This window comes from Podarcis muralis, chromosome 8 (genome assembly GCF_964188315.1).
Source record: "Podarcis muralis chromosome 8, rPodMur119.hap1.1, whole genome shotgun sequence".
Taxonomy (NCBI): Eukaryota; Metazoa; Chordata; class Lepidosauria; order Squamata; family Lacertidae; genus Podarcis; species Podarcis muralis.
Window position 1 is genome coordinate 12,860,153 of NC_135662.1, and position 121,532 is coordinate 12,981,684.

General features: G+C 45.9%; 2 protein-coding genes across 4 annotated transcripts; one reads left to right on the forward strand and one right to left on the reverse strand.

Moving 5' to 3' along the window:
• Positions 1 to 64,985: 64,985 nt before the first annotated feature.
• LOC114600252 (uncharacterized) lies at positions 64,986 to 95,060 on the reverse strand. Its single transcript, XM_077933622.1, has 5 exons — positions 94,997 to 95,060; positions 89,607 to 89,942; positions 77,219 to 77,284; positions 66,464 to 66,490; positions 64,986 to 65,878 (listed from the first exon to the last, which is right to left on the reverse strand). Exons 1-5 carry the CDS (start codon positions 95,058 to 95,060, stop codon positions 65,829 to 65,831), a joined length of 543 nt encoding a protein of 180 aa, XP_077789748.1. The 3' UTR covers positions 64,986 to 65,828.
• LRATD2 (LRAT domain containing 2) lies at positions 89,190 to 101,149 on the forward strand. Of its 3 annotated transcripts, none has more exons than XM_028736158.2 (2): positions 89,190 to 89,643; positions 95,487 to 101,149. In XM_028736158.2, the coding sequence occupies exon 2, from the start codon at positions 95,489 to 95,491 to the stop codon at positions 96,365 to 96,367; it is 879 nt and encodes a 292-aa protein (XP_028591991.2). In that variant the 5' UTR covers positions 89,190 to 89,643; positions 95,487 to 95,488; the 3' UTR covers positions 96,368 to 101,149. The 3 variants fall into 3 exon arrangements, with proteins under 3 accessions (XP_028591991.2, XP_028591989.2, XP_028591990.2); XM_028736156.2 differs by having other exon boundaries at positions 89,191 to 89,643; positions 95,484 to 101,149; XM_028736157.2 differs by lacking the exon at positions 89,190 to 89,643 and adding an exon at positions 89,675 to 89,804 and having other exon boundaries at positions 95,484 to 101,149.
• Positions 101,150 to 121,532: the final 20,383 nt, after the last annotated feature.

Below are 121,532 nucleotides of genomic sequence, written 5' to 3' on the forward strand. Positions count from 1 at the left end.
ACCTTCCTGGATTCCTTGGCTCACATTTCTCTGACCATACAGCTCCTTTGCTTTTCTGTTGTCTTTTCTAGACAGGCTACCCTCTCTCAGCCAAACTGCCTTTTTAGTTCTCTCACAGTTGCAGTGTGTACACAGATGCTTCTCCCTCATTGGCTAGGAAGTTCGTGAGCATTCTGTGATAACAGAGCAACTCAGCCAATGGCAGGGGAAAGGGAACAAAGATTAATATATTAATTGGTGAAAATAACATACAAAGAATGAGCACTCACACTTTACATTGTGGGTGCCCTTTGCGGGATCGCGCGTGGTGCTACAGTTCCCAGGGAGCTTACTGGCAAACAGGGGCTGGCTTGCCTCTCAGTGTGAATTTTTGGAGGTTCACACCTATAATAATAATAATAATAATAATAATAATAATAATAATAATAATAATAATATAATAATAATAATAATAATAATAATAATAATAATAATAATAATTAATTTATTTATACACCACCCATCTGGCTGGGCTTCACCAGTCACTCTGGGCGGCTTCCAACCGAATATCAAAAACAATACAGCATCAGACATTAAAAACTTCCCTAAACAGGGCTGCCTTCAGTTGTCTTTTAAAAGTAAAATAGTTTTTTATTGCCTTGACATCTGCTGGGAAGGAGTTCCACAGGGCAGGCGCCACTGCCGAGAAGGCCCTCTGCCTGGTTCCCTGTAACCTCACTTCTCGCAGCGCCATGGTATCTCCTGCCCCAATATCATCACTACTTAGCAAACTCCCACTGGTTTCAATGGAAGCAACAACAGGAGTCTTAACCCTTTCGGTCCTCTCTCGCTATCATCTGCGCAGTCTTGTAACATTAATCAGAATTCATCTCATTGACTTGTTTGTCTTGAACTCTGTTGTTCTTCATCGTAATAATTTATGTAATGCACATAAGTGTTCTCCGCTGTCAGAACAAGTCAAAATATTTGTCTTTGGCAGTTTCATTTAAATGTAAAACACTATTTCCGCCTTTTTACTGAGCTTTCCTCCTTTATTTTTAAAAGTGTTGTAGTACATGCAAAATTGGTGTTTTCTTTTATTCCTTTGTATTGCAAAACTTCAAAGGGAAAAAAGCCCATTCCTTTTCTAAAAAAAGAAAAGTCAACACGTTTTTGCCTAAATTTGCTAAGAGATTTCCTACCTTCCTTTTTGATGGCTTAGGCAGTCAGCAACAGAAATCTGACAGCCTCAAATGTTAGACATATTTTGAGAGGAAGTGTGGTGTAGTGGTTAGATCTAGGAGACGAGGATTCAGATCCCCACTCAGGGCAGATGACCTTGGGCCAGCCTCTCACTCTTAGCCTAGCCAACCTCACAGGGTTGTTGTGAGGACACTGCAGGTGTCGAGTGCAGAACTATGAGCTCCTTGGAGGAAAGATGGGATATAAATGTAATAAAAAAAATGATTTAGCACAGGGTTATAGAGAGCTTCTTTGTTTATCTACCAGGGCACTTGTTGTGGAAGAAAATGTTTCAAATGTGATGTGTCCTGGAATGCTGTGTCCAATTCTGGGCACAATTCAAGAAGGATATTGACAAGTTGGAACATGTGCAAAAGAGGGTGACCAATATGATCAAGAGTATGCAAGCCAAGCTTGATGAGGAACAGTTGAAGGAGCTAGGTACATTTAGCCTGGAAAAGAGGTGACAGAGAGGAGATATGATTTGTTGTTGTTGTTGTTTAGTCGTTTAGTCGTGTCCAACTCTTCATGACCCCATGGACCAGAGCACGCCAGGCACTCCTGTCTTCCACTGCCTCCCGCAGTTTGGTCAATCTCATGCTGGTAGCTTCGAGAACACTGTCCAACCATCTCGTCCTCTGTCGTCCCCTTCTCTTTGTGCCCTCAATCTTTCCCAACATCAGGATCTTTTCCAGGGAGTCTTCTCTTCTCATGAGGTGGCCAAAGTATTGGAGCCTCAGCTTCAGGATCTGTCCTTCCAGTGAGCACTCAGGGCTGATTTCCTTCAGAATGGAGAGGTTTGATCTTCTTGCAGTCCATCGGACTCAAGAGTCTCCTCCAGCACCATAATTCAAAAGCATCCATTCTTCGGCGATCAGCCTTCTTCATGGTCCAGCTCTCACTTCCATACATCACTACTGGGAAAACCATAGCTTTAACTATACGGACCTTTGTCGGCAAGGTGATGTCTCTGCTTTTTAAGATGCTGTCTAGGTTTGTCATTGCTTTTCTCCCAAGAAGCAGGCATATTTCAATTTCGTGACTGCTGTCACCATCTGCAGTGATCATGAAGCCCAAGAAAGTAAAATCTCTCACTGCCTCCATTTCTACCCCTTCTATTTGCCAGGAGGTGATCAAATATCTCAAGGGTTGTCACATGGAAGAGGGAACAAGCTTGTTTTCTCCTGCTCTGGATGGTAGGACTTGAACCAATGGCTTCAAGTTACAAGAAAGGAGATTCTGACTAAACACCAGAAAAAAATTGTACATAATCTGTTTCTAACGCTAGTGATCTTGGTTCACACATGCATACCAGGATCCGACATCAGATCCCAGGCATCTAAATCCTAGCAGTGCTAGCAACTTCTCCCACTGGGTTTTATTTCGTGAAAGAAATATGCTTGTCCCCCAAGGAAGCCATGTCACCTCAGCCCACCCTGAGCGATGCTAACAACCCACCGTTTCATAGCATCCCCCCTACAGCTGCCCCATTCTTGGCTTGCAGTAATAACAACAGCTGCAGAGAATTCAGTTCCCTAGCTGCGAGTCTTTACATCATATTCCTTGTGAGATACCCAGAGATTTAATAGTCTGGGAGGGACTGATGCCCCACGCCCTGGCAGCTGTTGCCTACTGTGGCGTTCTTGGTTATCCATGATTTCAACAGGAACAGACAAGTGATCTTTTAACATACACACGGGAAAATGTGGGGCGTGGAAAGGCATTCCAAAGCCCTCTCCCCACTCTTAAAGGACACAGACAATTTAAAGGCATTATTTAAAGAGCCAGTGTGGTGTAGTGGTTAAGAGCGGTAGTCTCGTAATCTGGGGAACCGGGTTCGCGTCTCCGTTCCTCCACATGCAGCTGCAGGGTGACCTTGGGCCAGTCACACTTTTCGAAGTCTCTCAGCCCCACGCACCTCACAGAGTGTTTGTTGTGGGGGAGGAAGGGAAAGGAGAATGTTAGCCGCTTTGAGACTCCTTAAAGGGAGTGAAAGGCGGGATATCAAATCCAAACTCTTCTTCTTCTTCTATTGCCATTTGAGTTCATTAAATGTTTCCTACTGCGATCTACAAGGGACAATGGTGGCGCTGTGGGTTAAACCACAGAGCCTGGGGCTTGCCGATCAGAAGGTCGGCGGTTCGAATCCCTGCGACGGGGTGAGCTCCCGTTGCTCAGTCCCTGCTCCTGCCAACCTAGCAGTTCGAAAGTACCTCAGAGTGCAAGTAGATAAATAGGTCCTGTTCCAGCGGGAAGGAAAACAGCGTTTCCGTGCACGGCTCTGGTTCTCCAGAAGTGGTTTAGTCATGCTGGCCACATGACCCAGAAGCTGTATGCCGGCTCCCTTGGCCAATAAAGTGAGATGAGCACCGCAACCCCAGAGTCGGCCACGACTGGACCTAATGGTCAGGGGTCCCTTTACCTTTACTGCGATCTACACCAGCAGGTTTCAAATCTTCTCCCTTCACAACTCGTAGAATAAGAGAATGTTAGAGCTCGGATACCAAGGGTCATCTACTCCAACCCCCTTAAATGCAGAAATTGCGACTAAAGCATCCATGACAGATGGCCATCCAACCTTTGCTGAAAAACCTCTATGGAAGGAAAGTTGCAGGGAATCCATTCCATTGTCAAACAACTCTCCCTGCATACTGAAAGCCTGTCTTAATTCAGCCACGCATTTCACTTCTGGAATTTTAGTAGACATTGCCCATGCACTTCCAAACATATCTTTACAACCCCGTGGACTAGAAACCTGGGTGGTAGTGGGAGAAGAAAGAAATCTGGGGATCAGGAAGGAGATTTCTGGACCAAATACCACCTCTTCCGTATTTCTTTTCTGTGCACAAACAACCCTGGGTTTCACAATTGCATAAGGCTAAACTTGGACGATGCTCAACCTCACAATCAGACTGGTGTGAGAATGCAGATGGAATGGTGGCATGCAGGTTTTTGTGTGTGTGTTTTTTTTGCCCAGAAGGCTTGTTTTCCCACGAGACTGAGCATATGAAAAAACAAAAAAGCTGAAGGGAAACAGAGGTTCCGATTACAGAGACAATTTCTCGTGATTGCACACATGGTTTTGGAGTGGAGGAATGCTCTGCAGCAGATCAGAGGCCTGGATTACTTGAAATGACGTGGAAAGAGGATGGAAACAAATACAAGGCTGGAGTCCAATTTCTCATTTCCTTATGGAACTTTTTTTTGGGGGGGTGGAGGGAAATATCCACTTGGGAAATCAGACTTTATGCTCAGGACTTTGGTGTGCTCTTTAAAGCAGGGGTCAGCAAACTTTATCAGCAGGGGGCTGGTCCACTGTCCCTCAGACCATGGGGGGGGGCAGACTATATTTTGGAAAATAATAATAATGAATTCTTATGCCCCACAAATAACCCAGAGATGCATTTTAAATAAAAGCACACATTCTACTCATGTAAAAACACGCTGATTCCCAGACCGTCTATGGGCCAGATTTAGAAGGTGATTGGGCCAGATCCGGCCCCTGGGCCTTAGTTTGCCTACGCATGCTTTAAAGCTTTTTCTTATTTTTTGCAGTGAAGTTTGGGATGTGACATTTGACCACTCATTTCTGGTGCAACCTTTTCAAAATCCTTTGCATCGAAATGATGATGATAAATGATGATAAATGCATTTAGTCATAGTCATTCACGCAGTTCCAAAAGCGGTGGCTAAATAAATAGATGACCTTAATCATTCCAAAATTTAGATCTCTTTGAGTCTGGCATGCTTAAATGAATCTGAGGTTGACTTATTCAAATGACTATCACCTGCAGTTTAGGATACAGGAGAGGAGGAGGAGGAGGAGGAGGAGGAGGAGGAGGAGGAGGAGGAGGAGGAGGAGGAGGAGAAGAAGAAGAAGAAGAAGAAGAAGAAGAAGAAGAAGAAGAAGAAGAAGAAGAAGATTTCACCAGAATGTCCCAGGGTGGGTTACAGCAATAGTAAGGTTGGTTTTCATAAAGATCTTCATTTTTCTTGTGCTGTTTTTTACAGTACCTGACATTTTAATATCTCTCAGCATCTGAAGAGCAGACATGGCTCTCACATTTAGGATGTTCCTTACAAAAAGTGAAGCATGGCAGGTATCGTTTTTTGAAAAGAGCAAGGATTTGCAGGTGAATAATGAGCAAATAAAATGTCTTGCAATTAACTGCAGTTAAATAACTTCGTCTTGTTGCGATGTACCATACGAAGTAATCTGGTGCCCTCTGATGGTAAGGATGTTATTAGCTGCTGAACTGGTAATGGATGCAGTTGGGGGAAACGGACCACTCAGAATGATGGCCATGGATGGTCCATTGATTCATACAGCGCTGTCATTGTGCCTTACAGTTTACTGAGAACCATTAGAAATCAGGGGCTCCTTGCTCTCATCAGCATACAACCTGTGTTTTGAGAGTGAGGGAGACAACAAAAGACGTGCAGGTTCACACAAACCCCTCTGTGCATTAAAAGAGCGCAAGGAAAGGATTGTGGGGGCTCATGGCAAAACAGACCCACAGGCTATAGGGGGAGGGAAAAAAGAGGGCCCCAGAGAAGGGAAGGAAGGGAAAATGGAAGCCACCTGGGGCAACCCAGTCAGATCGGCGGCGTATAAGAAATAAATTTTAATTTAAATCATATCAGCCATGAATCTGTTTAATCCTCTTTTAAAGCTAGGAGGAGGAACCAAGGGTTGCCTAAAACCCAAAGAGGAGAAAAGAAGCAATCTTTGCTCCTCCCTGATCAGCTCCCCAACTCCTCAATTTATTTATCTTTCCAAATGTTTTCCTTCTGGATCATATTTGGATCCTTCCAGGTCACATTTTGGATCTGCTTTCTTCTTGGATACTGATGCCAGTGTGATAGAAAACTAGAGAGCTGAAAGAGGAAGTAGCACGAACGGACACTCTTCCCACTTCCTGTCTCCCAACTCGTTTGTACTTTACCGGGTAGAGAGCAAACCCTTCCAACTTCCAAAAGGGAGGTGGGTGTAATCTCCAAGAAAGGGGGACTGTTCCTCCTTCATGTGTTGATTTAATTCTGAAGTAGAAAGCCTGAATTCTAAGCATTAATGAGGTCTCTCAACCATTAGACCAGACTTCCCCATCCTGGTGTCCTCCAGACTTTGTGGACTAAAACTCCCATGATCTCTGATTGCTAGCCATGCTGGCTGGAGCTGATGGGAGTTGGAGTCCAAAAACATTTGGAAGGCAGCATGCTGGGTGCATCATGTTAGACCCACAATCCACCTCCTTTTCCCAGTACACATATTCCAGCTCTGATACAGAAACCACTGGAGCTCCTTCAGGCAACTGCACTGAATGTAGCCAGCTACAGGAAGCTAAGGCCTGGTCTAACTATGATACTTAAATATCATACACCCCATTAAGGTTTATGCCATCATAGAATCGTCAGGTGAAGAGGTACCAAGGGAAGATAAAAGACTGCTTATGTATGCAACAACTGTGGCAGATGAAGATGGTAGACTTTGCAGAACTGGTGAAGCTGACAGGAAAAATCCAAAACTAGTGTGATCAAGTATTCCAGCTGTTTAGCAGCTCCATCTGGTACGCAGGCTGAGACCCTACCTGCCCGTGGACTGTCTCGCCAGAGTAGTGCATGCTCTAGTTATCTCTCGCTTGGATTACTGCAATGCGCTCTGTGGGGGCTACCTTTGAAGGTGACCCAGAAATGACAACTAATCCAGAATGTGGCAGCTAGACTGGTGACTGGGAGTGGCCGCCGAGACCACATAACACCGGTCTTGAAAGATCTACATTGGCTCCTGGGACATTTCCAAGCACAATTCAAAGTGTTGGTGTTGACCTTTAAAGCCCTAAACGGCCTCGGCCCAGTATACCTGAAGGAGTATCTCCACCCTCATCGTTCTACCCGGACACTGAGGTCCAGCGCCGAGGGCCTTCTGGCGGTTCCCTCACTGTGAGAAGCCACGTTACAGGGAACCAAGCAGAGGGCCTTCTCGGTAGTGGCACCCGCCCTGTGGAACGCCCTCCCACCAGATGTCAAAGAGAAGAACAACTACCAGACTTTTAGAAGACATCTGAAGGCAGCCCTGTTTAGGGAAGCTTTTAATGTTTAAGAGACCACTGTTATTTTAATATTTTGTTGGAAGCCACCCAGAGTGGCTGGGGAGACCCAGCCAGATGGGCAGGGTATAAATAAATTATTATTATTATTATTATTATTATTATTATTATTATTATTATTATTATTACAAAGGGATTGGAGTAAATTTATACGATATCTGAAAGATTATTGTAAGCAATTAACAGCGCTAGCAGGGTTGTCCGATTACTTGGAATGTGAAATTTTCTATCTTTCTGTATTTCTTTAAATTTCGAGCCATTCTGTAATGAGTCTAATTAGAATTGGAAACGTATAAATTGCAATGGTATAAAGGTTAATTTTGAAAGCTGTGAGGAGGGAAGGAAGGAAGTCAATAGGCTCTAAAGAGCCAGTGCGGTATAGTGGATAATGACGATGTGAATGTATAACATTAAATGGAATATATATATAGAGAGAGAGAGATGGAAGGGATCACAAGGCACATCTTGTCCAGCCCCCTGCAATGAAGGAATCTTTTTGCCCAATGCGGGGCTTGAACCCATGGCGCTGAGATCAAGAGTCTCATGCTTTACTGACTGAGCTACTGAGCTTCATGAGTGACAACGTGCCAGGGGAGATCGCTTTGTGCTTGCGTTTCAGCAGGTGAAAAACCATGCTTGTTTGCCTTACAGATGTACCGTGACATTCACTTCATTAACAGCTGTTGTGCTTCTCTCCGGAGACAACACTTGCACCTGTTCGCTCTTTCGATTCCCTCTGCGCCTGAGCTTGTGACAAGTAACCACATGGTGGCGTTCTCTGACCACCCTGAGATGTTTCTGTGAAGTCAAATCCCACCTAAGCCAGCCTTGATCGTGCTGCTTAGACAAGCTCTTGCAGAACGGCCGTTTATCTTGCTTGAAAGCTCTTCTCCCACATTCAAAACTTTGCAGCTTAGGAGCAGCTGAGAAACAAGTGATATCACTGATCATCCTTCAAACACCCTTTCTCACATGCAGTGTGCTTTACAGTCCTTACCTCAGTCACTTAGCTAAGAAAAACACTCTCTGAATTTTAGGGCTTTTTTGGCTATCCACTCCCACCCCACCCCAAGAGCCTCTGGGACGGGGAAGGGGAGGTTGTGTTCAGTGACCACCTATGATTTAAATGACACTTGGTTCCCCTCAACATTGTTAACCTGATCCCTTATATCCCCGCCCAATCACCGAGATCTTCAGGGGAGATAGTTTTAGTGGTTCCGCCATGGCTCAGAAGCATGACTTGAATCCACCAGTAGCCATGCATTCAGTAAAGGGACATGGATGGTGCTGTGGGTTAAACCACAGAGCCTAGGACTTGCCGATCAGAAGGTCAGTGGTTCAAATCCCTGCAACGGGGTGAGCTCCTGTTGCTCGGTCCCTGCTCCTGCCAACCTAGCAGTTCGAAAGCACGTCAAAGTGCAAGTAGATAAATAGGTACCACTCTGGCGGGAAGGTAAATGGCATTTCCATGCACTACTCTAGTTCACCAGAAGCGGCTTAGTCATGCTGGCCACATGACCCGGAAGCTGTATGCCGGCTCCCTTGGCTAATAAAGCGAGATGAGTGCTGCAACCCCAGAATCGTCCGTGACTGGACCTAATCGTCATGGGTCCCTTTACCTTTAAAGGGACCCCAACCATTAGGTCCAGTTGCAGCGCTCATCTCGCTTTACTGGCCAAGGGAGCCGGCGTTTGTCCACATACAGTTTTTCCAGGTTGTGTGGCCAGCATGACTAAGCTGCTTATGGCGAAACCAGAGCAGTGCACGGAAACGCCGTTTACCTTCCAGCCGGAGCAGTACCTATTTATCTACTTGCACTTTGACGTGCTTTCGAACTGCTAGTTTGGCAGGAGCAGGGACTGAGCAATGGGAGTTCACCCCATCATGGGGATTTGAACCACCAACCTTCTGATCGGCAAGCCCTAGGCTCTGTGGTTTAGACCACAGCACCACCCATGTCCCATGCATTCAGTACTTGGGCCCAATTTTATGGAACTCCCTTGCAGTTGCGGTCAGGCAGACCCCTTTCCCTGTTGAACTTCTGGCACCTACGGAAGACCTGTGCTATTCCCCCCCCCCCCCCCCGGAAAAAGTGGTGCCAGAACTCACCATGAACAATTCCCTTGCTTTCTTTGGATGGTAACAGTGCCCGCCTGGAAGGTGCTGGAACTGAGTTCCTGTGAGTTCCCCCTGAAAGCCCTGCTGAATACTATTTATTATTATTATTCTTCCAGAAGAAATGAGCTAAGAGGAAGGCAATTTTGGCAAATCCTCACCATGATCAACTCCCACTGGGAAGCTTATGTCCCTACTGTGGAAGGACATGTGGATCCAGAATTGGCCTCCACAGTCACTTATGGACACACCGTTAAGACTGTGTTCATGGAAGACAATCTTATTCAGCCACAAGTGATCACCAAAGAAGATAAGAAGACGAGGAAAAACAAAGTACAGTGTGGCTTGCTGGGTATAAATGGGCATCTGGATGTGCCAAGAGATATGCTTTCTCTTTGCCACCGGGCAAGTAGTGCTTCCAAGCAGTGGTCCATCAGACCTTCCAATGTCAGGAATGAAGCTCATTCCAGGAACATCTATTTCAGTAAAACAATAATGCTTCTGTGTTTAGAGCGCAAAAATTCCAGCTGGATTTTCAACAGCAATGTGATAACTCTTGCATTTTACAGGAACTGGTAAAGCATAAACATGTCAGTGGAGCTGCACAGGAGGCAGAAATATTCCGCGCCGAGGCGCCTAGCGGGAGGTAGGTGAGGATCTTCAAAACGGAGCATGCACAATTAACAGGGAAAATATTGCAATAAAAAAGCAGCGGGAACGTGACCCGAGAGATGATTTAGATGTGCCGGATTACAGCGAAGTGTGACAGGGAGGGGGGAAAGGGGGGAGAATTAGTATGACGCATCACAAAGCTGTTGAATGCAGGGGGAATAATTACAGTAGGTCATTTCTGCAGAAATGTGCTGAGGGTGGGGCACACAGTGATGACATCATCAAGAAGCAACCAGCCTCCATGGTGCTTTCATCTCAGTCCATGTGTTGAAGATGCCCTATCTATGATTGTCAGAGGTTTCTCTGGGAAATCTTACACTGTCATCGCTCTCAAGATCTGCTCTGTGGTGACTTGAAAGCAAGAGAAACTTGCTTCATCTGTGCAGATGTTTGCTATGCTTACCTGCACAAAAAAGGGAGTATTGGCAACAGGTCGATAGTTGTTCCAAACCAAAGGGTCCGGGGCTAGTTTCTTTAGCAGCCATTGTGCAACTGCCTCTTTCAATGCAGCAGGGACCACACCCTCATGCAGCAAAGCTTTAACCACACTCCGTACCCAATCAGTCAGTCTTCCCCCTGCTAGTTTTAATAAGTCAGGAGGGACAGAGGGTGAGGGGGCACATGGTCGGACGCATTGACACCAGCATCTTGCCCATGTCAATTGATCTGAGAAGGTGAAACTGATCCCACAAAACACCATTGAGTAGCAATGCGTTTTCAACTGGAGCTGCAACAAGTTAAGTAAATTGTGTTTTAAGCAGAATCACTAAACACACACACACACACTTGAGACCAAGGAGCAAAAAGGGAATTAGAAAAATTAATAAATGTGTGGATAAGCTCAACATCAAGCTTTTCAGAAAATCCCACCCTTAGCCAAGTCTGACTCACTGTGAGCTCTCCAAGGTACTAATTCAGTTACCTGAGCTTGCGTATTCTGACTATCTCTTATGCAACTCATATACCTACCCGGATTCAGATGTGGTGATACCTACTGTGATCATACCTGGCATGTCTGTCCTAGCATGAGCCTCCCTGCTGCAACTACCCCTAATGCGATCTTAACTGCTGAGCTTCCCAGACCTTTGCAAAACAGGATAAAATAAAGGGATTCTAGAAAGGCTTTGTTCATTTTCGTTAGGGAGTTTTCCTAAGTGTGGTCAGCCAAACTCAGAGCTTGCATAGTTCATGTGTCCACAGATGTTGTGAGTCTTCTGAACAATGTGCCCTGTGGGCTAGCTAAGAGAATGCACAATTCATTGGGGTCCTAACAAAAACATTAGCTTATGGGTGACTATTACATTGTTTCTTCTGAGCCATGAGCAGTGTTCAAGAGTTGCATGGTAGATCAGGGTTTTCCAAACTTGGGACTCCAGCTGTTTTTGGACTACAATTCTGGTCATCCCTGACCACTTGTTCTGCTAACTAGGGATGATAGGAGTTGTAGTCCAAAAACAGCTGGAGATCCAAGTCTGGGAAACCCTGTGATAGATGGGTGAACAGTTCCGTTAAATATTTACCAAAAACTGGAGTTGCTTTTCGGCAGAAATGGAAGTGAAAATGAAATACGAGAGACTGTTAACAGCTCAAGTCTACTGTGAACCCAGCTATGCAACGGGTGGACCAGCAGCCTTTGATTTGTGGAAATGTTGTGAACTAAACTGGAAACGGGGAAAACGAGAAGCTGAGAGAAGCTGAACTTGACAGATTTGCCCATCACTCGGTGTGCATCTGGTATCAGGGGAGCTTGGTTGGTGGACTCCCAGGTGATGTTCAAACTCCATCACATTCCTAGCAATGTCATCAGAGTCAACATTTCAGAATGGGGCTTTCAGGATAGAAGCACACTTGTCTTAACAGCTAGCATGTGATGCCATTCATAAAGTTGTCTAATCTAAGCTATTGGTGTTGTCTGTCTTCCCATCCAGTCGAATTGACTGGGAGTTTCTCTTTAGTGATATGAGTAGGGGATTGCAAAAGAGAGAGGTCATCGTGACTTTTTGCATGTCACCATCTGAGCCAGACTAACAAGAACTTCTATCTTCCTTTAGAGCAATGATCTTCGCAACAATAAAAAAAATCTTTTGAAGATCCGCAGAATGGTGACTCTGACATTTTGAGTTCCTCTCCTTTTTTCTTGGAATGTGAACTTTTTAAAAATGAAGGATGTTGCAGGGATGACTGCAGAGTCAAAGGGTCATGATCCAGAGAACCATGTGACTAGCACCAGAGGCTGAGGGACTCTCTGGGCTTCTGTGATTAAACAGCAGATAATTGGTTTAGTCTGAGTGGGAAACTTACCTAGGGAGGTTTGGTTCTCTGTATGATTACTTCTTCTCTGTAAGCTTCTGGTCAAAACCCCCACCAGAAACACATTGCAGGTACAAGAATTTCACATCACTGAAATCAATGGAGGGACATCCCATTTTACTGCGAATTACACAACAAGTCCTTGCAGATGCTTCTCAGTGGGTTTATCCATTTGGCTTGCATACTGCACTAGTTCTGAAGACAGAATAAAACCAGGCTGCAAAAAAGAATCCTCTTATTTGAGGCCAAATGGCATAGATTCCATCATGAGAAGGGGCGAAGTGATAAGCATGGAAAGGAATCACAAAGGCCAGATGGCATTCATTTGATATTTCTGAAGAAACCACAGCTTTGTCTAAACCACAATGCACCTAATATGGAACTGATCATTAACAGGAGCAGGACATGTTCCAGAGTCCAAGAGTGTCCTGTATAGTGAAAGATGCCACCTTTTGAGCTTTTTGGCACATTAGGAAATGGCAAAAAGATTACAGCTTCCTCTTAAAGGTGTTAAAGACATGATACATGTTTAGAGATGAACTAGGACTACTTTTGCATGTGCTTAAGAGTAAAGACGCCTGCTTCCTGGGAGAAAACCAATGACAAACCTAGACAGCATCTTAAAAAGCAGAGACATCACCTTGCCGACGAAGGTCCGTATAGTTAAAGCTATGGTTTTCCCAGTAGTGATGTATGGAAGTGAGAGCTGGACCATAAAAAAGGCTGATCGCCAAAGAATTGATGCTTTTGAATTATGGTGCTGGAGGACACTCTTGAGAGTCCCATGGACTGCAAGAAGATCAAACCTATCCATTCTGAAGGAAATCAGCTCTGAGTGCTTACTGGAAGGACAGATCCTGAAGCTGAGACTCCAATACTTTGGCCACCTCATGAGAAGAGAAGACTCCCTGGAAAAGACCCTGATGTTGGGAAAGATGGAGGGCACAAGGAGAAGGGGACAACAGAGGACGAGATGGTTGGACAGTGTTCTCAAAGCTACCAGCATGAGTCTGACCAAACTGCGGGAGGCAGTGGAAGACAGGAGTCCCTGGCGTGCTCTGGTCCATTGGGTCACGAAGAGTCGGACACGACTAAATGACTAAACAACAACAACAAGAGTAAATTGCAGCTCTCTCAGCTACAGGGACACAATTCGAAAGAGCTAATAGAAAAAGGGTTGCCAAAGGATGGCTAAAATATACCCACCGTGGGACATGTTTCCCACGAAGTAATGGCACAAGAGACTCGGAAGAAGCCAGCATTCCAGCTCTGGCTGAAGGCAATTACTATGGGGGAGACCAGCCAGACCTTCACAAAAAAGCCTTGGCAGATAGACTAGAGCAGGGTTTCCCAAACTTGAGACTTCAGCTCCTTTGGTACTACCCTGACCACTGGTCCCGCCAGGAATTGGAATGGGTGGGTGAGGTGTGGGGGTGTCTGGAGCAGTGATGTGGAGGTCAGGAGTGGGGGTGAGGGATGATGGGAGTTGTAGTCCAAAAAGAGTTGGAGACCCAAGTTTAGGAAACCCTGGGGTTGAGCATTTCAGGTGGGAGGGACATTAAAAGTTTTCATATACTAGATCAGACTATTTGTCCATGTATAATCTGCTCTCGCTGGCAATGGTCCAGACTCCACTTGGATAAACACCTAGACAATCTGGTACAGTGATACCTTGGTTTACAATCTTAATCTGTTCCGTGAGTCCGTTCTTAAACTGAAACCGTTCTTAAACCAAGACATGCTTTCCCTAATGAGGCCTCCTGCTGCCGGTGCCCTTCCATCATTCGGATTCCGTTCTTAGATCGAGGTAAAGTTTGCAAACCAGGACACTACATCCGGTTTTGTGGAGTTTGTAAACTGAATTGTTTGTAAACAGGACTGTTCTTAAACCGAGGTACCACTGTATTTGTTTCCATAGCCTGTTTATAACTGACAATTCTTAATCTCATTCTCACTAACTGCCTCTCTCTCTCTCTCTCTCTCTCTCTCTCTCTCTCTCTCTCCCTCTCAAAATAATAATAATAATTTTATTATTAAGAAAATAAATACATAAATAAATATTATTTATACCCCACCCATTTGGAGGGTTTCCCCAGCCACTCTGGGCGGCTCCCAACAGAATATGAAAAACACAATAAAACATTAAACATTAAAAACTTCCCTAAACAGGGCTGCCTTCAGATGTCTTCTAAAAGTCAGATAGTTGTTTATTTCCCTGAAGGGAGGGTGTTCCACAGGGCAGGCACCACCACCGAGAAGGCCCTCTGCCCAGTTCCCTGTAACCTCACTTCTCGCAGTGAGGGAACCGCCAGAAGGTCCTCAGTGTCTGGGCTGAACAATGGGAGTGGAGACACTGCTTCAGGTATATTGGGCCTTAGTTTAGACCAGTGCTGTTGAAACCCAAGGCCCAAATTCCCTCACGTCTGCACACACTCCCCAAACAGGAAGGAGCTGTCCAATCTGATCTGCTTCCTGAGCACTCACTGATCATCTCTAATACCTGGGAAACATCAGAGCAGATCAGAGTGCTCAGGAAGCCGGATGAAGCACTTCAATCTGCTCTGGTGTTTCCTGAGTTTCCTGTTTCCGGAGCACTTTGGTGAAAGAGAGCTCCCAGTGCAACATCATGGTTTACTTTGACCATTGTGTCCAGTAAACTAGGTTGAAAGCTGATGCGCTACTGATCAGTGGCGTAGTGTGGGTTGTCAGCACCCGGGGCAAGGCAAGTAATTTGCGCCCCCTAACCCGTGGATTTGTGCCCCCTAACCCGTGGATTTGCGCCCCCTAACCTGTGGATTTGCCCTAACCCCAGATGTTGCGCCCGGTGCAGCCAGCCCCCCCTGCACCCCCCACGCTACGCCACTGCTACTGATAGAGAGTCGATGGGCTGGATCAGGTCTGTGGCTTGGCATTTTTCCAGCCCTGGTTTAGGGGGAGAGATAGCCCACTGTCCAAACCCAATGTGTTGCTTCATTGCACCACACTGACTTCCTGTGGAGGTTTATTATTATTATTTCACATCCTATGGGGGTCAAATTTGAGCAACTGTACATTTATCATGAAAACAAGGACAATATCTCATAAATCACAAATCTCACCTTTTGAACCAGGCAAATTGTCCAAGATAATAGGCTGGATATTGATTTTTATTTTTTTATTTTTTAAGGATTTTTATCCTCAATCTCTTTTTACAGCTTGGAAAATGGAAGCAATTTTAAACCACCCTTCTGTAGGAAAGAATGTTTTACCAGGAATGATTTACCAACATCTGCTGTAGCACAGCTTTTTCCATGGGAAGAGTGAGATCTCTTATGTTTCCCTTACTTCCAAATGCAGTTCCACTGCTAACATATAGCTACCCCAGTGGCCAAACACAAGTCAGTGTAATACTGCACCAGCTTATATATTTTTTTCCCTTTTGCCAACCCATTCCTGACCTTTTGCTGAAGGACAGGAAAATCCATCATGGATGGAAGTGATGCAAAGGTCTTTGCTCCGAGTACAATACCAAAACGAACCCTCTAAGTCCAGGGGGACAAATCTGATTTATGAACCCATATCATAAGCAGATGAAGGGCACATTTACAGAACAGACCAACTTGTACAACATCAAATTCCCTATATAAACACGCCCATGAGCCCTGGGAACTGCAGTTCTGTAGAAGGGCAAAGAATCTCTAACAAAGACATGTCAGCCGCCTCACCAAACTACACCCCAGAATTATTTTGGTGAAAAAACATGCCTGTAATACTAGCATAATGTTATGTTTGTAACATGGAGGACTGATGAACCACAGTTCATTGGCCCTTACAGACTATTCTGTAGCTGATTTTTTTAAACCACATATCTGTACCTGGTGAGGTAAAATTATTACACATGCCTGGATGATTGACGTATTGAAGCTATCCCAAGATGACAGAGCTTTCCAATACACATTGATCATCTGTGGTTGCTTCCAGTCTAGGAACTTCAGTGCTGCTGGAGAATTGTTTTCCCCCACAATCAGCTGGAAGTCAGATTAAAGCAGTGTTTCCAAATGGCACTTATATTAACTCCCTCTAATGGTGAACTACGCTAGTGATTGCCAATTGAATTGTAGCCCAAATGAAGTTACTGAAATACGAAAGGGAGGCATTAGCATGCTAAGATGAAGCTTGACGTCTGAAGGTTTTTATATATATATAAAAAAAACTAAGGTGTCAAAACAACAAAGCCTCAGTCTTGTGAGCACTGAGCACTGTGGAGTATCCTTGAAGAAAGCATGGCTTTCTGGTTGGAACGCTGAGCAGAAGCGATCTGCACAACAAAAGTTTGTTAAAGGTTCCACTTGTAATGATATGGTGTCCAGCAATGCCCTTGTGATAATGCATGGTTAATGTCAGGGTCATGGGTTCTTGCCCCATGTGGAGCAACAAAGATTCCTGAATTGCAGGGGGTTGGACTAGATGGCCCTTGTATTCCCTTCCAACACGACAATTCTATGATTACTTAGCAAAGGTCCCCTGCAATGTTTAACTTTGCAAATAAAGGATTGGATTCAGGCTTAATTGTGCTCAGAACAGACCCATTGAATTAAATGAAACTTAAATCCAGTGGGACTTTGTTGTTGTTGTTTAGTCATTTAGTCGTGTCCGACTCTTCGTGACCCCATGGACCAGAGCACGCCAGGCACTCCTGACTTCCACTGCCTCCCGCAGTTTGGTCAAACTCATGCTGGTAGCTTCGAGAACACTGTCCAACCATCTCGTCCTCTGTCGCCCCCTTCTCCTTGTGCCCTCCATCTTTCCCAACATCAGGGGCTTTTCCAGGGAGTCTTCTCTTCTCATGAGGTGGCCAAAGTATTGGAGCCTCAGCTTCACGATCTGTCCTTCCAGTGAGCACTCAGGGCTGATTTCCTTAAGAGTGGACAGGTTTGATCTTCTTGCAGTCCATGGGACTCTCAAGAGTCTCCTCCAGCACCATAATTGAAAAGCATCAATTCTTCGGCGATCAGCCTTCTTTATGGTCCAGCTCTCACTTCCATACATCACTACTGGGAAAACCATAGCTTTAACCATACGGACCTTTGTTGGCAAGGTGATGTCTCTACTTCTCAAGATGCTGTCTAAGCCTGTCATTGCCCTTCTCCCAAGAAGCAGGCGTCTTTTAATTTTGCGGCTGCTGTCACCATCTGCAGTGATCATGGAGCCCAAGAAAGTAAAATCTCTCACTGCCTCCATTTCTTCCCCTTCTATTTGCCAGGAGGTGATGGGACCAGTGGCCATGATCTTCGGGGGTTTTTATGTTGAGCTTCAGACCATATTTTGCGCTCTCCTCTTTCACGCTCATTAAAAGGTTCTTTAATTCCTCCTCACTTTCTGCCATCAATGTTGTGTCATCTGCATATCTGAGGTTGTTGATATTTCTTCCGGCAATCTTCATTCCAGCTAGGGATTCATCCAGCCCAGCCTTTCGCATGATGAATTCTGCACATAAGTTAAATAAGCAGGGGGACAATATACAGCCTTGTCATACTCCTTTCCCAATTCTGAATCAACCAGTTGTTCCATATCCAGTTCTAACTGTTGCTTCTTGTCCCACATAGAGATTTCTCAGGAGACAGATGAGGTGATCAGGCACTCCCATTTAATGCCAGCACACTTGACTTCAGGTGGTCTAAGTCAGGATTCAACCCCCAAAGTTTGTTTTTAAATCAGTAAAGGATGGCAATTCCAGAGGGCGAAAGGGGTTAATGGAAGTAGGTTGCGAAGGCTCAGACAACGTGCTTGCCAAATATATGTTTGCACGTCACATTAAGTTTCCACTGGGCAAATGGTTGTTTGTAGCCACCAGGTAACAGAGGAAAGAAAGAAAGAATTAAGTGATAGGCTGATTCTGAAACTTGGAGCAAGACGACTTGCTCTGACGCATTGCTGCCCTCCATTCCATTAATGCCTAGGGTTTTCTGAGTTCGTTAACCTGAAATCTGCCAACACCTTGTCCCCGGTTCCAAACTCCCCTTTGCTGGATCTAATATATCACCGTCTCACCTCTGCTTGATTCATTTTCTTTGTTAGAAACACTCCACAGCTCTGGCCTGTTCATTAATTATCTCCTTGGATAAGGGCCTTGCTTAGGTACAGCCTAGCTGCCTTTCATCTCAAAATATCAGGTAATATGATATGATTTTTTAAAAAAGCAGTGGAAATGCCCCATAAAATACCAGCAGCTGACACTGTGTCACGGTATACTCTTCACATACTGTTATGCTGTGTGATTCTTTTCTTTGAGGGGATATTCCCACCCCCATCTTTCTGAAGAAATAAGTTCAGGATAGCTTCTGCAGGAAATTGCAGGTACAAATCTGAATGGTTGCAATGGAGGGCAACATGGACAGAGCCCCTCCAGAACGCTGGTTTTTAGTAGGTGAATTCTGCAAGTTGTCACTAGCGCAATAATAGTACATTAGTGGTGGATTTATAGAGGAAAGTCCAGACATCATCCCACTTGGTGAGCTGTTCTGTGATGTTTCCTCAAGGTCACCAATTATTGAGGGTAGGGTTAGTGACCCAGCACAACAAAGGCATGGGAAGCACATGGAGACAAAGAGAACATCTGTGGTATGAAAAGCAGGCAGGATTTTTGTAAAGAGAAAGAAGGTTCCTTTTATCATAAGTGGTGGTCTTGTAGTAAGGTTAAAGCTTACTGGGAAATGATATATAATGAATTGAAAAGGTTGTTCAAAATAACCTTTGTTTAAAAAAACAACCCAGAAGCTTTTCTTTTGGGAATTATAGGGACAGAACTACCTAAACTGTATAGAAATTTATACATGTATGCTACTACAGAAGCAAGAATGCTACGTGCCCAAAAATGGAAAGAAGGAGAAGTCCTAGCAAAGGAAGAATGGATACAAAAAAACTTATGGAATACGCAGAAATGACGGAAGAATAAGAAATTAAGATAACAAACTTTTTATAAAAGAATGGAAATGGTTTATTGAATATTTGCAGATAAATTGCAAACAGATAAAAATATTGGAAGATTATTGTAACAACCTGCAGTTTCGTTAGAGTATATATTTAAAGTAGATAATTAAATGAATTTAGATATGCAGAAGATATTAAAAAATAAATTTAAGGAACTGCAGATAGAGGGGAAAGGAAGTCAAGTTTTAAAATGTTAAAATGATTGTAAAATTAATGAAATGTATAAACTTGAAAAGTATAAATAATTTTTTAGAAGAAGAAGAGGAAGAAGAAGAAGAAGAGGAGGAGGAGGAGGAGCAGGCAGGATTTCAACAGGAAGTCACAGGACATGCACTGGTGGGAAATAAAGCAGTATTTCCACCCTGAAACATCTGCAGGTATAGACAGTATTGAACTGCCCTGATACCACGATGACAAGAAATCATCATCATGTTGTTGTTGTTGGCACCTGTCTGTCTTTAGAGGCTGGGGAGTGTACATCTGGGGGTGATGTCAAACTGTTGTGTTAGCAACACCAACGTCACCTCCTCAGGGTACAAGCCTGGGCAGGGTATATGGGGGAAGAGGCCAATGGTCTCCTGGACAAACGGTCTTTCGAAAATGGCTCCTTAAATCAAAGGCACTCTATTTAAGGAAACAGAAAGCATTTCAGATGAGCTAAAGCATTTTGGCTGCAAGCGGTCAAACTGCAGCACTGAAATCTGGACAAGATGAGTTGTTATAGCTGTTGTAGCACGTCATTTGGCCTAACCGTCTTAACCTAAAAAGAATAATGGAAGGTTGGGGGGTGGAATCAAGACTGATTGTTCAGAAACTTAAATTCCATTTTGGGCTGCAGTTAATTAAAGCGGCTGCAGTGGAGTTGAGCTGCATTTATTTCGGATTCACAAAGTGAATGTGAATATTCATTTACTTGGGTGAATACACAGATTAAAATTCTTACTTTATGAATCTGTGGGATGCATCCAGTCTGATAGATGCTGTTTATGCTCCCTTTGAATCTACAAAATAGGCCATACATCAGGGGAAGCCAGAGTGGTTCACTCCAGATGTCACTGGACTACAAGATCCACCATATGGGATGGTTACATATTCCTGCATATTCCTAGATGATCCTCCTGCCAACTCTACAATTCTGTGACCAAGACTTGTGTGGAAGCCCTAAACTTGCAAAGATTAATGAAAGACCTGAACAGGAAAGGAAGCGTAATTTAAGGTTACCAGACATCCCATTTCCTGGGGACAGTCCCCGGATTTACAAATGAGTCCTCATACAAAATCCATTGAAGTTGAAAAGTGTCTCCGGATTCATTGAAAAAAATATGCTTATTTACTGCCACCAGGGGAGGGATCGGATTCCCCGAAGCCTGCCGCTTTGGGAGACAGGTACAGGGAAAGGCAAGGTACACACCTCTGCCTCCCTAGAATTAATACCATGTTGTGCCAGCACTTTGCGGTACAAAAAAATAAAATAAATGGCCTTGCCCTACTGTAACTGTAGCAGCATTGGATTAGACTGTCATTATGACACAGGTGGTGCTGTGGGTTAAACCACAGAGCCTAGGGCTTGCCGATCAGGAGGTCGGTGGTTCGAATCCCTGCGACGGGGTGAGCTCCCGTTGCTCGGTCCCTGCTCCTGCCAACCTAGCAGTTCGAAAGCACAAAGTGCAAGTAGATAAATAGGTACCGCTCTGGCGGGAAGGTAAACAGCATTTCCGTGCGCTGCTCTGGTTCACCAGAAGCGGCTTAGTCCTGCTGGCCACATGACCCGGAAGCTGTACGCCGGCTCCCTTGGCCAATAAAGTGAGATGAGCACCGCAACCCCAAAGTCGTCCGCGACTGGACCTAATGGTCAGGGGTCCCTTTACCTTTATGTTTTTATCATTGATGTTTCATAATGTGTTTCTAGGGTTGTACATTGTCCTGAGATCTTTTGATAAAGGGTGGAATATAAATTGAATTATTATTAGTAGTAGCAATACATTGTGTGTTTTTATCTTGCATTTCTATGTTGTGAACCACCCTGAGAGCTACAGATGAAGGGCAGTACATAATTGTAATAAATAAAATCATCATTATCATCATGAGAACCTGCGGTATACAAATTCAATAAATCATCATCATCATTAAAGGTAAAGGGACCCCTGACCGTTAGGTCCAGTCGTGGCCGACTGGGGTTGCAGCGCTCATCTCGCTTTATTGGCCGAGGGAGCCGGCGTACAGCTTCCGGGTCATGTGGCCAGCAGGACTAAGCCACTTCTGGCGAACCAGAGCAGTGCACGGAAACGCCATTTACCTTCCCGCCGGAGTGGTACCTATTTATCTACTTGCACTTTGGCGTGCTTTCAAGCTGCTAGGTGGGCAGGAGCAGGGACCGAGCAACGGGAGCTCACCCCGTCGCGGGGATTCGAACCGCCAACCTTCTGATCAGCAAGTCCTAGGCTCTGTAGTTTAACCCACAGCACCACCTGCGTCCCATCATCATCATTATGCTGGCTTAATTTATGCCAGTGTGCTTTATGCCACTTTCTTGGCAATAGGATTGCTTCCTCGGTGTGTCACCTGTCCATGATTTGTTCCAACTTCCTCCAAAGTGAGACCAGAAGGGTCTTTACGGTGGTGGCTCAACCTTCTTCTTTGCCGTCAATCGCCTTGACCTCATTTGCCCTGTTTAGCTGTATTGGCTGCGGTGACCCATATCACAGCTAGCATAGTGATGCCACTGGTGAAGTAACATGGGTCACTGTAGACAGTGTGGGCAAATGAGGTGAAGAACAGGGAGGGCAGGACCGAAGGAAAACAGCATGGAGAAGAACGTCACAGAAGCAACGCAAGCATGGTTTCAAAGGACATGGAAATTCACCGGGAAAGGAGGTGCTTTTCACCGCTTGCAAAAGCAACGGTGAAATAATCTCAGCCACGTTAGGCTTTGCTCTAATTAAAACACGTTTGCCCATAATTCTCTCAAAGTACGCTGAACTTTGGAACTTTGGCATATCCCTGTGAAAGCAATTGTGAAGTCTGCTTTCACTTAAAGCCTGTCCCTGTGGCTTGCTTTGCAGCAACCTAAACGCCACTGGACAGAATCTTGATTAGTCCCTCTACTAATTACAGTGACCTCGATATATTTGGCCCTCAGGTCGTCATCCGTCCTGCTTCTCATCCCTTGATAAATGAGAAGAGAATGTCTTGGGAATGGCAGAAAGCCTGGCAGGCACAAAGATTGTACAAAGATTCATTGTTCCTCAGCCAATGTTTAGCTGCACTGCTTCTGTCTTTCGGGTAGTCTGTGTAGATGAGATCAATTAATCTGTCATGAAGCGTGTATACAGCTGAGATACAAAATGACTACAAAATGACTCCATCTAACCAGGGCCATTTTCAGGCTGGTGATCGACTGTGTGAACTATTCTACTCCCTCAAACACTTCCCTTGCATTGCATAAGCTGTTTTAACTTCCTCTCGGTGTTTTCCCCGAGTAGAAACCTCAAAATTTGCACAGATTTTGCTTTGGGTGGAATTTGATAACACGGAAAGATCTGCATACGTACCTTTTGCTTACTCTTCTAGCTTCCACCAGGGCAGAGGATGGGATTCAATAGATGTTTGTGTGCCAAGATTACTGCTAGTGCAACAGGACTTTCTCACATCTCCTCTCCCTTCATGTGCCCCCAGATTTGCTCTGGAGGGCTGAGTGAACCCCCCAGAACAGATTTAGAGGGTGGGGGGAGGAAGAGAGGGGTAGAAGCTTCCTTCACACAAGGGGAAACTCCTGCACTGTCATAACATTCACCTTAGTCCTATATTGAACACAAACCAAAGAATATAAGGGAAGTGAACAGGCAGGTTCATACAGGTCTTCCATATACCAGACGCAGGTGGTGCTGTGGTCTAAACCACTGAGCCTCTTGGGCTTGCTAATCAGAAGGTCGGCGGTTCGAATCCCCATGACGGGGGGAGCTCCTGTTGCTCTGTCCCAGCTCCTGCCAACCTAGCAGTTCGAAAGCACACCAGTACAAGTAGATAAATAGGTACCACTGTGGCAGGAAGGTGTATGGCATTTCCATGCACTCTGGTTTCCGTTACGGTGTTCCGTTGTGCCAGATGCGGTTTAGTCATGCTGGCCACACGACCCGGAAAACTGTCTGTGGACAAACGCTGGTTCCCTCGGCCTGAAAGCAAGATGAGCGCTGCAACCCCATAGTCGCCTTAGACTGGGCTTCACCATCCTTTACTATTTGTTTTTAACCATATACCATGGTCTCAGAATGGTTAGGGACTCCAAAATAGCATTTTGCATTGTGCCTGGAAGCACGATACTTCAGTTCTATGTAATAATATTTTACTTTTGCATCCTGACAGAGAAATAGTGTTATGTACAGGTGTCTTGCTGTTAATTGACTACCAGAAATGTTTGCCAATCTGATGTGAATTGGCTTCATTTAATTATGCAATTTGTGTGTCCCTGTGTTTGATTTTTTCCAGTTGCCTATGACTGATAGTAATAAAACAAAGCTGTAAGATTTACCCACTTACCTCCTGAATCCACTTACCTCCTGAACTCAATGGGGCAATATAAAATTGGGCTGTCCTTTGATCCCCAGTGTAATATTTTTTTTGGGTGGGGAGGTTAATCTTCAGGAGCCAAAAATGCAAACTGAATCAGAACCACCCTCCTTTATTACACTGCCATGTACATTTGTCACCACCAGCTTTTGCCTCCATGACTTCCAAAATAAAATGGCACAACAAAAATGAAAACAAAACAACAACTCCCAAGCCTTGAGATCTGTTGGTTTCAGCTGGACTGGCTTCAAGAGATCAGTTGCAAAAGCAGATGATAGGTGATGATAGATAGATAGATAGATAGATAGATAGATAGATAGATAGATGATAGATAGATAGATATAGATAGATAGACAGAGATAGATAGATGATAGATAGATAGATAGATAGATAGATAGATAGATAGATAGATAGATGATAGATAGATTGATAGATGATAGATAGATAGATAGATAGATAGATAGATAGATAGATAGATGATAGATGACTATCATCTATCTATCTATCTGTCATCTGCCATCTATAGATATAGATAGATAGATAGATAGATAGATAGATAGATAGATAGATGATAGATAGATAGATGATAGATAGATGATAGATAGATGATAGATGATAGATGATGATAGATAGATAGATAGATAGATAGATAGATAGATAGATAGATAGATGATCGATAGATGATAGATGTTAGATAGATCCACATGCACACTTGGCCTTCTGAACAAACAACCCAGCAAACATTTATGATTTACTCCTTGCTGGTTTGAAGATCCCCAGCAATATTTAGATTCTGCTAGCCATGAGTCAGGGCAGATTCCATGCATTAGAAATAAGAAACGATTCCGTCATTGTGACTGGGGATAGCTTTGGAGGTGGGAGGGCTGAGGAGTCAGAAGTCCCTGAATATTTTTAGCTTGCCTGCATGGAAACAATTTAGGGGAACCAAATCAGTCTTTAAATTGCTACAGAGCGCAACTATGAATTACCCTGGAGCCTTTATGCCAGCATATTGATTACTCTACAGTCAAGTGCAAATAGATGCATAGTCTACAAGAGCCATAAAAAAGAGACGGTTTTATTTATTTAGAGTTTTAATCAACACTGCTCTTAAAGGCTCAGTGAATAACAACATTTTAAAAAAAATAAAAAAAATGAATTTAAAATAGAAATACATTCCCAGATGCTAAATGCTTGCATGGATAAAAATATCTTGTATTTCGTTTCTGAAAGGTACCCAAGCTCAGTCTTTAACACACAATTATAGTAAAGGGACCATAGTACAGTGGGAAATGATTGGAGGATTTGCAGACCACTCGCATTCTGAGAGCAGACCACTGAGGATTAACTTTTTATGGACCTTCACAACTTCATAGCTTTCTCTTTTATTACAGTGTTCATGTTTGTGTGGGTTTTTGAGGGTGTTAACTGCTTAGAAGATATATTTACAAATCAAGTGGTATACAAATTATATATATATATATATATATATATATATATATATATATATATAGTAAGAAGAGCCTGTTGGATCATGCCAACGGCCCATATAGCCGGTGCTTTTTTCTGGGGGGGATGCAGGGGGGGCGCATACCCCTAAACATTTTGTGAATATTGTACTTTTGTCCATTTACTGTATTTATTTTTCCCAATTTGAACTATAAAATGGTGTTTTTCTTGAGTCCAAATGGGAGTACCCCTAAACATTTTCTAAGAAAAAAAATGCACTGCGTATATTCCAGCATCCTGCTCTCATACTGTTGAAAAAAGTGAACAATGAATGGTCAACCTTCAAAGAATATCTTAAAAACTATACTGACAACACAAATCTCCTGGAAGATATAGATTAAATCTTGAAAACAAAGGAAAGATATGACAAAACCGGGTTAGATAAAAACAAAAGAAAAGTAGAATAAGAACATGAAATGCATCTAGAGTTAAGTTTGGCAACAAAGTACAAAGAGAAGAGTTGGAATTCTAATATTTGTGGTGTACATGTAGGATGTGTAGCTATGTAAGGTATGTAATGTATTTGTCAAGTTTTTAAAGTGAAGTATAATAAAGGCAAAGGTAAAGGGACCCCTGACCAGTCGTGGCCGACTCTGGGGTTGCGGCGCTCATCTCGCTTTATTGGCCGAGGGAGCCGGCGTACAGCATGTGGCCAGCATGACTAAGCTGCTTCTGGCAAACCAGAGCAGTGCACGGAAATGCCGTTTACCTTCCCACTGGAGCGGTACCTATTTATCTACTTGCACTTTGACGTGCTTTCGAACTGCTAGGTTGGAAGGAGCAGGGACTGAGCAATGGGAGTGCACCCTGTTGCAGGGATTCAAACCACCAACCGTATGATCGGCAAGTCCTAGGCTGTGTGATTTAACTCACAGCAAGATCATAAAAATAATAAAAAAAAAGAATGCCAGTAAGTTCTCAGTCTTGATAACCTTTCATGACCTGGACTAGCCATGGGTGGGATTCAAGAGAATCAAATCCATGTTGGCCCCCTCTGTGTGTGAACCATATCCTGAATGAGACTCGCTCGCTCACTCGCTCTCACTTTCTCCATCCATTTTGTTCTGCATGGAGGCTGAAGATCACACCCAGTTCACAAGACAACCATGAAAATAAATCAAGCGGCACTTTCTCCTGGGTGTCTCGAGATGTTCACAGAGTCGAGATCGCACTTTCATATCTAAACCAGTTCAATTAGCAGTTCCAATCAAAGGAGCCAGAGGCTGCTGAACATCTATCGAGGGTACAGACTTCAGAGCAACCATCTATAACTTTTGCAACAGTGTCCTGGACAGTGCAGCTCCAGCACCGCAAGTGAAGACTGTCTGAAAGATTTTGCATTTTCAATTAACGTGGCTATTTTTACAAAGTCTTCAGAAGAGTCAGGGGGGAGGAAGAGGTGATGATAGATGGAGCTGCACCCTTCCTGCTTCTCTCACATTGTGTCACCTACTTCCTCCTCAAAGGGATGGAAGAGAACTTCAATTGCGTGGACAGGGGGAGTCCCCCAGATCCTGGGCACCCCCCCCCCCGTGTCATGTGGAATAACGACGCAAGACAACGTGCTATGGGATTAAATTGGCCACAACTTTATTATATTTCAGATGTGGGTAGATCTTGGCTCAGGCATTGGGTGTTATCCCTCCCCAGTCCCCAGCCGGGGACCTAGGGAACATCAGGGTTATCCAGTGTGGGGGGGGGGATGGGCCAGCTCTGGAGAACATATGTTCAAGCAGAGATAGCCGCCCCCGTTACGCTGCCATCGCAGGGGAGAGCAATGACGACCTCTCGGCATACGGTCAAAGCCTCCCTTCAGAAACCCCTTTAATGGGGAACCCTGGTATCGCCGTTACAAAGAGGATGATAGACTAAAGGATTCCGCCCAAGGCCTGATACCGCCAAAGTTGTGACGTTTTGCTACGGGAAAGGCAAAACCTGCCAATGGAGGGGAATTCCTTTCCGGCCCTTTAACAGCGACCTTGACGTAGCAGCGCCCGCATACCTGTGAAGAAAAGTTAACCTGCAAAATAAGACTTAACTGAGGGTGGTTAGGGTGGGAGAAGCTCTGGAGCCAAGTGAGGATCCCCAGGTAAGATCCTCCCTCTATTGTGTGGGCAGGTAGTATCTCCCCTACCTGGCCTGGTCTCCTTGGCAACGCTTCCCCCAGGCAGGATTGGACAACTGACTGAGGTAGGCGGAGACCTCCAGGTATCCCACCTGAGGGAAGGCGAAGCCAAGCCTGTGTTGATGGAGCCACTCCAGATCCAGGGGCTGAGCGCGTCCACGCAAAGGGCACCCCCTGTTTTATGGGGGGAGCGATCATTCAGGCCTCATTTCAAGGTGAACCCACCTAATTTGCACCTCCTGAAACAATGCACAAACCAATGCATAGCCATTGTTCAAAATCTGCACTTCTCTAAATTCGCAATGCAGTTCTCCGGCCAATCGGTGTGTGCAAAAAATGAGCAAGCTAGCATAAAAGGTTCATAAACATGCACACATTGGTGAAAATGACATGCAATAAATGCATTGCATTAGGGAAAGCGGCTTTGCGACAATGTACCTAAAATCGCTTACAAGAATGCGTATATTGGGAGAAACTCACGCTCAAGTGCTGGCAAATTGTTTTAAGGAGTTTTAAAGAAAATCACATACTGATGTGGAACTGTGGAAGACTGAAATTAAGACTGGGAAAATGAGAAACCGAGAGTAACTGAATTTACAGATTCCCCCATCCCAACTCCTCAGACCAGTACACTGGACAAAATTCATATTGAAAAGCAAGGTGGGTTGTATGCACGGTTTCTTTACAGACGGAACTTGCCAGAATTCACTTCCGGCCCCTCTCAGGTGGGTGTCATTGCCATTCTGAGAGAAGGAGAGAGGCATTACTGGTGAGTTGTGGCACCTATTTTTCTAGAAAAATAGAACTGGTTATATATGTCCAGTAAGTTCCCTCCAATGACAAGCATCATTCAACACACCCCACCAGAAGACCCCTTGCACAAAGTGAACACGAGTCCGTCTTTACGCAAGACACTCCTCACTTTGGTAATTTATATGTGTAGATGCAAATATAGTCATACCTTGGTTTTCGAACAGCTTAGTTCTCGAACGTTTTGGCTCCTGAATGCCGTAAACCAGGAAGTGACTGTTCCAGTTTGCAAACTATTTTTGGAAGCCGAATGTCCGGTGCAGCTTCTGCAACTTCTGATTGGCTGCAGGAGCTTACTACAGCCAATCAGAAGCCACGCTTTGGTTCCCGAACATTTTGGAAGTCAAATGGACTTCAGGAACGGATTCCGTTCAACTTCCAAGGTACACTATGATCTGAATAGAAATGCAATACATCTATGGGAAGGACCCTGGATTACCTGGGTGACAAGGATCCTGCTCTGCTTATTTCGGGTTCCTCCTCTTTAAACCAGACTTGAATGGGACAGCCATCAGTTAGAGAAGACCGTCCTTGGACAACCCTCCCCCCCAAAGGACTGCCCTCTGTAAATTAGGGCTAAATAAGTCTTCCTCTCCATGCAACCCCACCCCAGATCACCTGCAACATGTTTTTGTGTCTGCCATGAAAGATACGGGAGAGCTGGTAGCAACCAGAATCCTCTCTGGAATTGGTTCATTAGCCTGTTTGTTCTTTCATTGTTGCCTTTTTGGACCTGGATACTAAAGAACAAGCCTCGCGGCCCCTTTGATACTGAGATAACCAGTTTCCCAACTTTCTGACACACCTAAGGTTGCCTAGTGTTCAACCATCTCCTTCCTTTAACAATGATCTGATTTGCACTAATCAGCCAGCGCTTGTGCTTATCTCCAAACTGTGAAAAGCGACACCTCCAGATTGCTGAAAATTGAACTGCTGTTGAAAGTACAGGAGCAGGTCAGGCTGTTGTTTTTTTCTGAACAGTTGACAATACTAGTTCCATGGAGCTTCTTGCTCAGCTCCTGGCCATTTCACTCATTTTCCTCTCATGTTTCCAAGGGCAATTTGCTGACAGTGTCCGCTTTATGGTTACCAGACATCCCCGCTTCCCGGAGACAGTCCACGGATTTACAAATCTGTCCCCAGACAAAATCCATCTCTGGTATGTCCCCGGATATCATTTAATGTCCCCGGATTTATATTTTAAGTGTTGTAGATTTATTTGTAGGGAATGAATGTTGCGTGATTGGTTCAATGGCATAAGACACATCATATGGGGACTTCCGGCGAGGCAAAATGGCAGGCGCCACGGCAGCGAACAGCACCTGAAGCCAGCCAGAGCAAACTGCACTACCAGGCTGGCTCTGGGCTGCTGAGACTGCCACTGCTGCCGCCACTGCCGAGGGGGAACCAGGGACGCATGGAACGTCAACTTAGAGAACTGTCGACACACACCCGCACGACCCAAATTGAGCTGGGAGCGAGAGCGCCTGGCCACCCTGCTGACTGCCCAGCCGTGCTCTGGGGACAGGAAAACCCCAGAGCCGATGCAGGGAGAAGGAGGATAGGAGAAGGAGAAGGAAGAGAGAGAAAGAGGAATGAGAAAAAAGAGGGGAGCCTCGACCTTGCCGTGCCACTACTGCCGCTGCCACTATAGAGGAGAGGTAGGAGAGCACCGGGAGGGTAAGGACACGTGGCCGAGCCCAGGCCCAACCCGAGCCTACTCCACAGTGGCTAGTGCTCCAAGAGAGCAGGCTGGGGCCCAGAGGAAGGCTGTGCAACAGACGAGACCACAGAAGAGAAAATATTACTTCTTTTTTTAAAAAATAACTTTTTTTAAAAAAAAAATTATCTTTTCAAAAAAAAAAAGTGTCCCCGGATTCTTTGAAAAAAATCTGGTAACCTTAGTCTACTTGACCTCCATTAAAAAATATATTTAAAAAATCTTTCTGCAAAAACAACTGGAGATAACAAAGCTGTGACAGATGATTAGAAGTCTGAACGGGCTTGTAGGAAAGTCAACGATGCCCAAATTGTGTGCCCTCTGCCATCTTCCATCCCTGTCACCTGCTGATAAAGCGCAGTAATTAATGCTCTCAAGGTCTTCAGTCTCCTTTCAGTGTTTAGCATTCTGACAGATGATGGCTTCAAGGTAGCTCCATGCCAGCTTCCATTGCAGATCTAGGGAGGACTGTATGCCCAAAACAAAACAGGAAGCTCAGTAGTGAAGGACTAAGGACACTATCAGAGAAGACACTGGCTGAGTATGGGGTGCAGAATGATTTGATGGAAATGGTCCTCAGTGGTGAAAGATTATCCTTGCCGTTCAGGACATGTCTACAAAAAGAATTGATATGATTGATTCAGGAAGCATTGCCTGAACAGGCAAGCTTATTTACTGCATTGGAGCACCCTGGCTATTGGCCATGCTGACTGGGTCTGATGGGCCACAGGTTCTCCAGACTTTGCCCAGATGTCAAGGACTGGCTTGATGAAGTGGTGGAAGGCAACAGCTGGGGAACCGCCAAGGGAAGAAGGCTCAGAGTGGTGGGTTGACGATGAGTGATCAGAGGGCAAAGACTGGGGGGGGGGGGAGGCGTCGGAAGCTGGAGGGGCAACAGGGTGCCCAGAATACCATGTCACTCCTTTCACCCAACTGATCATTACACACTACAAGAAAGGGCCTCCCGCAGGTACCATCTTATCGGAATTCCCATTCCATACAATGTAGGAACTGGGCCTTTAGCGTTGTGGTGCTATCCTTTGAAATTTCCTCCTTTTATGCACCAGACGGGTGCTGTCTGTGTTGTCTTTTTGGCACCTATTCACCCCCCTCTTTCCCCCCAACCTTATATTATATACAACATTCATGTCTCACATCGAATGTAATTGATCTGTAGAAAAGACTCTATGACCTGGAAATAGAGAGAATGCACGTACTTTTGTAACCCAAGAATAAAATAAAATAAAATGAATTTTTAAAAAGAATTGTAGACATGGAAGACATCCTGAAGATCATCTAGTCCAATCTCAATATGCAGTCTCCCATCCAATCTGAAACCATACGGGACCCTGCTTAGCTTTGCAAATGTGCTAGTCATTTTATTGCTGCACCACTAGAAAACCTTACAAGCCTCTTAAGTGGGTTTTTTAAAAAACATCTCAGTCTGCATTGTACTTTTTTTTTTAATTATGATTTTTAAAATTTTTTTCATATATGAGCTTTCTAATATGTGATATTGATTTACATATTATTTTATTGTTAATGTTTTAATTGCTATAGTTTTCCACGAATGAGTCACAGGAAGCAATTTACAAAGGAAACAGATAGACATGCTCCCTTCTTCGTAATGTCTAGTACAAAGTCAGGTCAGCACTGGAGGGGAGCATAGTTAGAAGGTGCAACCCTCTCCCCGCCCCATTCTCTGAATAAAAGGAGGGGAGATGCTTGAACATTTGTGGGTCACTGAAGCCTAAGAATGCATGTGTGAACTGGCCCCAAGTGTTAAATAAACCTTGGTTAGAAATCCTGCGAAATAAATGCATGTGTGAATCAGCACTCAGCCTAATGTTAAAAGCGTATTATATGAAATAGTAGCCTCTGGTGAGAATCAGCAGTTGATTATTAAAAAAGCGAGGAAGGACGCAGTTGAGAACTTCCACCTTGTGTAATTTGTCTAGAAAAAGAAGTGCCTGAACTCACAACAAACACCTCCCTTGTTCTCTTATACAGTGGTACCTTGGGTTAAGAATTTAATTCGTTCCGGAGGTCCATTCTTAACCTGAAACCGTTCTTAACCTGAAGCACCACTTTAGCTAATGGGGCCTCCTGCTGCCGCCGCACGATTTCTGTTTTCATCCTGAAGCAAAGTTCTTAACCTGAGCTACTATTTCTGGGTTAGTGGAGTCTGTAACCTGAAGCGCCTGTAACCTGAGGTACTACTGTAATGGTGATGGTGCCCACCTGAGAGGTGCAGGAACTGAGTTCCGGCAAGTTCCGGCTGAAAAAAAAGAAGCCCTTTTCCCACCCATCTATCCTTTTAGACTTACCACTCTGGGGAAAGTCTTGCAAGACCACCAAAGGTTTTTTCGGGTGCTTGCTCGGAAATTAATCCCCTACAAGCTGGAAGTGTCTTGGCAGAAGCGACAATCCCTCCCTCCAGATGATGTGGTGACTATTGAAGCCTTTGCAGCCTGATGGAATTCTCCCAATAATATGACTCTCTCATAAGATAGCCCATAATTGCTATTTCTGGCTAGGCTGTAAATCCAGCAGAACAGCTTTATTTTTAATGGCATTCGAGGCAGCAGTTCCTGGTCCAGGCAGAATGCTGTGTAATAATATAACTAATATTTCACCCACAAGCTCATACACACATAATGCAGAATATATCTTTCTCTGTGTGTGTTTGTACGCACATGTTGGTGTGTGAGAGACACACTCACGCATATAAATTATAATTTATTATATAAAGAACAATAAGTATCAATTATATATAAGAAAACAGGAGAAACCAGCTGCAAACAGAGGGGAAACCCTTTTCTTCTCCCAGAAGAAGATGTTCCAGCCATGTAATGTAATATTTACCGCATACACAACCGGTATAGTAAAGAGAGAGACATTAGTTCAGTCTATGTTTATGAGTATCTCCAGGCTTGGTTATGCACCTTGTACCTTAGTTTGTTTATTGTTTAGAAGGTTTATGAGTTTATATACCTATTCTAGTAAAATTGTCCTTTATATTCATAAGCCAGTTTTGGTGTTGTTGGTTTGTTGTTTGTTGTATAATTATCCTCACAGTTGTCCAAAGATAATATGTGGTGATAAGCCAATTTGCTGTTCTATTGTTTTGCAAGGAAATAACTTTCATCAAAGATTGGCAAGGCCACTCAGCGTCCTTTTCCTTCCTCTTCGGCCAGCACAAATGGAGAATCCATTTGTGAAAAAGCAAGCAACAAACAAAGGAAGAAACGAAAACCTAAAGAGCCACGGCATAAAATAATTAGAGCGAAAAAATGTTTTCAGCTTTGCCGATGAAACACATCTGGTCAGAATCAGATCCATGCAAATATATTCTGCCAGTACTCACTTCCAAATTACCTTAGTACTTTCATATATGCCCTGTTATATGTTATATAAGGGTAAATAAGGCAATATAAAGGGACACGGGTGGCGCTGTGGGTTAAACCACAGAGCCTCTTGGGCTTGCCGATCAGAAGGTTGGCGGTTCGAATCCCCGCAACAGGGTGAGCTCCCGTTGCTCGGTGCCTGCTCCTGCCAACCTAGCAGTTCAAAAGCACGTCAAAGTGCAAGTAGATAAATAGGTACCGCTCCGGCGGGAAGATAAATAGCGTTTCCATACGCTGCTCTGGTTCACCAGAAGTGGCTTATTCATGCTGGCCACATGACCCAGAAGTTGTATGCCAGCTCCCTCGGCCAATAAAGAGAGATGAGAACCGCAACCCCAGAGTCGGTCACGGCTGGACCTAATGGTCAGGGGTCCCTTTACCTTTAAGGCAATACAAGCAAGACCCCTAAACAGACTCACATTGTTTCCATCCGGTGGAACATAAATATATGAAATATTTGCACAGCATTTTCAAGTATTTCCAACACTTCATATGCATTGTCCGGTTGCAGGGTAACTCAGTTTTCTTATCTAGGGCTGGGCATTCAGTCCAGACTAATCCCGCATCCCAAACCAAATTGAGCCAAACTGGGATTTGTTCAGAGTGGGTCAAGGCAGCCTTGGGTTGCTCTGGGGAGCAATCCAGAGCTGGCCAAAGGGAGCAGTTATGAAACATGCAGTCCAGCAGTGAGGAAATGAACAAAACAATGCAGTTGATTGGAAGCCGCCCAGAGTGGCTGGGGAAACTCAGCCAGATGGGTGGGGTATAAATAATAATTTATTATTATTATTATTTTAGGGGAGATGTGGGGAGAGATCAATGCTCAATCATCAAGCTGATGGTTGAACGCAGAAGGATCCTAGTTCAAGACCTGCCACCTCCAGCTAAAAGGGCAATGGGTGATGTGACAAAGCCACTGAGAGCCACTGCTAGTCAAAGTAGATAATAGTGCTCTAGATGGACAACTTCTAGGAACCACCAGGTAAGAGCTGATTGCAGGGTGGCAACCAAAGGTGGACAAACTACCCCAGAAGGAGCATGATGTGTCTTCCATCAGAGATACTATCCTTCCCCTAACACCCCAGTTGTCAGGGACTGGGTAGAGGAGGAGGAATGGTGGAAACCAACTCCCCATCCTGACCCTTCCAGGGAGGAGGAAGAGGAAGACAGTATAGATTTACAATAGGGGTTTGAGGGAGGTCACAGCTCAGAGGCAGATGAAGGGGAAAGTTAGGCAATAACGGGAGAGCCAGAGCAGCAGCTGGCTGACACATCGTCATTAGAAAGCATTTCAGACCCACCACCTCCCAGAACCCGGCGAGCCTTAAAAGTAGGAGAGCAAAGAGCTCAAAGACAGAGGGCACTTAGCAGCACCGGTAGAGGAGGTGATGATGATGATGATGACGAATGAGATTGGGGATGGAGATTCACTTGCGATGGCACCATTATCCAAGAGGCTGGGTTCTATATCCTTTCTCTGTAAAGTTTGGAATAAAAAAGGACTGTAAGAAACTTTTCCTTCTCTTTATACTTTCCTGGGCAACCAGCTGGGAGTCATTGGCCGCGTCCTGACACCAGTCAACCTAATTGCCCCACACAACAATGCTGCAACGTTTATAATCTATACACAAACCCTCTGAGCTAGTCATCTGGGAGCACGTGAAACGTGCTTGTCCAGCCTACTCACTTTGCCTTTAACAACCTAGACTGGTTCTTGTTTGTTCAGAACTTAAGCTCTTCCAACTTCACCGGGACCTACTCCCGAGTAAGACTGAATAGAGTTGTAACCTTAATCACTTTTACATTAGCACCGGGTGATTCACTCCATGGCCTTTTGAGATACATCCTGGCTTTTAAATTTTATGATTCTATAATGGGAAGGCAGCGAGTGTGCACCTTTGAATTATTTGAAGGAAGAAGCAGTGTGAAGCTGCCCTCCTTCTTCCTCCAAATATGTTTAAACACTGTGAGGTTCTGAGCTGGAAATAAAGGCAGGAGCCGAGAGCCTGAAGTGTTGTAATAAAAAAAGAGAAGGTCTAATGGGCTTCTGAGGGATATGAATTAATCTGTTTCATGGGGGACTGCTGTTTGATAACTCCGTGAATATTCTAGCAAGGGGATACATTTCACACCTACCCAGAATTTACTATTATGCATATCCTGAATGCTGTTCAAATCCCCTGCCAAATCTCTACCCTCTAATGTCTATATAATAAAAGCTAATGTGTATTCTTAGCACGCAGGTAATAAATAGGGACGCATTCAAAAAAAGGGGGGGCTCCTCTCTTCAAGAGGAAATTCGAGATCTTATGGGATACGCATTAGTCCCTGCAATAAAAGAACACAAATCAAAAGACAGGCCTGGGTGGGAGAGATGAGTGACTGATTATTCTGGGCTTCTAATGAAACCCACTCCATGAACGGCGTTTGAAAGATTGATTGGAGTTTAGTTAGCTGCCCAAAATGTCCATCGCCATAATGAATCTGCCCAGAAATATTTCACTCGCTTTCTGCAGTGGGGTGTTTTGCTGCGAGTTAAGCACCGCAGGCTCATTTACAGTCTCGGGGAATCGGATTGGTTCTCAGCAATTTTTGATGATTATTATGATTTCCAGGGCTTCGGTGAATATGTTTCTGAGCAGGCTCGAATTAACTGCCGTGCTAAGTAAACTGTAGGATAAGGAGGCACATTTCTCAGAGCGTTAAGGCAGCGCAGTCTGAGAAGGAACGGTGGATGCTAGCAGAGGAGTGAGCCTAGGAACATACACAGGGAACTGCTATGTACAAAGTTGGAAGCTTGGTCTACCTGGTTCAGTGTCGTCTACACTGACTGCCAGCAGCCCTCAAGGGTCTTAGGTGGGAGTCTTTTTCAGACCTACCTGGTGGGGTGGCCCCTCTATCCAAGGATCCTCCCAGGCTGCCCTCCTCGCTGTGTCTGCTCCTTGAGGGCCCTCACCTGAGTGGAATGTATTTCTCAACTGTGATAATACCTCTTGCACACCTGGATTGGTAGGTATGGGTTTGCATGCGCATAGAAAAATCTCTGGCTTTTGTGTGGCTGGGACTATCTTACTGTACAAAACTAAGAGCCATATCCACTGCTCAGCTCACTTTTGCCTCTGGCTTGTAAGGGAATAATAATAATAATAATAATAATAATAATAATAATAATAATGAAGTTAAAAAGTGTGGGGGCTAAAATGCAGCCTTGTTTCACACCACTAGCTGACTTGAAAGATTGAGACAAGCAGCCATTTAGGCTGACTCTTGTGTCAGTATCGCTGTACAGCTTTCAGATCACAGGAGGAGTCTACAGTGGTACCTCAGGTTACATACGCTTCAGGTTACAGACTCCGCTAACCCAGAAATACTGCTTCAGGTTAAGAACTTTGCTTCAGGATGAGAACAGAAATCGTGCGGTGGCGGAGCAGTGGCAGCAGGAGGCCCCATTAGCTAAAGTGGTGCTTCAGGTTAAGAACAGTTTCAGGTTAAGAACAGACCTCCGGAACCAATTAAGTACTTAACCCGAGGTACCACTGTATGTTCTATATTGGTGTTTAGGAGTTTCTCCCACAATCTGCTACAATTAATGGAGTCAAAGGCAGCGGACCAATCTATGAAGGCAGAAAACAGCTGGCACTTTTTAATTCTAGTATACTTTCTGATGATATGATTTAGAACAAAGCATTGGTCAATGGTGCTGAATCCTTCTCTAAACCCCAAATGTTATTTGTATGTAGCCAGTCAGTTAACTTTATTTGTAAATGCAGAACATATAACTTCGAAGGGATATCTAACAGGCTGGTGGGGGCAGTGAATTTGTGGCAAAGATCTGTCTCCTTTCTTGAAAATTGGAACAACGATGTTTGTCTTCCAGCTGGGAGGAATTTGGGCTGTGTTATTTATATGTGTAAATAGCCTGGCCAAAATAACCTAACCACCATTCCTAGTTTGAAGAGCTCTGGAGGCGTAATGTCTTCTCCTGGGCCTTTGTTTGCTTTTAAGCCTTCAGTGAGATGTTTTATTTCATTTGGAGAAACCTCTCGCCATTTGGGTAAATTTGACAGGTGGGTGTCCATACGCCGCCCATCTGACTGGGTTTTGCCCCAGCCACTCTGGGGCAGCTTCCAACAGATATAAAAACAAATATAACAAAACAGTAAACATTAAAAAGCTTCCCTATACAAGACATCTTCTTGTCCTTCAGACATCTTCTGCCAATTCCTCTTGCTTTGACTGGATTAAGGATATTGTTAGGAGAACCTGCTAACTCGGACTGTATTAGGAATGTGTCAAGAATGTTTGTGGGGGGAAACTCGTAGATAGAGAAGAGGCACCTTGTTCTTTTCACTGAACCAAGCATCCAGCTCTGATAATGCAGGAAAGCTTCTCCTCAGAGAACGTGACTTAATTTCTATGCGGGAATGCCTTTGTATAAGCCTGTGTAAAAGAAGTACAGTGGTACCTCGAGTTAAGTACTTAATTCGTTCCGGAGGTCCGTTCTTAACCTGAAACTGTTCTTAACCTGAAGCACCACTTTAGCTAATGGGGCCTCTTGCTGCACCGCTGGAGCACGATTTCTGTTCTCATCCTGAAGCAAAGTTTTAGCCGGAGGTACTATTACTGGCTTAGCGGAGTCTGTAACCTGAAGCGTCTGTAACCTGAAGCCTATGTAACCCGAGGTACCACTGTATTTTAAAAGACATCTGAAGGCAGCCCTGTATTGGGAAGTTTTTAATTTTTGATGTTTTATTATGTTTTTATATGTGTTGGAGCAATAAGTAGGGGTATAGGCCTGTGGACTCCACTTTCTGGCTCCCTTGATGGCTGCTGTTTCATTTGACCAAGTAAAGTCACCCCAAATACAGTGGACGCTCAGGTTGCAAATGTGGTCCATGTGAGAGGCATGTTCGCAATCTGCAGCGTTTGCAACCCACAGCACCACGCCTGCGCATGTGTGGGTCGCATTTTGGAGCTTCTCCGCATGCGCAAAGCATGATTTAGTGCTTCTGCACATGTGCGAGAACCGAAACCCGGAAGTAACCTGTTCTGGTACTTCCGGGTTCGGCACGGTGCGCAACCAGAAAACGAGTAACCTGAAGCGTCTGTAACCTGAGGTATGACTGTGTCACAATGGTGTTTTCATTGAAGAAATCCAGCACAGCCCCTGCCCACTTTATGCCTCTTTCACTAATCACCATATCTATGTGGCTCCCAGATACTTATCTGTAAGAAATCGAAGCTCCTGGGCCGTAAAAGTCCCCTCACACACACTTTGAAAGAATGAAGAATATCATCAGTTTTATAGACTATTAAATAGCCAACCTGTGTCTTCATCTTCCTCTTGCACAAACAGGACCATCCTGCCACATGCAGATGCCGAACGGGTTAACTTGTTTTGTTGCTTTAGGTTTCTTTACCTAATGAGTGATCGGAGAACCATTATCGCGCACAACATTTCACCAGCTGGAGCCTTAATTGAAATTTGTGCTGAGTTCATAATAGCATTAGGTCATGTTCCGCTTTTAGCATTAAGTAGTGATTACATCTAATGCTTTTGTATTTTAATTAGCTCCTTTGGTTCTCCATGAGAGAGAGAACCTTCCTGGACCATAATTCACTTCAGTTTACAATGGCAACAGCAGAACAGGCAGTCATCTTGGGTGTCAAGTGTGTGGATGTATAATTTACATTAGTGACTTGAAGGCTATTGGACCTGGCGATATTTTGATTTTCTGTCGCTTATCGGTTCTGCTAATTGTCCTTTAATGGTGGCAAGGTGCTAGCATTAGTACGTTCAGGGAAATTATATAACACATATATAACATTTCCTTCCCTGTGAAAAGAAGGAACTGCTGGCTGCAGCAGGAAGCCTTTCGGAAGAAGAAATATGGGGCACATCACTGGGGGTAAGATTCAAGAAGGCTGGGCAGCCGCCATTGCAATAGATGATTGAAGGGCCCATTGAACTCCAACCACAACACAATCCCTACAGTTACAGGTAGGAAGTCATGGTGTGTGTGTGTGTGTGTGTGTGTGTGTGTGTGTGTGTGTGTGTAAAACAGACCACCTCTTTAATATTATATTCATGCATATTATATTCTTAGCTCTGTTCCATATTTACTCTGCAGAGATGTTCATATCTATATAGTATGAACTGTAAATTTTCTCTAGCCTTCAAGATATGATGGATATGGTAGTTAGTCTGAAGAGACCTTCGCTTTGTAGATTAAGAACAGAAGAATTGCCTTGCTGGGCCAAACCAAAGATTCATCTCGTTTGACACTCGTCTCCCGCGGTAGCCAGCCCAGATGTCTCCTGGAAATTCACAAGGGCCTAAGGAGGATATTCATCTCCTATTGTTTGCCCTAGCATCTGGTAATTAATAACAACCCTTAACATCTTGTAGAGCACCTTTTAAGGGTTTAAAGCTGGAGCATCCTTGACAAGTGCCTTTCTAAAGGTGGACCACGGAGCCCTAAGCAAGCACTTCAGGCAAGAGCATGGAACCTGGTGCCCTTTGTATGTTTGTTGTTTAGTTGTTTAGTCGTGTCTGACTCTTCGTGACTCCATGGACCAGAGCACACCAGGCACTTCTGTCTTCCACTGCCTCCCGCAGCTTGGTCAAACTCATGCTGGTAGCTTCGAGAACACTGTCCAACCATCTCGTCCTCTGTCGTCCCCTTCTCCTTGTGCCCTCCATCTTTCCCAACATCAGGGTCTTTTCCAGGGAGTCTTCTCTTCTCATGAGGTGACCAAAGTCTTGGAGGCTCAGCTTCAGGATCTGTCCTTCCAGTGAGCACTCAGGGCTGATTTCCTTCAGAATGGATCGGTTTGATCTTCTTGCAGTCCATGGGACTCTCAAGAGTCTCCTCCAGTACCATAATTCAAAAGCATATGTTACTGGGCTACAATTTCCATCATTCTTGTCTACAGGCTATGCTCTCTGTGGCTGATACAAGCTCGGTCCAGCAACAACTGGAGGGGCACAGCTTCGCCATCCCTTTTTAAAAGGACTTCACATGCATGACCTTGTAAAGTAGGTCTGAATTATTATTGCTGTTGTTGTTGTTGTTGTTTTATTCAAGTTCGGGATATTTACATACATTATATTATCTCTTTCCAATTTTTAAATTTCCCGTACAATTTTTTCCTTTCCCTCCCTTTCCACCCACCCCCCATATCCATTGGAAGGGTTCAGACAATTATCCTCAGCCATGGGCATAGCGTCTTTAGTTTCCACCGAATGTCTTTTGTTCCAGTAGTTTTTATCCATTGAAGATAGGGGTTCCATCTGTTCCTTATCATGATGGACTTTACCTTCCATGTTGTTTCCTGTGACATTACTGCGACAATGTCCAACTGAATAAGTTCAAACAAATAACTATTCCATGCCTCTACTGTCCATTTTTCTCCATCTTTCCAACCTAAAGCTATCGTTGCCTTTCCCGCTAATATCATAGCTTTGAAGATAAACTGGTCACCTTTCTCTATAGCCGTGTTTCCAAGTATACCCATTGTCATGAAATCAAAGTCTATTGAAAGCTTCACTGAATTATTATTATTGACATATTGTAGGCAGGGAAAGGGCTGAAGGTGAGAGCTGCTTGCCTATGATCGCCTAGCAAGCTCATGAAAAAAACGCACAATTTGAACTAGGGATCACCTGTTTCTGGATCATTCCACTATGTCTTTTTTTAAAAAAAATATTTTTTTATTAATTTTTAACATACAAAATTATAAAACGTACCACACAAAATTATCACAAATACAATCTTACTGGACTTCCATCAGCACCTCTGATAATCCTCCGTCTTACATCACTTCTTATGCATTTCCTAATTTAGTACTGCCTTTATATCTCTTATTCTATCTTCTCTCCTTTTCCATTTTAACAATATTTCCATTAATACTCCTCACAGAACTTCTTGCAAACCTACAAATGCCGTCTGGTCATCACAAATACTCTTCAAATAGTCTGTAAATTTACTCCAGTCTACGGTAAACTTCTGGTCCCGCCGGTTTCGGATCCTTCCTTTTAGTTTGTCAAGTTCTGCATAGTCCATTAATTTCATCCTCCATTCTTCCACCGTTGGTAATTCTTCTTGCTTCCATTTTTGGGCCAATAATATTCTTGCTGCTGTTATTGCATATGAAAAAAGCTTACTTTCCTTTCTATTTATATCATTTCCAACCATACCCAAGAGAAATGCTTCTGGTTTCTTTATAAATGTATATTTCAACATTTTTTCCATCTCATTATATATCATCTCCCAGAAGCATTTCACCTTTTTACATTCCCACCACATGTGATAAAATGTTCCTTCTTTTTCCCTTACATTTCCAACATTTATTACTGGTTTTATACATTTTTGCTAACTTAACCGGTGTAATATACCACCTATACATCATTTTCATCACATTTTCTTTTAATGCATTACATGCAATAAATTTTAAACCTTCTTTCCATAATTTTACCCAGTCATTCAGCTGTATATTATACCCAAATTCTTTGGCCCAATGAATCATAACCGATTTAACCTCCTTGTCGGATCACTCCACTATGTCAGCTCTTATAGGAACATAGAAAGCTGCCTTCTACTAGCGATGTTCAGTGGCCATCAGTTTCACCTTCTATCTGTAGCACTTGTAAGTAGCCTGATCAGTTTTGGATCCACCCTGAATGGATTCCAATTCAATCCACTGTTTGGGTACAAAGCTGTTCACTCTGAAGCTCTGTTTCACCTTCATTGACTCTAACAGGGAATCTAAAAATGTCTGTAGGTTTCCCCCCAACTATCTTCACAGAAGTGGATAAAATTTGCAGGGAAAGATGTTCCTATGAAATGGGTTAAGCATGCCAAATTAAGAGCCAGACTAGCTTGTTCTGAGTCAGATTTGCATGAAAACGGCAAGCATAGTTGCAGTAGTTCTGCGACGAAAGAATTTACTGTTTGGGGGTGAGAAAATTGAAATCATGAGTAACTTACAAGTGTTACAAGTAACGCCTCAATGCCTTCCACATGCACTGTGTCAGGAAGATTTTGGGTATCACATAGCAGGACCGTCTCAAACAAAGATAGAATCATAGAATCATAGAGTTGGAATACACCACAAGGGCCATCGAGTCCAACCCCCTGCCAAGCAGGAAACACCATCAGAGCACTCCTGACATATGGTTTTCAAGCCTCTGCTTAAAGACCTCCAAAGACAGAGACTCCACCACATTCCTTGGCAGCAAATTCCACTGTCGAACAGCTCTTACTGTCAGGAAGTTCTTCCTAATGTTTAGGTGGAATCTTCTTTCTTGTAGTTTGGATCCATTGCTCCGTGTCCGCTTCTCTGGAGCAGCAGAAAACAACCTTTCTCCCTCCTCTATATGACATCCTTTTATATATTTGAACATGGCTATCATATCACCCCTTAACCTCCTCTTCTCCAGGCTAAACATGCCCAGCTCCCTTAGCCGTTCCTCATAAGACATCGTTTCCAGGCCTTTGACCATTTTGGTTGCCCTCCTCTGGACACGTTCCAGTTTGTCAGTGTCCTTCTTGAACTGTGGTGCCCAGAACTGGACACAGTACTCCAGGTGAGGTCTGACCAGAGCAGAATACAGTGGCACTATTACTTCCCTTGATCTAGATGCTATACTCCTATTGATGCAGCCCAGAATTGCATTGGCTTTTTTAGCTGCTGCATCACACTGTTGGCTCATGTCAAGTTTGTGGTCAACCAAGACTCCTAGATCCTTTTCACATGTACTGCTCTCAAGCCAGGTGTCACCCATCTTGTATTTGTGCCTCTCCCAAGCCCACATTCCGAACATGTTTGCACTCGTGTCTCAGAGATGTCTTTGCCGGCTTGTTCATGTCCACACAATGAAAGATAGCAGAATCCCCAATGACGTGCTTTATGGAGAGGTGGATTCAGGCATCAGGCCTGCTGGCAGACCAGTTATGCATTACAAAGATGTCTGCAAATGTGATAGGAAGGCTGACAATATCAGCCCTGCCATCTGAGAGTCCCTTGCAGGTGGCTGAAATGCCTGGAGACCGTTAGATCATGCATCCACACCAGTGACCAGAAGAGGAATGACCGCTGTGAGGAGTGCAGAGAGAAGAAAATGCCATGGTCAGGCCCTCCAAGTGTCCCTGTTTTCAAGGAACAGCCACCAATTTACAGAAGCCGTCCCGGTTTCTGATTTGATCCTGGAATGTCCTGCTTTTCCTTGTTGTTGTTTAGTCGTTTAGTTGTGTCCAACTCTTCGTGACCCCATGGACCAGAGCACTCCAGGCACTCCTGTCTTCCACTGCCTCCCGCAGTTTGGTCAAACTCATGCTGGTAGCCTTGAGAACACTGTCCAGCCATCTCGTCCTCTGTCGTCCCCTTCTCCTTCTCCCCTCCATCTTTCCCAACATCAGGGTCTTTTCTAGGGAGTCTACTCTTCTCATGAGGTGGCCAAAGCATTGGAGTCTCAGCTTCAGGATCTGTTCTTCCAGTGAGCACTCGGGGCTGATTTCCTTCAGAATGGATAGGTTTGATCTTCTTGCAGTCCATGGGACTCTCAAGAGTCTCCTCCAGCACCATAATTCAAAAGCATCAATTCTTCACCGATCAGCCTTCTTTATGGTCCAGCTCTCACTTCCATACATCACTACTGGGAAAACCATAGCTTTAACTATATGGACCTTTGTCAGCATGGTGATGTCTCTGCTTTTTAAGATGTTGTCTTTTCACCAGAGAAATGTTGAAGGGCATGGAGCTATGTGACCCCCAAGCAAAGTAGATAAATAACTATACAACCTTAAGAAAATACACCTGGAGGCAGCTCTGTATAGGGAAGTGTGTGTGTGTGTGTGTGTGTGTGTGTGTGTGTGTGTGTGTAATGTTTTATTAAGGTTTTATTATTTTGTAAGCCGCATGTAGTGGCTGGGGCTCCCCAGTCACATGACTGGCTTATAAATAATAAAATTATTGTTGCTAATAGGACAGTCCTATTTTTATCGGAGAAATGTTGGAGGGTGCATCTGTAGCAGCACAACTGGGCACCTTCATCTGTCCCAGTTGCAATAAAACATCTCTCTCCCACATTGGTCTCTACAGCCACAGCAGGCACTGTGACTCTTCAACAGTTTGACTTCACCCCCAAAGCCGTGCTCCTCCATTGTCTCCCTCCCATTGATTTTTCTTTTCAATCAGTTTGAAAACTGAGGGCATGAGGGAGAGTTAGTGTGGGGTCTTGGTTAAGAACAGTTGTCTCGTAACCTGGTGAACCGGGTTCGCTTCCCTGCTCCTCCACATGCAGCTGCTGGGTGACCTTGGGCCAGTCACACTTCTCTGAAGTCTCTCAGCCCCACTCACCTCACAGAGTGTTTGTTGTGGGGGAGGAAGAGAAAGGAGATGGTTGGCCGCTTTGAGACTTCTTCGGGTAGTGATAAAGCGGGATATCAAATCCAAACTCTTCTTCTTCTTCTACTGCCAAAGTTCAGACAAATAGGTCCAGGGGCTATTGAGTCAGGTGATCTTACCTTCATTCTATTAGAAAAAGAATGGGGAAAGTCATCATTTTTTTCTTGCTGTTAACTCTTCCTGGAAATACCGTGCAGGAAGAAAGTAGGACGGGGAGAGAATTCTGATTTTAAATTGTTTAAGAAAAAGAATGATTGGAGAAGAAGTAGCCCCCCCCCAATTGCCTAACTTTGCTACTTACTCCCAGCTGTCACAGCCAAAATAGAAAGGGAATGATGTCCTGCTTGAAGAACAACTCTCTTTATTTACTTCAACATCCCTCCTCCAAATCATTGTGATTGAGTGCCCATGGGAAATAATTCACCGTGATTAAAAGCTGGACCTGTCCGTCAAAAGAAAAGATTGCTTCATTTCTCCACTCGCTCCCATCTCCTCTATAACCCGCTGAGCACTGGGCTTTCCCCCCCAGTTAGTTTGGATGTGTTTCTCAGAAAAGAAAAGGAAGGGGGAATGTTTTGTGCTTAATCTTTAGTTGTGGGGGGGCGGGGACCCCAAGGCAACATAGCTACTATGAAGGCTGGGGACTTCCTCATCGACCTCAGCAAGCTTTGTTGATGATATGATTCTATATTAATAATAATAATAATAACAATAACAATAACAATAATAATAATAATTTATACCCCGCCCATCTGGCTGGGTTTCCCCAGCTACTCTGGGTGGCTTCCAACAATATATCAAAATACAATAGTCCGTCAAACATTAAAAGCTTCCCTAAACAGGGCTGCCTTCAGATGTCTTCTAAAAGTCTGGTAGTTGTTTTTCTCTTTGAAATCTGGTGGGAGGGCGTTCCACAGGGCGGGCGCCACTACCAAGAAGGCCCTCTGCCTGTAACCTGGCTTCTCGCAGGGAGGGAACTGCCAGAAGGCCCTCGGCGCTGGACCTCAGTATCCGGGCAGAACGATGGGGGTGGAGACGCTCCTTCAGGTATACTGAACCAAGACTACCAGAGCTGGCCCACTAAGGCTGGTTGCTAGGATTCCCACCCTTCATCCAAGCCATTTGTTTGGGAGATTAATTCAAACTGAGAAAGATTGTCTTCCCAGGATATCTTGCCAACATGAAGAGTGGACCACACCAAATGCAGTTTCCTGTCTGTCAACCAACCCAAAGCTCTCCCCCTCCATAGTCCTGTGTGTTCTGCTTGCTAGCAACTCAGCTGCTACTTTTGTGAATGGGCAAGAAAGCTGAGAAAATGACTCATCTGTTTATCCTCTTGGCCAGGCAAGCTAAACTTTCTGTTGTGGATTCGGACTGTACTGGGAAATGAAGAAAGCTGAATTGATCTCTGCAAGAACCCTGTGATACCAGTGCACCCCAGTGCCCACAAAACCTAATGGTGAAGCAGTATCTGTTGGAATATTAGAGCTATAAGCCTCCACCTTCTCCTCAACTCATAAACTTGTAAATATATACAAAGAATATTACAAAATGTCGCAGGTCTGAATTTGAAATGAATGATGATCTCCTGAAGCATCTCACTGCTTGAAAGGGGATGTGATGGCCTGGGATTCGGACTCGGATGCTGAACCTGAGGGATCCCTGCCTGCACAGGATTCCCTGCCTCCAGAACCAGCTGAGCCGGGGCTGGGGAATGAGCCTGAAGGGTCCTCACCTGTGCTGGATCCTCAGGTGCAGGCACCAGCTGAGTCTGCTCTCGCTCCTGAGGTGATGGAGGACCCATTGCCTGCAGGTGCTCCACTCTCAGCCCCGTCAGAGGAAGCTGAGGTTGCCTCTGGGTCCGGTAACCTTCCAGCCTCTCCTGAGCTGCAGAGGCTCAGGGCAGAGAGGCGGAGGGAACGAAGTTCCCACAGGAGGAGTGCTTGCCTCCAGGCCAGGAGAGGCGAGTCACCAAAGGCCGCCCTATGCCTCAGGCCAGATAAAAGCTGGCCAGCCCCACTCCCAAGTTGTGGGAGCAACATTGCTGGTTGCTAGTTCCTGCCTGAACCCTGTCCTGCTTTTCTGCCAGCGTTCCTGACCCGTCCTGGCTTCCTGCTTCCAAGCCTGTTCCTGACTTCACCCAACTCCTTGCCCTGCACCCAGCTTCAGCTACTACGGACTGCCTCCCCGTTGCACCTTTGACCACGGACTGGACTTGGACCTTGCCTCTCGGCAACCCACGGGACCAGCGCAGGGGAGCCAACATGCACAGGAGTGTGGTGTAGTGGTTAGAGTTTCAGACTAGGACCTGGGAGACCAGGGGTCAAATCCCCACCCAGCCAAGAAGCTCACTGTGTGACCTTGGGCCAGTCTCTCTCTCTCTCTCTCTCTCTCTCTCTCTCTCTCTCTCTCTCTCTCTCCCTCTCCCCTTGGAGATAAAGGTAGAATGCAAATGTCACAGCCACAACAAGCAACACCTGTGTGTGCTGCTTTGGCCAGCGAGGTTGCATGAAACCCCAGTCTTGGAGACATTTGAAGGAAACGAGGATGTCTTTTTTGAAAGAGGCAGGTGGAAGTAACAAATCCATCTGTGCAACTCCTTAAAAAGAAAAGAACATTTGGACAAAAAGGGAATCCACCCATGTTTGTTCGTCTCAGCTGAGTGATGTGCAGCAAGAAGCCTGCTGGGCTCAAGGAAGAAAGCACCAGAAAGATGTTTGTGTGTGCAACAGGAGGACAAATTGTCAGAGGCCACATACATTCCTTTTTGCGGCTCCTTCTGCTTCACTGACACAGGAGAAAGAGAAGCAGCCCGACGGATGGAGACAGATTTTCTCACACACATGCACACCGAAAGCTGGAGATAGCGTGAAAGAGCTATTTTTGCTTGTGTAGCGCATGGACAGACTCATTAAAAAATATAAATCCTGCTAATGTCTTCAAGCAGGTTGTGCAGGTTTGTTGTTCTTCTGAAGAAAGCAGTTATGTGCACCACAGGCTGTTATTAAAGAATAGAGAAAAGGCTTTTTTTATCCCTTCCTCATAACATTAAAACCAAATTTCAATTTGGTTAGCAAGCTTAGCCCTACTATCTTTGGACGCAGGTTTCACAATGCACCACAGGGAACTAGTAGGCTTCTTCCTGACCGCAGCACGAATAGCGATTGCTCAACAATGGAAGGACCAGTCTGAAATAGCCCTGAATATATGGGGAAATAATATATGGGATACAGCAATACCCAGGCATCTCACCAGGCACAAGAGGGTAATTAAAGACATAATGAATAGAGACACCTTCCAAGAAACATGGACCCCTTTATTTAACTATGTTAATGGCCAAAGTCAAGAGCTGCTTATATCAACCGCTCAACATTCTCAATGTTGTAACCTCTCCACTGAGGTTACATTAAGTAATCTGTTTGAACATTGAATGTGTAAATATATGTCTAGAGACAATGGATAAAACAAATACCATCAGATGTACTGCTGGATAAGTGTTTAATGGTTATTGTATTTGTTTAAAAACAAAAAATGTATAATAATAATAATAATAATAATAATAATAATAATAATAATAATAATAATTTTATTATTTGTACCCTGGCCATCTGTCTGGTTTCCCCAACCACTCTAATTTTTTTAAAACTAGAACCTGTGGACACACCAAGAAACTGAATGCTGGAAGATTCAGGACAGATGCAAGAAAGGTCTTCTCATACAGTGCCCAGCTAAACTATGAAACTCCCATCATCCCCTAATCCCTAGTCCTGCTAGCTAGGGATGATGGGAGTTGTAGTCCAACAACAGCTGGAGACCCAAGTTTGGGAAACCCTGTTGTAGACAAACAGTGTAGACCCCAAACACAAAGTAAAATGGGATGATTTGGGGCAGGCTCCCACACGATACACAGCTCTACCTCTCTTTTAAATCAGAACCAGTGGAGGTGGTGAAGGTCCTGTGTGAGTGCCTGGAGGCAGTTAGAGGATGGATGGTGGCTAATGGATTGAGGTTGAATCCTGACAAGACAGAAGTACTGTTTTGGGGGGACAGGGGGAGGGTGGGTGTGGGGGACTCCCTGGTCCTGTATGGGGTAACTGTGCCCCTGAAGAACCAGGTGCGCAGCCTGGGAGTCATTTTGGACTCACAGCTGTCCATGGAGGCGCAGGTCAATTCTGTGTCCAGGGAGGCTTTCTACCAGCTCCATCTGGTACACAGGCTGAGACCCTACCTGCCCATGGACTGTCTCACCAGAGTGGTGCATGCTCTGGTTATCTCCAGCTTGGACTACTGCAAGCTTGGACTACTACATGGGGCTACCTTTGAAGGTGACCCAGAAACTGCAACTAATCCAGAATGTGGCAGCTAGCCTGGTGACTGGGAGTGGCCGCTGAGACCATATAATCTGGTCCTGAGAGACCTACACTGGCTCCCAGTACATATCTGAGCACAATTCAAAGTGTTGGTGCTGACCTTTAAAGTCCTAAACGGCCTTGGTCCAGTATACCTGAAGGAGTGTCTCCACCCCCATCGTTCAGCACGGACACTGAGGTCCAGCTCCTAGGGCCTTCTGGTGGTTCCCTCACTGTGAGAAGTGAGGTTACAGGGAACCAGACAGAGGGCCTTCTCAGTAGTGGTGCCCTCCCTGTGGAACACCCTCCCATCAGATATCAAGGAAATAAACAACTGTCCAACTTTTAGAAGACATCTGAAGGCAGCCCTGTTTAGGGAAGTTTTTAATGTTCTGTTGGAAGCCGCCAAAAGTGGGTGGGGAAACCCAGCCAGATAGGCATGGGCAGGGTAGAAATAAATTATTATTATTATTATTATTATTATTATTATTATTATTATTATTACTATTACTACTACTATTACTACTACTATTACTACTACTATTACTACTACTATTATTATTATTATTTCTCACATAGGAGAAAATGCAGAGCTATCTAGAATAATAGAATCATAGGGACCCCAAACTAGTCCAACCCCCTGAAATTTGGGGGTGCCTTGGACCCACAGTTTGGATCAGGACCCACTTCAGGAGTCGTGGGAGGAAGGCAGAAGAGGCCTTTGCAGAGTTTGCTGAGGAGCTGAGGCATAATGCAGACCTACCCAATCTCTCACTTCCCGAAACAATTATGCACACTGAAACACAGCTATCCTTCTAAAGTCACACTTCTCTGAAGCTTGTGATGCAGTACCCCAAGCAAATACTTTGCATTAATGTGCACATATTATATTTGACAAAAATGCATGCAAACACACACACATAGAAAGTGACAAATGGATGCAGATGACAGAGGAGGAAAAATGAGAAACTGAAATTTCCTGGTTCATCAGCACATGCCCAGGCCAGATCTAAACAAACTACAAACTCAAAGGTTTGGGAAGAATCCTTGAGAGACCATCCAGAGCCCCCCCCCCCCCGCAATGTAATAACAACATGATACAGAAGCTGCCTTCAACCAGGTACTGCTATTTGCCCACCTAGGCCTGTATTGTCCATTCTGTGGCTAGCAGAAGCTCTCTAGAGTCTCGAGGTAAGAGTCTTTCCCATCACTCACTGGCAACGGATCCTATTAAATTGCAGTGGCCAGGAATTGAACCAGGGACCGAGACCACATAACACCGGTCTTGAAAGACCTACATTGGCTCCCAGTACGTTTCTGAGCACAATTCAAAGTGCTGGTGCTGACACTGAGGTCCAGCGCCGAGGGCCTTCTGCCGGTTCCCTCCCTGCGAGAAGTGAGGTTACAGGGAACCAGGCAGAGGGCCTTCTCGGTAGTGGCACCCGCCCTGTGGAACGCCCTCCCACCAGATGTCAAAGAGAGGAACAACTACCAGACTTTTAGAAGACATCTGAAGGCAGCCCTCTTTAGGGAAGCTTTTAATGTTTAACAGACTACTGTATTTTAATACTTTGTTGGAAGCCACCCAGAGAGACTGGGGAAACCCAGCCAGATGGGCGGGGTATAAATAAATTATAATTTAAAATATTATAGTAATAATATTTATTATTCCATATGTGGTTCTGCTTCCCATTGCTCCTGTGTATGTGGGAAGCTCTCATATGTTGTTGTTTAGTCGTGTCCGACTCTTCGTGACCCCATGGACCAGAGCACACCAGGCACTCCTGTCTTCCACTGCCTCCCGCAGTTTAGTCAAACTCATGCTAGTAGCTTCGAAAACACTGTCCAACCATCTCGTCCTCTGCCATGGCGAAGGGGCTTGAATAACTCAGAGAAGCTATGAGCTATGCCGTGCAGGGCCACCCAAGATGGACAGGTCATAGTGGAGAGTTTTGACCAAACGTGATCCACCTGGAGCAGGAACTGGCAAGCCACTCCAGTATCCCTGCCAAGAAAACTCCATGGACAAAGACAACAGGCTGCCATATACCCTTGGTCTGTCTAGCTCAGTATTGTCCACACTGACTGTCAGCATCTCTCCTAAGAATGACCTGCTTAATCAGGGCAATGGCCATCTTGTCCACCCCTCTGTTCTGACAGTGGCCATCCTGATACCCATGGGAAGTCCATAAACAAGAACCCAAGGCTCTCCAGGGTTTCTCTCCCAACCTTACCTGGAGATGCCATGAATTGAACCTGAGACCTTCTATTTGCAAGGGAGATGCACTCCCTTGAGCCACAACCACCACCACTCCATGTCCAGGTAATATGAGATGCCTAAGGTCATATGGGAGGAACCCAATCTATGGCATTGCTGGAAATCCTGGGTTAACAATGGGATGGGGAGGAGTCACAGTATGTGTTATGTATTCAGTGCTCTGTGTTAGCCTAAGCTTGACTCTGGACTAAGGATTCTGTGTTCTGATTCGATACATGATATCCAATCACAGAACATTTCAGGATGTGGGCCACTGCCATTGGCCCGTAAACCCTGAGTTATGATTCGCAGCTTGGAAGCTTAGACAGCCAATCACGTTGGGAGTGGCAGTGGCCCAGGCCTACAGAAATGTAAATAAGCAGTTGCTTTGCCCCTGTTGTCCAGTTCGGTTAGTTTAATAAACATTCTTGCTGTTATCACGGTGTCTTGCCTTGTGGGAACCCACCTACACTTCAGTCTGGATAAAAGGTAAAAGGTAAAGGACCCCTGGACAGTTAAGTCCAGTCAAAGGCAACTATGGGGTTGCAGCACTCATCTCGCTTTCAGGCCAAGGGAGCCAGTGTTTGTCCACAGTTTTCTGGGCCATGTGGCCAGCAGGACTAAACCGCTACTGGCGCACGGAGGACTGTGACGAGTGCCAGAGTGCACAGAAACGCCATTTACCTTCCCGCCTCAGTGGTACCTATTTATCTACTTGCGCTGGCATGCTTTCGAACTGCTAGGTTGGCAGGAACTGGAACAGAGCAACGGGATCACACCTTATTGCAGGGATTCAAACCACCGACCTTCCAATCCACAAGCCCAAGAGGCTCAGTGGTTTGGACCACAGCGCCACCTGCTTCCCTACTTCAGTATGGACCTCTGACATGACCTAGAGCATTGGAAAACAGAATCCAACTCACTCTCTCCTTTTTCATGGTTTTGTATTCCTCTTGCCGCTATCAGTCTTGTGGAAAAACCAACATATCAAAGCTACAGGCTTTGTCGTTCTTCCTCTCGACTACTCTTTTTCTCACTCAGCTCCTAACATTAATATTAATGGCAGCTGTACCTGTCTTCGTTGTTCCTGCTGCTGTTGCTGCTCCTTTTTCTTTTGGTCTCTGGGGAGTTCTCAATCTCTGTCTCTTTTTGTAGGAGCAAATGCTTGCTTGACGGAGCACCAGGACATGTTGAGAGGAATGCATGTGATAGATGTTATACGGTAAAAATTGGGAATAGGCCGCATTGTAGAGAAGTGAACCCCAATACGTTCAAACTTGTACTAGACTGAGCATGTGCCTGCCATCCCATAGCTGGAATCTGTCTGTCTCAGGAGACAATGGAGGAGTGGGCCTTTGGGGGCAAAGACAAATTGTTGGAAGGCTACGGCGCCTGCTATGGCTGTAAATGGGACAAATTGATATGGGACAGACATGTTTTGTTGCAGCTGGGGCAGATGAATGTGTCCAGTTGTGCTGCTGCAGATGTACCATAGCGTTTCTTCTCTCTACGGTCATTTCTCCTCAGGTCACTGCTACATATACACAACTTGACTGCCTGTCTCCAGGCAAAGTGGTCACCTGCAAGGAATTCCCACCTGGCGGGGTTGATGTTACCAGCCTTCATATCTGATTTGCAGCCATCCTTGTAGTGCAATTTGGTCTGGTGCTCGAAGCCAGCTCCCTGTAGAGCACATATTTGGCAGAGATATTCAGACAGTCGGGTTTCAGGTTCTGTGAGTGTGCTGGATGTCAGTCTAAGAGACCAGTGAGAAGAACCATCTGGGGCAGGCACAGGGCAAGTTACAGAGGTGACATATTCCAAGCCCATGAAAGAAAAGCCCTGCAAGATGAGGCCAAAGACCCATCTAGTCCAGCATTCTGCTCTCACCGTGGCCAACCAGAGGCCTGGGATAGCCCGAAAATGGAACCTGAGGATTGCAATGCTCTCCCTGCTTATGATTCCCATCAAGTGGCCTTCAGAGATACACTGCCTCCAAAGATCATGGAGATAGTTGGGTTTCAAAAACATGGAGATGATGGTAGCAGGACAATCAATCGGGAAACTCAAACTAGAGAAACTAGAACTGGAGACAGCAGTTATCACCCCATATTGCAGAAATAGCCAACCTCCAGTCTCAGCCAGCATGGCCAATGGTCATGGAGGATGGGACTTGTAGTCCACCACATCTGGAGGGAAGTTCATTTGTCTTACTGCCTCTCCAGATCATTCAGTCCAACTGGTCTGATAAGATTTCCAGCCATGTTTAAGGTTGGTGATAGAGAGCAGTCTGGATCAGGCCAGCCATTCCCTCCATTTGTGAGCTGTCCTGGTGGTGCAGAGACAAATATACCTTGGCCCTGATACCAGATTTCTCAGTTTGAGTCACTGGTGATGTAACGCTGATCACACTTAGCATGTCAAAATGAACCTCATCATCGCTGCTGGTAGAATCACAGGTTGCATTCTAGAGATGGCATCTAAGCAGTCAGGTATATGCAGTTAGATGCTGAGATACCTTCTATAAACTGGGGCATGGGGTGAATAAACAAGAATCATAATTGTGGGGCATGTGAATTCTGCAAACTAACGAAGTTGGGAAAGTAAGAAGAGGACTTTAAAAAATGAAGATCTAGGGTTGTGCTACTAGTCCTAATCTAAGTAGACCCAGTGCTATTTTTCTAGAAAATGAGGTGCTGGAGCTCACCACAAACACCTCCCTTGTTCTTTTAGAATGGTAATGGCACTCACCAGAGAGGTGCCGGAACTAAGTTCCAGTGAGTTCTGGCTGAAACAAAGTTCTGAATAGACCTATTGAAATTATTGAATGTAGCTAGTAATTTCCAATAGCTACAGTATGTCTACTCCAAACAGGACTAGCATTAGTTGTGACAAAAAAATGCGTACAAAAATGTGAAAATCTGCAAGAAGTGCCTGCGGAAAGGGATACGCTAGTGTAAGCAATGTACAAAAGTGCATTCCGTTAGGGGAAAGTTGCTTGCCAAAAAGACACGTAAGACTGCAAAAAGTCGACAGATTCACCCAACCCTGCACAACAGAGTCTGAAACACTGGTGGAACTTCTCTTTCTTAATAATAGTAATTCATTAATGATAGCAATTTGCTATTTACAGGGAAAAGGAAAAGGCAATTTACAGTTAATTGGACATCCCATGCTGTACTAGGTGCTGTACTAATTTTGAAAAAGGAAAGCCTTGCCAAAAGCTTCCTTTCTTCACGCAGGGAGAGAGATTTCTAGTGTCGTAAAAAGGGCATCTCAATGATTGTTCCTTTCAATTGCTGGAGTGAAGTTGCATTTTCCAAGCACTTACAGCATGGATAGGCAAAATAAGGCCCAGGGGCCAGATCCAGCCCAATCACATTCTAAATCCAGCCTGCGATGGTCCCGGGAATCAGCATGTTTTTATGTGAGTAGAATGTATCCTTTTATTTAAAATGCATCTCTGGGTTATTTGTGGTGCCTGCCTGGTGTTTTTACATGAGTAGAATGTGTGCTTTTATTTAAATACACCTCTGGGTTATTTGTGGGGCATAGGAATTCGTTCATATATTTTTTTCAAAATATAGTCCAGCCCCCCACAAAGTCTGAAGGACAGTGGACCGGCTCCCTGCTGAAAAAGTTTGCTGACCCCTGACTTACAGGGACAATGCTACAGCAGACTCCCATGAGAGGTGATGGACTCTCCTTCCTTGGAAGTTTTTAAGCAGAGGTTGGATGGCCATCTGTCATGAATGCTTCAGCTGAGATTTCTGCAGGGGGTTGGACTAGATGACCCTTGGCTCCCTTCCAACTCTAAGTTTCTATGACGTTTGTTCCGATTCACTGGTAAACCCCACCCATGTCCCCATCTGAATTACCCTCCAAAGATTCTGCATTTCCCCCTTCCAGGCACCCCAACGAATTCTGTTGGTGTGTCTTTAAAAATAAAAATAAAATAAAAATCCTCAAAGCCTGGAAATGCAGCTGAAAATAATGTCCAAAATCTGTTTCTCTCGACTTTTTTCTATCGTTTCTTTCTTTTTTTGCAAAAGGCCTAATTTGAAATCCGAACAGCAAAGGTCTTTTGGGCTTCATGCTAAGAAATCTAACACTGAAGAACTGTCTGTATTTGCAAAACACAGAGTCTAAGCAGGGTTGTTTCTGAGATCTCGGCAGGGAACGTAATAGGAAAATTCAAATCAGGTTTCTGCGCTTCTGGCAATTTCAACACCCCCACCCCAATAAAAAAGGATCTCTCTGCTCCCCAAGCTTTTAAACTTAATTAACTGTCTCTTACCCAGCCTAGAGTATAGAACAGCCCTCCCCAAACTAGTGTCTTCCAGATGTTTTGGACTACAATTCCCATCAGCCCATCAGCAACGCTGCCTGGAGTAAAAGGAGCTGTAGTCTAAACATCTCAAATCCTCCATGCTGGGGGTCGCTGAGATAGAACTTCAGTGGGGGTGGGTTGCTACTTCCTGGACCACCCGCTTCCCAATTCTTCGTGCCCCATTGTTCATTTGTTCCTCCTGTCTGTGCTTCAAAGAACAAGCAAGCTGTCTGTAGGTTCAGCATTAAGCCTATAGTGTCCTCTGTGGCTAGCAGTTCCTTTTATGAACATAGTCTGGTTCTCCAGGTCTGGCCATTCCTGGACAGGGATAGCTTGACCACTGTCGTCTATGTGTTGGTGACCTTGAAGCTGCAGTGCTATGTGGGACTGCCCTTGGGTCTAGTTTAGAAGCTCCAGTTGATGCAGAATGCAATGGTCAGACTGCTGATGGGGACATCTGGGCATGAACATTTATATTGTTAGAAGAGAATTACCGTATTTTTCACTCTATAAGACGCACCAGACCACAAGACACACCTAGTTTATGAAGGAGAAAAACAAGAGAAAAAAAATCTGAATCTCAGAAGCCAGAACAGCAAGAGGGATCGCTGCACAGTGAAAGCAGCGATCCCTCTTGCTGTTCTGGCTTCTGTGATAGCTGCACAGCGTGCATTCGCTCCATAAGACGCACACACATTTCCCCTTACTTTTTAGGAGGGAAAAAGTGAGTCTTATAGAGCAAAAAATACGGTATATGAAAATGAAGTATGGATCACACCCTGAGGCAAGTCACAAAATGGCGCCCTGCCCCCTATGAGGGAAGAAGGGATGAGTGAAGATTTGTTTTTGGTTTGTTTAGTATACTACCCTATACTCGCAGATCAGGAACAAGGGAGGGAGGAGACCAGCAACGCCTCCAATTTGGGCACCGGGAGCAGGGCTACAGAGGAGATGGCAGATCAAAGGAGCACAACACAGCTGCCACTGCTACCATGGCAGCAGCAGCAGTGGGCAATACATTCCTCGGAGACTAGACCTGCTGCCCCTGTGGATCATGCTGCCTGAGGTGGCTGCCTCACCTTGCCTCTTGAGTGGGCCGGCCCTGCACGCACAAGCTTTGCATGGATAAGATCTTGGTTCAATCCTTGGCACCCCCAGTTAGGTTTGCCAAAGGACCCTGGTGACTTTCCAATGGAGAGCTGGTGGCATTTGGACCAGGCGTTAGATGCGCCAATGATCTGACTCAACAGAAGGCTGTGTACTATGTTCATATGCTCACCTACTGTGGGTTGGCAGCTACCGGATTCCTTAATAATTGTACATTATCTATAAGTATATTATGTTAAGGCATTTTCCCTGGCTGCAACAGAGGGAGACATGGCTGGGAGGGAGCGCAGCTAAAATGCCTCTTCCTGAACTGTCTTCATTCCAACTGGTTGATCATAAGCCCGGTTTTGTAACTTGAATGACTGGTGCCTTGAGTTCCCATTTCCTCTTCCTTACCTATCCCTTTTCTCCTTTTGTGCCATGCCTGTGGGCAGGGATTATATTCTGGAAAAATTCTAGCTGGTTTATAAACCAGCAGCACAACAACACATAGCTGAGACACAAAGACTCTCCTCCCTGAAAGAGAGGGGAGTGGTTGTGGGCGGGAGCCCGAACACCGCTCCTAGCAGGGGGCGTTGCCCCCTGCCTCCAGCTCACCTGGCTGGCGCTCACGCCCCCCCCCCGGTGGCCGCCCAACCAGGTGCCATGGGGGGGCATGTCCAGCAGCCTTTATGCTGCAGTGCCAGCCTCTCCCCGGCCTCATTTCTCTTTGTCGTCCTGCAGGGATCGAACCTGCAACCTTGGCATTATTGTCACCATGATCTAAGCAACTGAGGGTTCCGCAATATATGTCAATTATTTATTACACATTTCTACTAGAACCATCAGTGTTGTCTCTACTCCCCCACCGCTGATACTGGCTACATCAGGGATGCAGAAATAGTTAAAACACCATCATCCGGCTGTATTTCTCAACCAAATGCAATTTAGGGCACAAGAGTGCCAAGAAAATAAATTACATTTCAAGTTCGGTTACACTGTGTAAGACTGATAGAACTGAACACTCAGCAAGCCCCAGCCTGCGTTCAGCTTCCAGCTGTGATGCTGCAAAGCTCCATTTCTGATTGCCACATATCCCTACCTTTCACAGAGTCCACAAAATATCACTAATATGTTTTTTTTTTCCCTTCCCTTTCCATTTCGCCTTTTCACCCCTTTCTCGCTGAGGCCCAAGCTGTCGCTTTAAACCTTTTGAAAGAAGCCAGCCGGCTCAGTTGCAAATTTTGCTTGGGTGGGCAAACATGGAGATTTGACTGAGAGGGTGGAAATCTGCAGCTCTGGCTTCTGAATGCTCCCCTCCGCCCAGGTTTAGACACTGGTTTATGTCTTTAGGAGTTAACAGTGGTGCATAGAGCATTATGATGGGATGACCGCTCTGGAAACAATGGGCTAGATTTCTCTTTCGTAGTCCAACTTTTTCTTACTGCTCTCAATGGATGCTGCCAAGGAGAAGACAGAAAATACAGTGGTACCTCAGAAGTCAAATGGAATCCATTCCGGAAGTCCGTTCAACTTCCAAAAAGTTCAGAAAACAAGGTGCGGGTTCCGAATGGCTGCAGGAAGCTCCTGCAGCCAATCAGAAGCCACAGAAGCACGATCAGACATTTGGCTATCAAAGAACATTTGCAAACCAGAACACTCACTTCTGGGTTTGCGGCGTTCGGGAGCCAAAATGGATGAGTACGAAGGCATTCAACAACCAAGGTACGACTGTAAGAGAGTTTGATCTTCAATAAACCAGCAGCCTTGGTCAGGAATTCTAAGGGAGCAATTCTATGTAAAAGAAGCTAGCATAAAGTTGCAGCAGATCCAAACTCCGTTTAGTAGCAGTTTAGAGAGCGGAAAAAACAAGCTAGTTTAAGATTGGAAAGGCTCTTTCTTCCAAAGGTGAGGAATGGCCCAGAGTAAGGAGGGATCTGCCACCTGAGGCAGTTGCCTCACTTCGTCAAATAGTAGGGCCGGCTCTGTTTCTGTTTCATCTCGATCCTGCCTTTTAAAATTTTTAAATCAATTTTTTTATTAAAAGTTTTCAATGTAAAATACAATAAAAGTCAAACTAACCTAAAGAGAATGAAAGAATAGAGAAAGAGCAATAGAAAGTACTATAGGAAGGAATAAGAGAAGGAAGGAAGGACAGAAAGCAAGGAAATAGGACTTCCAACTATCCGTCTGTCAGTTATATATGCAATAGTTCTTCAAAACAGTCAAATGTTCAGTCCAAATTAGCATTCAGGTGCTCCCCCTCTGCTAGGTGGTTTTCCAGTCTTTAATCCAGGACTCTCCAGCTCATTAGTTCTTTCAATGCAATAAGTCCAAGGAAGCTTCTCCAAATAATATAATAGTCTACAATAGATTCTCCTCAGGTCCAGCATCACAACGTTACCTCCAGTATTAGGAAACATTCAATCCATCTTCTTCATTTCCTCCAATATTTCTTTCACTGTGTTTATGTATTACAGCACCAGTCTGTAATTAGTTATTATACAATCTTTAATCCACACCGAAATCCTTGTATCCCAGTCTCTTTTCATGTGAACTATACTTATCCGTCCATATTTTTTCCTGAAAAATTCAAATTCCCATCTTCTGTTTTTTCCAGCTCTGTTTTGGTTTCATCTGGATCCTGTCTATTTTCCGGATTGGATCTTAAGACTGTCTATGTGGTGTACCAAATCAATTTCCTATCCATGGACTGACTTGAATGTCTGGAGGCAGTTGGAGGATGGATGGCGGCTAATGGATTGAGGTTGAATTGTGACAAGACAGAAGTGCTGTTCTTGGGGGAACAGGGGGTAGACTGGTGTGGAGGACTCCCTGGTCCTGAATGGGGTAACTGTGCCCCTGAAGGACAAAGTGCGCAGCCTGGGAGTCATTTTGGACTCACAGCTGTCCATGAAGGCGCAGGTCAATTCTGTGCCTGCCCAGGGCGGCTGTCTATCAGTTCCATCTGGTACACTAGCTGAGATCCTACCTGCCCGCAGACTGCCTTGCCAGAGTGGTGCATGCCCTGGTTATCTCTCGTTGGACTACTGCAATGCGCTTTATGTGGGGCTACCTTTGAAGGTGACTCGGAAACTGCAATTAATCCAAAAGGCGGCAGCTAGACTGGTGACTGGGAGTGGCTGCTGAGACCATATAACACCAGTCCTGAGAGATCTGCATTGGCTCCCAGTACGTTTCCAAGCACAATTCAAAGTGTTGGTGCTGACCTTTAAAGACCTAAACAGCCTTGATCCTGTATACCTGAAGGAGCGTCTCCACCCTCACCGTGGAGACTGAGGTCTAGCGCCGAGGGCCTTCTGGCGGTTCCCTCCCTGCAAGAAGCCAAGTTACAGGGAACAAAGCAGAGGGCCTTCTTGGTAGTGGTGCCTGCCCTGTGGAACATGCTCCCATTAGATGTCAAGGCAATAAGCAACTATCTGACTTTTAAAAGACATCTGAAGGCAGCCCTGTTTAGGGAAGTTTTTAATGTTTAATGCTGTATTGTGTTTTTAATACAGCCATACCTCGGGATGAATACGCTTCAGAATAAGCATTTTCTGGTTGCGCTCCGCGGTGACCCAGAAGTAACAGAGTGCATTTGTCAGAGCTGGCTCCAGGTCCCAGCTCACAGAGGACCAACGCTAGCCGGTAGTAATGTACAAAAGTCTTTATTGAAGTACAGTTTCCATTTTCAAGCCGCAGCGCCCCAGCTCTACGTCTTAGAGGCTAGACCGGCGAAGCTCCATCTGAGTCTCCACCCCCTGTACACCAGCTTAAGACTCTAACCTTACTCCACCTCTTCCGTCTCTCCTTTCTCCTCTGGGTCCTTCTGCCCCCCGAGGTCTCCTCCTTTCTGGACTCTTCTGACGCTGACGCTGACCCCCCTGACTCCTCCCCCTCCTTTCGGCGGGCTTTGGGACCTGGCTCCCTATCCGGGCTGCCAACTGCGCCGCCCTCCTGTACATTTGAACTTGGCGCGCGCGCCCAGCCTTCCACCTTCCTCTTGACCGTTTCCTCGCTCTCCGATGGAGGCGTGGCCAATCCTGACTCCTCTCCTCCCGCTGGCGGTGAGCCTCCTGGTCCCGATACCTGGGACTCCTCCCCCCTACTGCGCTCTGGTGGGGAAGCTGGTCCTGATTTCCAACTGCTGCTCTCTGAGTCCCCTCTGGCCCCTTCTTCCTGGGGTGTCCCCCTAGGCACCCCCCTTGCTCTGACCATGGGAGCCCCTTTCTGTGAATCTTCCAATTCGCTGGAAAGACTCAGAGACCTCGGACCGCTGTCATCGCTAACATTTCCTTCGGATTCCTCCCCCTCGCTCTCTATTTCCTCCCTTTCCTGTGCCTCTGCTCCTGAGCCCCTGACAGCATTACTTCCGGGTTTCGCTGCTCACGCATGCGCAGACGCTCAAAATGTCACGCGCATGCACGGAAGCGGCAAAACGAGAACTGCGCACGCACAGATGAGCAGTCACATGTTACGTTCGCTTCAGGATGTGAACAGGGCTCTGGAACAGATCCCGTTCGCATTCAGAGGTACCACTTTTGTATTTTGTTGGGAGCCACCCAGAGAGGCTGGGGAAACCCAGCCAGATGGGCGGGGTATAAATTAATAATAATAATAATAATAATAATAATAATAATAATAATAATAATAATAATAGACATCGATTTGCTCAGCTATAACAAGATTGGCGCATCATGTGCCTTAAGGCTGCACCCTATCCTCCTTTGGAATCAAAATATTTTCCTCAATTTTGATTTGCACAGGGCATTTTTGTCTACACTGAAAGTTGCCTCCATGTAGAAGCTGCTCCCTAGCAGTGGGACTTAAGATCCCCAGAGGGCTTTCATCAGTTGTAGTATGAGGACCTCAGTTTCACAACTTGCCTTACTCATATGCATATTGCAAGCAGAATAATGGACCAACCATCAGTCTTAAGAACCAAAAAAAGAGGAAGAAAACTTTAGAGTCAGAAATGCCCTGAGATAAATGTGCAGTCGACATGTTTGTGTGAATCTGTGCCAGGAATGGGGATCTTCCAAACTCCCTTCCAAATACTGCTAGACTAGAACTCCCATCATCCCTGACTAGTGGCCCCAGGGCTGAGTCCAACCACAAAAGTCCTCATCACTGATGCATGCAATGCTTTGTGGGTTCCAATTTACTTACTATTTATTTGACCATTTTTACTATTTAAAAAAAAACAGTCAAAATAGATCCATCACTAATTTTTCCTCTCAGTTCAGAAGATGTTTGCAATTTGCATTAAAATTACAGCACCCTGCAGCATTTTTTAAGCTAGATAACAGATGTCTAGAGTATCAGATGTGAAGGTTTATGGAATGTGGACAGTTTGAGCAGCATTCGTTTTGGTTCAGGGGTGGTCAACTGTGAAATAGATTTGGAGCCTGTATTTTACTCATCGGTAAGAGCTTTTCATCTTTTCAGGATTTCAATAGCATTCTATGAAATGTGTGGATTTTGTATTTGTTCCATATGCATTGCACTTCACTTTTAAACGGCCAGTCTTTCTTTCTTCAACACAAATAGCCATATATTAAAGGTAAAGGTACCCCTGCCCGTACGAGCCAGTCTTGTCAGACTCTAGGGTTGTGCGCCCATCTCACTCTATAGGCCGGGGGCCAGCGCTGTCCGCAGACACTTCCGGGTCACGTGGCCAGCGTGACAAAGCTGCATCTGGCGAGCCAGCGCAGCACACGGAACGCCGTTTACCTTCCCGCTGGTAAGCGGTCCCTATTTATCTACTTGCACCCAGGGGTGCTTTCGAACTGCTAGGTTGGCAGGCGCTGGGACCAAGCAACAGGAGCGCACCCCGCCGCGGGGATTCGAACCGCCGACCTTTCGATCGGCAAGCCCTAGGCGCTGAGGCTTTTACCCACAGCGCCACCCGCTTCCCAGCCATATATTACATTGTGCTTAAAAGTTCATATATTACATTGTGCTTAAAAGTTCATTGGTTTATATTAGAACCGCTTTGGGAGTTGACTTCTCAGATCAGCTATCAGCTTCAGATCAACATGCTTCAGATTAGCTGTTTGCCTTTTTATCATTTATTTTAGTGATAAATTTATTATTAGTATTAATAATAATAATAATAATAATAATAATACCCCGCCCATCTGGCTGGGTTTCCCTAGCCACTCTGGGCAGCTTCCAACCGAATATTAAAAACAATAAAGCATCAAACATTAAAAACTTCCCTAAACAGTTGTCTTTTAAAAGTAAAATAGTTCCTTATCTCCTTGACATCTGACCGCATTTTTTGCTCTATAAGACTCACTTTTCCCCTCCTAAAAAGTAAGGGGAAATGTGTGTGCGTCTTATGGAGCGAATGCAGGCTGCGCAGCTATCCCAGAAGCCAGAAGAGCAAGAGGGATTGCTGCTTTCGCTGCGCAGTGATCCCTCTTGTTGTTCTGGCTTCTGAGATTCAGAATATTTTTTTTCTTGTTTTCCTCCTCCAAAAACTAGGTGCGTCTTATGGTCTGATGTGTCTTATCGAGCGAAAAATACAGTATATTTAATTATTGTTGGAAATGATATGTTTAAACACACACACACACATATATATATATGAGAAATACTAGAGAAGAGAATTAGTACATTGGAGAAGGATGCTCAGCTACAGGCCCCGTGAACAAGACGGCTCATTCTTTTGGAAAATCCTGCGGGAAGGACTTTGCTTCCGCCCTTTGCTCTCTCTTTTTGCTCTTGGTGGATCAAAGCGAAAACCTTCCAGTTCAGGGAACGTTCTGACCATTATCCACATTTCCCACCTATATATAGGCCTAATGCATCATGTATTTTAATACCAATGCTTAATGGCTGCGAGTGGCAGTTTCTGAAATGAAATGCGGGTAATGACCCAAGGAGCCAGAACCCAAGGAGGGCTGGCGGAGGAGGAAACAGAGCATACATTACAGCCGAGGAGGTTTGAACAATAGCTCTTTGACACCAACAGTCTTGGCTCAGTGGCCACGGGTCTCATAAAACCAGCACATACAATTAGGCGCAACCTATGATCTATATTTTGTTCGGAATCTGCCATAAGCAGGCTGGCTAAATTCTCATTCATATACCCTTGAAGACGCAGGGCCTTTACAAGGTCACGGGTGTGGTCGTGCCCTTGCAGTGGCAAAGACCTCCTTTCATATACTCAGAATCACGTAGTGATTTCATGCTCTTTATTGCAGCTCGAAAAACAGTGAATGAATTTCCCCAAAAAACCTCAGGCTTTATATACATTATTTACACAATGAGTCCCATCTGATTGGTTTATTCTGTTTCCCTCCTGGAGCCTGATTCGGCTGCTACTGCAGGCCAATCAGTTGTTGCATCCTAGGTTCCTACCAGCCTAATAGGCTGGTTAACTTCCTTCTGGGGTCTGATTGGGCTGCCCCTGCAGGCCAATCAGGTTGTTGCATTCTGGGATCCTACCTGCCTATTGTTCTAGGATAGAAGCTTAGTCCATAACACACACACACACACACACACACACACACACACACAACATCTTAAAACATTCTCCCCGTGCAAAGATAATTAGCTAGACTTGACAGGAAGGGGGAAGAATGAACCTTCAGGTAAATATTTCTTTTCTTTTTTTAAAAGCAAAATAGTTTGTAACATCACTAGAAAATCACATAGAAAATGGAGGCAGAACCAAAAAATAAAGGCTTGATAGAAATTACATACCATACCCCATTAGTTAAGTGGTCTGTTTCCACGTTCTGATCTCACAGGTGTGCTGAGAGCTCCAACGCTCTTTCTCCTTCAGAATCGCTATACAGTGGTACCTCGGGTTACAGATGCTTTAGGTTACGCATTTTCGGGTTGTGCGCCGCGCCGAACCCAGAAGTAGCAGAACAGGTTACTTCCAGGTTTCAGAGCTTGTGCATGCGCAGAAGTGCTAAACCGCGCTTTGCACATGTGCAGAAGCGCCAAATCGCGACCTGTGCGTGCGCAGACGTGGCACTGCGGGTTGCAAGGATAGCTGACACGCAAACCTGAGCCTTGTATGGATATGCAGGATAGTGGTTCCTTTGGATTAAGCCTGGCACCAAGGGAAAGGAAGTACAGTGGTACCTCGGGTTACAGACGCTTCAGGTTACAGACGCTTCAGGTTACAGACTCCGCTAACCCAGAAATAGTACCTCAGGTTAAGAACTTTGCTTCAGGATGAGAACAGAAATTTTGTGGCGGCAGCACAGTGGCAGCAGGAGGCCCCATTAGCTAAAGTGGTACCTCAGGTTAAGAACAGTTTCAGGTTAAGAACGGACCTCCAGAACGAATTAAGTTCTTAACCCGAGGTACCACTGTACTTCTCTTGGAGTTGCTTCCAGGAGCTAAGCAAAGTGATTGTACATGATGGACCGTAAAGTCCAAAACCTTTTCTAATTGGACACTTGATTTTCCCGGTTTGTCATGCTCCAAACACAACATAAGTATGGATAGCTGAACATTTCTTAGACTTTGTTTGCCTGGGGAACCTCCACTCACTACCCAAAGGACGAGTCCCGCACCCTGACATGAAGAAAGATGCCGCTGATAAAATGGCTGTGTTGCTGTTGATTTCTGTTCCTTCCTTAGTGTTCCTCCTTATTAAATTTCCCTCCATGCAACCATTTTTGGAACACTTTGGTTCCTACTCGGCGTCACTGGCATCACATCACAGTCAGAATATGACAGTTTGTTCTCAAGGTGGTGGTGAGAGGTGTTGCAGGTGGGGGACAAAGGAAGATATTCTGAAGGCCTTCAAAAGAGAAGAACATCAAAGAATCTATATAAATATTCGAGTACATTCTCAACAAACCAGACAGTTATGTACGCTCAGTATGTACTTGGGTCAAGGGTGGATGTGGAATTCTGCATTCAGGAGTTGCCAGGCTGGTTTCCCTAGAAAACAAAACATGTTTATGGGTTTGAGCACCTTCTGTGGGGACAAGAAGAAATAGCCAAGGGGGGAGCCGGGCTTTGATGTGGAGTTTCGAATCAAGCAAAGCTCACAGGTGGAAAAATGTGCCAGCCTTTTCCCATTCATTCCACGTTATCTTGTTTTATTTGATCGTTTTATTTTACAAATGTCCACTCTGCCCTTTGATATGCGTACGTAGTTCAGGGGCAGCCAGCGATAGTAAATGCGATGGAAACAATGGAATCGAAACGATAAAACAGAGAGTAAAAGCAACGAGGGGGGAAAGTAAACTAATAGATTTACTTGCAGTATAAGGTTAGTGTCAAAAAGGTGAAACCTGGTCCAATAAGCTGCTTCCATGTGATCTGTTTATTGAACATCCATTCTGATGTGTTTGTGGGAAGATTAGGCAAGAAATTGTTATCTTACACCTTCCATTGCATCCTCCCAGCGATATGCTTACCACAAAGACTACTTTTTAGGGAAAGCGGGTTCGTTATGAAAAAAAATCCCCGATTCACTTTGAACACACAACCCAACTTTGAAAATATGTGATTGAATCTCACCTGAAAGCATTAACAGTCTGGTAGCACCTGTAAAAAGACCAGAAATTCCTATTGGCATCATCACACTTTTAAAAAAAAGTTGAGCGGCTGTGAAGGTAGGCTTTAAAAAAGGTTCATAAAGCCACCCATTGTTTGAACGTTGCACGTGGTTCCTAATCCCGGTTTAAGCCCAACCAATTCAGAGCACCTTTACCCCATTTGGCAAATGAATGAGCAGAGGAACGAAAGATGGGGGCCTACCTAGTAAGTAATCCAAGAACTGTGAAACAAAGCCTTAATCTTAGCAACTGGGGGCTTTTGTGCATTCCAATCAGACACCGGCAAACAATGCGGTGGGGTGAGGAGACATTCCAAGCCAACCTAATCAAGGACAAGCTTAAACCCTAAGAACTCAAAGCTCCTTTTGTGATAAAGAGTGTGAACTATGCTACTGGGAATATTAAGGAGCCAGCTTGCAGTTCGGAGGAGCCTCAAGCTTCCCATTCTGCAGAGGAAATGATATTTTCATGACTCTTGGTGGTTGCGCCACATCCTTTAAGGCTGCAATCCTATACACCAAGGAGCGCTGAAATATACTCAGAGTCGAGAGTGGATTTCATGCTCTTTATTCAGCTGATAGTGGTGAGGAGGAATGGAAGTTCCCCCAGAATGTCTGCTCTATATACAATATTTACACAATGGGCCCCATGTGATTGGCTAATTCCGGGATTCTCCTGTAGGCCAATCAGGTTGCGGGTTCACTTCCACCTGGAGCTGGATTGGGTGGCTCCTGTGAACCAATCAGACTGCTGCATTCTGGGTCCTATTGTTCTAGGACCAATCAGACTGCTGCAGTTTGAATCCTATTGTTCTAGGACCAATCAGACTGCTGTTTTGGATCCTATTCAACTCAATACATAACAATCGCCTAGGGGATGAGGAAGTTTCAGGGTCCCAAAAGTATTTTTGAGGGGACCAAGCCCCTTCAATATTCAGGAGGCATTTGGTTCCGCCCCCTGGCGCTGTGCACAGACCGTCAGGACGTCATGAGCTGTTATCTGCATGACATCATGATGTCGTACAATGTTGTGCACAGGCCCCCTCAATCCCCTTAAGAAGATGGCATTTCTGCTACACATTTACCTGGGGAGGAAGTCCCACTGAACTCAATGGGGCTTTCTTCTGAGTAGGCGGCTATAGCAGTGGCTCCCAATCAGCTAAATAGTGTGGACCTCTTTTTTCCCTAAAAGCCAAGTCATGGGCCCCCTACTTTTGAATATTTTTGATATCTCCATGGTAGTTTTTTTTATTTGAATGGTGCCACAGACCCCCCGGTGGTGTAGTGGTTAAGAGCGGTAGTCTCGTAATCTGGGGAACCGGGTTCCCGTCTCCGCTCCTCCACCTGCAGCTGCTGGGTGACCTTGGGCCAGTCATACTTCTCTGAAGTCTCTCAGCCCCACTCACCTCACAGAGTGTTTGTTGTGGGGGAGGAAGGGAAAGGAGAATGTTAGCCGCTTTGAGACTCCTGAAGGGGAGTGAAAGGCGGGGTATCAAATCCAAACTCTTCTTACACAGACCCCCCTGAGGTCTGCAGACCCACACTGATCTATAGGATTGTATTAATGGCCTGACAAACTGGTCTTTGATCCAGAAAGGATGCTGGAATTTGCCTCAAAATACCATGTTCAAAGCTATTTTCAAAACAATTTTTCTTTGTCTCGCTGCCTGCAAATTGAAGATGTGTCACTTCTGACCTTTTGGTTTATTGATATCGGAGGGCTCCCAAAATCTGGAAATTAGTGTGTGACGGCGTTGACAGTCTCAAACAATCTCCAGATTTGATTTTCAACCCCAAAACAGTGATTTCAAAGGAGTACAGCGGTACCTTGAGTTACAAACGCCTCAGGTTACAAGCGCTTCAGGTTACAAACTCTGCTAACCTGGAAGAGTTACCTCAAGTTGAGAACTTTGCCCCAGGATGAGAACGTAAATCGTGTGCCGGCGGCGCAGTGGCAGCAAGAGGCCCCATTAGCGAAAGCACGCCTCTAGTTAAGAACAGTTTCAGGTTAAGAACGGACCTCCGTAACGAATTAAGTTTTTAACTAGAGGTACTACTGTACAAGTATTGGGTGCTGCCATTCTGTGGTAGCAATGGAACTTTCCCCACCTGGGCTCTCTCCTGAAGGCCACCCCCAACATCCTCAAAAATTGCTCCAGGGGGAATCTCTGGGGTTGATTCTGAGAGAGTATGGAGAGAGAAGAAGGGAAGTCAGACTGCATGAGAAGAATACAGCTCATGCAGCATTTGATGCAACTTATGTCCTCCCCATTGGGATGCGGGTGGCGCTGTTGGTTAAACCACAGAGCCTAGGACTTGCCGATCAGAAGGTCGGCAGTTCGAATCCCCGCGAAGGGGTGAACTCCCATTGCTCAGTCCCTGCTCCTGCCAACCTAGCAGTTTGAAAGCACGTCAAAGTGCAAGTAGATAAATAGGTACCGCTCCGGTGAGAAGGTAAACTGCGTTTTCGTGCGCTGGTCTGGTTTGCCAGAAGCGGCTTAGCCATGCTGGCCACATGACCCGGAAGCTGTACGCCGGCTCCCTCGGCCTATAGAGCGAGATGAACGCCGCAACCCCAGAGTCGTCTGCAACTGGACCTAATGGTCAGGGGTCCCTTTACCCTTTTACTTTTATGTCCTCCCCAACGTTTCAACTATGTGATTTTTTAAAACGATGTATTTTTAAATCCTGTTTCTCTCCCCTAGCTGCTGCTGCTTTGACACCTTCCCCTTCTGCTGCACCTAGTGCTCATAGCTCATGATTCAATCATCACCTGCAGACACAGAGGCCTCCTGTGGCTCCCACGTGGTCTTCTCCCTGCCCTGAAATTAACTTGAAGGAAGAAAGTCAATACAATAAGAGGCAATGTGTGCTTGGTGGGAGAGTGCGTTTGTGTGTGTGCCCATGACAGCTAGAACTCATGGGCATCCGATGAACATGAATCTTGGAAAATTCAGGACAGATAAAAATAAGTGCTTCTTCACAAAGCACTTAGTTAAACTATGGCACTTACTCTTGCAAGAGGCAGTGATGGCTTTTAAAGAGGATTAGACAGAATTCTGGATCCCATTAATGTGATCTGAGTTGGGTAACATTTTCCCCATCCACAATTATGAAGGAGCGTCTCCATCCCCATCATTCAGCCCGGACACTGAGGTCCAGCTCCGAGGGCCTTCTGGCGGTTCCTTCCCTGTGAGAAGTGAGGTCACAGGGAAACAGGCAGAGACACTTGTCGGTAGTGGCACATGCCCTGTGGAACGCCCTCCCATCAGATGTCAAGGAAATAAACAACTATCTGACTCTTAGAAGACATCTGAAGGCAGCACTGTTTAGGGTAGTTTTTATGTTTGATGTTTTATTGCTTTATTATTATTAATATTCTGTTGGAAGCTGCCCAGAGTGGGTGGGGAAACCCAGCCAGATGGGCGGGGCATAAATAATGATTTTTTTATTATTATTATCATTGTTGTTGTTGTTGTTGTTATTATTTGGCTAGCCAAGAGCTTCTGTGATCCTCATGCTCTCACAGAGTCCGAGTTTAATCTGTAGACTGAGGCTGTAATCCTTTACCTGGGAGTAAGCCCCACTGGGGTCAATGAGACTTCTGAGTAGACACATGTAGGATAGCTCAGTTGGTAAAGCCAGTGGCCGGGGGAAGGGGGGGTATGGTGGGGGCGAACCACCTCAGGTGTCATCCCTGAGGGGGAGTGACATTAGGTGCACTGCCCGCCTGCATTCCTCGCTTCCCCCTTCATTTTGACAGCTGGCCTAGGCTTGGAAGTCACGGGCAGGCAGCACGCCGAATGTCCGCCATGGGCAGCTTGCTCCGCCTCCGTGAGCGGCTTGCTCTGTCCCCGTGGGCAGCTCACTCCGCCCCTGGCTGGAGGGTGTGTGTGCTGCTCCAGGCACCCGAGCGGCTATCCCGTGCATGGGAGGGCACCCTCCATGCCACACACCCCTCGGGAGTGTGCCCACCTTGGGCACCGCGGGCATATGCTCTGCCGCTGGGTAAAGCATGAGACTCTTAATCTCAGGATTGTAGAGTCACGTTAGGCAAAATATTCCCGCTTTGCAGGGGGGTGGACTGAACAATCCTTGTGGCCCCTTCCAACTCTACAATTACATGATTCTGCAAAATTCATGGAGAGGGTTATTGATGTCTACTGGCCATGATGGCAACACTCTGCCTCCACAATTGGAGGGAGAAACACCTGTTACTCGAATCAATATTGCACTTGTCCATATAACTCTACTCTGTAAAAGCTGCTGCTTACAGCAGCTACTACTATGCTATAAGATCCACTGTCCTGTGATATCATATATGGTCTGTACGGTTGTTGATGGTTTTTATATTATTTTTGCTGTAAAAATGTGTGAGATTACGATATTATATTTATGGGTTAAAGCCTCAGCGCCTAGGACTTGCTGATCGAAAGGTCGGCGGTTCGAATCCCCACAGCGGGGTGCACTCCTGTCATTCGGTCCCAGCGCCTGCCAACCTAGCAGTTTGAAAGCACCCCCGGGTGCAAGTAGATAAATAGGGACCGCTTACTAGCGGGAAGGTAAACGGCGTTTCCATGTGTGGCTCTGGCTCGCCAGATGCAGCTTTGTCACGCCGGCCACATGACCTGGAAGTGTCTGCGGACAGCGCTGGCCCCCGGCCTATAGAGTGAGATGGGCACACAACCCTAGAGTCTGTCAAGACTGGCCCGTATGGGCAGGGGTACCTTTACCTTTTACCTTTTAGAGTTTGTACTACTGATGAAGCCTAGGACGGCGAAACAAGGCTAATATTCCGGAAATCCTTGTCTTAGACTCTGTGAAAGGCTTCTGTGGAACTGCAACAACCTTTCGTGTGAATTGTTGGACTCTACGAACAGACAGGTGGAATAGACACTTTCACATATATGGACCTTATGCATAAACCGATTAGAGAATGAACTGATCCACTGGGTCTTCTACGTTTTTCGTTGAACTTTGTGAGCTACTTCTGTTGGAAGCCACAGTAGGGCAAAGTGCTCTGGTCCTTGCGTTCTGTTTTGGATGGGATGCTGAACTAGACGGGCGACTGGCCTGATGCAACAGGCTCTTATGTTCCGTTTTACAAATGTGTCCACAGGCCCGAAAAGGATAGCAGGCCCCAGCCCTAACTGCTGCTGAAGCAAGAGTCATGGCAGTTGAAATCTTCTCGGTGTACCAACTGTGATCTGCCCCGAATGCTGCTGCAACCCCCCTTAGTGCTTAATTTATTTTGTTACTTTTATTCCTTTGAAATATATCAAGGCTGCTTTTTGTTTTTTAATCTGGGCAAACGCCCATCCGAAGCAGCTCACAAGCAAAACAAAAGATAAAAACAGTGCTATGTTTAAAATAGTGCAACCTTTAAAACTTTAAAAACTTAGCACTACCAATCGGCACTTGACATAAAAATTATAGAAGTGGAGAGAACATAATTGAGTCAGACCGTCACCCAGCTAGCAGAATGTTACCCAGCTATTTCTCTTTCCAGAAATAGTTGTGAAAAGAGAGGAGGAAGGGATGTAGCTCGTCACCTGCTTTGCAGGCAGAAGGTCCCTGGTTCAAACCCCAGGATCCCCAGGTAGTGCTCAGAGACACTCCCTCCTCAAAACCTCAGAGAGCTACTCCAGTCAGTAAAAGACAATAAAAGGTAAAGGTCCAATCGTGGCTGACTCTGGAGTTGCAGCGATCATCTCGCTTTATTGGCCAAGGGAGCTGATGTACAGCTTCTGGGTCATGTGGCCAGCATGACTAAGCCGCTTCTGGCAAACCAGAACAGCGCATGGAAACACCGTTTACCTTCCCGCCGGAGCGGTACCTATTTATCTACTTGCACTTTGACGTGCTTTCGAACTGCTAGGTTGGCAGGAACAGGGACCGAACAACGGGAGCTCACCACATCATGGGGTTTTGAACCGCCGACCTTCTGATCGGCAAGTCCTAGGCTCTGTGGTTTCACCCACAGTGCCACCCCATCCCTAGCATAGACAATACTATTCGCCAATTTCAATGTTCACTAGGCATGTGCTTCAATTCCCTTTGGTTTCCTTAGCGGGTGCTTTCTCCTGCTTCTTCTGAGAGCCAGTGTGGTGTGGTGGCTAAGACTCATAATCTGGGGAACCGGGTTCACGTCTCTGCTCCTCCACATGCAGCTGCTGGGTGACCTTGGGCCAGTCACACTTCTCTGAAGTCTCTCAGCCCCACTCACCTCACAGAGTGTTTGTTGTGGGGGAGGAAGGGAAAGGAAATTGTTAGCCGCTTTGAGACTCCTTAGGATAGTGATAAGGCAGGATATCAAATCCAAACTCCTCTTCTTGGATTAGACACATGGACATTCACATGCAATCAGGGATGACCCAGAGAACTGGATGATGTCACAACGCTATGCAGCCAATCAAGTTTAGCAGTATGATGACATCACTGAGGACAAGCACAGGCAATTAGAAGCAAGAGGAATGTCAACGAATAAGTGAAACACTTTTGCAAGGAGTGCCAACAAGCAAACAAAACCCCCCAAAATGAAACCAAAAAAAGCAAAAATCCACCGCCCTGAAGGATAGCTTTTTCTTTCAGTTCCCTTGGGTTTCCTTAAAGGTACCCCTGCCCGTACGGGCCAGTCTTGACAGACTCTAGGGTTGTGCGCCCATCTCACTCAAGAGGCCGGGGGCCAGCGCTGTCCAGAGACAATTCCGGGTCACGTGGCCAGCGTGACATCGCTGCTCTGGCGAGCCAGAGCCGCACACGGAAACGCCGTTTACCTTCCCGCTAGTAAGCGGTCCCTATTTATCTATTTGCACCCGGGGGTGCTTTCGAACTGCTAGGTTGGCAGGCGCTGGGACCGAACAACGGGAGCGCACCCCACCGCGGGGATTCGAACCGCCGACCTTTCGATCGGCAAGCCCTAGGCGCTGAGGCTTTTACCCACAGCGCCACCCGCATCCCTTGGGTTTCCTTAGTGGGTGTTTCATCCTGCTACTTGGATTAGACACATGGGAGTTCCCATGCAATCACAGATAACCCAGAGAACCACATGGTGTCACAGTGCTATGTAGCCAATCAAGTTTGGCAGTATGATGACATCACTGAGGATAACCACAGGTAATTAGAAGCAAGAGGAATGTCAATGAATAAGTGAAACGCTTTTTCAAGGAGTGCCATAAACAAGCAAACAAAATACCCAGAAACAAAAAAGCAAAAATCCATAGCTTTTCCTTTCCTTTTCTTTTTTGGGCAGAATTGAAAATGCTGGCAATAACCCCCCCCCCCCCCACTTGAGTATTTTCAGCTCAGCTCTAATTAGCAATAATGTCCTTTCCACCAGCCTATCCATAGGCAGTTGCATTAAGCCTGGTGCGTCAGGAGCCGAAGCAATGCAGCAGCGCATCTCCATATGGGTCTGCAACCAGTCTGTGGAGGCAGATGAAACTGAAAATGGCTGGGAGGTTGCCCTGAAGCAACTGAAGCTTTAAAGTTAGATTTCTGTCTGGGAGAGAGCCAGGCAGGGTGCGGGGGCACAAAGCTGGTTGGCAATAAGAAGACTTGAATTACAGCATCTCATTTGCTCTCCTCGTCCCCTCTGCCCAATGGAAATCAACTTCCAACACCGGGTGGAATGGCATCTGTCCGCAAAGGGGGGAGGGGCAAAAATGTGCCCAGCTGTCAGTTCTGACAGGTATCAGAATCATTTTTACGAGCGCATGCATCATTATCCACGCTGAACTTGATAACTCCATTCTCAGTGCGCCATCAAGCAGGCCAATCGCTTCCTCTCCAGAGGTGAGGTAGTTTTTAATCCAACAAGTGTGGAGGACTAAAGGAAGATCCATCTGCTGCTGCCAATCCTTCCCAGAGAGCCCGCCGCAGATGCTTTTCTAATCATCAGCTCGTGAATGAAAACGGTGGCATCTGTGAAATTGTTCTGCACCAGCAGAAAGGAACCCCCGGCATGTAGGCGTAATGTTTCTACCAAGTGGTATCCGCCTGCCCTCTAGATGTCAGCGTCAAGGAGCTGTCAATGAGGCAGGTCAACCACAGAACAGGCACACACACACTGCAGGCATGGAATAATAATAATAATAATAATAATAATAATAATAATAATAATAATTTATACCCCGCCCATCTGGCTGGGTTTCCCCAGCCACTCTGAGCAGCTTCCAACAAAACACTAAAATACAATAACCTGTTAAACATTAAAAGCTTCCCTAAACAGGGCTGCCTTCAGGTGTCTTCTAAAAGTTTGGTAGTTATTTTTCTCTTTGACATCTGGTGGGAGGGCGTTCCACAGGGTGGGTGCCACTACCGAGAAGGCCTTCTGCCTGGTTCCCTGTAACTTGGGTTCTCGCAGTGAGGGAACCGCCAGAAGGCCCTCGGCGCTGGACCTCAGTGTCCAGGCAGAAAGATGGAGGTGGAGACGCTCCTTCAGGTATACTGGACCGAGGCCGTTTAGGGCTTTAACGGTCAGCACCAACACTTTGAATTGTGCTCGGAAACGTACTGGGAGCCAGTGTAGGTCTTTCAGGACCAGTGTTATATGGTCTTGGCGGCCGCTCCCAGTAACCAGTCTAGGTGCCGCATTCTGGATTAGTTGTAGTTTCCGGCTCACCTTCAAAGGTAGCCCCACGTAGAGCCCATTGCAGTAGTCTAAGTGAGAGATAACCAGAGCATGCACCACTCTGGCAAGACAGTCCACGGGCAGGTAGGGTCTCAGCCTGCGTACCAGGTGGAGCTGGTAGACAGCTGCCCTTCACACAGAATTAACCTGTGCCTCCATGGACAGCTGTGAGTCCAGAATGACTCCCAGGCTGCGCACCTGGTCCTTCAGGGGCACAGTTGCCCCATTCAGGACCAGGGAGTCTTCCACACCTGCCCGCCTCCTGTCCCCCCAAAACAGCACTTCTGTCTTGTCAGGATTCAACCTCAATCTGTTAGCTGTCATCCATCCTCCAACCGCCTCCAGACACCTCTTCTTCTTCTTCTTCTTCTTCTTCTTCTTCTTCTTCTTCTTCTTCTTCTTCTTCTTCCTCTTCTTCTTCTCTGCCCCTGGAGACCCTCCCTCACCTAGCCTCATGGGTGGGCCAGCCCTGCCTGTGCCTGTGATTTGTTTTAACTGTTTTTAACACTGAATTTTATTATTTTTGTTATCACACCCTGGGACCTGATGGTGCAAAGCAGGTAGAAAGTCATCGACGACAATGGTGTGCTGGTCTAAAGGATGTTGTGTGACCTGTTGCATTCATCTCTTCAGCATAAAGCAAGACCCTACAATAGATTAGTGAAGGTTGCACCAAGGAGGGGCCAGAGAGGAGGTAAGTGGCTCCTACTAAACCCACCCACCCCCAATTTTGGAAGAATGTGGAGCAAACCACCAGGGTGTGGGCAGAGGGGAGCCTTTCCTTCCCTCCCTTCCCCCCCGCTGCTGGTCCCCCACTGCAATGTGCTGTCTACTTAGTAGGTACTAACAGCACCTCTTCAGCACCGGCCTTAGGTCGATATGAAATTATACAGCTTGAAATGGCTTTTCTTTCGAATTGGATGCAATTGATCCATTGCAAGATCTGAGAGGCAAGGGAGATCTACATTGCCAAAGTCAATCCAGCCGCAGCAGAGAAAACCTCTAATTGCCCTTTCTCTAGTGCGCCGGCGAAGCTCTTATTTTGTTTTGCTTTCCTAAGAACCCTTGACTCGATACTGCTGACTTCTCCTCTGGGGCTTTAAGCAACAGGAGTCTATGCAACTTGTGGCTGGATTAAAGGCCTAGGAACGACACAGCCCAGTTGCTCCCCCTGTCCCGGTAACATCTATTATGCAGCACACAGAATCGTCAGACGTGTGAGAGTTCTCTAACTCGTGGGAGAATCAAAGTCCTCCATTTGGGAGTCAATGCTCATTGCACACAGATATATGAGAATCCTGGCATATTCCAGGCCCAACCAGACAAGAAGTTTCTTACCTGAATGCCATGAATCATCATAGTGTAAGGGAAAGCATTAGCAGGACTGGGAACCTGGGAAGGAAGAGTTTAAGCCTTTCCTCAGTGGTCCCAGTGACCTCCTCCCCATCAAAGCTATTTGCACTGTAAGGGAAACCTCCATTGCCACAAATGAAGGTTTCTCTCCTAAGGCAAATAGCAGTTTGGGGTGGGGCAGGGAGTGTTTGTCACAATTGCGGAAGGAGGAAAAACAATTAAAATCTTCGTCCTGGCGGTGAACACACCACACAATTAAAGCCCATTACTTTCACGAAGGAATCCTGGAAATTGTAGTTAACCCCCCCCCCCCACACACACACAAAATTACAATTTCCAGCACCCTTAACAAACTACAACTCCCAGGACTCTTGGTGTGTATGCAGCCCCGACCCCTTCAATCCTGATACTGAATGTCCCTCCCCTGACTGCTCTTTACATTTAAAAAAATTAAGCGTGCATTAATTGCCTTCACACAATTGGCATCATGAGCACTACTGACTTAGGCTGCAATCCTAACCACACTTTACTGGGAGCATGTCCCATAGAATTTAGTAGTAGTAGTAGTAGTAGTAGTAGTAGTAGTAGTAATAATAATAATAATAATAATAATTTATTTATATCCCGCCCATCTGGCTGGGTTTCCCCTGCCCCCTCTGGGCGGCTTACAACAGAACACTAAAATACAATAACGTATTAAACATTAAAAGCTTCCCTAAACAGTAGGACTTACTTCTGAGTAGACCTAGGTAGGACGACACTGTTGGGCAGCTGTTTCCATGGCCAGGAGCTCTCAAGTCTGGGTGTTGAATAAAAAAAGATAGAAAATGATTCACTGACCGAATAACTGCACCACAGTGAAAAATGCATTGGGGAGGTGTCTGTAAAACGAACTATTCACGCTATTAAAGCTTATGAAGGGGAAACCATGTAACATTGAAGTGCTGTTGTTGTGTCACTTCCTTAATTACCCTCTGGCGTTGGGTCAAGTGCTCAGATAGAGCCATGTCCCAGATGTTTCACTGTCCTCATGGCAACACATTTCCCTGCTCCTACTTCATATCATCGGCTGCTGAGGACAGGAGACCAGGTATTTGTACAAAGTTGTGCTTCACCAGGCTATGGAAAGAGTAGAGCTGCTCTTATTACATTTCTATCTCCACTTTCTTCCACTATAAGAACATAAGAAAGTGAGTCTGGTGGATCAGACCAATGGCCCATCTAGTTCTGCTCTTACAGCGGCCACCAGATGCCTGTGGGAAACCTGAAATCACGATTAGAGCTCAAGAGCCCTCTCCCCTCGGGTTGCTTCCAGTAACTGGTAGGCATCAATTGCCTCTCCTTCAAAAATTTGTCTAATTCTCTATTAAAGCTATCCAAAAGGGGCCCCATCATTAACTCTTATGAGAGCAATGTGAAGTACTTTCTTTTTTAAAAAAATTATTATTAAGTTTTCCAAAAGAAAATAAAACAAATTGTACAACATTTTCCAATTAGCATTCTCTAAGTATTCATCTTCCCCTCCACCCTTCCATGGTTTCCTCAAGTTTTCTAATACTGCTGCATATTACAGTCGTACCTTGGAAGCCAAATGCCTTGGCTCCCGAACAAATCGGCTCCCAAATGATTGAAACCCAGAAGTGAATGTTTCGGTTTTCGAGCAATTTTTGGAAGCTGAACGTCCGGCGTGCCTTCTGCACCTTCCGATTGGCTGCAGGAACATCCTGCACCCAATCGGAAGCCACACTTTGGTTTTTGAATGGTTCCAGGAGTCAAACGAACTTCCAGAACACATTCTGTTCGAAAACCAAGGTACCACTGTATCATTATTCTAAACCAGGCATAGGAAAATTCGGCCCTCCAGATGTTTTGGGACTACAACTCCCATCATCCCTAGCTAACAGGACCAGGGATGATGGGAATTGTAGTCCCGAAACATCTGGAGGGCTGAGTTTGCCTATTCTAAACCTCTCTTTTACTATATTCTCAGATATACATTTTAGTGCTGTCCTTACTCCAAACCTGCTTGTGTTTTAACATGTTCACAATACATATTTTTTGATAGTCTACAAACATATTCCAATCCTCCTTGAAAACTGTCTCATCTTACTCTCCACCTCTTGGTAATTCAGCTTATCCCATCAGTTTCAATGGCCCATCTTTTCTAGTAGGTAGATAGTCCTTTTATTTGTCCTAAATCTTCCAAGATTCCGCTTCATTGGATGCCCATCAGTTCAAGTGTCATGAGTGAAGGAGAAAAACTATTCTCTAGCCACTATCTCCATGACTTCATGGATGTATCCAAGTATGCATGAATGTTGTGTCCGGGAAGTCTCCCATACAGACAACTGACTGGACAGAGACCTGAATAGCTTCAGGAAGATGGTGGCCTCATGTGCCTTTGGACATGATCGTCAGGTGACTGCCATTTTCAACAACAGACCTGTGCTGCTCATGCCATGTATCAGGTCACTTTCAGAAAGCAACAGTCTCCATGCATGGGGTATGCTAGGCTGACCAACTCATTGACCGATTGGGGGCTAGCTGCCACTAGGACCCTAACCAGTGTCAAAGCAATGATTCTTCAACATCAACTTTGTTGGACTGGTCATGTTGTGCAGATGCCTGATTATCATCTTCCAAAGCAACTACTCTATTTCAAACTTAAAAATGGAAGCATAATGCTGGTGGTCAACAAAAGAAGTTTAAAGACTCTCTCAAGGCAAAATGTAGTACAGTGGTACTTCGGGTTACATACGCTTCAGGTTACAGATGCTTCAGGTTACAGACTCCGCTAACCCAGAAATAGTACCTCGGGTTAAGAACTTTGCTTCAGGATGAGAACAGAAATCGTGCAGCGGGAGGCCCCATTGGCTAAAGTGATGCTTCAGGTTAAGAACAGTTTCAGGTTAAGAACAGACCTCCGGAACGAATTAAGTACTTAACCCGAGGTACCACTGTATAAACACTGACAACTGGGAAACACTGGCCTGAGACCGCTCCAATTGGAGAACAGCCTTTACCAAAGCTGTCATGGACTTTGAAGATGCTGGAACTCAGGACGAAAGGGAGAAACGTGCTGAGAGGAAGGCAAATTTGGCAAACCCTCACGGTGATCAACTCCTGCCCGGAAATCTATGTCTCCACTGTGGAAGGACGTGTGGATCCAGAATTGGCCTGCACAGTCACCTACAGACTCACTGTTAAAACTGTGTTCATGGAAGACAATCTTACTTGCTTATGAGTGATCGCCAAAGAAGAAGAAAAAAGAGGACCCTAACTTCCAGAACTATCTCTGTTAGGACCATCTCATCTGCTCACATCCCTTTTCCCATTCATATCAGGTTTGTTAGACTGTAAGCTTGTGCTGGCTGAGACTGTGCTGGTACTTCTTTTTTTAAAAAAAATTATTTAAACAAAGTCTAGTGATACATTTATAAACAGAAAATGGGATAAACTACATAAACAAATATCTTACCATATAGCTCATTCCAGTAATGCACAAAACAATTCCATCTCTCTGCATACATAATATTCCATTTTACACCTTCTCTTTTCCCAATAGCACCTATCAATTTATCCTGTGCTGCCACTTCCGACACAATTCATTAGCCATTCCCAAACAGTTGGTACATTCTGGTCTTTCCATTTTCTTACCCAAACGATTTTTTGCAGCCATTAGTAAGACAGAGACTAAAGATCTCAATCTCTTCTTCATCTCACTTTCAACCAAGTTAAGACAAAATCAACAAAACAGTAGGTCTTCTTATAAGGCCTGCTACATCTGAAATGCGCTGTGAAATTGTTCTCCAGCAAGTTGTAGCAAATGGGCGTGCCCAACACACAAGGACAGCACATCCCATTTTGCCACCCGAGGTAGAATTAGATCACAGCAGCGACTCACACAGAGACACAATGGACAACCTCTTTTCATAGAACCGTTCCGACCTTGGAACGGACAGCTCACGGAAGAACCCCGACCAGACCTAAGAGGAGGCGTGTAGTGGTGATAGGGGATTCCCTACTGAGGGGAACAGAAGCAGTGATCTGTGGGCCTGACAAGATGTCTCGGGAAGTGTGCTGTCTCCCCGGGGCTAAGATCCAAGATGTAACTGAATGACTGCAAGGAATCATAAAACCCACTGACAAATACCCCTTCCTCTTGGTTCATGTGGGAACCAATGACACTGCAAGCAATAGCCTCCAGAAGATCAAAAGAGATTACGAGGCTCTGGGCAGGAAATTGAAGCAATTAAATGCACAAATTGTCATCTCATCTGTCCTCCCAGTTGAACGACGTGGCCCAGGGAGAGAGGGAAAAATAGTGGAAGTGAACAACTGGCTTCGCAAATGGTGTAAACAGGAACGGTTTGGATTCTTAGATCACGGATTGCAGTTTCTTGAAGATGGACTTCTGGCAAGCGATGGACTGCACCTCACAACGGTTGGGAGGAATGTTTTTGCCAAAAATCTCAGAAACCTCATCAGGAGGGCTTTAAACTGACTAATGTGGGGGAGGGAGACAGTGCTCGAGAAGGTCGGAGTCAATCAATTGATGAAGATGATCATCCAAATGTCATAGACCGAATGGAGCAAACAGCACGCAGAACTAGTGGTGGGAGGAAAAAATCCTTAAATAAGAGACACGGGGGAATGATTAATGGACTTCAATGTCTGTACACTAATGCGCAAAGCATGGGAAATAAACAAGATGAGCTTGAGCTCTTGGTACAGCAAACTAAATATAACATAATAGGCATCACTGAAACCTGGTGGGATAAGTCCCACGATTGGAATGTAATAATGGAGGGATACAATCTATTTCAGAGAAACAGACCAGACAAGAAAGGAGGAGGAGGAGTGGCGTTATATGTCAGGGATGTGTTTACCTGTGAAGAGATCCAAGATTTAGAACCTCAAAGCCAAAGTGAGAGCATTTGGGTCAAAATTAAGGGAGAGAAGAATAACAGAGACCTCATTGTGGGAGTTTACTATAGATCCCCAAGCCAAACGGAGGACATAGATGATGCCTTCCTGGAACAGATGGCCAAGCATGCAAAAGGAAGGGAGATAGTAGTAATGGGGGACTTCAATTACCCGGATATTTGTTGGATGTCAAACTCAGCCAAGAGCATAAGGTCAAACAGATTCCTCACTGGCCTTGCAGACAACTTCATTGTCCAGAAAGTGGGAGAAGCAACAAGAGGAACAGCAATTTTAGATCTGGTCCTAACCAATGTTGAGGACCTGGTTAGTGGGGTAGAAGTGGAAGGATCATTAGGCGCGAGTGATCATGCTCTTCTGAAGTTTACTATACAGCGGAAAGGAGCAGCCAAGCATACTAGGACTCAATTTCTTGACTTTAAGAAAGCCGACTTCATAAAACTTAGGGAAGTGCTGGGTGAGATCCCATGGACAGTAATACTAAAAGGAAAGGGAGTTCATGATGGCTGGGAGTTTGTTAAGAGGGAGATAGTAAAAGCACAACTTCAGGCAATACCAATGAGACGGAAACATGGAAGGTGCCTAAAGAAGCCAGGGTGGCTATCTAAAGAACTTTTAACTGAGTTAAGATTAAAAAAGGATGTGTACAAAAAATGGAAAAGGGGGGAAACCACCAAAGAGGAATTCAAACAAATAACCAGCACGTGTAGACACAAAGTCAGAAAAGCTAAAGCACAGAATGAACTCAGGCTTGCTAGAGAGGTTAAAAGCAACAAAAAAGGCTTTTATGGGTATGCTCGTAGCAAAAGGAAGAACAAAGAAACAGTGGGGTCACTCAGAGGAGAAGATGGTGAAATGCAAACAGGGGACACAGAAAGGGCTGAACTCCTCAATGCCTTCTTTGCCTCAGTCTTCTCTGATAAAGAAAAGAATGCCCGACCTGAAGAATTTGGAGCAAATGATTCAGCAGAGGAAACACAGCCCAGAATAACTAAGGAGATAGTACAAGAATACTTGGCTAGTCTAGATGTATTCAAGTCTCCAGGGCCAGATGAACTGCATCCAAGAGTATTAAAAGAACTGGCAGATGTGATTTCAGAACCACTGGCAGTCATCTTTGAGAATTCCTGGAGAACAGGCGAAGTCCCGGCAGACTGGAGGAGGGCAAATGTTGTCCCTATTTTCAAAAAGGGGAAAAGAGAGGACCCAAATAATTATCGCCCAGTCAGTCTGACATCAATACCAGGGAAGATTCTGGAGCAGATCATTAAGCAAACAGTCTGTGAGCACCTAGAAAGGAATGCTGTGATCACCAATAGTCAGCATGGATTTCTGAAAAATAAGTCATGTCAGACTAACCTGATCTCGTTTTTTGACAGAATTACAAGCCTGGTAGATGAAGGGAACGCAGTGGATGTAGCCTACCTTGATTTCAGCAAGGCATTTGACAAGGTGCCCCATGATATTCTTGTAAAGAAGCTGGTAAAATGCGGTCTTGACTATGCTACCACTCAGTGGATTTGTAACTGGCTGACTGACCGAACCCAAAGGGTGCTCATCAATGGTTCCTCTTCATCCTGGAGAAGAGTGACTAGTGGGGTGCCACAGGGTTCTGTCTTGGGCCCGGTCTTATTCAACATCTTTATCAACGACTTGGATGATGGACTCAAGGGCATCCTGATCAAATTTGCAGATGACACCAAACTGGGAGGGGTGGCTAACACCCCAGAGGACAGGATCACACTTCAAAATGACCTTGACAGATTAGAGAACTGGGCCAAAACAAACAAGATGAACTTTAACAGGGAGAAATGTAAAGTATTGCACTTGGGCAAAAAAAATGAGAGGCACAAATACAAGATGGGTGACACCTGGCTTGAGAGCAGTACATGTGAAAAGGATCTAGGAGTCTTGGTTGACCACAAACTTGACATGAGCCAACAGTGTGATGCGGCAGCTAAAAAAGCCAATGCAATTCTGGGCTGCATCAATAGGAGTATAGCATCTAGATCAAGGGAAGTAATAGTGCCACTGTATTCTGCTCTGGTCAGACCTCACCTGGAGTACTGTGTCCAGTTCTGGGCACCACAGTTCAAGAAGGACACTGACAAACTGGAACGTGTCCAGAGGAGGGCAACCAAAATGGTCAAAGGCCTGGAAACGATGCCTTATGAGGAACGGCTAAGGGAGCTGGGCATGTTTAGCCTGGAGAAGAGGAGGTTAAGGGGTGATATGATAGCCATGTTCAAATATATAAAAGTGGTAAAATTATGCTCAGTAGCATATAAAATTATGCTACTGAGTGGTAGCATAATCAAGACCTTTTGAGGGGAGGCGATTCTCCCTGGTTGCTGCATGGGGAGTTATGGGGAGTTATGGCATGATCAGAAATACACACAGCCAGCATTAGCTAGCCAGATATAACATCTCGGATTCACAAACCAGGTGACCATATTCTGTCCCTTTCTGACCTCAGAAGCAGAACAATACTGAGTGTTGCGGTTTATTATTGTGCTGGCAAAGCAATTGGCCTTTATTACTTACTGGAATCAAATAAGAGGTGCTGTTTTTGTACTGCTTTCTTCATCTATTTTATGTGGGAGAATGGCTTGGTGGAGAATTTTATTTTTATTTAAAAATCACACTTACTATAAATTATAAAACAGATATTAAAACTAATTTCCAGTTAATGCTCGACTCTGGCCATCAAAAACTTAGCCCTAACCAAAAGATCTTGCAAAATCATCATTTTTGTTGTTGTTGTCATTGTTTTATTAACATTTTATTGCAAACAAATATTTTCCTCTTCCCCATTTCCATCCTTTCCCAAGCTATCTCCTATGTGGGCATCCCACACAATTTTGAAAGTGTCCAGTGATGGACTGGAATCTAGTCCATAATGACTTGCTTCCATGGTACCATGCCCTCTCCTCGTTCTCAAGCCCACCACACCTGCTTCCTAGCTGATCCCACCTCCCCACCTTAACCTAACCCCTTTTGCACTCTGTATATGAACTCCTGACCAAGAAGCTAACCAAGAGAAAATACAGTGGTACCTCAAGTTAAGTACTTAATTCGTTCCGGAGGTCCGTTCTTAACCTGAAACTGTTCTTAACCTGAAGCACAACTTTAGCAAATGGGGCCTCCCGCTGCTGCCGTGCCACTGGAGCCCGATTTCTGTTCTCATCCTGAAGCAAAGTTCTTAACCTGAAGCACTATTTCTGGGTTAGCAGAGTCTGTAACCTGAAGTGTATGTATCCTGAAGCGTATGTAACCTGAGGTACCACTGTATAAGGAATGGGGGAAATATGGCAGAAGGAGAGGGAGGGAGAGGTGGCAACTCTAACCAGAGCACGTTTGACATTTGACTCCTTCACTGGAGGTTTTTAACCAGAGGCTGGATGACCGCATTTCAGGGGGTTGGACTAGATGATCCTTAGGGTTCCTTCCAATTCTACAGTTCTCTGATTCTGTGTCTACAGAAACCCTACAACTCACAGTAGCATCAGCTTACCACCTCTACGCAAAAGAACCCGCATAGTGTAGTGCGGTTAGATATCTGACAAGCATGTATCATGTTGTCATTTAGGCAAGCACTGAATACATTTTTAATGTTTAAGAAGGCTTTCCCTGAAGTCTGCCCCAGTCATTTCATGGAATAATAATTGCACACTTGTTTTTAATTGCACCGAGTTTGTAATATTTCATTTGGTGTTGTTTTTTATCTTATTCTATTGTGTGCCACTTTATAAATCTGCAAATAAATAAATGCATGATAAATAAATTTTGTTGTTGTTTAGTCGTTTAGTCATGTCCGACTCTTCATGACCCCATGGACCAGAGCATGCCAGGCACTCCTGTCTTCCACGATAAATAAATAGCAGATCACATTTCAAATACGCCATCTGTTAAGACTTAAAAAGGTGAAAGGCTGAACAAATCCCCAAGAACTGGTTCGCCTACGATAGTTCAAAAAGGTAAAGGACCCCTGGATGGTTAAGGCCAGTCTAAGGCGACTATGGGGTTGCGGCGCTCATCTCGCTTTCAGGCTGAGGGAGCCAGCGTTTGTCCACAGACAGCTTTCTGGGTCATGTGGCCAGTATGACTAAACTGCTTCTGGAGCAACGAGGCACCTTGATGAAAACCAGAGCGCACGGAAACGCCGTTTACCTTCTCGCCACAGCAGTACCTATTTATCTGCTTGCACTGGTGTGCTTTTGAACTGCTAGGTTGGCAGGAGCTGGGGCAGAGCAACGGGAGCTCACCCTGTCGAGCGGATTCGAACCACTGATCTCGAAATGATCAGCAAGTGCCAGCCGCTCCCCCTACACCTATGATAGTAACATAGAAAGCTGCCTTACATGCAGTCTGGCCCAAGGCTTTTTTTCAGCTGGAATTTGCCAGCGTTCAGTTCCGGCACCTCTCAGGTGGGTGCCATTGCCATTCTAAGACAACGAGGGAGGTGTTAATTGTGAGTTCCGGCACCTAGAAAAATACCACTGTCTGACCATTACTCCATTGTGCCCGGTATTCTCTATGCCAGGGGTCAGCAAACTTTTTCAGCAGGGGGGCTGGACTATATTTTAAAAAAAAAATGAACAAATTCCTATGCCCAAATAACCCAGAGATGCCTTTTAAATAAAAGCACACATTCTACTCATGTAAAAACACCTGGCAGGCCCCACAAATAACCCAGAGATGCATTTTCAATAAAAGGACACATTCTACTCATGTATAAAAACACGCTGATTCCTGGATCGTCCGCGGGCAGGATTTAGAAGGCAATTGGGCTGGATCCGGCCCCTGGGCCTTAGTTTGCCTACCCATGGTCTATGCCAACTGACAAAGGCTTTCCAGAATTCCAGACTTGGTACATTCACAGCCCTAACTGGAGATGCCAAGGAATTGACACTGAGACATTCTGCATGCAAAGCAGATGTTCTGGCACTGAGCTATAGCCCTCCCCCTGGTATCCAGTGCCAATTTCAGAGCCACAGTTTTAGGTGTACCCTGTTAGTGTTTAAGATTACCTATGAGCACGTGCAGGGGACGCGGGTGGCGCTGTGAGTAAAACCGCAGTGCCTAGGATTTGCCGATCGCATGGTCGGCGGTTCGAATCCCTGCGGCGGGGTGAGCTCCCGTTGTTCGGTCCCAGCTCCTGCCCACCTAGCAGTTCAAAAGCACCCTTAAGTGCAAGTAGATAAATAGGTACCGCTTTATAGCGGGGAGGTAATGGCGTTTCCGTGTGCTGTGCTGGTACAGGCTCACCAGAGCAGCGTTGTTACACTGGCCACGTGACCCGGAAGTGTCCTCGGACGGCGCCGGCTCCTGGCCTCTAGAGTGAGATGAGCGCACAACCCTAGAGTCGGACACGACTGGCCTTCGGGCAGGGGTACCTTTACCTTTACCTTTTTATGAGCACGTGCAGTTTGCCTTTCCTTCATCACCAAGCAAGGAAATCCTGCGCATCCCTGCTTGTCTGGAAGTACAGAGCTTACAAGGCAGATGGCAGAGCTTCCTTATAGGCCTGAACACCGGCATCTCTCTTTTTTAGAAATTAAGCACTTGCCCACACACCACTTGACAGCAGACAACGCAGTCCAAAAAATATATATGCCTGGAACATTTATAGCATATGCAGAAGTCAGAAGCTGCGGCTCGTTCGCTCCATTCCAGTGGTCCACGGAAAGCTTGCAGAACTGTGAAAGAATCATAGAGTTGGAAGAGTCACCTAAGGATCATCTAGTCCAACCCCCTGCAATGCAGGAATTTCAGCTAAAGCATCCATGGCAGATCCAATCTCTTCTTAAAACCCACCAAGGACGCAGAGTCCACAACCTCTCGTGGGGGACTGTTCCACTGTCGAACAGCTCTTACCATCAGAAAGTTCTTCCTGGGACTCAGCTAGAGTGGTGATGAAAAAGCGATTTATATGCATTGTATGTGCCACCAGAGGGCGATGTGGAGTCCTAGTTTTTCTCTACCTGTTTTCCCTGTTTCAATTTACAACACTTTAAACTGAAACGCTTCTTCGACCCAGGCCTGGTGTTTAGTCGGAATCTTCTTTCTTGGAACTTGGCCCTGCTGCTAATTTTTTTTTGTTTTGTGAAAATGGAGAACCAGGTTGTTTTCACCAGGGATGGATTATATCCAACTGGCTAGCAGTGCCCTCCTGAACACAGGCCAGCAATTTTCATTATTATTATTATTATTTATTGAATTTATTGAATTTATACTTCCCTTCATCCAAGGATGGCAGGATGGTTTACAATATAAAAAGATAAAAATTCATTCCATAGTAACAAAAGAAAACAATAACACAATGATTTAAAGGCTATAGATTGCTTAATTAGCCAAAGGCCTGGGAGAAGAGGAATGTTTTTGCCTGGCACATCAAAATATGCAAGGAAGGTGCCAGGAGAGCCTGCCAGGGGAGACAAGCAGGGAGCCACCACAGAAAAGGCCATGTTGCCATCCTCAATTAATCAATCAATCTCCAGTCGATATAACTATCCTTCCACCCCCAACTTTACGTTATAAAGGAGGCCTTCCCAGGAGCCTGGCCTAAGGCCTGTGAATATCACTCATAACACAGCATCGGTTTCGATGAAGATACAGATGCCAAAGGAAAAGCAAGACCCCCAGCAATTGTCAAGTGGTCTGCACACACAAAAAGTTCGAGAACTGCTAGCTTAAAATTATGCATCCTGTGCCACTTACACCAATCACAGGAAACAGGGGTCAGTTCACTGACCCCAATATCATTGACTCTGACTGGCAGCAGCTGTCCAGGGTCTTGGGCAGATGTCTGCCCCCCTCCCATTCAAAGCATGTGCTCTACCACTGAGCTATGGCCTGCTCATAGCTGTGAGTGTTGTCGTTTACATCTAGCTTGGGCTCCTCCTGTGCCTTAAAAAAACAGCTTGGTGCTTATGAATCACATACTTTTTACTGTATGGAGATTTAAACATCATGGCCTGCTAATTTTGGAGCATCGAATCGATGTTTTACATCGGCTGATTGGGGTGGGTGGGGAGATGGCAATTAGCATCGCCACTTGATTGGGGAGGGGGAAATCCAGCCTAGGCTGGGCGCGTGGCTTTTAACAGCAGCCTTATTTTACAGACGAAGAGCTGGCGAAGCTTTTAGGGAGAAAAAAGTCATTCGTGGAGGAGAGGATTCATCGACGGCTACTAGCCATGATAGACCTGCCCTGCTTCCACAGCTGGAAGGAACAATGTTTCTGGATAGCAGCTGCTGAAAACCACAGGAGGGGAGTGCTGCTGCGCTCGAATCCTGCCTACTGGTTTTCCCACGGACATCTGGGAAAACAGGGTGCTTAACTAAATGAGCCATCCTGCATAATCAATAACAAGACCCGGTGCATTGAAATGGCAATGCCCATCAACTTTGGGGAAACCTGGTCCCCTCAAATATTTTAATGCAATGGCCTGATCCAGCTTCTCATGTGCTTACGAAGCAGTCTGCCTCCACCCTCCGCTCAATTCCCCGTTAAAGGCACAGGCGGCGCGGCTGGGCTTTTGTTTTTTTAAAGTTGGCAACCTCCGCACCAACTCGGTACTTTCCGATTCTGACTGCATACGGCTCGGGGTTTTTTTTTCTTTGAGCAGCACCTCCCCGCGAAAAAAATAAAAACAACGCACAGAAATACGCACACCAACGGCTGCTTTAACTCCTCCTCCTCTCTCTCTCTCTCTATTCCCCCCCCCACACGATCTTTGCCCGCCCCCAAACCAAAGCTCCCTCCACTGGCTGCGATCGGCGCTGCGCGCACCGAGCAGGGCGCACGGAGGAGGAAGCGCCACCGAAGACGCGCGACTTTGCTGCGTTTGGGAAACAAAAAGCGGGCGGGCGAGAAAGCGCGCACCCGCCTCCCTCCCGGGAGAGCCGTGCCTTTAAATGCTGGGGGCCGAGCGCTCGCCGGGGACTCCAGCGCCCGCCTCGCTCTCTCCAGCCACCCGCTCCGGCTCCCGCTTGTTGCTCAGGCCGGCTGGCCAGGCGGGCGCGCGGCGCGCAGCCGGAGCGCACAGCGCGGCGACCATGAGCCACCTGCGGCCGGGCTGAGCTGGAGGGGGGAAGCCACAACTCTCTGTTGGCTGTTGCTCCCCCCCCCCCCAGGGGAGACGAATAAGCCTTCAGGAACCAGGCGGACTAACCGGCTCCCCAGGAGTCTCGCAGCAGCGTCGTCGCTTGGTAAGTTTCCAGCGCCGTCGCTGCCACCAGCAGCCGCTCTCCGGACGGAGGAGGAGGAATAGGAGGAGCGGGGGAAGGTATGGGGAGTGGATCAGGTGACGGCAGCCAGGCACACCTGGGCTGATCTCCGGCTTGTTTGTGCAGAGAAGGCGGCGGGAGAGGTGAGTGGTTCTCTCGGGCTGCCGCTGGCTGCTCGCGTCTCTCTCGGGCTGTATCTGGGCAGCCTGGTGGCCGCCGGCGGCACCCCGCCCCTCCTCTCCCTCCCCCACCCCATCCCACCCCCCAAAAAACTTTGATCGCTGGAGGAAGAATGTGATGGAGGAGCGCGAGGGGGAGCGCAGCTCGCGGAGAAAAAGATCCCGCTGGGAAAACTCACCCGCGATTCGATAAATGAACGAAGGTGGCCGGCAACTGGGCTGGGCTTTCAGCGTGTTCTCCGGCAAACACTCCCTCGTAGGCAAAGGCAAAGTTAGCCCAGACGTGGAGTCGCATTTTAAGGCTTTGGTTATCCTTCGGGTGCTTTCCAAATCAATTCGGGAAGAAGCGCTTCAATAACGCTGTAAGAGTCCCGTTTGCATTTTTTTTATATGTATATAAAAACGCTGATAGGAGAATGTGTGTCTTGCCCCTTACGAGCCCTAAATGTTTGGAATGAAGTCTTACTGAATGAAATTGGACTTCATTTTCTCAATAAGAGTGTTCGCTGGTGGCCTTTGACAAGGGGCTGTTCCAACGTCAGCCTCTCCTTGGCACTATGGAGAGAATGGCCTACCTTGCTGGGTAGTCAGCTGAACTGATTAGATGATGATGGTCTATGCCAGTGGTTCCTAATTAGCTAAGTCCTGTGGACCCCATTTTTCAAAAGCCACACACACACTTTTGAATTTTATATATATATTTCTTGGGTAGTTTTGTTATGTGGATAGTACCACAGTCCCTACTGGGTGGGTTACGCAAACTCCCAGTTGGGAACCACTGGTGTATGGGAAGTGCTTTGGAGACTCGGGAAGAAATGCAGAATTTTAATCCTGGCATTTAATTGCCATTTCTACTGCTGCTTCTTTTTTCATGCCCTTATCTGCTCTTCAGAGACATAGGAAGCTGCCTGGGATGGTTTGGTCATCTAGGTCAGTATCATTTACAGCGACTGGCAGGGGACATTGCTACCCATCCTACAGGGACTACCATGACTACCAAGAACCGCCCTACCAGGGACTGATCATGAGACCTGAGGTGCTTGTCCACTGAGCAGTTGCCCTTCCTCTGTCTAGCCACTGTCAGAAGTGGGATGATGAAGCAGGCAGATGGGCCTCTGTCTGACCCAGTAGCATCCTTCTGATGCTCTTACTAGAAAGGGCATAAGTGATGGAAGGGGGACCACCCCTGTAAATTTTGAGAATCCCCCAGGATCAAACGCAAAGCAAGAGCAGCATTTTCATCTTGGGTCCCTTCGGCTCTGCTCGGCCTTCTCACAGGAGTCGGCCGATGGAATGATGCAGATATCAAACTCTGTGCAGCAAGAGTCAAAGTGAGATTTTGCTTACAAGTTAAGTGTGCCTGGGGCTGGAGCCTGAAACTTACCCTGCTTTGCCTCTGACTGTGTGGAGAGCTGATCATCTCTAAGCTCTAGCCTTGCTATGTTCTGTGGTCCCCCTGGGTTTCTGAGGCCTTGCCAGAGCATGGTATTGATCAGTCTAAGAAATAAGCCAGGCACATTTTGTACCTGGCTTCTATTGGCCACTTGTGACCAGGTGAAGATGCCTGGGTGCCTGACATCTCCACCATCTGGAGGTGCATGTCTGGGGATCCTTGGGTCTTGATTGTTTTCACACACAAGCAACACATCCTGTAGAATTCAATCAGTTCTATTTTATCTCCGCAATTGGAATGAATTTCAAGAACCAAAATGCTTTTTCTGTGCAGCCTGAGCAGGAGCAGTGAACAACATTCTAGTTAACTGTTGTCTTCACTTATCCCACCCAACTGCCCTGCTCACACTTGTGAAGGATATTCTTACGTTATGAATGGTCCATGTCACCATGAAGAAAAAGAGGCCAGAATAGGCTAATATATATGTGGACTGTCCCTGGATCAAATGACTTTTCTTCTTGAAGTTCAAGGTTGTCATCTGAAACTAGCCAGATATTTAATTAAGAATCAATCACAGCCAGTCCTTCATTTGAAAAATTAGAGCAGTCTTTCCCCAAAATGCCAACTAGACATTCCATTTTGGTGACTGCAACCCTGGTTTAAGGAGACATTTGGCGCCTAGCTATCTGACTTTCTAACACTGGCTATTGATGCTTGCCACAGCCCCCCCCCCCCAAAGAACAACTGACTTCCTTCATCAAAGCCACCACAGAGTAAATGTTGGTGTGACTGCAAGGCTAGCTTTGTAATGCAGTAGAAGCTTTTTTGCTTTGTGGAACTGCTCCAGAGCTCCTCTTCCGGAGCTTGCATCTGGTAGTGCTATGGGAAGTAGAAACAAAGGGTTGTTTTGTTTTGGAGACTCGGTTGTTGTGGGTTTTGCTTTGACTCCAGGTTCTTTAAATAAGATGCTCAGGTTTATGGCTAGCAGCTCTTGTCCTTTCTGGTTCCTCTCCTTGCTCTGATAGCTTCTTCCCTCCTCTTTAGATGTAGGTAGTTTGTTAAGATTAAGGAGCCTGTCGCTTTGCTCCTGTTACTCAATAGCAGGGTTTCCCAAACTTGGATGTCCAACTGGTTTTAGACTACAACTCCCATCACCCCTAGCTAAGCAGGACCAGTGGTCAGCGATGATGGGATTTGTAGTCCAAAAACCACTGGAGAGACCCAAGTTTGTGAAACTCTGTTCTATAGGGATGGGTACACTGTGGTCCTCTGGACATTCCTGGACTGCAACTCCCATCACCCTTGATCACTAGGACTGATGGTAATTGGAGTCCAGAGGGCCACAGCTTTGCCAACTTTGTTATCAAGCAGTGTTTCCCAAACCCAGGTCTTCAGGTGTTTGGGGACTACAATTCCCATCATCCCTTGCTAGTTAGAAATGGTGGGAGTTGTTCAAAAATTGTTAGAGACCCAAGTTTTGGAAACACTGCTATAAAGTAACATGGCATGCTGATATTGTCTCATTTAGCAACAATGAAATTGAGACAAGTATCCTCTCAGCATTCATCCTTCCCAAAGAGTAGCAAATAATTTGGTGGGCGGATGTAGGTGGAAGGGAGGATAATCATGGCAGCAGTTGCCTTTTCTTTTTTTACCACATTTGAATGGTTTTACAAAAAAATGACATTAATCAACTCCAATGAAACCTGCAGAGTGTTGCATGTGTGCATCAGTCACATATAAAGAGGAAAATTTGAGCGGGGACACTGTCAAATAACTGAATCATAGGGTGCAATGCCAAGACTTCAGCTGCCCATAGCTTCTCCATAAGCAAGCAGCTGGCGGTCTGACATCAGCATCACTTCTGTTTACATAGCTGATAGATGGGAGCCATCCCTTGTCAAAGCGGCCGGGTTTAATTTGGCCTCCTTCTGCATTGTGTTAAGTGCTTGCTTTGTGTGCTCTTCAGCCAAGGCAGCAACCCTAGGCAGGTGGCAAAGTGGTAACCTTTCAGGCTCTCACCTGTTCTGTGATGCCTAGTCCTTCCTGTTCCTGTTTGAGATTCATCCCATGTCTCTGTGTGGTGTAGTGGTTAAGAGTGGTAGACTTGTAATCTGGTGAACCGGGTTCGCTTCCCCGCTCCTCCACATGCAGCTGCTGGGTGACCTTGGGCTAGTCACACTTCTTTGAAGTCTCTCAGGCCCACTCACCTCACAGAGTGTTTGTTGTGGGGGAGGAAGGGAAAGGAGAATGTTAGCCGCTTTGAGACTCCTTCGGGTAGTGATAAAGCGGGATATCAAATCCAAACCCTTCTTCTCTCTGTTGCATTGCAACTCCCTTCTCTTCTAACAGGTGGGGAAACTTGTTACCTGAGCTCCCTTTCCCAGCATCCTTTGCACCATGTGATACTTCCTTAAGTCTGTTTCCTGCTACAGTTGGAACTGGCTCAAACTGCTGATTGGAGACACACACACACACCTATAGTTTCCAAACCGATGTGCATCTCATCCTACACATCCCATGTTTTCTGTAGCAACTCCTCTTGGCTGCTCATTGTGTTCCTTTGCACCACATCTTCTTAATGTGGTCTTAGGGAGCCTAGATGAAGCATTGAAATGCCGAGCATCAGCTGAGATGTGTGTGTGTGATAATTATGGGGATTGCAGCAAACAGATGGGGGAACGAGACCCTCTCCTCTCCTGCTGAGGTCTTTAGCAAAATCCCTTTTCTAGCCTTGGTGTTTGCTGGGAAGGGGAATCCACCCCCAGCCTCCCCCCCACACTCAACTGATGCTTGTTGCATTTTTATAAAAACAGCCGTTTCAGCACAAAGACATATTTAACATCCTGCCTAGTTCAAGCCTGAAATATCTTTCTTCAACAACTCTGTTCTGTGCATAACCAAAAATATTTCTTCCTCTGTCACTTGTTTGCTCTTTTGTTTTTCCCTCCCCATTCTCTTTAGACTTGCCTGTGCAGTATGGGGAGCTTTTATCCTGTTCTGCAGGTACATTTCCAGATCAAGGGGTTAGGGGAGGTGCTCAGCCACCTACACACAAGTGTTAAAGCAAATGCTTTGCATGTCTAAGATCTCCGGTGCAAGCGCTGGCATTTCTGCTTCAGAAATCTCAAGTAGCAGAGCTGTGAAAGATCCTTGGCATTAGGCCCTACAGAGCTGCTGTTTGTCAGGGTAGAGGTGCCCTGGGTTTAAATGCTCCGGTCCGGTATAGTTTGGACCTGAGAGTGGTCACTAAGCGGTTTAGGGAGAGCAGAAGCAGATGGTGGATTTAGACACCCAAGGCTGCAGCTCCCAGGAGCTCCTTTTCATCAAGGAGGGGTGGAAGTTGGGGGTCAAGTTACACAAAAGAGTCTCTTACTTTTGGACATGTGTATGATTGCTAGATTTGGGGTGGTTAAGCTCAGACAGTCCAGCTGATTTTGCTGGACTAAAACCTGCCCTGTCGGGCAGCATGCCCAATGGTCAGGGACACTGCAATCTGTAGTCTAGCATCAACTGGAGGGCAACAGGTTCCCCCATGCCTGAACTAGAGACACTGGGGTGGTTGTAACACCGGGCGGGGGGGGGGGAGCTCAGGCTTGGTGGCCGAATGTGGCCCTCCATGTCTTTCAACCTGGCCCTCAGGGCTCTCTCTAGAGCACCAGCCCAGCTTCAGGCCCTCATGGGGTGGTTTTGCCTAGCTGGAATGTCTCCTTGGATAATGCCTCTTGCTTGGTTGGATGGAGAAGCAAGTGCAGAAACTCACCGACTGGATAAGGGTAAAATTTGTACCCATTGCCCTGCACTGTTTTACCTCTGGTCCTGTCCATCGCTAGCATGTGGCCCCTGAAATGTTGCCCAGAAAGAACCCTTGGGTTGGAAAAGATCTCCCACTTTTCCCCTAAGAGTTGCAGTACAGTGGTACCTCAGGTTACATACGCTTCAGGTTACATACGCTTCAGGTTAAAGACTCCGCTAACCCAAAAATAGTGCTTCAGGTTAAGAACTTTGCTTCAGGATGAGAACAGAAATCGTGCTCTGGCAGCGCAGCAGCAGCAGGAGGCCCCATTAGCTAAAGTGGTGCTTCAGGTTAAGAACAGTTTAAGTACGAACCTCCGGAACGAATTAAGTACTTAACCCGAGGTACCACTATATTGTGATAAATGGCCATGCAGTTCTGCAGCCTGTGAAGTGAGGGGTGAGTTTTTGGGGATTCCACCTGCACTAATGCCTCTGTTGGTTTTTCCTTTCAGCAGGCATGGGGAACCAAGTGGAGAAGCTGACGCACTTAAACTACAAGGAGGTTCCCACCACAGACCCAACGGGCATGGACAGGGATGAGGGCCCCCGGATTGGGGTCTCCTACATATTTTCTAACGACGACGATGACGTGGAGCCTCAACATGACTCCGTGGCACCCGACCTCGGCGGAGAGCACCCCACGTCTCAGCCGTACGACCCCCGGCTTCACGAAGTGGAATGTTCCATCTATTACCGCGACGAGTGCATATACCAGAAAAGCTTCTCTGGGGATGCGCCGACGTCCGACGGGGTGGAAGGAGGAGGCCAACTGGCCACCTACACCCCAGAAAACCTTTTGAACCGGTGCAAGCCTGGGGACGTGGTGGAGTTTGTCTGCCAGGCCCAGTACCCTCACTGGGTGGTCTACGTTGGGGATTTCCAAGTCGTGCACCTGCACAGGTTGGAGGTAGTGAACAGCTTTCTGACCGACGCCAGCCAGGGCAGGCGGGGACGTATTGCTAACCAGCTGTACCACTACAAGCCTCTGAGCCCGGCCACAGTGGTGCGGAACGCCCTGGACCAGGTGGGCTGCAAGGACCGTGACCTCAGCTGGAGGAACTCGGAGTGCTTTGCTGCCTGGTGCCGCTACGGCAAGCGCGAGTTCAAAATCGGCGGCGAGCTGCGGATAGGCAAGCAGCCATACCGCTTGCAGATCCAGCTGGGGGAGAAGCGTAGCCACACCCTGGAATTCCAGAGTCTGGAGGACCTCATCATGGAGAAGCGGAGGAACGACCAGATTGGGAAGGTGGCCGTCCTCCAAGAACTGTCCAGCCACCTGAAGCCGGCCGAAGACGCCGACGGCAAGGATCCCGGGGCCCAGACAGCCAACGAGTAAGCGGGGCTTGCACCGCTGGGCCCAGCCTGGGTGACACAATTAAAACTGAAGGCGGAGAAACTGAGCTGTTATAAGCCCCTTTGGGCTGCTTCAGGGCGGCTTCACTCCAATCACATGTGAAGGGAAGTGTGTGTGGGGGGGGAGCTGATTAAGTGTCTGTACTTTAGCACTTAACTCCTTCCGCGCTTGGTAGAACCAGCAACTTTACTTTTTTATTTTGTTTTCTTTTTTGGTCAAGGGTTAAAACTCAGGGAGATCTTCCTTCCTCTCTGTTCTGGTGTGGTTTTCTCTCCCCCAGCCGGCTCCAAGTCTGTGCTTTTAGCTCCTGCAGCTTTAAATTTGGGTGAAGTCCAGTGGCTCTGGGCTACATGATTAAAATGCAGAGCCGGAAAGTTCCCCTCTGCTGTCTGTTTCCCCCCTCCTTTACCTCCTAGTTTGCATTGGCATTTCTGGAATCTATTTCAGTCCTGGCCTCCCCAACCTCCCCTGCCCCCATTCCTCCAAGGATCTAATGGCTAAATCACTGTTAACGCTGTAGAATGGGGTTGTTGGCCTGTTTGCATTGGCTTCTTAATAAAGAGAAGCCAGCCTTTGGAAGGCTGTGGGATGGAGGCTCCTGGTTCCCCTTTGTGGGATCTCTGGAAGGAGCCCTTGTTATTAGACTCCTGCTCCCATCATCCCTGTCCATTGGCCATGTTGGCTGGGGGACGATGGGTGTTGGAGTCCTGCAACATCTAGAGGTCTACTGGTTCCACATCCCTGGTGTAGGAGGACAGTTGCAACTTTTTTTCACTTTTAACCGAGGAGCCTAAAATATGTTGGCAGAAAGTTGGCTTCTGTTTCCTGGTAGCAGGGCAGATTTCCTTTGGGTGCTACTGAAATGGTTGGCAAAGCTTTCCCTTGAATTCTGTTGAGCCATATGACCCACTTTCAATATATCTCACAGGCCAGTTGGGGTTTTTTTTGGGGGGGAGAGATCATACTATTTTGGTGGCAGTGGGAGAAGGATTAAATCCACGTGGCACCATTGGGATGTGAATTGGCTTCATAGCCACATAATGTTTGGGCACATCTATGTTATTGCAAAATGTGTATTAATTCTACACAATTTAATTGCACACTAGGAACTGATAGCTCCCCCTCTTTTTTTTAAGGTCTCTGGGTCCAAAATTTCTGGGTTTGCATGACAGTTGGCTTGGAGGGCAGACATACCCTGATTTAATTGCTTTTGGAGATCTTAGTGATTTGGAAGAAACTGGTTGTCTCGATCAGTTTGTATTGCAATTTGGTTTGCTTACGAAATTGATTTCAGGATCCCAGGAAAACTGTTTCTGAAAGGTTGGGGTTTTTTCACCCTTTCCCTTTCCCTTTGCACCTCAGTAAGATCTGCAGATCGTAGAAAGCCCTCTCCCTTTCTGAGTAGCGGTTTGGCAGTAGACTAGGCTTATCTGTTGCCTGAAGTTATGGTGGGTTTTCAAGCTGTGTTCTGGCTTCACCTGCTGCACGTAGATTCCTCCGGAAGCCTTTTTAAGTTCATCCCCATGTGCCGCTGCGCCACAACGATATTGTTGGGGGAAGAAAGAGGGAGCAATTGTTCTCCTTTTGGTGATAGATCTGATTTTTAAAAGCCATTTGACTCGTCAAGGGATCGTAGTTGCAGAAGGAGAGAGATGCAAAGCCTTCCTTTGTAGTGGCTTGCTAGCGCAGGGTAACAATTGAATTGGCCCTGTTTTCTGAAAGCTCTTTTCACTTCAATGGGGTTTATGTAATAGCCATGCTTGATGGGTTGTTTTCTGCCTGAGAATTGCATCCCACTTCCTAGCATTCAGAGAACACAACAGGGTCCTTCACACAAATGGGGCGAGGAAGAGAGAGCTTATTTCTTGAATGAGCCACCAGATCGACTTGAGGTAGCAAGAATTAGTACTGTATTTGGAAGCAAAGTTTTTTCAATGCAATTAAGCAGAATATATAGTATATCTCCCCCCCCCCCCGCTCTCTTACAGCTTGCAGTTCTCCACTACTTGATGCAGAAAAAGATTCCCTTGCCGTGCTGTCCATTGCAAGATTGGATCATATGTAATTGGAGAGAGTGGGCGGCCCCGCTCATGAAACATACTTTGGGGTATTCCCACGAGAGTTAGCAGGTCTGTTCCAGGGCAAGCTACTTTTGGGTTGCGAGTAGTTTGGAAGGCAAAGGAATTTCAAGTTTGATGCTGTTGTCGTGACTCTGAAGTTAAGGAAACTGTAGCACATAGGAAACGGTTTCTTAGCTTCCCCCCAACACTTTCTGTCTGTTTTTGGGATACACTGTTCTGTTGCAGCGGCAACTAGGTAAACCCACAAGCCAGATCATTTGTCTTAAACCAACGTAATATGGCATCCTGAAAGCCGTTTTCAACAGTAATCCCGAAGTGGCTTGCTCTGAAGTATTCAAACCTGAAGTTATTGGTGCACCTCAAAGAAGACAGCAGGTTGTACATTCAACAGAAAAAAGTGGTAGAGGCTTTCCAGGGCTGTACCACTTTAGGCTGCAGGTGTGTGTGGGGGGGGGTCACATGATTGGATGCTTCTCTTCCCAGAACAAACACAAACCTTCCCTTAGCATAGAAGACGCACGCCACAAATGTTCATATCACAATTTTCTCTGTGTCGTAAACAGAGTCTTATCCAATGCGGCACTCAAGATATGTGATTGCCCCCCCCCTACTTTGAAATAGTACAGTCCAGGAAAACAAAGTTGCTGCTTCATTCTGCTGAATGTAGAACTCCCCAGAAACTTGCAGCGCTTGTCTGATTCTTGCACTCCAAGCAAACCCACACTTGATTTGACTTAGCTGGGTTGTGGGCTGTTGCATCACTGTTTGTTTTTGGGTGGAGGGATAGCAATGCTATTATTTCACCAACCAGTTTCTGAGCTTTTCGTTTTGAGATGATGGAAAGTTCACGATAATTTCTCGAGGAAGCCACCGGTGTCGGAAAACACGGGCCAGCTTCTGAGTCGTGTGCTCCAGACCATGAGACCCCCTAAACAGCTGTGCACAATGCACAAGATCTGAAGGTGGCAATGAGGAGCAGGATGCGGCTCCTGGCATGCTTCTGAGGCTGTTGTCGGTGCACTTGCCTACACCGGAAAAATCCTGCTTCCGGTGATGTAGTCCCTTTGGTGGGTGTGAGCTGTGGGCTTGGTCTCTGTCCTTGCGAGATGGAAATGGCACCTGAGCATTGGGGGGGCACTTCCTATATACACGAGCCAGTTATGAACACCAATTGAGTACTTCCTGTCATTGTGCCCCCCAGAAATCTGTGGCTTCTTCCCTCCCCCTCCCCCTGTGGAATAAAAGGTTTTAAGGATGCCCTAAAATAGGGCGATGTCTCAGAACTGGGCTTGATGCTGGAGTAGCCATTGCTTATCCTGGAACCTGCATCTTGTTTGGCAAGGGGATGAGTGTGTGAGAGGGGTGGTTTCAACGGGTGAAGCAGTGGGTGGGATGCGATGTCTTGTTTCGCTGTTTTCCTGCCCCTTGATCCATAGACTTGTGTTGTGCAGTGTCGCCTGAAGGAAAACAATGGGGAGGGATTGTAGGAGAAAAGCAGCAGGTGGAGGAAGGGTTAAGCCAGGGGTCGGCAGCGTGTGGCCCATGGGCCAGATGCGGCCCTTGAAGACTGTTTTACCGGCCTACGAGCCACCCCCTAACCGAACTGCTCGCTCGGTGAGTCCCCCGCGCACTGCGCTAAACCGGTGCAGCACGGGGACTTGCCGAGCGGCACCGGAAATCACATCTGCTCATGCACAGATACCAGAAATTGCGTCTGCACATGTCCAGATGCCGAAAATCACTTGGGCATGCGCAGAAGCAATTTCTGGCACCGTGGACATGCGCAGACGTGATTTCACTCTGCACCAGTCCGGCCCACAGATGATCTCCATGGGAGTGATCCAGCCCATGGCCAGTAAACCTTTCTGACCCCTGGGTTAAGCACTCACATGTTCCTCCTCCCCTTTCCCCTCCATAGCTTTTCTGGTGGTCACAGATCTGAGTTTTCCCCTGAAAACTTCGCTCTCCCTTCGTTATGAGGCCTCTGTCCCAAGTCTACAGAAGGGAGGGTTGTGGCAGATGACACCTTCTTCAAGCACTTTGGTGCCATAACAGGTGAAGAAGCAGTACCTGCTGCAATTCTCCTTTCATTAAACCACTATTAAAGGCACAACGGAGCCTTGGCTTCCCGTTAAATCCTTCAACTGTATCCTGGCTCCAGAGTCGATTCTATAAAGTTATTAATGATTCCGGTCCTCAGTTTTGTGTAGGACGAGATTTATTCCACTATGTGACGAGTGGTTGTAAAATTATATTTTCTTACGCAAGTATTTTTTTTGAAAGAAAGCCTATAACGAGAATATTTACATTTCTTGAAAGTTGTTGTATTATTTTCACACGCAAAAAAAGAAAAAGAAAAAAGAATATCCTGCAAATCGGTTATTATTTTTGTCATTGGTGATCTAAAAGTATTTTCTAGGTCATAAATCTACTGTAAAAGAAACTATAGATGTCAAAGAATTGTGAATCTATGTATCTACAAGGTACTAAACTGTAACTTTACTGTGAAAATTATTTTCCCCTGTGTGTCCGAAACACTGAAGATGGTTTTGGGGGAGGACCTTTTTCTCATCAGCTTTTATTCCCCCACCCCCCAAAAAACCATGATGTGCTTTATTTGTAAAAGCAAATACTTATTCATTGTTGGACAGCTGCTCAGGTTTAAACAAAACTCATTTGTTAACTGACGTGTTGGAATGATCATGCTTTTATCTTGACAATGCTTAATGCGCATGGAGTTGGTCAGATGGAAAGATCAGGAGAGGCTGCAAAAACGCCCCCACAACACCCTGGAGAGCAGAAAATTATAGGAAGAAGCTGTAGTAACCATCTCCCCTTAATATTCTGTGTAGGAGGTCACTACAAGTCACTCTCCTATTTAGCACCTTGTGAGTAATATACATAAGGGGGAGCGGGGGGGAAACCTTGCTTACTAATGAGAGTAGATCCACATGATTTGAGACCTGCCAAGCTGAACACAAACCATTAGGTCCTCAATAAACTTTCTTTTTTGCAGCAAAATTAGGCGTGTCAAGCCCCATGGCGGGCCACAATACATGTCTAGGGTAGGGGCAGGAATTTGGTGACTGACGAATCATACAGACCTGAACTAACCCCATGTCATACCATAGCTCCTTGTTTTCTAAACCCTCGACCAGAATGGCATGACCAGGAGTGATAGCAGATGTTTGCAAGCTAGCAGGGCCACCTGCGGGTTTATGAACGCTGCACCAGCCCTCGGAGCTCCATGCTGGGGGCTGTGCTGCAGATGGGGCTATAATCTGCTCCCTTAATTGAAAACATGCTTATCTTCCCCCTCTCTCCTTGTAGGATCTGTTTCCACTTCAATAAGAGGGCTGCTGGTGTCCCAAGAGCTCAAAGCACAAGGCAAACCTCCCTTGGGTGAGGCGCTGGGACAGTGATGGCCAAACTTGGCCCTCCAGCTGTTTTGGGACTACAGTTCCCATCATCCCTGACCACAGCTAGGGATGATGGGAGTTGTAGTCCAACAACAGCTGGAGGGCCAAGTTTGGCCATCACTGTGCTGGGAGAATGGGAGGTCCTCCCAGCCATGGTGTAGACACAGATTGGGTCAAATGTCCATTGCTTCCCTGCCTGTCCACACGTGGAGTTGGTGATGCTGAAGAATAGCCTGCTAGGCCTGCGCTTTGGTGTGTGTTCTTTGGCCTTGAGCTTTCCACTCCTTGGTTTGACCGGTCTGCCCCAAACTGGGAACGAGTAGAGCTGTGTGGGCATATCTGCACTTACAGTTGTGTAATTGCTGTGGCTTCCCACCAAGAACCATGGAGGTTCCATCACCAATGATGGTTCTTCAGTTTCTGTGAAGGGTGGGGGTGGGATGACTATTATATGTGTCCAAGATAACAGCTATGCCTTCTGTTTCACTACATGGCATTCAGTGCTAGTCCTACTCAGAGTAGATCCATTTAAGCTAGTAGACACGGCTAATTTCATTAATTTCAGTGGGTCCACTCTTAGTAGGACCTACCGTAATTTTAGCACTAAGTGGAGCGATGGAATCATCTCCCTTCTCTTCCCCCCATGTTCTGCTTTTGGGTTATTCTTGACCCTCTTGGGTAGATTTGAGGGGAAAACCCCATTGTGTTCCTGGAGTCTCCCAGTAGCAGAACACATTAGGGGGGACACATTCACACCAAACATTTAAAGAGCTATGATACCACTTTAAACTTTAAACTATGATACCACTTTAAACTATCTTCCCCCCTCCAAAAAATTCTGGGAGCTGTAGTTTTTTAAGGGTGCTGAGAGTTGTTAAAGGTAAAGGGACCCCTGTCCATTAGGTCCAGACATGACCAACTCTTGGGTTGCGGCGCTCATCTTGCTTTATTGGCTTCCGGGTCATGTGGCCAGCATGACTAAGCCGCTTCTGGCGAACCAGAGCAGCACACGAAAACGCCGTTTACCTTCTCACCGGAGCGGTACCTATTTATCTACTTGTACTTTGACGTGCTTTCAAACTGCTAGGTGGCTGGAGCAGGGACCGAGCAACGGGAGCTCACCCCGTCGTGGGGATTTGAACTGCCGACCTTCTGATTGGCAAGTCCTAGGCTCTGTGGTTTAACCCACAGCGCCACCCGCGTCCCTTTGAGAGTTGTTAGGAGGCCTCTATTCATCTCCCAGAGCTACAATTCCTGGAGAGTCCTGTGAAGAGTGAATTATTAAAGCACTTTGGGAATTATGAAGGGAATAAGGGTCTCCTAGCAACTCTCAGCCTCCTTAAACTACAGCTCCCAGAATTCTGTGGAGAGGGGCAGCCACGACTGTTCAAAGTGGTATCATAGCGCTTCAAATGTATGGTCTGAATGTGGCCTTAGCACTGTGTTGAATTCCACTGCTTAACTTTGAGTCCCTGCCCCCCAGCAATGCCTATGGGATTCCTCTGGAGTAAGTGGCTTGAATGTTTGAGCCTTAACTTCCTATTTGTCAAGGTGACACTTTAGTCCACTCTGCCTTCCCTGAATCATTTGGCTTTGGCTAGTGCTAATGGGATGACTCATGAGTGCTTTGAGGATCTACATTTGCATGTAGCCTGGGCACAACTAGGCTTTGGTTTCCAATGCCTTATTAAAAAGGTCACTACTTAAAAAAACTATAAAAGAAACCTTTAGCCTGTAGCTTAACATTTGCCTGTCTGGACTTGCAGGAAGTGGTGATTCGTAGGACATTGGAAAGCAGAAAGGCCTTTAAAGAACCCTTGTTTTTGAAACAAGTCACACTTTCCATTTGATTCAAAGATTGTGCCCTTCTGACACATCTCTAGGAAAAGCCTGGTTTTTTTCTGGGCAGATGGGATGATAGGAAAGTCAGCTCACCAGGCACCTAAGCGGATCGTATCCATGGTGTCTCCTGTCTGCATATTTGCCTGATCAATATTATCCCTATTTTTCAAGAGAAACGAATAGGGCAAGAAGTTTTAGTGCTCAGGCTACCTTGCATATGCAAAGAGGCCCATGCAGGTATAGGAAACGGAACACAAGAAACTGCCTTAATATGCAGGCAAGTGGGCCATCTCACTCAGTACTGTTTATACCAGTGGTAACCAACCTGGTGCCCTCTGGATGTTGCTGGACTCCAACTCCCAACAGCCCCCACCAGTGGTCAGCAATGATGGCAGCTGGAGTCTAGCAAACACCTGAAGGTTTACGTTGACTGGCAGAAGCTCTCCAGGGATTTGGGCTGGGGACTTTTGTAGCCCTACCTGGTTGAAGCTGGAACCTTCTCTGTCCAAAGCAAGTGGTCCTCTATTCCAGACATCCTCATGGAGGAACGGGGATGGTGGCTGCGTTGCGACAGTAGGCTCCACCCTGATGTGGCTGCATTCATTGTACTGCCTGAGAAGGTCCCTGCAGACATACAACTGTTTCCATGGAGAGCTTTGTTTTTTCCAGGAATGCATGTGTGTAATTAATACATATGAGTGTTTGAGGGGAGGAGCCTGCTGCTGCTGCTGCATCCACCTCTCATGTGTGTTTTGTTTTGAGTGCATTGCCATGACTGAAAAGGGATGGTCTGTACGCCATTCCTGGCTGGCTGAGTAAAATCAACAGCACTGTGTTTTCAATGAAAGGAGCTTGTGTTGCAAGAAGCCCTTAAGGCAGAACTTGCAACTATAGGGGTAGCTTGTTTACACAGTACAGCACAAGTCACTGACATCCCTGGGGCTAGTCTGGAGCGAGGGCTGCTCCACGCTAGGTTTCCCCAGCCTGGTGCCCTCCGGGTAATTCTGAGCTACAATTCCCATCAGCCCCAGCCATGATAGCCCAGCATCAGGAATGGGAGTCGTAGTTCAGAACATCTGGAGGTTGTCCGGTTGCGGGGAGCTGTTTTAAAGCAGCCAGAGATCACATGGCGGTCTGTGCTACGTCTGGGTGCAGATCGGGGGTGGCATGCCTTCTGCAGAGGAAATCACCGCTTGCAGAAAGCTAGCACAGCAGGGACAAGGCTCAACTCGAACTCTTCTCTGTCACATTTTAAAAAAAGAATTATTTAATATTGACATTTGAACACTAACCCTTGCTACATGCACCCTGAAGGGCTAAACTCCAAGAACAGTTTTACCCCATGATCATCTGTTGATTTAAGACTAGCTCCGTGTAAAATCAATATTCTGGCCAGGCGTTCTAATACTTGGTTAGTTATATTAAATATGCTGGCAACCTGGCCATCAAAATCCTAATTATGGGACCCCAAACACTCACACGCACTTTGGTGTGTTTTTCCCCCCATTCAGGGCTTCTGTGCCTTTTTTAATCTGGTGTGACAGGAGGGGAATATGTAGGTGGAGTTATTTTTTTCCTTGGAATAAAGGTTCAGTTATTTGGTCATGTTGCATAAGAAAAGATGGCATCGCCTCACCCCTGGGACTGTCGCCTTGTGCCTTTGAACGACATATGACATGAAAAGCTTTGTATGACATAAAAAGCTGCCTACTGAGCCAGACCATTGGTCCATCTAGCTCAGTAAAAATAATAATAATAATAATAATAATAATAATAAATCTTTATTTATATCCTGCCCTCCCCAGCCGAAGCCAGGCTCAGAGCGGCTAACAACATTAAAATGATACAACATTCTAAAATCAGTTCATTATAAAATCAGTTCAAATCAGATTAATGGCAACCATTGGGCTAGAGTTCTGTGAGGATTACCAAAGGAGGGGGTCAGATTGTGCCTTGGCCAAAGGCCTGGTGGAACAGCTCTGTCTTGCAGGCCCTGCGGAAAGACGTCAAGTCCCGCAGGGCCCTAGTCTCTTGTGACAGAGCGTTCCACCAGATCGGGGCCACGGCCGAAAAGCCCTGGCTCTGGTTAAGGCCAGCCTAACTTCTCTGTGGCCCGGGACCTCCAAGATGCTTTTGTTTGAAGACTGTAAGGTCCTCTGTGGGACATACCAGAAGAGGCGGTCCCGTAGGTACGAGGGTCCTAGGCCGTATAGGGCTTTAAAGGTTAAAACCAGCACCTTAAACCTGATCCTGTACTCCACCGGGAGCCAGTGCAGCTGGTATAGCACTGGGTGAATGTGATCCTGCAGCAAGGACCCCATAAGGAGTCTCACCGCGGCATTCTGCACCCGCTGGAGTTTCTGGGTCAGTCTCAAGGGCAGCCCCAGTATTGTCTCCACAGATTGGCAGCTTCTTTTCAGGGCTTCAGACATGTGACATTCCTACCTGGGGATGTCAGAACTCGAACCTGGCACCTTCTGCATGCAGAGCAGAAGCTCTGTCACTGAACTGCAGCCCAGTAGACACTTTTGAACAGCAGCCCTCCTTGTAATATTTGGAAGAGAGTTCAGATGATATCTTGTGATAAAAAGCACATCAAGAGGATAGGGTGATGCAGGCTACCCTTACTGTTCACTTGCCATACACGCCACACATTAAAAGCACCCCCCCCCCAAAGAATCCTGGGAACTGTAGTTTGTGAAGGGTGCTGGGAATTGTAGTTCTGTGGTGGGTGAACTACAATTCGCTTTGTATGTATTGTGTGTACACAGCCTTGCTGATTAGGTACAGTGGCTGGAATCTGGCTAATCAGGGGCACAGTGTGTAAGCAAAAGTAAAATTTCTTAACCTGCAGCCAGGTTACCTTTCCCCCTCTGACGTGAGGACTAAAATAAACATTTGAACATCCAGGAGGGATGTTAAAACAAAAACAAAAATCAGGTTACTAAAGGAAACATTACATAAATTGCTGCTTCATATTTGCAAATCACAACCTTGTTGTTGTTTTTAAAAAAGCATTCTGTTTTCACCTGAATTCTCCAGATTACAACACAGGCAATGGGTTTCATCGGAGGAGAGGTATGAATTTTGCAGTTCATCTGTGAAATGCTAGGAATGTTGATAGCTGCTTTATACTGAGCCAGACCATTGGTCCATAGGACTTAGTATTGTCTACACTGACTGGCAGCATATCTGTGGGATTTCAGGCAGGGTTCTCTTGGCAAGCCTTAACTGGAGATGCTATGAATCAGACCTGGGAACTTCTGTCTGGAAAGTGAATACGCTACCAACCCCCAACCCCCGCCCCCCATATTAGCACTTTTACAGCTAGAGTTTCCCCAAGGGCAGTAGAGGGTTGTTTTGTCAGTTGCTTCAACACCTGTGCTCTTCAATGATTAGCCATTCACAGTTCCTGATAGCAAGAGTATAGGAACAAACGTTTCGGAAAGCAAAATATGAAGATCTTTTAATAAAAGGCAGTACTGTACAGAATCGAGTACATTCACAGGTAGAGCAGATTAGACTATATACTATATATAGCCAGCTGTCCTTTCCTTCCCAGTTTCTCCCCCACTGTTCATTGGTTTGTTTCCCATCCACCAGTTTCCTAAATCAAAAGCTGGAGGGAGTAACTGGAAATCAGTGAATGGTTTAGGATGATTTATTTTTTAATCCACAATATGTAGCCTTGCGAATGAAAATCGGGATGATCTCTGACTTCAACCTAGGTATTTCTAACCATCGCAAGATTTGCTTTATATTTTTTAATGTAACGAAGACATGTCATGATACTGTCCACAGCAATAGTTCTTGTTTTCTCCATGAACTGTGTTAATTCTGTAAGTTTGTGTTTCCGAAACTTCTAATCGTGGGGTACAGCGTTTTGTTTTTAAAACTGAAGGCCCACTTCATTCTTGCAAAAGGTGTGTGTTTTCTTAATTCATCCATGTGGACTCTCTTCCTTGGGGAGAGTTTATATTGTCCCTGGCATCTCCCTTTCAAGAAGGCCTCAAGACTGGGATTAGTTCTTTCCAGACAATGGGGATACTTCTGACCTTTCCCCCCAAGGCACCCCACTTTCACCCATCTCATAGCACAAAGTGTGCCCCAGGCGTACGGTTTGGGAATCACTACTGTCTTTCGTCGGTGAATGTTGAAAAGCTGTTTGCTCAGACGCCAGTTATTTCCATGGAAAAGTGAAGATTCCTGATTGTATGACTTCCTTCAAAATGAAGGGCATTGCCTAGTTATTAAGAGGAAATAAAATATTTATAATATCTTTTACATGCTTTCCTGCTGAGTTTTCTTTCCCCGCGTTCCTTACCCTTCCTTTTAAATCTAAAACTCTGAAATGGCCGTGATTTCTCTTTTCGATGTTGACGTGCAGAACAATTGGGGGATTAGAGGGACTATTGCAGTTCCCCCAAAGGAACATAAGAAGCTGCCTGATGCAGAGATGGACTATCAATCCATCTTGCTTGGTACGGCCTATGAGGAATCTTCAGCCTGTGGACTGGATCCATCCCGCCAGACTTCTCCGCTTGACCTGCAGGACAATCCTCAGGCCATATCCCCCCTCTGGCCTGCTTTAAAACCCCTTGGTGGTTTATTTTTATTTATTATTATTATTTTTAGTCTTGCTGGAATGCACCCTTCCCCTGAAATGACATTTCTGGCTTTCCTGGACTGTGGGAAGAGTAGAAAACTATGGCTTTTGCGTGGCTGGAATGTAGCCTTTAGTTCAAAGGTATCAGGGACACGGGTGGCGCTGTGGGTTAAACCACAGAGCCTAGGGCTTGCCGATCGTATGGTCGGCGGTTCGAATCCCTGCAGCGGGGTGAGCTCCCGTTGTTCGGTCCCACTCCTGCCCACCTAGCAGTCTTTTGTAATGATAAATACTTAGTTCCTGAGCCAGGTCACAGGCTCACTCTATTCATACACAGACAGACATACCCTTAAGACAGGATTTGTGAAGGAAATGACAATGGGGAGGCTTTTCCATTTTCCTTTGACCTTGCAGAGAAAACATTTGGTCAGATTGGGAATCAAAAATGGTTTCAGGTTGGTCTTCCTATGCTGATCTATATATGTGCTTGGTTGGTACATTTCTGAACATTTATTATATATCTAAGATTTTAAAATTCTTATCACACTGGTAAGATGAAGGGTGAGCTAAAAAATGACTTTAAGCTGTCTGTTCACACTAGCCTGGGAACTTCCTCTCTGCCCAAGAACATTGGAGGCTATACACCACACCTCAACAGTATTTATAGGAACTCAAACAAGAGAAGACTCCCTGAAAAGACAATGGAGGCTGCTATTTACTGAGCTGAATCCTAGAACAATAGGTTCCAGAATGCAGCAGTCTGAGTGGTCCACAGGAACCACCCAATCCAGCTCCACGTGGAAGTGAATCAGCAACCTGATTGGCCTGCGGGAGCAGCCAATCAGGCTCCTGGAATAAGTGAATCAGCAACCTGATTGGCCTGCAGGAGCAGCCTGGAATTAGCCAATCACGCGGGACCAATGTGTAACTAATGTATATATAGCTAAACGTTTTGGGGAAAGAGTCATTCATTGCTACTACGAGCTGAATAAAGAGCATGAAATTCACACTCGACTCCAAGTATATTTCAGAGGCCGTGCCTGTCTCATATTCGAGGGGTGGGAATTCCAAAGTATAAGTGCCACAACATGAAGGGCCCGATTCTTAAATTCTTAAATGGGCCTCATAAGATGGCATGATAAGGAGGTCCTCACCTGCACAGTGCAATGATCAATTGGGTATATAAGGTGTGAGATGATTTTTCAGGCTTCCAGGTCCCAAACTTCATCGGACGCTATATACCAAAACGAGCATCTTGAACTTAGCCCAGTAGCTACTTGGCCGCTCCCCCTGTCTTGCCATTTCTCCCAACTTTTTCAGCTCCAGAAACTGAGGAACCAAGGAAGCAGAGCTGTACAGAGTCAGACCAAAGACGGATCTAGGGGAGCGCAACTGGTATGGTCGCACCGGATATGGAGCTTCTGGGGGACTGCACCACAACTATGACATCCAACAGAAGGTGGGGAGGGGGTTTGTTGGATTTTGGTGTTGCACAGGCTGCCACTGAAATTTGAGGTGCCCAAAGGTCTGCCACCGGTCAGGCCATTGACTAAGATGGGTGGGGCCCCTAACATCTGGTGGCTACCAGGTTAGGTAAGGGCTGCTCTACACCACCTGGCAGTGATGCTCTAGGGTAGGGATGGCTAACTTGCGACCCTCCCATCATCCCTGTCCATTAGCCCTGCTGGCTGGGGCTGATGGGAACTAGAGTCCACCAACACCTGCAGATCCACAAGCGATAGAGAACCCTACTCAAGAATGTTTGAGTCTTTCTTAGTTGTAGAGGGTGTTCTTGCCACTGCGCTACTTCCCTGTCTTCGTCAAATAAAGATTGATGCAATGCATATAAACTGCCTTGATATATATGCATAAAGTACTCTGGCATGAAGGTTCTTTCATTTAGCAATGTCTCCCCCCATACACACACAAAAATTCCTGATCTACAATGAAAAGTGTGGGTTGTCTTGACTTTCAACTAAACAGCCCATTCAAATGCAAGCATTGGAACTAAGAACAATATGCTTTGCATCATATCATATTGTATCATATCACAATTATTTTTTACCCACCCTTCACCCTAAGGTCCCAGTACATGTTGCAGCATTAAAACACAATATTAAAAACAATTTAGAGTTAGGGTTATATAATGATGTGCATAGGGGTACGGTGGGGGGAATGTGAAAGGAAAGACCATGATTATTTCTTGAAGAGATAAAGGTAAAGCTACCCCTGCCCGTACGGGCCAGTCTTGACAGACTCTAGGGTTGTGCGCCCATCTCAAGAGGCCGGGGGCCAGCGCTGTCCGGAGACACTTCCGGGTCACGTGGCCAGCGTGACAAGCTGCATCTGGCGAGCCAGTGCAGCACACGGAACACCGTTTACCTTCCCGCTAGTAAGTGGTCCCTATTTATCTACTTGCACCCGGGGGTGCTTTCGAACTGCTAGGTTGGCAGGCGCTGGGACCGAACAACGGGAGCGCACCCCGCCGCGGGGATTCGAACCGCCGACCTTTCGATCGGCAAGCCCTAGGCGCTGAGGCTTTTACCCACAGCGCCACCCGCGTCCCAAGATAAAGAGTCTTGAAGAGATAAAGAGTTGCTAACTGCAAAATCTCATAACCTTCAATATTATCACTAGGGTTCTTGATTCCTGAGCCGGGTCATTTCCCAGAAAGAAAAAAACAGAGTGTAGTAGAATGCACGAGATGTTATTAATATTATTATCTATGTGCCATCTGCCATTTCCCAGCGTGAGTCCCACGAAAACAAACTGAAAACTCTGCAAAGGCACAAGTTGCTCCTTCACAACTCTTGTCCCTTTCAATGGGGCTTGTGTCTAATAATAATAATAATAATAATAATAATAATAATAATAATAATAATTTATTTGTACCTCGCCCATCTGGCTGGGTTTCCCCAGCCACTCTGGGCGGCTTCCAACAAAGACTAAAAATACAGTGGACGCTCGGGTTGTGAACGTGATCCGTGCGGGATACACGTTCGCAACCCGCACCTGTGTGTCTGTGCAAGTGTGGGTTGCGATTCGCTGCTTCTGCACATGCGCAAAGTGTGATTTAGCGCTTCTGTGCATGCACGACCACCGAAACCCGGAAGTAACCCGTTCCGGTACTTCTGGGTTTTGGCAGTCTGCAACCCCAAAAAACACATCCTGAAGTGTCTGTAACCTGAGGTATGACTGTACATTAAAATGGTTTTCCAGTCCATAAACAGGCAGATAAGTGCTCATAAGCAAGGTGTGGGGTGGTTGGTTTCACATCCGCCTTGACTTCATGGGGTCCTCTTGGCTAGTCTTCCCCCTTCCACTCTGCACCCAATTCAAATGCCACCCCTTGTGCCTTCCACCATCCTCTGGGTGGAAAAAGAATGTCCTTCATGCTTTTAATCCTTGATGGTTCCCCCTTCCCTCTGTATTTTTGTTGGTAGCTGCCCTGAGTGGCTGGGCCAACCCAGTCAGATGGGTGGGGTATTTAGAAATCTATTATTTTTATTATTGATATTATTATTATTATTATTATTATTATTATTATTATTATTATTATTACATATAATATAAAGGAAATAAACAACTACAGTGGTACCTCTGGTTGCGGGATCCATTCCGGATCCATTCCGGAGGCCCGTTCGCAACATGAAAGGAACGCAACCCGCAGCAGTGCGTCTGCGCGCGTGCGGGTTGCGATTCGCCGTTCTGTGCATGATGTCATTTTGCTCATTTGCGCATGCGCGAGTGGCGAAACCCAGAAGTAACCCTGACTTTTAGAAGACATCTGAAGACAACCCTGTATCAGTAAATTTTTAATGTCTGGTGTTTTACAATTTTTTATACATGCTGTAAGCCACGCAGAATGACTGGGGAAACCCAGTCAGATGAGCAGGGTATAAACAATAAAACTATTATTAATAAAATTATTATTAGTATTATTATTAGATGCTACATAGGGGAAACATAATCATAATGTACACACATATGGGGGGAAACATAATCATAATGTACACACATAGAACTTGTTCTTCCTAAGCATCAAAGCTTTCATTTTTCTTTTTTGAAGTAAGCTATACGATTGTAAAAGTAAAGTGGGTGGGTGCCAAAATTTCAGAAGCGCAGGTGGGTGGCTGTCAAGGGGTTCAGGATAGTAGCGGTTCAGCGCCTCACTCATTCTTGTGACTTGCACATGATAAATGATGCAAAGACGGTAGAAATGTGCGCACAAAATGAGGCAACGCCGCGCAGATCGACTCCATTTGCACAGCACGTACCGGTTCCAGAATTCAGCGGCCCTTCCTTGATGCAGAACCTGGATTGCCAGAGAGTGGATTTGGCTCTTAGAGTAGTTAGAGGGGCTTATCAGAAAATCCTTTTACTGAGCTGAGTGCTCCTTCTGTAAGGGGAAAAAACCCATTTGATCGTCTGATGAGTTATGATATGTTCACAGACATCCTCCTCCTGGCGTCCTCTTCAAAGCTTAGCCCTCCCCAGCTCCCTGTGAATTTTATCTTGCCCATTCCTCACATACCAAGGTGGGCTGGCCGTGTGTGAGAGGAAAGGTTATCCTCGCATCGCTTTTGTGACTGGCTCCATTGTACGGTGAGAGGCTGTGGAGCCAGATAAGTCAGAAACCGGCGTGCTGTCATGACTTGGAAGCTTGCCACTGGAGGGAGATACTGCTGACCGGACAACCTTATCTCATGCCATGCAGTTCCTTCGAGAATGAAAGAGGACCAAAGCCGCTCGCAGGTCTGGCTGACTTGGTTTCAGGTAACAAAGTGACCAGGCCTTCCTTTGAAACAGGAGATGTGGGGCCTCTCCTGAACCTTCCGATAGGAAGAGAATCCATTTGCCAGGCGTTTCCAACCTCTTTGCATAGATGAGATGCCATTCTTACAATTAGCGATTGCACGAATGATTTTTTTAAAAAGGAATATTAAACAAAAACCAGGTTTAGGAGCCCAGACTGGATCAGGATGTCGCAAGGAGAAATAAAGGAGATTTAATCCTCTAAAAGTGGGATGTGGGTGGCACTGTGGGTTAAACCACTGAGCCTAGGATTTGCCAATCAGAAGGTTGGCGGTTCAAATCCCTGCGATGGGGTGAGCTCCCATTGCTCGGTCCCTGCTCCTGCTCCAGCAGTTCGAAAGCATGTCAAGTACAAGTAGATAAATAGTTACCGCTCTGGTGGGAAGATAAACGGCATTTCCATGCACTGCTCTGGTTCGCCAGAAGCAGCTTAGTCATGCTGGCCACATGACCCAGAAGCTGTACACCGGCTCCCTCGGCCAGTAAAGCGTGATGAGTGCTGCAACCCCAGAGTCGGCCACGACTGGACCTAATGGTCAGGGGTCCCTTTACCTTTAATCCTCTGAAAGTCAGTGTCGTAGCAGCTGAAGCAGGGTTTCCCAGACTTGAGTCTCCCTCTGATTTTGGACTATAACTCCCATCATTCCTAGCTAGCAGGACCAGGGGGTCAGGAATGGTGGGAATTGTAGTCCAACAATAGCTGGAGACCCAAGTTTGGGGAACCCTGGGTTAGAATGCTCGAATAGGTCCACAGGGGTCAGCAAACTTTTTCAGCAGGGGGCTGGTCCACTGTCCCTCAGACCTTGTGGGGGGCCGGACTATATTTTGAAAGAAAATAATGAACTAATTCCTATGCCCAACAAATAACCCAGAGATGCATTTTAAATAAAAGCACACATTCTACTCATGTAAAAACATGCTGATTCCTGGACCGTCTGTGGGCCGGATTTAGAAGGTGACTGGGCCGGATCCGGCCCCCGGGCCTTAGTTTGCCTACACATGGACTAGGGCCTGGGAGACCAGGGTTCAAATCCCCACTCAGCCATGAAGTTTACTGCATGACCTTAGGCCAGTGACTGACTCTCAAGTGAAGCTACCTCACAGGGTTGTTGTGAGAATTAAATGAGGAGAAGGAGATCCATGTACAGTGGTACCTTGGTTCCCAAACTTAATCCATTCTGGAAGTCTGTTCCAAAACCAAAGCTTCTAAAACCAAGTCCCATCGAAAGTAATGCAAAATGGATTGCAGCAATTTAACATGAATTTTGCTGTCTAACGAGACCATTGATCCATAAAATGAAATCAATAATCAATGTACTGTACTATAAAATAAATAAGACAGTATTGTAGATGATAAAAATTAAAATAATATTATTTTTTTCTTACATGCAGTGATGATGGTCCTTGTTTGGATGTGGGGCTTTTATCCATTTCTGCAGTCACACAACCAATCCATCAGTAGCTGAACTGGGCTCCACACAGTCACAAAAACGAAGTCACAAGCCACAGTCACAAGTCAGTCCCATAAAACGAAGAACAAGTCACAGTCACAAAAACTAAAAAGCCAAACAAACAAAAACGCCAAAAAAAGGAAAAACGAAAGCTCCAAATATCACCTCTGTATTTCGTGGGTGCTCAGGATTCAACAGCCGACAGACTCAACAGGAAGCCTCTGATTAGCAGCGGGGGACTCAATTTACAAACAGAACACACTTAACAGAAAGCGGAACATGTTCAGCTTCCAAGGCAAAGTTCACAAACCAGAAAACCTACTTTCAGGTTTGCAGCGTTCTATTTCCAAGTTGTTCATAAACTAAGCTGTTCTAAAACCAAGGTACCAGCTGTACACAGCACTGAGATTCTTGGAGGAAATGGTAAACATAAAAAAATATAAATGTAACATACATAAATAATATAAATATAAATATAAATATAAATATAATAAACACTTTCATCACTGATGAAGATCAGGAATAGTTCCCCAACCCACACTCCTGTGCCTGTAATTTGCATGGGGGGGGGGGGAGCTCCCATTGGCACCAATGGGAGTTTTCCTTCCAATGCAAGTAGCCAAGGGGAGGGGGTCCAATCCAGACTGAGACTATGATCGGTGAGGGGGGGGGAATAGGTTAATGCACCCTAACCCCCACCCACCAGGTTTCAAATTCAGATCAGTCCACATGCACACACACACCTTTCTACTTGAATGAATGGCTTTTTGAAAAAAGTCATTATCAATGGAATGAATGGCATTTCCTGTACTTTGCCCAAAGAGGTACCAATGAAATGAACTCTAGCCGAGTTTCATAGTCCCTGTTTGCTCGATGCCATTGAAGGATTGCTAGGCTAGCTGTTGCTTTGATAAAATGAGCAAAGATTTCCCAAGCAACTTCCTGGGAACTCTGCCCTCTTTTATCATTTGCTTAGGCTAAGCCACGCAACGGAAGGGAGGAGGGATTTGGATTGAGGCTGCCACTTCCTGCACCTGATTACACGAGAGCTCTGCCCACATTCAGGCAAATGTGCACAGAAGCCGAATGCAGCCTTCCCCCACATAACACAGGGAAGTTTGGGCACTAGGGGGCAGGTCATGCACAAGGACATGTGGTGGAGCTTGCATGTGTCCCCCTGCTTCTACATACCCCTGAACACACCTCAGATGTGCTTATCCCTCCTTCCTGATGCATGTACACATAGGACGAAGAATGAAAATTGTTATGTACTGAGTTGAATAGGATCCAAAAGGCTGCAGTCTGATTGGTCCTAGAACAATAGGATTCAGAATGCAGCAGTCTGATTGGTCCACAGGAGCCACCCAATCCAGCTCCAGGTGGAAGTGAATCCGCAAACTGATTGGCCTACAGGTGAATTAGCCAATCACATGGGGCCCATTGTGTAAATAATGTACCGTATTTTTTGCTCTATAAGACTCACTTTTTCCCTCCTAAAAAGTAAGGGGAAATGTGTGTGCGTCTTATGGAGTGAATGCAGGCTGCGCAGCTATCCCAGAAGCCAGAACAGAAAGAGGGATTGCTGCTTTCACTGTGCAGCAATCCCTCTTGCTGTTCTGGCTTCTGAGATTCAGAATATTTTTTTTTCTTGTTTTCCTCCTCCAAAAATTAGGTGCGTCTTGTGGTCTGGTGCGTCTTATAGAGTGAAAAATACGGTACATAAAGCAGACATTCTGGGGAAGCTGAATAAAGAGCATGAAATCCACTCTCGACTCCGAGTATATTTCACAAATGCAACCGTTAACCATTTCCTCCCCTGTTAGGTTGAGAATGAAGATTGCTCCCCAGGAGCTGCTATTTGCCTTGGGAGGGAAACTGGTCCCCCAAAGTAGCTTTGAAAAACATCCTACGTTATGAAGTGCTGGATCAAGCATTTGGACTTTGCATTCAGTGAATGACAGTAGAAGAGGCAAGCCTTTAATTTTTAAAACTTTGAAATTAGCTAACGTTCAGTGTGGCTTCCTTCTCTCTCCCATTGGCTGCAGACAAACGCTGGAGGAAGTGGGAGCTGTGATGCATCCAGGAACAGGAAATGACAAAACTGAATGACAGGAGTGCTTGGAAACCCAGGGGCCACAGCCGTCTGCCAGACCCCTCCAGCCTTCTTGTTTGCAACCATTCTGCAAAACTTGCAAACTGTTTTTCCTTAGAATCATAGAATCATAGAGTTGGAATAGACCACAAGGGCCATCGAGTCCAACCCCCTGCCAAGCAGGAAACACCATCAGAGCACTCCTGACATAGGGTTGTCAAGCCTCTGCTTAAAGACCTCCAAAGAAGGAGACTCCACCACACTCCTTGGCAGCAAATTCCACTGCCGAACAGCTCTTACTGTCAGGAAGTTCTTCCTAATGTTTAGTTGGAATCTTCTTTCTTGTAGTTTGGATCCATTGTTCCGTGTCCGCTTCTCTGGAGCAGCAGAAAACAACCTTTCTCCCTCCTCTATGTGACATCCTTTTATATATTTGAACATGGCTATCATATCACCCCTTAACCTACTCTTCTCCAGGCTAAACATGCCCAGCTCCCTTAGCCATTCCTCATAAGGCATCGTTTCCAGGCCTTTGACCATTTTGGTTGCCCTCCTCTGGACACGTTCCAGTTTGTCAGTGTCCTTCTTGAACTGTGGTGCCCAGAACTGGACACAGTACTCCAGGTGAGGTCTGACCAGAGCAGAATACAGTGGCACTATTACTTCCCTTGATCTAGATGCTATACTCCTATTGATGCAGCCCAGAATTGCATTGGCTTTTTTAGCTGCCGCGTCACACTGTTGGCTCATGTCAAGTTTGTGGTCAACCAAGACTCCTTAAGATGTGGCATACCTTGGGTTTCTCTCCTGTACATTTTCAACATGCAGCATGAAGACAGAAATCAAAGCTGGTCTCTCTTTTGAAATAAAAGGCTGCCCCCCCTCCTACCTTGCTTCATTGCTAAGGCAGTCTGCGTTGGCATCCTGCGTTGGCATGCGCCACAGCTGTGCCGCGCTGGTCCAAACCGCTTGTACCACTTCAATGGATCCAGCTGAGGAGGTGCAGTCAAAGATATCACTGGAAAAAATGCTGTCAGGTGAGCTGCAATCCAATGGAAAAACAGGAGGTATGTTTTTTAAAAAAACTGTTCGGAGTGGTTGAGAAGTAGTGGGGGAAATGGTAATACTGAGGATAAAAAGACAGCACATATACAATAGTTGGTAGAATGAAGATTATATGCCACATAGATCTGTATCAGCAACCTTTTTTCAGCCATGGGCCGGTCCACCGTCCATCAGACCATGTGAAGGGCCGGACTATATTTTGAAAAAATATATGAATGAATTCCTATGCCTCACAAATACAGTGGTACCTCGGGTTACATACGCTTCACGTTACAGACTCCACTAACCCAGAAATAGTACCTTGGGTTAAGAACTTTGCTTCAGGATGAGAACAGAAATCGTGCTCCGGCCGCACGATGGCAGCGGGAGGCCCCATTAGCTAAAGTGGTACCTCAGGTTAAGAACAGTTTCAGGTTAAGAACAGTTTCAGGTTAAGAACGGACCTCCGAAAGGAATTAAGTACTTAACCCGAGGTACCACTGTAACCCAGAGATGCATTTTAAATAAAAGCACACATTCTACTCATGTAAAACAACAGGCAGGCCCCACAAATAACCCAGAGATCCATTTTAAATGAAAGGACACATTCTACTCATGTAAAAACACGCTGATTCCCGGGCCGTCCACGGGCCGGACTGAGAAGGCGATTGGGCCTTAGGTTGCCTACCCCGATCTATATATTTAAATTCATATATTGCTCTCCTTCAGGTTTTTTCCGGAGGTCAGTGCTCTACCTGACAATGCATGAGCAGCTCAGACAGCAGCAGGAGTCTGGCGCATGAGGGGATCGGATGCGTGCAAAGCTCAATTGGTCAGAACTGTTAGGTTCCATATAGTAATCCATTTAGAACAAATTCCTCTTCCATCCTTTGTTGCAAAACGCTTTGGATTTCAAATAAGGACACAGCCTCTTTCAGAATGTTCAATGTATAAGTGCATACCCAAAGAATATTTAGGGAAGAGTTGCTTTCAAAATCAGTGGAAGAGGATTTTGAATAGGTTTATTGGGGGGAGGGATATTCTTAGCAGGAAGGCAGATTTGGGGCACTGCCCTCCTGTTCAACAGTGGCAGGGTTGTCAAAACACTGTGCATTGTATTCAGTGCTAGTTATCTGCACAGTAGATCCCCTGACCCGATTTAGACAAGGCTAACTTAGTTCCATCACCTCCTGGCAAATAGAAGGGGAAGAAACGGAGGCAGTGAGAGATTTTACTGATCACTGCAGATGGGGACAGCAGTCACGAAATTAAAAGACACCTGCTTCTTGGGAGAAAAGCGATGACAAACCTAGACAGCATCTTAAAAAGCAGAGACATCACCTTGCCAACAAAGGTCCATATAGTTAAAGCAATGGTTTTCCCAGTAGTGATGTATGGAAGTGAGAGCTGAACCATAAAGAAGGCTGATTGCTGAAGAATTAAGTTGCTGGAGGAGACCCTTGAGAGTCCCATGGATGGCAAGAAGATCAAACCTATCCATTCTTAAGGAAATCAGCCCTGAGTGCTCACTGGAAGGACAGATCCTGAAACTGAGGCTCCAAGACTTTGGCCACCTCATGAGAAGAGAAGACTCCCTGGAAAAGACCCTGATGTTGGGAAAGATGGAGGGCACAAGGAAAAGGGCACGACAGAGGACGAGATGGTTGGACAGTGTTCTCGAAGCTACCAACTTGAGTTTGACCAAACTGCAGGAGGCAGTGGAAGACAGGAATGCCTGGCATGCTCTGGTCCATGGGGTCACAAAGAGTCAGACATAGCTAAACAACAACAACAAACTTAGGTCCATTAACTTCAGTGGGTCTGAGTAATAGTTGGCTACAAGCCATCAGTTCCTTTCCTGCCTTTGCAGCAGTTTGCAGGGGTTGGGGAATGGTCTCCTGGAGTAACTTCTGAACTTTTAGAACGTTATTACGGAAAAGTCTGGTTCTTCTTTTGCTCTGCTGCATTACGTACTTTGGCGTTACTAGTCAGTTAGTCAGATATGGCTGGTGTTAGTATGACTACCTTGTTTGCTGCGCCCCGAATCCCAGGCTCATCTTTTATAGAGAATGTCAGTTTGTAAAAAACTATTTGAGTTCCGCCGAGATTAGAGAAGCCATAAAACAGGATCATTATCATAATCCTGTTGCATTATTGAACACTGAAGTAAGGGCCTAGAGAATATGCAGGCATATTTGTGGAATGACCTTTCCAAAGCACACCCTGACCTTCCAGATAGCTACGTAGTGAATATTAAACAAGCCCTTAAAAGTTTTAGGGGCTGATGTATTGGCAGCTTGGTCCTCACCACTTCTCTGGACAGATTGGAACCACCTCTCCTGAACAGAAAAAAAACAGGGTTGCAACATTTAGAGGACTAATCAGTTGCAGAAATTGATTAAAAACATTTGGATGGATGTGGCAAGCGACCCTATGCACAAGCAGCTGGCATAAAGCAAGTCAGATAGCATGAACTGGTTGGATGCAGAGGAACGGTGGGAGGAACCAGCTGGAGAACGTCCAAGGGAAGAAGCCTCCGAGCCAGGGGATTGGTGGTGGGACAATGATGAGTGGTCACAGGGAGGATGGGGAGAAGACTGGAAGAAAGAGGTGTTGGAAGCTGAAGTGGTAACAGGGCTTAGTGAGCTGGGAGAATCTGTGGCAGAGAGCAGTCTAGAATCAGAGGCTGAAGCCTTGTGGCAATGTCCAAGAGACAGAGTGGAGGCAGGCTACTGAAGAAGCCAGGGAAGCTCTCCCTCCTGCTGTGACCAGCTCCCCTTTTCAATGGTTTCCTAGAACACAGAGAGGAATGAAGAGGGTGGAGCAAAGAGAGACAAAACGAAGGAGCCTTAGGCTGCTTGGGAAAACCCCCAGAGAGAAGGCAGTGATCCAGTGTGGTGTAGTGGTTAAGAGCGGTAGACTTGTAATCTGGGGAACCAGGTTCGCGTCTCCGCTCCTCCACATGCAGCTGCTGGGTGACCTTGGGCCAGTCACACTTCTCTGAAGTCTCTCAGCCCCACTCACCTCACAGAGTGTTTGTTGTGGGGAGGAAGGGAAAGGAGAATGTTAGCCGCTTTGAGACTCCTTAAAGGGAGTGAAAGGCGGGATATCAAATCCAAATTCCTCCTCCTCCTCCTCCTTTTTCTGTCCTCACAACTGCCTCATTGAGGCAAGACCTACTGCAGAGCTTTCCAGACCTTTCATGTTGGTGGCACACTTTTTAGACATGCATCATTTCACGAAACAGTAACAGGGTAACAGGGCTTGGTGAGTGGGGAGAGTGTGTGGCAGAGAGAAGTCTGGAATCAGAGGCAGAAGCTGAAGCAGGAGAGTGGAAGGAGGGGAGGCCAAGAGGCAAAGGTAAGTCCAGATGATGAAGAGTCACGGGTGTCTCCCCCTCTTGCTGCAACAAGCTCTCCACCTGCCTTGTCTTCCGGAACCAGAAGAGGCATGAAAAGGGTGGATGAGAGGTTGGCTTCAGCACCAGGTGTAGTCTCCGATTCTTGGAAAAAAGCCCTGAGTAGGCAGGGACTTTCAGACTCGGCAACTGATTTTCATGGATGAAGACCACTGGGAATGAGTTGCTCTGCTCATTAGTCCTGACAATCAAGTCTGTGGAGATCATGGTATTTTTTACTAATAAAGAGTTAACTCCATCTTTGAACTGACTGGGAGGCTCATGTGACACCAGGGTAGGTAAAGCCGGTGTAAAGTTACACCTGATCCAAACCCTACTTGAAAACAAGACTGCAGCTGCCAATCTGCCTAACCCTTGCAGAGAGGAGGAGAAAAGCCTT

Coding starts and splice junctions, on each gene's coding strand:
- LOC114600252 (XM_077933622.1), bottom strand. CDS start 95,060: ATGGACAGGACCAGAGGTAAAACAGTGCAGGGCAATGGGTACAAATTT. Junction 77,285..89,606: donor GCGAGACTCCTGGGGAGCCG/GTTAGTCCGCCT, acceptor TTCAACACCCAG/ACTTGAGAGCTCCTGGCCAT. Junction 65,879..66,463: donor CAGACTGTTAATGCTTTCAG/GTGAGATTCAAT, acceptor TTTGTTTTCTAG/GGAAACCAGCCTGGCAACTC.
- LRATD2 (XM_028736158.2), top strand. CDS start 95,489: ATGGGGAACCAAGTGGAGAAGCTGACGCACTTAAACTACAAGGAGGTT.